At 38.9% G+C, this 144,179-nt stretch overlaps 1 protein-coding gene, 2 long non-coding RNA genes and 4 pseudogenes across 14 annotated transcripts in view; 3 read left to right on the top strand and 4 right to left on the bottom strand.

Moving 5' to 3' along the window:
• LOC114262822 (NADP-dependent malic enzyme-like) overlaps window positions 1-6,458 on the top strand; it is a 12,737-nt pseudogene extending 6,279 nt beyond the window's left edge. The window contains exons 11-17 of the transcript XR_014349582.1: window positions 2,687-2,808; window positions 2,890-2,990; window positions 3,072-3,130; window positions 3,415-3,471; window positions 3,722-3,767; window positions 3,909-3,988; window positions 6,189-6,458. The product of XR_014349582.1 is annotated as an NADP-dependent malic enzyme-like (transcript). The remainder of the gene's footprint in view (window positions 1-2,686; window positions 2,809-2,889; window positions 2,991-3,071; window positions 3,131-3,414; window positions 3,472-3,721; window positions 3,768-3,908; window positions 3,989-6,188) is intronic.
• A 2,540-nt stretch (window positions 6,459-8,998) lies between these two features.
• LOC114263184 (NADP-dependent malic enzyme-like) lies at window positions 8,999-13,265 on the bottom strand (annotated as a pseudogene).
• Window positions 13,266-34,060: 20,795 nt separating this feature from the next.
• On the top strand, window positions 34,061-35,845 carry LOC145806032 (uncharacterized). Its single transcript, XR_014348453.1, has 2 exons — window positions 34,061-34,156; window positions 35,609-35,845. It is a non-coding gene; the product is annotated as an uncharacterized LOC145806032 (long non-coding RNA).
• A 14,759-nt stretch (window positions 35,846-50,604) lies between these two features.
• Window positions 50,605-56,295, bottom strand: LOC145806440 (uncharacterized). The gene is made up of 2 exons (XR_014349580.1): window positions 56,034-56,295; window positions 50,605-50,887 (listed from the first exon to the last, which is right to left on the bottom strand). It is a non-coding gene; the product is annotated as an uncharacterized LOC145806440 (long non-coding RNA).
• Window positions 56,296-62,177: 5,882 nt separating this feature from the next.
• On the top strand, window positions 62,178-69,216 carry LOC114281128 (azadirone synthase LFS). 11 transcript variants are annotated; one of them, XM_082903437.1, is made up of 12 exons: window positions 62,253-62,417; window positions 63,054-63,118; window positions 63,799-63,994; window positions 64,958-65,056; window positions 65,314-65,365; window positions 66,311-66,432; window positions 66,514-66,614; window positions 66,697-66,755; window positions 67,044-67,100; window positions 67,373-67,418; window positions 67,608-67,687; window positions 68,883-69,216. In XM_082903437.1, the coding sequence occupies exons 3-12, from the start codon at window positions 63,856-63,858 to the stop codon at window positions 68,962-68,964; spliced, it is 837 nt and encodes a 278-aa protein (XP_082759563.1). In that variant the 5' UTR covers window positions 62,253-62,417; window positions 63,054-63,118; window positions 63,799-63,855; the 3' UTR covers window positions 68,965-69,216. The 11 variants fall into 11 exon arrangements, with proteins under 11 accessions (XP_082759555.1, XP_082759554.1, XP_082759553.1 ...); XM_082903429.1 differs by lacking the exon at window positions 63,054-63,118 and having other exon boundaries at window positions 62,178-62,417; window positions 67,626-67,687; XM_082903428.1 differs by lacking the exon at window positions 63,054-63,118 and having other exon boundaries at window positions 62,178-62,417.
• Window positions 69,217-71,333: 2,117 nt separating this feature from the next.
• LOC114270930 (NADP-dependent malic enzyme-like) lies at window positions 71,334-132,787 on the bottom strand (annotated as a pseudogene).
• On the bottom strand, window positions 74,667-81,355 carry LOC114290077 (NADP-dependent malic enzyme-like; annotated as a pseudogene).
• Window positions 132,788-144,179: the final 11,392 nt, after the last annotated feature.

Genomic DNA, 144,179 nt, shown 5'->3' with positions numbered 1-144,179 from the left:
GCAAACTGTTTCTTGAAGTGTTGATTGACCTCAAATTTAACCCTGTTAGGATCCTCATAAGATACCCCATTAACTTCAATAGAGTTAATCATGTTCCTGCTCTGTCTGGCATTGGCAAAAACATGGAAAAACCTAGTATTCTTATCCCCATTTAGTGTCCAGTTCAATCTGGATTTTTGGTGCCAAATCCACTCCACCATTCTGTGCAGCTACCACATCTCTCCTCTGACCACTCTTCTTCTTGCCATTTCAGCTTGAACCAGAGGTCTTTCTTCTACCAAGATATCAAATGCATGTAATTCCTCTTCTGAAATTTTGAGTTTGGATGAGACATTGCCAAATACCTCAACATTCCATTTCTTTAATTCTAGCTTTAGATGCTTTAGTTTTTGAACAAGTATGTAGCCAGCCCATCCAGTAACCGAAGTGCTGCTCCAGATATCGACAAAGAATTTGGAAAAGCTTAGATGAAGAGTCCAGCCATTTAGAAACCTGAAAGGTCTGGGTCCCCAATCTCTTTCATCTTCCATCATCAATAGAGGACAGTGGTCTGAAATTAATCTAGGCAGTCCCCATAGCTTCATTATGAAATTAATCAGCCACTCAAGGCCAAGCAGAACTCTATCTATACCGCTCCATTTCTCAGATTCCTAAGCATTACACCAAGTGTATTTCTTTCCATGAAGAGGTAAATCATTGAGCTCACATTTCCCAATAAACTCATTAAGATGATGCATCCCCCTATCCCTCCTGGAGCAGCCTACCATTTCTCCTATATGCCTAATTTCATTAAAGTCCCCACCCATACACCAAGGAGCAGGCAAATGGTCTTTAAGCTTGAGGATATCATCCCATAGAGTTGATCTAGCACTGATATCATTTGGTGCATATATGTTAATCAAAACACAATCAAAAGAGTTGTACAGGGAGCCAGAAAGCAAGATGTACCTCCTATTACAACAGCAACTAGAGAGTTGGAAGACAGCAGGGTCCCAAATACATAGAAGCCCACCAGCAGAGCCTTCAAGATCCACAGACATGTATTCCATATTTCTACATCCCCAGAGCCTTCTAACAGCATTATCAGAAACAACTGCTTTCTTAATCTCTTGAAGGAAAACAATATCAACATGCTTGTCTTTTATAAGACTTTTGATTCTGCCCTTCTTCTCAGGTTTACCCAAACCCCTAATATTCCAAGATAGTAGCTTCATAAGTAAACAGAATAATACACTCAAGTCACCCATCTGCAGTGTTTTATTTTTGAGCCTACACTCAACAACAGTTCCTATTTCCTCCCCTATGTGACTGCAACTAGACTCTTTCCTTCGTTCAATCTCGTTAGTGCAAACCAGGTCAGTACCTAACAAAGCTCTCATTTGTGCCACCTCATCACCATCGTTTTTGTCCCTTACAGCTGCCTCTGGAGTGTTTCTAACCTCCTCACTGTTACTGGCTTTTGTGAAGTTGGAGTCTTTCATTCCTGATATCTTCAACCCACCAGAATCGGCTAAATGATCTTCGCATACAAGAATGGAATAAGAGATACCCTTACACTCCAAAAAAATGATTTTGTTGATAAGTTCCATGCACGTAGTAGCTACTCTGATTCTAGTGTGAGAAAAAGATTTAGGATGACAGATATCACCATCTAGGCTGAGAATGGTGCCCCATAACTAACCAATGCTGTTAAGTGTATTCCTATTCTAGAGATGCAGGGGTATACCATAGCACCTCAACCAAACGCACCTCTCCTGCTGCAGATGGAGATTTGGCTTCCAAACCATCACAAATTGGCTCCAGCCCTTGAACCACTCTCTGATCTTGCCAATGCTTGACTGTAGCTCATTGGTAGATTTAAAGGATAGCATTATATCTCGACCTCCCCCTTTCCTGACTTCTACCTGCTCCAACCCTTTCTCTTTCAGAGCTTTCATAATGTTGTGTGTGGTAAACTCTGTGTTAAATCTAACTATTGCATTATCATAGAGCCAATCATTGCCCTCTTCATTAACTTTTATAGTTATATTTGAGTTCCCATCCAAAATAGAGGTATCTCTTTTTAGTACTTTAGCAAAAGATCTGTGGCCCACATATGCAACACTGCCCCTGATATTAGTTGTATCCATGCTCCTTTTGGTATCCTGAGACTTTCTCTTGCTCTGTTCAGATCTGTTATTCCTATTGTAGGTAGCCATTTTAACCACAAGCATCATGCCATCCACAAAAAGGCCATTCGCTTTTTGGATGGCAACAGATGCTGATATATGACAGTCATAACGGACAAACCCGAACCTTGAGTTTGTCACTTTCCTTCTTTTGAATAGGATGTAAGCATCATTCACGATCCCGAACTTGGTAAAAAGTTTGTACAGAGCTTTAGCGTCCATTACTGAAGGGATGTTATCAACAAATACAGTGAAGAAACCATTTTTTCCTTCCTTACTCTAAGCGCCACCGCTTCTCCACTGTCTCGTCACCGGAATCCAACCACCGTTTCTGAGTTACACCATTTCTTGACTATCAAAAATAGCAGTTACATATCATTCCATTTTAAGTCTTGTGACTTGTTTGACCATAATTTCTACTTTCAGTTTTTTTATTATATATATATATGACATTGTTTGTATGGTTATTTTAATGATTTTTCTTTCATTTTCCTCATGTATCTTTTTTATGAGTGCAGTGAGGTGGCAAAAGCAGTTTCAAGGATCATAGCTCTTGCACTTGACCTAGAGGTGGACTTTTTTGATAGACAAGAAATGCTTGGGAAGCCTATTGCAATCTTGCGCCTGCTACATTATGAAGGTGAAAATTAAAGTAAAGATCATGGAATTCTAATGTAAATGATGTCACTTGTATCATGACAAGTGTTTGGTTATTCTTCAGGTAGAGTTTCTGATCCCATGAAGGGAATATACGGAGCAGGTGCACATTCTGATTTTGGTTTGATAACACTGTTGGCAACAGATGACGTCTATGGTCTCCAAGTATTGATATAGTTAAAATTTGAAATATATTTCCACTATATTTTGCGAAAAAGGGATTGTAATCTTTTCAATTTATTATAGATATGCAGGGATAAGGATGCTAAACTTCAGAAATGGGAATTTGTAGCACCATTGAAAGGGTTAGTGAATAGAATCTTCACAGAATTGACTTGTTTCGAAGGGCCCTGCTAGGATTCGCTCTTAGTTATTAAAAAAAAAAAAGTTTACATAGTTCTAGACAATATTAGACACCTTTATTGGATGTAGTCTAAGTATTGTAACATGCTTTTTTGTGATTATGCCCTGAAGTTGCATGAAAGAGACCATATATTACATTTAGCTACTACAATTTGTTGTAGAATGAATATTTTACTATATGATTAGTATTTTCTTACTATCTTGATGATTGAAATCTAACTTTCAGAGCATTTATAGTGAATCTTGGTGACATGCTAGAGCGCTGGAGCAACTGTATTTTCAGGTAATGTGCATTTGTCAAAGTTCCCAAATGATGGCTTTGTAGCTTCATGACAATCATTCCATAGTTTTTTTTTTTAGTTGTTCATTGTGAGATAATATTGAGTATGATATGGGACATTGCCTTCTTTATAGCTTAAATTTCGGAACAATAATTTCTCATTGCCACCGACATGAATGTCAATTTTTCTAGTACATGGTCTGAGTGTTGGGATTATAATTTTATGATACTTGGGTTTCTGTGTGTTATTCAGGTCCACATTGCATCAAGTGTTGGGTAATGGTCAAGAGAGATATTCTGTAAGTCCCCTTTAGAAGCTTTTGAATGTTCTCTAATTGAATTTCCCACAAGGGATGTTGATTATTGCCTCATTATGCAATATTATCGTCTAATACACACAATGGCTCTTTTTTGTTTTTGTTTTTTGGTTTGTTGAGCAGATTGCATACTTTGTGGAGCCTAGTCATGATTGTGTCGTGGATTGCTTGCCCGCCTGCCAGTCACAAGAGAACCCTCCCAAGTATGAATTAAACACTGATAAACTGTTCATACCTGTATCTGATCTAAGTATGAACATGAATTAACCATTGATAACTGCAACTGATCTGAGTACGTATGATCACAAATTAACCATCACCCACACAATGACACGAGGAAACATGCAACGTATGTGGACAACTAGGAACCTCTAAATGTACTCCAAAACAATGGTTGGACCCCTTTCCTTTGGACACTCCAATTCTCAAATTTAAATTTTGTTGATTTTCTTTGAACACCCCAACCTCGGCTAACCACCCAGCCGCCGTTGCCACCTCCACCACCCCTCTCTTTCCCTCCCTTTGCTCCTTGACAACCCCTTCTTTTTTTTTTTGGTGCCCCCACACCTCTCCATGAAACCCCTTACCCCTCCCCTTCTCTCCCCCTCAAGGCCAAATCCTAACCATCTCACCTAGCACACACACACACACAAAGAGAGAGAGAGAGAGAGAGAGAGAGAGAGAGGTGGGGAAATGAAGTGGGGAGCCTTGGGAAGTAGCACAAGTGTGTGTGTATTGGGGTGGGGGAGGGGAGAGGCAGGGGATGGAGGAGACGAGGTGCCAGGGTGGCACTCAAGGTGGGTAGGGGGCTGGGAGCTATGTTTCATGGAGTCTTTGAAATAAATTAAATACCCGTGTTGGACACCCGACACTTGGACAAGGGTGTGTGTAAGATATGTATTCAATATTTTCCATTAGACATTTCTAGTATGTTTATATTTAACATTATCATTATATGTATATATGGTTGTATAATTACTATAAAATGAGTAAAATGCCTTTTTGACATTATATGTTACGTATAACATTATTTTATCTCATATAATAGATTAAAAATATAAAAATATGATCATTTTTTGTCGAGTCCGTGTACCGTTAAATTTGAGATTTGATGGGTTTAACCTCTAGGTACGCACCTACACCCGACACTCGTACCTGAGTCCATGTAACATACGTTGGGCGTGGCACCGGAGGGTGGGGGAAGGGCTGAGTTTGACAGGAGGGTCTTTCCGGAGTTGGGTTTTGTTCTTTTTTGTAATTTGACTTAGGGGCAAAATGGTATTAAGGAAAAGGGAAAAATTCACTTTACTCCCTTGTGGTTTGAGTCCGGGGCACTTTACTCGCCCATGATTCAAATATAGGCATATCGATCATTACTTTTCCTGTTCAAAATAACAGAATTTGTAATGCACGCGCTGATTTGGATTATGCCCCCTTATGGTTTTGGGCTAAATTGCCATTTGTTCAAAAAAAAAAAAAAATGACATAATTTGTGATGCACACGCCTTTGGAGAGTGAGCATTTGTTTAAACAAAAAATTGAAAAAAATAAGAATGAAAATGACATTTTGGCCCTCATCTTATCTAATTACTTCCAAATTTATTACACGAGCAACCAAATCCCTACAAACCCTAACCCTAACCAACCACACTTTCCCTCTCTCCCACCACCTCCAACCACCCCATCGCCCCTCTCCATGCACCCACCCCATCTTGCCTTCCTGAGCACCAGTGCTGCCGTTTCCTCTTACCTACACAGTCCTTGTCCCCGACCCATTTTCCCTTTTCAGCCCCTCGTTGGCACTCCCCTCTCCCCTCTCAGTCCATCACCATCGCTTCATCTCCCTCTATATATGTAAGTACATGTGTGTATAATTAGGAGTGGAGTTAGGTTAAATAATTAGGTATATAGATTTGTGTACAATTAACAGTTTCAGTAGTTTACATAATTAGGTGTATATGTGTGTGTGTGTGTGTATAAATAAATAGTAATTGAAAGTTAATAGATGGTTTAATTAATAAAATATGTGATTAAGTTAAAATTAAGTGTATAATAGCAGAGATAAAGCAAATTATTAGTATTAATTTTTTTTAATGCAATGGTAAAATAGTCTTTTGACGATTAGCTTTAACTGATGTTAGGTTGCTTTTTAGTCTAAAATCACAATGGGACAATATGCCTATATTTAAATCACAAATGGTAAAGTGCTTCGACCTCAAACTATATGGGGATAAAGTGAATTTTGCCTTACAAAAAATTATGAAAGTTAGGATATCCAACAATAGCTAAGCTGTTGTCTAATTATTCGAAAACCTTTGTGCATTAACAAAAATTCTTTAAAAATATGCTGAACTTCTTTGTTTTTATGAAGCTTTGCTATTTTTATTGCTGCTTTACAACCAGGTTTCCTCCAATCAAATGTGAAACTTACATGCTCCAGCAGTACAAGGATACTCAAGCTGTTCTCGAGTCATACAAAAAATGATACACCAAACTTAGTCGTCAATATTGCTGGGATTTTCGCTTCATAGTGTAGTACACGGAGGTTAGCTTCTTCCTGCCACGGTTTGTATAGAAACAGGGTTCTCTTGAATATTGGAGAAATATCATATGATCTTTTTTTTGGTAATATGTGAAATATGAACTAAAAAATTATTATTTTTTTTAACATTATTTGATTCTGAACGAATGTCCAGTGTAGGGCTACAAATGAACCGAGTTGTTCATGAACAAGCTTGGCTTGGCTTAGCTTGGCTTGGCTCGTTAAGGGCTCGGCTCGGCTCGTTTAGTAAACGATGAGCTCGGCTCGTCAAGCTTGGCTTGTTTATCTTTATTTAAATTATATAATAAATATATTATTTATCTATTAAATAATATAAATAATATTTTTTATTTAAATAATATAAATAATATTAAAAAAAAAATTATCAAGTCGAGCCGAGTCGAGCTCGAGTTTCATTAATGATAACGAGGTGAGTTGAGCTCGAGCCCAGTTTCTTCTCGAGTTGAGCTCGAGCTCAATAAACAAGCTCGATAAGTAAACGAGCCGAGCTTGAGCTCAGCAAAGCTCGGCTCGGCTCGGTTCGTTTGCAGCCCTGGTCCAGTGGACGTTCATTAGCAAGATTCTATATTGTATGCTACATTTACTTCATGTTTCTCCAATCTTGGAAAAAATAGAATTGACATGTCATGCCATTAGTTCATTAGCAAGATTCTATATTGTATGTTACCCTTCATGTTTCTCCAACCTTCAAAAAAATAGAACTGACGTGTCATGCCATTAGTAGAACTGTAAATGAACTGATTTGTTCACAAATTGAGCTGGGCTTGACTCAGAAAGAATTTGACTTTGCTGAGTTTGTTTAGATAAGCTCAAACTATATTTTTAGGCTAGTTCAATAAATTCAATAAGAGTTTGATTCTCCTCAATTTCTTTACATATATATAAACGAGCTCAAACCAGTCATTTAGGCATTTATTAAAGAAGGCACACTCGAGGTTTGAGTCAAAAAATTGATTCATTGTTGAATTTTGAGCCAAACTAACTTTTCTTTTTTAAGCTCAATATACAAACAAGTTTGACTCGACTCCGCTCATTTTCAACACTAGCCACTGGGAACTAAAAATTGAGAGAAACAGATCAATGGTGAAGATACCATTTATCTTTAGGGCCACTAGGAACTAACAACTAACAGAAACAGATCAATGGTAAAGATGTCATTCAGCTTTCGTGCCAAAGACCACAGGGATTGATTTATTACAAAACACGGGTATTCTATCACAATTACACATTGAAGTAAGGAAGTCATGCCAAAATTTTTGTCCCGCGCTCTCATATCCTTATGTTTCAAACTCTCTCTATCACACAATTAGAGTACAGCTCAACATGAAAAGTTCGTAATACATCTCAAGAATGACAAGCTCGGAATTCCAAATCCTCAAGTAAGGTAAGTGGTTGATTCTACAAGTACCACCACTTTGGATGCTTTACACATCAGTCTGAATTTCTCCATATTTCCACAGCTCTTAGTAACTTCACAGACTACTAAACTGGTAGTGAGTAGTGGATGAAGTAGATAGTGTTTTTAGCTAAAACTTACCTCTCAAGAATATATAACAGACACTGAAGAAACACACTACATTACTACTAGCCATAGTTTCCACTCACAATTCAACAATTCATCGAAAGCTTTTGTAATTGGTAGTATACATGCAGCTTTCAGCGTACTTCACTAGATTCTCAAGCTGAAGGAGATGCATTGCCACGCCTACAAAACATTGTGAAAGTTACAAAAATAAGCATGTTTCAAGGGGCAATCACAGCGGTGGTAAGACACATGAAGCAACCAAAGGTACATTCACTAACTCACCAAGTTCATATTCTTTAGCGGCTACATCAGTAGCAAATGTGGGCCGAGATCTTTATGATATTAGAGAATGGTGGATAGATCAAACCCTTGTCGAAGTTCCCTTTTGTTACTTGCCAGCCAAATCCTCTGCTGTTACAAAGGAAAGTAGATGAGTTAGATACAAAGGTGAACCATTCTATATATTTGTTGTGCCCGTTTGCATAGAAGGAACTTCAATTCAATAGGTTTTGCCAAAAGTTTTCCACTGTGCTTCGCACATGATTATGGGCAGCCTAGTGTACGAAGCTTCTACTAAAACAGGATCTAGAGAGGATAAGATATATATAGCCTTTCTTTCATTTTGAAGAGACTGTGTCTATGACTCAAACCTGTGCTACTAGGCAGAACCAGAAAATTAAATTAGGGGGCACTTATTAATTACAATATCGAAAAATTTTACAAAAATATTCCACGCAAGTTTTTACAACTGATTTCGAGAAATATCAAAAAAATAATGTTATTTATAACTAGTGTACCATGGATAATATAAAAAATATGGATATAAGTCTTAAAATAAATTATATAATGATAAATTATTTTTTTATACAAAATTTGATTAAAAATTCAATATAATAGTAATATCACGTCATCATTAATATGCGATATCACCAACTAATAGTAAAAAAATACATAGAGAGTGAACCTCACATGTCAAATGTAACTAACAATCCAATAAATTTCATATCTTTATAGTGAGATTACTTATATTTGCATGTCAATAATAATGACATCATTGTTACATTTAAAATTTTCATAGATAAGATGGTTTATAGTAGTCTCTTCATTTTCAATCAAAACAACCATTATTATTTTCATAATTTTTAAAATGTCATTGACATTTCACTCTAATAATATTTTTGTAATTCTTTTTATTTAAAATACTTTCTTTATATTTGCCACAAAAAAAAAAAATCACAAAATTCAGGGGGGGCACGTGACCTCCTTGGGCCTTACGTGGCTCCGCCACTACTAGGGACGCTAATGGGAAGCCTTACTTTGCATTATATGCCTGAATAGATCACAAAAAAAGAAAAAAGAAAAAAGAAAAAAAAGGCCATCAAAATCAGTTTTTAGTATCCATCTTAGATGTATTAAGGATATAACACCAAAAAACTAGAAGTATAAAGTAATAGAACTTGGCCAGGTACATAGACTTTGCCATTGTATTCCACAGGGTCAAATGGACTTCCATTGGCAAAAATTGCACGTCCCTTTTTTTAGAATAGAGAAATTTATCAGTTTTGTATTAAATCCAATCAGACATTACCTTGCATTAAAGCATCAAATTATAGGATAAGAAAAAATGCATAATTTATTTTTACAGTGTAAGCTTCTCCAGCTGTGCACTCAGATTGCGAGGTTGGGTTGGAGAGAGCCATAATGAGAGGTTTCTGCATGCCATTCATTTAGAGTCTTATTGTAATATTTTGGAGACAGAGAGAGAGTACCTCATTGAAGGAGGCCATGGCCTCAATCACCTCTTTTGTGAATGTTCTTCCCACTCCAGATGAACCAATTAGAACTGTCGGCTTGATAGCCTGATGACATTTGAAAATGAAATAGAGACCAACAATCTCTGAAAACTATCTTTTTATAGTAAAATATAAACATAATGGGAATGCATCAAACCTTGATAGCATCTAAAAGATCCTTGATGGGTTCATGTTCGTGAGGTCAAGGTTTCTTGAAGTGTTGAAGGGAATTCATATTAGAACTAACGATTAATCCCTGCAAGAGAAATCACATGCTTTTTGATTAATGCAAGACCCACAAGTGCCGAAAAGGGTAAAAATGGAAAAAAAAAATAAAGTATGAACAGTCGTGATCAACTAAATATACATCATTCAGCAAGGAACCTTCACTAAACTTTTCACTATCTTTGAGTCCACAAGCTAGATCTTATACGTCTCTTCCAAGGAGGTTTGGTCTATTGGTCTATTGGTCTATAATAGACGAACAAAAGAAGAGAATCACCAAGCAACCACATGAAGGGTTACTCTAGACATACTTTAAGAAACAACCTGAAGACAAAGTCCACATGGGAGTAAATGATTACCTATTTTGACATCTCAGAAGCTATAAGTTCTGCTATTCTAGTTCCCGGCTACAATTTAGGGGACTAGAGTGAGATACATGCATTCTTCTGTTGATGGCCGATGCTTGATGATCTAGAAGCAGGCTGCTGTAAAGGGATGACACAATAAGAACTTACAAATTAAAACTGCCCAACCAAAAAGATCCTCCCTCTCTATCTATCTCTCTCTCTATCCTTTTTTTTTTTGGGGGGGGGGGCGGGGTGCTGAAAAACAATTAGAATGAACTAGTCCTCAATATGAGTAAGAGAGGGAATTCTTCTGCAGGAGCGTGTACAGAGAAAATAGGTCTAGACTGTGAATACATAAATAGGTTTCCACTAAAGTCATTGGATGCCCAATATTTCGGTAATTATTTAGTAATCCCGGAGTATAGATATGTGATATTCTATAGCATTGTGAATGATGGATAAAATGAATATGCAGGGTATTGTGTTGGGTGATTGAAGAATGTGAGGGACATATTAAATAATGATTGGTTAAGGAGTACAGATACGTGGTACTCCGAAAATATTAAATAATTTCCCTATTATGTTGACCTACACTTTCCCATGCTCCATATATTTAGTTTTTGAGACTGCCAAAATATAGATGAGATGAAAGAAGTAAAGCAGCAATTAGATTCTTACTTCCCCAGCACTAAAAAATAAAAATGTGTGCTCAGCCAAGGTACCGCCAAGTAACTTCAGTGCTGCAATAAGACCTGCAAGAACACAGGATTCCAAACAGTCAGTAACTAGATCCACCACCATGTGTTGAAGACAAGATGAGTAGAATCATATTTCTCTAGCAGCTCAAAAGCATTGTGGTTTGCAAAATCTTCAGATTGTAAAGTGATGGTAAGAAATCAAACCAATATTAGAACTGCATTAGCATGATCAGGCTTCAAAAATATTCAAACTAAAGCTACAATCCAAACATGGTATAAATTTTTTTCTTAAGAATTTGTCTGGTTGAAATTAGTTTTTTTTTTTAAACTGTCGGATTCATATTTTTTTCTTAGCTTGTGTGTCCAAAGAGAGATATATACACTACGACATGTAAGAGTTTTAGAGACCAAATGCTTTGGTCACTAAAAGTGAAAATTTTGTTGCAAAAGATATTTAGGAACCAATTTCCATCGTCATGAGAATAGTCACTAAAAGGTCGTCCCAAAAAGTCAAAAATAAGGCTTTTAGCGACAATTTGAAAATGTCGTTAATAAATAGACTTTTAGGAACAAAATAATTTGGTCTCAAACTTGTTTATTTTTTGTGACAAAAAATTTGGTCCCAAAAGGATAACAATTCATTACTAATGTCTAATTTTGTTGCCAAAAATATAATGACACTTTTCGCAACAAAATTATTTGGTTCCTAAAAATTAATTTTGTCCCTAAATTTTGGTATCTAAAACCTTAATTTTTTGTAGTGATAGAAGCTCGCACAACCTAATAAAGAAATACAATACTTTTAAGGGCATTTTGGTCATTGAAATGAAGGGTAAAAATGTGAATTTAAGTCTTTATAAGGGGGAGGCTCTATTTACACATCGCTTTTCCTCTCAAGGCAAACCATTAATTAGTTTATTTTTTTTTACAATTTTAACCTTAGGTAAAATGACTACAAAGGACAAGCTATGATACACACCATTTGTATAATGCCATAAAGGACAATAATGAATATAATACTCATCAACAATCAAAGGTGTTACTTACGTATCTTGTCTTAAGGATCCCAAAATCCTAAAACAAAAACCAAAAACCCTTCAAGAAACAACCAATATACGTATTATTAAACATTTTGATTGGATTCAATGAAGGATTCATCTGGCAATACCGATTTGAAACAATGGAGCAAGGAAAACGTTATTTTTTCTTGTTTTTTTTTTTGTTTTCGTTTTCGTTTATTTGCTGAGTGGTAAACCGTTTGTATTAGTTCAGTTATCCAGAGTCAAATAATATATCAATGTCCAACTACCTAAAACCGAACAAATTGTATTTGTTCGGTTTCATAGTGTCGAACATAATCCAATTCTTCAGTTTGTAAGTATCGAACAAACACCATTTGTTCGATTAGAAATTGTCAAACAATTCCATTTAATTCGACTTTGTACTGCCGAACACTTACAACATTTTTTTTTCCACCCTAAAATCTAAGCCAAACGAGCACTCACCTACTGAATCTCTAATGTGAAGTTCTTTGCAACTATGTTGAGCACCACCGTCTTTGATGAGAAAATTAGTGTTTTCAGCAATAGCTGTTCACTGGTTTAAAAAGAGAATGGAGGGAGAAATGGAATATCGTTGGCAAGTAAGGTGTGTGAGTGAGTGAGGGTAAAGATGGAAGTTTGTGGGTATATTGTAGTGGGTGAGGTGTGTGACTAAGGTTAAATATGGAACATTGTGGTGTGTATTGAGCAAAATATGTATTTATCAAATTATTAAAGGTGTGCCTTGAATAATAGTTTGCCTTGAGAGGAAAAATGGTGTGTAAATAGAGCCTCCCTTTATAAGGGGAATTATATATCCGCACACCTATTTACCTCTGTACACACACTAAGGGAAATTCTATTTCCATACACCAAGTTTCCTTACTCCACACACTTAATGAATTTTTTTCAGAATCACAATTTTATCATTTAACAAAATTACTATCTCACCCACCACCATCTCACCCACACATCTCACAATTTCTCTATACACATCTCACTCACCACCATCTCACCAGCCACTTCATTGCCTGCTGCCGCTAGCCACCGCCTCCCATGCCCAAACCTCAACCATACACATCATTTCTTTTCACTTTCCCCACTCCTTTCAGTCCTTAACCTTTCCATTTCGTCTTTTTCCTTTCTCTGTAGATCACCGGAGAAATCGCGACGGTTCAAACAACTAGTGTCAAACAGATCGTCGTCGTTCGAATATCAATCTCCGAACCAATTGAGTATGTACAGATATCAACTATTAAATCTATAGGGTTTGTTCGAGCATCAACCATCGAATCTCTCTGTCTCTTTTTCTTTCTCTATTAATTGATCGATCGATCTATCGTGGTGAAGGAGGGAGGTTGCGTCACGATGGAGGGGGCGAAGAAGACTAGGGAAGGGGTGGGGAGGTGGATCGCAAAGGTGACGGTGACCAGTGATGATCGTGATGGAGGTGACAACGATCGACGATGATCGTGATAGAGGTGACGACATCGTGAGGGGTTGTGTGAGAATGGCTGAGAGGTGGGGAAGGGGCGGTGGTTGATGTCATCGTTGCTGCTGTCGCCGCTAGTTGGTGTAGTTAGGGTTAAGATTTTTGGAGTGAGAAATGATGGAATGAGAGGATGTACACAGAGAAGGTGAGAGTATATTTGGAATATGAAGTATGTGGACTGAGATAAAGAAGTAAAAATCAAATTATTGAATGTATAGATTGATAAAAGATGTACACAGAGATAATTTGGTATGTGGAAATAGAATTTCCCCACACTTAAGGAAACTTTATTTTAATGACAATCATACCCTGAAGTAAAATGACTATAATGGACATTAAAATACACCTTTAATATTATATTCCAATTTTCTCTATACACATTTCAAAACAAAAAATAAATAAAAAAATCACAGTGCACAAAAAAATCTCAAAACAAGGAAGGCAATCCTGTAATACTTGATGGGCCCAATACAATATTGTCTCGTAATTTCAAAATCCTATTAACATTGCCCAGAACTTTAGTACATATGCATAATAACAAGAACTAAGATTTCCAAACTTGTCCATTTGGGAGAATTTTCTCACCCATGATATCTGTTTTACAATGAGGATGATTCTCTGCCAAAAGAACCAGGTTTTCAAAAGGGAAAAATCACTACAACCCACATTCAATAGGTCAAGCCATTCAAAATACAAAATAATGTCTGGTGGGGACTTTTTAATGAACCTCTTCACAAAGCACAAAATCTTTCGATTTCTTTTGAAAGTATTTATAGAGGAAGGCAGAAGACTTAGTGTGTAAATGAACAATATTTTAATTATGTGGAGAAGTGGTTTGGAAATACTCTTCAGATCCTGGGAGACGCTAGTGATCCTCAGCTAGTCACCTGAAAAGATATAAACACTCCAGTCGGGGGTGCCGAAATTAGCACTCCGACGGACAAGTCAGTTCAGACAATCAGAATAGCTTGTTTACTAAGTTCAGTGAAGTGATTCTTACATAGCTTTCTAAATCTGTGGTTCCTGTATTTATACTTGCTTTTTGGTCCTTGGGGCCTCAGCCTACTTTTATCCCATTCCCCTTTTATTTATTCGGAGCTACTGATCTCCGGCTATTCGGCCTTACTAACGTATTCGGCATCCTAGTTACGCAATATGGAGCCGAATAATACCTGATTTCTGGGGTTCGCACCTTCCGACTCTTCTATTTATTCAGCTCCCATAATTGCCCCCCAAGCACTTTACCAACGACAGTTGACTGGAGTGCTTGGTTCCGAATTTCGAAAAGTCAGAGACAAAACTCGGTGGTTAGCCCTATCCTCATACGGATATCTAAGCGCAACCCTTTCGGTTGTCGTGTCGACTTCCCGTCCCCTCGTACGTGTCTATTTATTGTGATTTAAAATTTTGACGTCCTTTCGAGTATGTATTTTATGACGCTCGTCACTGGATTGCCTTTTGAATCGTCCCTACAACTCTCTTTTCCGATATCCTCTTCGTCCTTTGTAAGTTCTCTCCTTCCTTGCTTCGAAGACTCTTTCTGGTTTATTCCTTCCTTGGCAAACCTTGGCATATTCTTATAAACTGTAGGGTATGGCGAAACATTTAAAAGTCCTTCTCTCATCAGATCGAATTACTGGCTTTAAACGCCATTTCTCCATTCCTAATGATGTTCGTCTGTCGTTTGTGGCAGACGACACTCTTGATATGGAGAGGGAGGATGAAACCACGATTGTCTTTCCTCTTTTGTCAATCGCAGAGGGTGGAGTCCGTTTTCCCCTTCACCCGTTTCTTAGGGCTGTGCTTCGCTATTGGGGTTTAATCCCTTCCCAATTCAATGTGAATTTCTTTAGAATTATAATGGGGGTTATAGCACTTAACTGTCGCCTTAGAATTAACCTTGGCATTCCAGCCATCTGGCATTGCTATGCCTTGGCTAAGTCTTCTGGTCGGCACGGGCGTTTCTTCCTTAGGGCCAAGGCTATCGACCATCAGCTAATTACTATGCTTTCCAGTTCTAGGAAGCGAGTTGATGATGTTATGGTCGTTGTCCAGGGTAATTGGGAATTTGGCAAAGGGGAGGATCACGTCAATCCTATTCCTAGCCAGGTGGTCGATTGCCTTCTCGCTTTTATTATTTGTTCATTTTTATTGTGAAGCCTCTTCTTTGAAATGTTATGACTTGGCTTGTGCAGGGAACGATTTGAAGAAAGTCCTGTCTTCGACTGACGACGCCGTTCTTTCGGATATCAAAGTCGTGCTCAAGTATTTCGGCCGTCGAAGTCTTCAGAAACAAGGAAGGGCAGCCCACATTCTGCTTTGTTACGAGCCGACATATACGACCTTCTTGGCAACGAAAAATATCCCGGTCCCGGAGGGTGAAGATTCTCTAATCGCTCTTATTTCCTCCGACTTCAAAAACTTGAGGCAGGTTGGTTTTGAAGGGTCTGATTCGGAGCGGGATGTAGCTAATGTTACCGAATCAGATCAGTACGAAATCGAGTTTGACGAGGTATTGAATTCGGCAGATCCTCTATCCACTTTGGGCCGAGGGGATCTTTCACTTGACGGCATTTTTCACGGCTTAGAGGATCTTCCCGCCGCAGGCCCCGAAGACATGGCCGGGTTAAGCCTGACAAAACTTGCCAGGAAGGCAAATGCAGAAAGGTTGGCCTCGCGGCGGAGAGCGGAGGCCCTTCCGTCTGAAGTAACACCCGCCACCGAATCTCAACTCTCCTTGCCTGTTAGCGAATCAGAGTCCTTGCGCATTAGTGAGGTGGAGACGACAAAAAATTAGAATGCCGAATCTATTTTGATCTTGTAGGCCGGCTAAGAAATTAAGGAAGAGGCGGAGAAACGCCCTGCCGAGTTTGAGGATGGTTCAAAAGAACAAGGCGGCAAACGTCCTCGATTAGAGGGATCGAATGTGATCGTTCCTTTTGTCATTCAGCTGATGATAAAAAACATGTCAGTTTTTTTTGATGCTTCGACGCTCAAAGATCCAGAAGTCGCATTCAGCTTGGCTACGTCCGTGTCGTTGCCATCTGACAGGGAGGCCTTCCTGGTGGAACCAGATCTGAATGCGACAGCACTAGCCGCCCAATCGACACTTTTGGTACATATTCAGACTTTGCTTTGCTTAATCCAAATACTGTTGAAGTTATAGTTTTAAATTTTTGTTTTGCAGACCGTCAGAAGGATAGCCGATATGGGCCATCGCCATTGCGAAGCCGTCGAACAGATTGGTTGTTTACGACAGGAAGTTGAGGGCCAGAGGAGGAGGGTCGAGGTCAAAGTTTTGAGGGCGAACAAGGAAGCCTCCAGGGCCGAGGCCGAGGTGGAGAGGGCTCGTAGCGTGGATCAATTGAGATCGGATACTGAGAAGCGGTGGCCGCGAGCGAAGATGCACTCAAATTGGCCCAGAAGGCGGTCTCCAAATTAGAGGCTGAGTTGGCTGAAATGAAGGCAGCGAAAGAAACAGTCGACTCGGAGGCTTCCAAAGTATTCGAGACCGGGAAAAATGTTGGACTCGCCGAGTATTTGGACCAAGTCCCCAAGTTTGAAAATCGGGGATTCAAACATGGATGGCACAAAGCCCTTGCTGCTGCTAAAGTTTCATTGATTATGCCAATACCATATGAGCAAGTGGATGTTGAGCCATTGGAGTCTGATTTCGATGACTGATCTGGGCGAATGACATAGTTTTTAGGATGTTGAATGTATTTTTACAGTTTTTAATTTGGTATTTTTCATGTGTTGCTACAGTCATAGTTTTTTGCTAGGCATTTTCATGTGGGCTTGTAGCTTTTTGTTTAGTAATTTGCGTATTTAAAATTTCATGAGTTGTGCTTAACTTGCTAAGGAAAATGTTGTTGATGAATAGTATTGCTTTCGGTTATGGTCAGATTGGCTGCTTAGCCTAGGTATTTGGCCGATTAGATTAGTAAATCTGCCCTAGCCTTAGCCAGGGCACGAGCTTGCGAAGCTGAATGGGCCTAACTCGTGGGCTGACTGAGGCACAGCTTGATCGGCGCTTGCGCTTGAAAATATGGCAGACCAGATTAGTAAATCTGTCCTTGCCTTAGCCAGGGCGCGAGCTTGCGAAGCCGAATAGGCCTAACTCGTGGGCCGGCTGAGGCACAGCTTGATCGGCGCTTGGCTTGAAAATATGGCTGATCAGATTAGTAAATCTGCCCTTGCCTTAGCCAGGGTGCGAGCTTGCGAAGCTGAATGGGCCTAACTCGTGGGCTGGCTGAGGCACAGCTTGATCGGCGCTTGCGCTTGAAAATATGGCCGATCAGATTAGTAAATCTGCCCTTGCCTTTGCCAGGGCGCGAGCTTGCGATGCCGGATGGGCTTCACTCGTGGGCTGGCTGAGGCATAGCTTGATCGGCGCTTGCGCTTGAAAATATGGCCGATCAGATTAGTAAATCTGTCCTTGCCTTAGCCAGGGCGCGAGCTTGCGAAGCCAAATGGGCTTCGCTCGTGGGCTGGCTGAGGCACAGATTGATCGGCGCTTGCGCTTGAAAATATGGCCGATCAGATTAGTAAATCTACCCTTGCCTTAGCCAGGGCGCGAGCTTGCGAAGCCGAATGGGCTTCGCTCGTGGGCTGGCTGAGGCAAAGATTGATCGGCGCTTGCGCTTGAAAACATGGCCGACCAGATTAGTAAATCTGCCCTTGCCTTTGCCAGGGCGCGAGCTTGCGAAGCCGAATGGGCTTCGCTCGTGGGCTGAATAATTGTCATCCATCTTTTGACGTTTGGGATTACTGACGTTACCTCGGGAGAGCTGCTTTCATTGAAGGGTAAATGGGGCGAGTTCACGCCAGAGGCCCTACTTATTTCCATTCAGGCAACATGGCGGGGACGAAAATTGGTTGAATTAGACATCGCAATGAGTCGCAGTAGCGAGCCTATGCATACGGGAAGAAGAACGTCTAAGGATCGGGAAACACAGCAGCCCCTTAGTCATCGAAGCAGATTCCCCGCAAGGACAGGTAACAACGGGGAAATTCTCTGTGCCCGCGACTGAGAATCGAGCCCGATGTGACACCACGACCATTGAGTTTTGCGGTTTTTGTGAGGAATAGACCAATGATGGAGTCAGATTCTATCATTAAAGACCCAGGTGTGGCAGTCGAGTTCGCTCGACAGATCTTCCCGCCGGAAGTCCAACAATCGATGGTGGGACGTCGAGATTTCGAAGTATTTCGAGACGGCATACATGGGGCCGTGAAAGGACTATACACTGCTTACGAAGTCAGCATGCGTCTGCGGGAAGCGCGACGTGAGAGTGAGAAAAAGGATGAAAGGAATCGCGGTCTGGAGATTCGCGTGGAAAAGGCTGAGCGTGAGCTTCGGGAGCTGAAGAATGTTCAAACGAGCGCGTCAGTGGCGGCTGGTCAATCTGAATTGGTCATTGAGGAGAGGGTGACCCAACGGACCTCGGGGTATGAAAAGGGGTTTCAGGACGGCCTGAACGTTGGGATAGAGAAGACCAAATGAGACCTTGCCGAGGAGGTCTGCCGATGTGAAAATCATGGATTCAGGCACGGTTGGATAAAGGCCCTTCAAACCGTGAAAGCTCACGAAGCCGTCACTACTTACCCTATTCCAATTTCGAAATTGAGAAGAGCGACGATGAGGGTGCCGAATAAATAGACTTTGGAATGCGGGAACAGACTTCGCGATGAACAAATAGAATTTCTTTTATTTTCAACGTTCGTATTTGGTCTTGAAATGTTATGTGCTTAATTAAATGTATTATTTCAACTTACTGGCAAGTTTCGTGTTGCGTGGTGTAAATGTTTAAACATGCATTGACCGGCTCAAATTAAGAACAATTCTCAGTGAATATTTATTCGGCCAGTGAAGTGGTCCGAATGCATCAATCACAAAGGCTCCGAATCCGGAGACTATTTTGGCCAATCGTGATATCCACAAAGGGCGCTCCGAATCTGGAGACTTAATGGCCTTCAGAGGCTTAATCGGCCCTAAGGTGTCATTCACCAAAAGGGGCTTCGAATCTGGAGACTTTAATTTGGCCAATCGTGATATCCACGAAGGGCGCTCCAAATCTGGAAACTTAATCGGCCCTAACGTGTCATGCACCAAAAGGGCCTCTGAATCCGGAGACTTTAATTTGGCCAATCGTGATATCCACGAAGGGCGCTCCGAATCCGGAGACTTAATCGGCCTTAAGAGGCTTAATCGGCCCTAAGGTGTCATGCACCAAAAGGGGCTCCGAATCCGGAGACTTTAATTTGGCCAATCGTGACTCACGAAGGGCGCTCTGAATCCGGAGACTTAATCGGCCTTAAGAGGCTTAATCGGCCCTAACGTGTCATGCACCAAAAGGGGCTCCGAATCCGGAGACTTTAATTTGGCCAATCATGACTCACGAAGGGCGCTCTGAATCCGGAGACTTAATCGGCCTTAAGAGGCTTAATCGGCCCTAAGGTGTCATGCACCAAAAGGGGCTCCGAATCCGGAGACTTTAATTTGGCCAATCGTGATATCCACGAAGGGCGCTCCGAATTCGGAGACTTAATCGGCCCTAAGGTGTCATGCACCAAAAGGGGCTCCGAATCCGGAGACTTTAATTTGGCCTTAGAAGGCTTGGGAGCGAGCTTGAGAAAACGAGAAGCTTTGTATTGCAACGGTGGAATATGTACAAGTATTAAGCCCACAAGTCGGGTCAATGCTAGAATTTACGTAAATGTGTTGAATTCCAAGGCCGTGGTAGGCTTCTTCCTGACATGTCTGAGAGCCGGTATGCCCCTGTTCCTGCAATGGATTCTATCTGATAGGGGCCATCCCAGTTTGGACCTAATTTTCCATCGGTTGGTCTCCGGTCGGCTGGAAGTACCTTCTTTAGGACCAACTCTCTTGGCGTGTATCGGTGCAACTGAACTCGTTGATTATACGACTTGGCGAGCTGCTGCTGATATCGTGCCATGGATGCCAGGGCGCGGTCTCTTCGTTCTTCGATTAGAACCAGATCCAGGGCAAGCATCATGTCGTTTCGGCCCTTATCAAAAACTTGCGATTTCAGAGTTGGGAGGCTGATTTCTAGGGGTAAGATTGCTTGGGTTCTAAAGCATAGAGCAAACGGCGTTTCTCCAGTGGATCTCCTCGGCGTAGTACGATGAGCCCACAATGCACTCGGCAATTCTTCGACCCATTCGCCTTTATCTTTTTCCAGCCTCTTTTTGATGCCGTCCAAGATGGATTTGTTAGAGGCTTCGGCTTGACCATTGCTTTGGGGGTAGGCCGGTGTAGAGAAGTAAGGCCGAATGCCATATTTGCTGCATAACTCTCGATATACGCCACAATCGAACTGGGTGCCATTGTCTGAGATGAGAGCTCTCGGAATGCCGAATCGTGTTATGATGTTTCTCCATACAAAGCGTTTAATGTCGGCATCTCGTATATGTGTTAAAGCCTCCGCTTCGACCCATTTTGTGAAGTAATCTGTCGCGACGATTAAGAATCGCTTGTTCCCTGGCGCCCTCGGCAATGGTTCCACGATATCAAGTCCCCACTGAGCAAACGACCAGTGGCTGGTGATAGAGTTCAACCATTTGGCAGGCAGATGGGTTAATGGGGAGAACTTTTGGCATTGTTCACATTTTTTTACATAACTCTCCGCGTCAGCTCTCATTGTCGGCCAATAATACCCCAGTGTTATAGCTCGATGGGCCAGGGAGCGTTCGCCAGAATGGGCACCACAACTGCCCTCATGTATCTCTGTCAGAAGCTCCTCCACTTTGTCGGGGTGCACGCATTCCAAATATGGACCAGAGAGGGACTTTTTATAAAGCCCTCCTTGCGGATCCAGATAGTATCGCAGGGCTTTATTTCGCAGCTTGTGTGCTTCTTTTTTGTCCTCTGGGAGTTGTTCAGAAGAGAGGAACGTAGCAATGGGGTCCATCCAGCTTGGTGCAGATTCTATAATGTTGACAAGGATTTCTTCCGACGGGCCAATACTCGGCTCCGGGATGAAATTTACTTCGATGGTTCGTTTGATCTCAGAATTGATGGTGGAGGCTAGGCACACCAAGGCGTCCGCGTGTGTGTTCTGGTCACGTGTTATTTGGTTCAGTTCGTGATGGTCAAATTTTGCTAGCAAGGAATTGGCCGTTTTCATGTAGGCTGCCATACGGTCGTTTCTTGCCGCGTACTCCCCTTTTAGCTGACTGATTACCAGTTTTGAATCACAAAACACAAGCAGCCGCTGAGCGCCGAGAAGGTGCGCATTCCGCAGACCGGCTAGAAGGGCTTCGTATTCAGCTTCGTTATTTGATGCTTCAAAGCCAAGCTTGACGGCCTGCTCAATTACTGCGCCGTCTGGAGATATGATTACAACTCCGGCGCCGCTGCCCCTTTGGTTAGATGATCCATCACAGTATAATTGCCAAATATTCCCGACATAAATTCTCCAGTTCGGCTTTGGTCGAACTTCAGCCTTTGGTCGAACTTCGTTAGGTTTGAGGTTGGCAAGCTCGCCGGTGAATTCGGCAACAAAGTTGGCCAACACCTGCCCCTTGATTGCGGTTTTAGGTAAAAACTGAATGTCGTATTGGCCGAGTTCAAGAGCCCATTTTGAAACACGTCCTGATGGTTCTGCACTCCGTAGTACTGATCGGAGGGGATAATCTGTTAGCACTCCAATGCTATGTCCCTGGAAGTAATGCATCAGTTTTCTTGCCGCCATGACTAGGGCTAAGATGAGTTTTTCCAGCGGAAGGTAGCATGTTTCGGCGTCAACCATTGCCTTGCTCACATAATATACTGGCCGTTGCTCCCCCTCCTCCTCTTTTAGCAGTACGACGCTGACGGCCCTATCGGAAACTGCCAGATATTGAATGAGCGGGTCACCAGCGGCGAGTGTTGTCAAGAGAGGTACTGAGCGGAGGTAGGTCTTGAGTCCGTTGAAAGCTGTTTCGCATTCAGCAGACCATTCAAAAGCCTTACCCTGCTATAGTGTCTGGAAGAATTGTCGGCAGCGATCTGTAGACCGACTGATGAACCTGTTGAGTGCAACTGTCATCCCCATCAACTTTTGGACTTCTTTTACTGAACGGGGGGAGCTGAGTTCCAAGATTGCTGTGATTTGCCTCGGGTTGGCTTTGATTCCTCAGTGATTGACAATGTAACCCAGGAATTTGCCAGAGCCGATTCCGAACGCACACTTAGAAGCGTTCAGTTTCATTCTGTATTTGCGTAAGATGCTGAATGTCTTTTCTAAATCGGCCATATGATTCTGTTCTTCTTTGGACTTGACCACCATATCGTCGATGTATACTTCCATAGTGTGGCCGAGTTGCTCTTTGAACATGGCAGTGACCTGTCTTTGGTAGGTTGCCCCTGCATTCTTCAGCCCAAAAGGCATAACTTTGTAGCAGTAGGTTCCTCTTGGGGTGAGGAATGCGGTTTTGTCCTGGTCATCTGGATGCATGGCGATTTGATGGTAGCCTCTGTAAGCATCGAGGAAGCGCATGCGTTGATGGCGTGCCGTCGCATCGACAAGCTGGTCGATTCTAGGTAGAGGAAAACAGTCTTTGGGACAAGCTTTGTTCAGATCTGTGAAATCGACGCACACTCGCCAAGTCCCATTTTTCTTCTTCACCACCATTGTATTGGAGAGCCACATAGGGTAAGTGACTTCTCTAATTGCCCCGGCGTCAAGCAGTCTGTCTACCTCCTCAACAACGGTGGCAGTGTGCTCCGCGGCTGACCGCCGGCCTTTCTGAATGATCGGCTTAGATTTGGGATCGACATTCAGATGGTGTGGTGAAATTGACGGGTCTATTCCCGACATTTCGTACGAAGTCCACGCAAAGACGTCGAGGTTGTTGAGCAAGAAAGAGATCAGCTGCTGCCTGTCGGCCTGATTCAGAGAAGCGCCGATCATGAAGAACTTTTCTGGGCTTCCATCGATGTCAACTCGGTCTAAACCTTCGGTGGCCTTCTCATTTGGCTGCCGCCCAACGTCATCAAGGATCTCCCGATTCGGCATGTCAATGGAGTTTACTTGCAGTTCTATTGGCGTTTTGGCGGCAAGGAGATAACATACTTGTGCCGATTTTTGGGAGCCGCGGATTTGCTCAATGCCGTGTTCTGTTGGGAAACGTAGCAGTTGATGATAGGTGCTTGGGACGGCCTGCAAGGTATGCAACCACGATCGCCCCATGATGAGATTGTACGGCGATGGCAGCCTGATGACCAAGAATTCCACATCCATCGTTCTGGAAACTACTCGAACGGGTAAACTGATCTTTCCTAATGGGTACTCTGGATTGGCATTGAGGCCGAATAGTGGATAAGGAGCTGGAGTCAGGTCTGACTTGTTGAATCCGAGTTTGATGAAGGTTTTGTAATACATAACCTCCGAAGTACTGCCTTAGTCAATAAGAACGCATTCGACGGTGAAGCGGTTTACGCGTAGCTCAACAACCAATGGATCGATGTGAGGGAGTGTTAAGCCGATCAAATCAGAGTCGCCAAAGGTGATACTTGGCGTTTCTCTGAGTCGCTTTGCAGGCGTGAGCTGATGTTGGGGGCCTGGATGTGATTAGATCGCATGCACGGCCGGGGCTACTGGCAGGCTGTATATCATGTGGACGGTGTCAAGCGGAAATGCATCCTTCGGAAGGGCAGGTGTTTTGATCGCACTCGTCCGGACGCATTGTTGGAGAGGTTCGTCCATTGCCAACTCCTCAAGATGATCTGTTGAGGCATAGTGACCGTCAGTTTCGTGCTGTCGGGCGCGAGATCGTCGATCATCTGCCCTCGGGGGTCGCTCAGAAATCGGGTGCACTGGTTGTTTAGATTTTGCTATTTCTGAGGCCAGATCGCGACGAAGGTGTTCGTTCTCAGCGATGATGTTGTCCAACCTCTGTTTGGTTTGCCTAGCTCGTGCCATGGTCGCTTATATCGTCTTTTGCGTTGGGTTTGAAGATGAAGAGAGGTACAAGGCAAGTCTTGCTGCGATGGTCTTTAGTCCTAGCGAGTTTGCTGGAGGGAGGTCATCTCTCTGTGTGGTCTTGTCAGGCTATCGGAGGATCTTCAGTCACGCCTGCCATGGATGTATTTGAGTATTCCCACAGACGGTGCCAATTGTGGAGAAGTGGTTTGGAAATACTCTTCAGATCCTGGGAGACGCTAGTGATCCTCAGCTAGTCACCTGAAAAGATATAAACACTCCGGTCGGGGGTGCCGGAATTAGCACTCCGACGGACAAGTCAATTCAGACAATCAGAATAGCTTGTTTACTAAGTTCAGTGAAGTGATTCTTACATACCTTTCTAAATCTGTGGTTCCTGTATTTATACTTGCTTTTTGGTCCTTGGGACCTCAGCCTACTTTTATCCCATTCCCCTTTTTATTAATTCAGAGCTGCTGATCTCCAGCTATTCGGCCTTACTAACATATTCGGCATCCTAGTTACGCAATATGGAGCTGAATAATACCTGATTTCTGGGGTACGCACCTTCTGACTCTTCTATTTATTTGGCTCCCACAAATTCCATTAACCATTCCCATAATCTCTCAAAACCCTAGATCTAGAGCCTCTCTCTAAAACTCACTCACTCTACATAATCACCTAGATCCGTTGGTTTCTCTACCCTAGTGTCTTTGGGAAAGAGGCAAAGCGTCTCAAGAGCTTCATTTTGGTCCAAACAAAACTTGGTTTCGGTGTCTTTGAAGTTTCTTCCTTGCTTTGCTCGTCTTGTAAACTTGAGGTAAAGACTTTCTACACTCTTTTATGAGTTTTAACTTAGTTATTGGTTGGTGTGTAAAGAATATTGGAATTTGGAATGATTTTGAACAAACCTAGGGTTTTGGTTTAAAATCAAAAGAGGGGTTTTCAAATGTATGTATTAAAAATGGTTATGGGGGTATGTGTGAGGTTGTTTTGTGATAAATTTGTTGATTTTGATACTCGAGATGGATTTTGGAAGAAAATGGAGTTTTGCCCTAAAATGTCTCAAATAGCTATTTTGTATAAATAAATGAAATTGGTATTGGGAATATGAAATTGGATGGATTTTTATATAAATCGTAGAGTTGGATATGTATTACCACTCACTTATGGAAATTTGGATAATTTATCTGTCATGGAGATTGTATATCTGTTTAGAAATATCTGTTTTGGGCTATCAGTGGAGGATAGCTATGATTGTTGTAGAAATTACACGAGGATTAGGTAAATTGCAACTAATCTCTTAGTCGTTGTCATTGAATATGACTATGTCTTTGATACATTGTAAATGTACGATGTTTGGGAGGAGAAAGGGGATGTAATTCATATTTGGGAGAAAAAACGTGATGGACTCTATTGAATTAAGTTGGCTTGTGTCTCCAGAGTGAAAGTCTCGAAAACCGCGCATATACATGGGTGTCGATTCCTGCGGACAAAATATCCGTAAAATGGCAAAATAGAAGTATCTATATGATGGTTATGTTGGTTAGAAACCCATTGAGTTGTATCCTTAGTTTGGTTGTTTGAATAAAATAGTGAATGACTCATGAGTTGAGATAAAATGAATTGAAATATAAAGCTTGGCATGGCATGGTTTAATAAAAGAGTTATAAATGATTTTATCATGGGCATCGGATATCCATATCATACTTATATCTTTGTTAAGGTTCATACATTGTGTTAGATGATTTCTACTGGACTACTTGGGAAAATCATTTTCAGGTGCTGATAATATGTCTCCACCAAGGACTTAGCTTGAGAGGATTGTAGAGTTGAAGGCTCAGTTTTGTTTATCTTGTATTTAACTTTTGTACAAGCCTAGGGTTTTATTTGTATTGAGCTTATGACTCATTTTTTTATGTACCCAAGCCTTGGCTTGGAAAGATGTAAGCCATTAGGGCATATGAACATTTGTTTAACTTTCATTCCTTATCACTTTTTGTATATTAATTCTAATTAATGAAAGCTTATCGTTTCAATTATGTCATCTTGTATTAATTGTTTGGAGTTGGATTATTATTATTATTTTGGGGTGTTACAACTTGGTATTAGAGCATACTGGGTTTGAATACTTTGGGTACGTGGGAAGTGGTTATTGCCACAATGGGTTTGTTTTGCTTAATAGAGACTTTAGTATGTATGATGTGCTTACATGATAACATGCTTATATGGTTATATAGGTATGGGATTTAATTTCTAGGATGTTGATTGGGTCTACGGGATTCTAGAAGTCCTATTAGAAGAGCGCTTGATCACTGCTGTTTTTAATTGGAACTCTAGCAGCGCCGTGGGATGGCCATTATCTTGAAATGAAATTCGTATATGTTTATGTGACAACGTACTTATGTGGAGTGAATTATTGTTGTCCACCGCTTTAGGACACGAGTGAGTTAACTTCGACACATTTGTAAATGTGCTAATCTCTTGTGTTACCTTCATTAGGATGTCAAGACATGGACATAGTGGTGGTAGGTGTGGTACGCCTAGGAGGCATGTGGCGCCTTTATCGGATGATATTCCGGCGCAAGAAGAAGGGGTTGGCCAGGCCAATGTGACCAAACTAATAGGTCAGCAGGCCATGGGCGCCTTAGCCCGCGAAATGGCCAAAGCATTGCGGGAGTCTATGGGCATTCTCAGGGCTAAGAATCAAGTCCAGGCCCAAGTAGCTGAGGCAGGGCCATCTTTCTTGAAGCGAGAGTTTTTCCAGTCGAATCCTAATGAGTTTTTTGGTGATCCCAAGGAGCCACTGAAGGCAGATTAGTGGCTCGAGAAAATAGTGAAGACGTTTAAGATACTTGGCATCGAGGACGACCAGTTGAGAGTGACCTTGGCATCCTTCCAGCTGAAAGGGGATACGGGTCAGTGGTGGAAGTATCTGCATGGGTGCATTGAGGTGACCTGAGAGGCTTTTGTCAGCACATTTCAAGATAAGTTTTTGCCTCCCACTATTAGGGAGAAGTTAAGAGATCAGTTCTCCAAGCTTGTGCAATTGAACACTATGGTGGCCGAGTTTGAGGCCACATTTACTAGCTTGTAGAGATTTGCACCAAAACTCGTGGTGACTGAGGAGCGCCATTGTTTAGAGTTCGAGAAGAGATTGAGGATTGAGTTCATGTTCAAAGTGGTCGGGTCAATAATTAAGGACTATGGACGCCTTGTGGAGGTGACGACTCACCTAGAGACCGTAATGTAGATGAAGGAAGAAAGGATGTGGGGCTCTATGAGGAGTCGGGATGTTCAAGGGGACAGTAAGAGGCAGAGGAGTTGTAACCCACAACAATCCTAGGAAGCTTAGTCGAGGTCCACTTTTCTAGTACCGAGTTTGGGTTCTGAGAGAGGTGGTTAGGGAGATGTCACTTGTTATAAGTGTGGTCAGTTAGGCCACAAGTCTTCAGCTTGCCCACAGAAAGGAGAAGGGTAGCGATCTGCATCGTCTTCCGCTCATTCTCAGTGCCAGAGTCAGTGGAGAGGCTAGCCGCTCACTTGTTATCAATGTAGGCAAGCGGGGCACATGAAGAGGTTTTGCCCTCAGTTGGGAGGCACACTTGGTGCGTCCGGTTCAAGGCAGACACAGAGCCACCAGCCGGCGCAGTCAGCCCATGCCTCAACAGCCAATCAGGGAGACTTTTTGGCTCAAGCAGTGCAACATGCTTATGCTCCGAGGGTGAGCAGGTTGAGCAGAAACCTATAGGGCGTGTGTATGCTGTTACCGTGCCAGATCTTATACCAGCTCCTTCAATAGTGAGAGATACCTTCTTGTTTCTCAATTCAGTTGCTAATGTGTTGATTTTTACGGGTGCATCTCATTCATTTATCTCGTCTGCATTTGCATCAGTTTTGGGGTTAGAGTTGGCTTGATTAGCACATCCTATATGTGTAGAGTCACCTATTAGTGGTGAGATTGGCCACCGACTTCCTTTTACATTTGTGTTGATTGACATGTCTAGTTTTGATGTTATTTTGGTTATGGACTGGTTGTCATCATATCGGGCTGTCATAGATTGTTAGCATTAAAGGATTACTGTATGTACCTTGAGCGATGATTGCTTTTATTTCTTAGGGGGCCGAGTTGATAGAGTCATATGACCAGTGTATGATCCGCGTAGGCGGAGTGAACTTAGTTGCCTTCTTGCCAACTTCTTAAGTAGGGAGTGTGATGAAGTCCAAGTTGAGTTGTCAAGGGTGGTTTGTGAATTCCCGGACGTTTTTCCCGATGATCTTACTACCTTACCACCTCATCAAGAAATCGAGTTCTCTATTGATTTAGTGCCTGGCATGGCACTGATTTCTATGGCACCGTATAGATTTGCACCTGCTGAGTTGAGTGAGTTAAGGATTCAACTCCAAGAATTGTTAGATAAGAGTTTTATTCGCCCTAGTATGTCACCTTGGAGAGCACCGACTCTTTTTGCCAGAAAGAAAAATGGTGTGTTCCGACTTTGTATAGATTTTCGGAAGTTGAACTGGGTAACTGTTAAGAACAAGTACCCAATGCCTCAAATAGATGATTTGTTTGATCAGTTAAAGGGGTCTTATTGTTTCTCTAAGATAGACATGAGATCGGGTTATCACCAGTTGAGAGTAAGGGAGGAGGATATCCAAAAGATGGCATTCCGTATGCGGTATGGCCATTATAAGTTCCTAGTGATGCTCTTTGGGCTAACCAATGCACCAGCTGTGTTCATGGATTTGATGAACCAGATCTTCCGTGAGTTCCTAGACCATTTTGTGGTCGTCTTTGTGGACGACATCTTAATTTACTCACCCTCTGAGGAGGAGCATGAGGAACACTTGCAAGTGGTTCTTGAGTTGCTTAGAGCCCACAAACTGTATGCTAAGTTTGGGAAATGTGAATTCTGGCTCAGGGAAGTTAAGTTCTTAGATCATGTGGTATTCGGGGAAGGGGTGACTGCAGATTCATCCAAGATAGAAGCAGTGCAAGATTGGGGACAACCTAAGAATGCTTTTGAGATCCGTAGTTTCTTGGGGTTGGCCAGGTACTATCGTAGATTTGTGAAGGATTTCTCTAAGCTAGCCTCACCATTGACTAGGCTGACAAGGAAAGGGATAAGATTTGAGTGGAGTGAGACCTGTGAGAAGTCTTTTCAAGAGCTTAAGGTTAGACTTACCATTGTTCCAGTTTTGATTATTCCAGAGAGGGATTTGGGCTACTCTGTGTATTGTGATGCTTCGCGGGAACGTTTGGATTGTGTATTGATGCAAGAGGGGAAGGTAGTAACCTATGGCTCGCGGTAGTTGAAAATACATGAAAGGAACTACCCTACTGGTGACCTAGAGTTAGCGGTGGTGATTTTTGCCCTAAAGATTTGGAGGCATTATTTGTATGGTGAGAAGTTTGAGGTGTTTTTTGATCATAAGAGTCTGAAATATCTGTTTACACAGAAAGACTTGAATTTGAGGCAGAGGAAGTGGATGAAGTTCATAGCGGATTATCATTTTGAGTTACATTATTATCCGGAAAAGGCCAATGTTGTAGCCGATGCCTTGAATAGGAAATCTATTAACAGTGTAGCTTGTATCGCCATCTGGGAATGGGAGATGTTGGGTGCTATTGGGGAGTTTGACTTGCATCTTAGCGAGTCCGTAGAGTCTGTAACCTTGTTTTCGGCAGTTGTACAACCTGCACTTGTGAACAGAGTGATAGAAGCACAGAAGGGTGACCTTGAGGTAGAATCTCTTCGGGAGAAGATCTCTAGTGGTAAAGTAAAAAGAGGTTTGAACATGCATTCAAACTTGAATGTTAGATACCTAGACCGTCTTTTCGTACCGGAGCCTTGCTGAGAGGAAGTAATTCGAGAGTTTCATCATTCATGCCTTGCGGTGCATCCAGGGGGCACAAAGATGTATAACGACCTTAGCCGTTTGGTGGAGAGAAATGAAAAAGAATGTGGCTGTGTTTGTGTCAAGGTGCCTTACTTGTTAACAAGTGAAGGCCGAACATTAGAGGCCAACGAGTTTGTTGCAACCATTGCCTATAGCCGAGTGGAAGAGGGAACATGTCACGATGGATTTTGTTGTGGGCCTTCTGAGGACTCAACGAGGTAGTGATGCAATTTGGGTGGTAGTTGACCGGTTGACCAAGTTGGCGCACTTTATACCTATGCATGTGAGTGACTCGATAGATCATCTTACCGACCTCTATATTAGGAACATAGTGAGGTTACACAGGGTCCCTATGATGATTGTCTCGGATAGAAATCCGGATTTCACGGCTCGGTTATGGCAGAGCCTACAGGCTGCCTTAGGTACGAGATTGACTTCTAGTACTCGTATTATCCTTAAACTGACAGACAGTCTGAGCGTACTATTCAGATTCTTGAGGATATGCTTCGGGGTTGTATTCTTGACTTTAAGGGGTTATGGGAGAGACACTTGCCTTTAGTGGAGTTTGCCTATAACAATAGCTTCCAATCGAGTATTGGCATGGCACCATTTGAGGCCTTGTATGGTCGACCGTGTAGATCCCCTATGTGTTGGGCAGAGGTAGGTGATTCACCTATGTTGGGTCCAGAGTTAGTCCGGGAAATGACGGAGAAAGTTGCACTTATTCGTAAGAGATTGGTTACTGCTTAGAGTCGCCAGAAAAGTTATGCTGATCATAGGAGGAGACCCCTGTCTTTTGAGGTGGGAGACCATGTCTTCTTGAAGATATCACCTAGGAAGGGTTTGATAAGATTTGGAAAGAGTGGAAAGTTATCCCTTTGATTCATTTGGCCTTTTGAGATCCTTAAATGGATTGGAGAGGTAGCTTATTGTTTGGTTTTGCTACTGTAGACACCTCATTTTTGACCGCCCTTATGACTTGGGTGCCACAAATTAATCACTCAATGATGAATGTGTACGCATGTCAAATGCTTGACTTCTTCAACAGGAAACCTCAGTTTTGAACCTTCAAACTTTGTGCCTTGTTTTGGAGCAAAACAATGGTTTTTAAACCTGTGCCTCCAGGGACCTGCCGTCCACTAGTGTGACTTGCCGCACACTAATGTGGCCTGCCGGCCACTAGTGGCCGGCCATCTACTATTAGTGGCCTGCCGACCACTAGTGCAAAAAATTAAATATTTTTTGCTAGTTGTCCCCTCATGTGCATGCACCATTCCAACTGTATGTATACATATATTTTTGAGATAGACACATGGTTTTCTATATATGGATGACCTCCTATCTTGGATTCAAGGTTGGAAAAATTGAGGAGTGAGAAAATATTTTTGGAAGAGCAAAATTCTCTTTCTCTACAATTCTCTCTCTCTCTCTTGCAACTTACATAGCCTTTGCTCAAACACTCTAAACCAAACCTAGAGAGTTCCTTGTTGAGGTGATTTGGGCTTGAATTATAGCTTTTGAGGCACTTGAGAGAGTGAAATTGGTGGTTTGTAACTCAAGGGTTTATTCCTCTTCAAGAGGTATACCTTCTAGTGCTTTTTGTACCATCTTTACACTACTTGTTTTCTATTATTTCATGCTATTTTTGAGCTGTTTATTTCATGTGTCTTTTGGCTGAAACTTGTGGTTTAAGGCCATTAAAGGTAGGGGGGTTGATAACCTTTCTTTGAACCTTGCTTCTAAGGCGTTTGCCCTTGTGTTTCCTACATTTTCATCAAATTTTGTTGAGTTTTTTACTACTAATTTTCAGAGGTTTTTTAGAGGCAAAAATGATGTTTTGAAGTCCTAAAAGTGGAGGGGTTGCCTCCCCTCCTTGTGCTTGTGTGCTAGTTTTAATTCCTCAATATTTTAGCTAGTTGTCGCAGTTGTTTTTGTCTTAATTCCAGCACTTTTTTGGACTGATTTAGGACTGTTTTAGGATTGTTTTTATGTGTTAGCTTAATTCATGCTTTGTATAGTATGCTTGTAGTGTAATAGTCCTCATAGGATTGGTGTTTTAGGCATTAGACACCAACTTGTTTGAGTTGATAGCATTTACTTCAAGCTTTCCATACTTGTGATTACCATTAATCATCTCTGCAACCTCCCCCATTTCTTGGTTTTTCATTTTCTTTGAGGGTGGTTTCAAACCGATCGTTTGTTTAAACTTGAGATTGAGGTTGTTCTGCTTAATGGTTTAATTTCTTCGAATGTTCATTACCAACTGCATGACACTTCTCTCATGCCTAAAACAACACTTGGTTTGGTACTTCTCTCCATTAGTGGACTTTAAGCTCATTATTGGATTCAATTGGTTAACAAATGCAAGGTAATTAAAATGAAGTAATAAAATTGGGACTGAAAGTGATGCAAGATAATAAAAGGTTTTGTGTGCAATCGGACGTTAATTGAACACATGAAGACTTGAGTTTTTCATACTTGTTAAGTGATGAAATGGTTCAAGTTTCCAAGGTCAACCACTTTCCTTGATCAATCCATGATAGGGAGGGGGTTTTGTTGGTCTTTCCTTACCATATATGGAAATTGTGTCCTTTGATTCATAAGTCATCACGCAATGAAATTGCGTCGATTGATGGCTTGCGAATCAATACCCCTCCTTTGACCTGTTTGTTAATAAGGAGAGGTAGGGTGGATAAACAACTTCTGAAAATACTTTGGTTTGTGCTCTGTTTGTCCTATGTTTCTGCAGGAGAGAACCAACATCAGTGACCGGCAGGCAACTTTTACTGGACGACAACCCACTATTAGTGGCCTGTCGGCCACTTTTTCTAGGCAGGCAGTGTTCTTTTTCCAGCAGAGTAGAGCAGAAGCTGAGGTAAAAAGAAGTGCAATGTTTTAACTATGCAATAGAGGCATTCCATTAGCAAAACGAAGAGCATTATCGGGTGGAAATCTGTATCCATGCATGAGCCATCCCTCAATTCTCAGGATCCGTCAAGATGATGTTGCGATATTACCATATATGCTTAAAGTAGCGATCTTGTAACTAATTAGTTAGAATAACTAGTTAGTTTTGTGTTGTAATTATTTAATTAGTTAGAATAGTTTGTTAATTTGTCGTTGTAATAATTAGCTAGTGTTGTTAATTTATTCCATTTGGTTTGTAATAGTTAATTAATTAGGTAATTAGCTTAGCTAGTTCATTTATTAGCTGCCAAAGGTTTTGTCGCCGATAATATAATTGTTATTGTAGAGACCCTAATTTTTGGTAATTACACTTGATACCCTAAGCCTTAGGTTAATTACATTTTAATCCCAAATTTTATAAAATTTTACAAAATGGTCCAAGAAAGAATTATTTTTCTGTATTTATTTTGTATTATAATTAGATCATAGAATGCCATTTTTATATTTGGAAATACCCTAACACTTGGCTTTTATTTATGTACCTCCTAGTTTCTAAATTAATTCATCAAATTTATTTTTAGCCTAATTGAATATTTATTAGTTCTTTGAATTTTTATTATTTTCTTTGAACCTTTATTATTTAATTGAGCAAATAAATATCTTTAAATAAATATCTTTAAATAAATATCTACACATATCTTTAAATAAATAGTTTTATTATTTATTTTAATACTTATTTGCGCAATGGAAAAATATCTAGATTTTTATGCTTTTTCTTAGTCATTAAGCTAGCCCTATTTCATGGCTTATAAATTGAGAACTTTGTCTCAATTTTCACCACACATTTTCAACAGCCTAGGGAGAGGGTGAGAGGGTGAAAGTGTGATCAAAGGAATTAGAGAAGAAGAAGAAGAAGAAAAAAAAAATAATAAGGGTGACTTTCAAAAAGGTAAGAACATACCCCTCCTTTGTCTTCCCCAATTCTCTCACCATCTCCTTCTATTGTCTAATATGCCTCTTGTGTTGCAAATTAATGGTAAATAGGGTTTTTGGTGTATGTTGAAGTGTGGATATGATCAATTGCCATTGTCTTACAAATTTGTGAAATTAGGCACTGCTGCAACTTCCCTAATTTAAAATAAATATCAAATCTATTTAATTCTCAAATCTGAATTTATGGTGGGATATTTGGTGTGTTTAGAGTTTGTGAAAATTTTATTAGCTCCAAATTGTTTGTTTTTAGGGCTTGGATAAATTGTTGAAAAATCTGGTCCTGAATCTCTAAAAAACAGTCCACTTTTAGCAATTTTATAAAATTCTAGAAAAATCACCTCATGTTGGTTCTTCTATAAAAATTTAGAACTTTGAGTCCTCTTTCCAACAGATTTTATTTGAGTGAAAACCATCGGGTAGATTGAGAGAAACGTTAGTTTCCCCAAAGGGTGACAAATCTGGACAGGTTTTCGAATATAGTTTGTAGATGAATTTCTGGAGGTGCTATACACATTCTGTGAATTGGAATTGAAACTAGACAGGTTAATTATTATTTCTGTGCAATTTCAGCCCCTAACTTGACCTAGAAGTATTTTTCCCAAAGCACTCTTGTTAGCCATGCAGAACCGAACAGTGCTGGAAATGGTGTTTTGTTGTATTGTTTGTCTCTAAGTATTTTAAAGCATGCCTAATGTTATTTTCTTGCCTTACCATACCTATGTATGATTATCATGGGCTATATTTCATTTCTTATGTTTGTCTTATGCTCTTTTATATTACCGAATTACCGAATGTGACTAGCTTGCTTGGCAAAAGATCTAATAAATGGGAAATGGAAAGGGGTTGGTAGTAGGTGACGTTCACCCTTGTGCTTCAGAATGATTTATGTATTGAACATGTGAATGGAATTAAAACCAAATGAGTTAAGTCTTGTGCAAGCGGTCTAAACGAGCCCCTAGATTGACACGGATGTATTCAGACTTTATGCGGTGGTTTCAGGGTGTAAGCGAGTCCTTTGGTATGATATGTGCAGGGTGTAAGCGAGCCCTAGGCACGATTTGGTATGGTATGTGTAGGGTGTAAGCGAGCCCACTTGTTTGGCCGTCCCTTTTGAGGTCCATCAATGTCACTAATCGGTAAATAACCAGGAGGTGGGCATAGGTGGTAAGGTCTGCAAAGCAGCAAAAAGGGGAGTCTGAGTAATCCGGTGTTCAGCCTTGTGGTTGGGTAGAAGGATCTCTTTGGGGGATCCTAGATGTCTAGGCAAACTCCTAATTCATAGAACCTTGTTGTAATTTTGCATGTTATGTTACCCAATTTGTCCTATGTATGGTTGATTGGTTGATAGAAGATATGGGGATGTGTGTGTTTTTACTGGGCATTCCAAGCTCATGGTGTGTCATGCCAGGTGGTGAAACAGTTATAATGATGAACGTTATTGCAAAGGCAAATACAATGAAGTGTTGGAGCGGTGGTTCATTTGAAGACTTAGACTAGTTGTTTTTGTTTTCAATGTTTTGTAATCCTGCAATGGAAAATAAACGAATGATCCGTGATACTAACTCTGGTTATATATGTATATTAAGATGTTTTGGTTATCTATCCTATTTGTGTGGTAATATTGTACTTAATTAACGGCCTGTAAGTTGGGGTGTTACAGTTATGTTTTCGCAACTAAATATATAGTTGCCAAAAGTGTTTTTTTCTTTTTTTGGCTACTAAATTTTTAGTCGCCAAAACATTTAATTCTTTTTTTGCTACTAACTATTTAGTCACTAAAAATATTTAACTCCATTTTTGGCTACCAATTGTTTTGTCGCCAAAAACATCATTTTATTTTATTTTTCATTTTAATTAATTTTTCCATAACCTATATGTATCCACCGCAACATGTAATGGATATACAAACAAAACAATATGTATATATTATCACCCATTCCATAACGCATATTTCACTTTCAACCATCAAACAAAAAAGAATACCTTTCAATGTCAACTTATATACAAACCAACTATATATATTCCAATTAGAAATTCAAATGTTTTTTTTCCAAAAAGATAAGTATTGGGCTGAACAAGCCCAACCCAACCTCACACCACGCACCCGCGCCCAAGCCCAGGCCCAACCTCGGCCGCGCGTGTTTATTTTTGGGTCTAATGGGTTTAGCCCAATTTGCCCATAACCTCCCTCTCTACAAAACTTGGGTGCCCCTTGGGGCCTACCCCAAGTTACAAACCCATGCCTTATAAACCGACAAAATTCTTCCCACCAAATCAATGTGGGACAAGTCCTAAACCATACCTTTAAAAAATTTTCACCAAAACTCCATTTCCATGGAGCTCACTTTAGCTTTAATTTCCCATTCATCCGATAATGGTTTTGAGTAGCCAAATATACCATATGAATCACAATGCGGCATAGAACACGTTACCACTTAGACCCGCCAACTTTGGCGTATGGGTCCCACCTAAAAAATAGACCAAAGTTAAAGAAAAAAATCAGATTTTTCCAAAACTTCAAAAACCATTTCTAACAAATCACTCCCCCGAAAAAAAAGAAAAAAAAAATCTAACTCCTCAAAACCACACATGTGTGAGGAACTTTATAGTCTTTATTACACACGACATAGATATAAGAGAAAGATGAATGGAATGCTCTCACTTGGTGGCATGGGTCTTAGTTTGATAGAGGATGTAGAAGAATGGAATACTAGGCATTGTTGTTGGGATGGTTGGGATTGAAGGAATCATTGTGGGAATGTTGGGCAGTGAAGTAGCTGGCAGTGGTGGCAAAGTCAACTTAGGAACAGTGGGCATGGTTGGTAGTGTTGGATTGGGCAAAGTGGATAGAATTTGGGTTGTTGGAAGTGGTGGCAATATGGGCATTGGAAAGCTTGGGATTGTTGGCATTGTGGGCATAGGCGTACTTGGCAATGGTGGCAATGTGGCTTGGGGCACGGTCAGCATTGCAGGCAGTGGTGGGAGTGTGACCTTAGGCATAGATGGAATTATGGGTATTGTTTGCAGTAGGTTGCGAGCTACTAGGCATATGTGGATGCTTGATAATGACAGCATCACAGCCAGAGATAGAACAATACTACAATGATAAGAAGCCATTGTTTTTCAGGTCTGGAAGGCTTATGGGTTGGGTTTCTTTGAATATGAGTGATATTGTGCTTAAAGTAGTGCTTTTTTGGATTGAAGAGAACAACATGAATTAGTGGGTATTTATAGAGAAGAAATGCTAGAAGATCAGTCAAACATGTTTGGAAAGCACAATGTGAGTTTGATGAGATGTGGTTGGCCCAAGTGTTGTGAAACACCAGTTTGTTCACCTACAACAAATGCGAATGCCAAGTAACCCAAAAACATAACTAACACGCAAGAAAACTTAGGTAGTTATTATGACTTATAGCTCTCATTTGCACATATGCCCATTTGAAAGGGGTGCCATTGGTTGAGTCAGAATTTTATTCTCAAGGGGCCAATCAATTAGGTCATATTAAATTTTATTTAATGGGTTGTTCAACTAGTTGTTTTTAATTTTTAATTATACAAAATGGGTGAAAAATTAACTTCAAACCATTGGAATAACAAGTAGAATAAAATTAGATCAATTTTCAACACATTCATTAAATAATTTACCCGGAAAGCTCTTCACAAATCTATGAACTAAGTGTGATCAATTTTCAACGCGTTCATCGAATAACTCACCCAATTTTTCCCCCACAAATCTATGAATTTAGTGTGACGTCATACATAACAAATAAGCATACCAAAAATTATTATGTACTCCGCCAAAAATTATATGTACGATTCATTCAAATTCCATACAAAAGGCAGAGGTCGACAAAAAACTTCCCAACTGTTCAAAAGTGTAAATTATCCTCCATACAAAAAAAATGGAAGATCTGCATGTCAAGGCCAAAAGTCATCTACAAAACAAAAATTACACCCATTTGTTTCATATAGCATTTCAACATAAGATCACGCAAAAAAAAAAAAAAAAAAAAAAGTTAATAGATTTGTAAAGGAATTTTTTCGTTTTTCATTTTGAATTTTTGGCTAAGGTGGTTTCATCCCTCAATCATAATATTTTGAAAATGAAATTAAGATTATTGAAATGTTAGGAACCAAAACAACGCAAAGTGCACATGATTAAAAGTCCATTCGCATCCAAAAAATGACAATCAATGTAAGGTTGTGCAGCATATATATTCAACAGTTATGAGGAAAAATGTAGCCCTTAAAAATGACAATCAATTTAAGGTTGTGCAGCATATTCAGCAGTGATGAGAAAACATGTAGCCCCTAAAAAATTACAATCAATGTAAGGTTGTGCAACATAGTCAGTCTCGAAAAGCCTTTTTTGACTAAGTTTATGGCGTTTTTGATGCCAACTCCCAACCTACGCATGATAATTACATCCTATCTATCCCCATAGGTCCTATTTGACACGAGAAAGCTACCTGTGGTATCCATAGAGTGGTTCGGGGGCTGCTTTGAATTTTCGGCCCCGAAAGGCCTTTTTCGACTAAGTTTATGGCGTTTTTTATGCCAACTCCCAACCTACGCGTGCTAATTACATCCTGTCTATCCCCACAGGTCCTATTTGACACAAGGAAGCTACCCGTAGCATCCATAGAGTGGTTCAGGGGCTGCTTTGAATTTTCAGCCCTGAAAGGCCTTTTTCGACTAAGTTTATTGCGTTTTTGACACCAACTCCCAACCTACACATGCTAATTACATCCTGTCTGTCCCCACAAGTCCTATTTTACATGAGGAAGCTACCCATGGCATTCATAGAGTGGTTCGGGGGCTGTTGTGAATTTTCAGCCCCGAAAGGCCTTTTTTGGCTAAGTTTATGTCATTTTTCACGCCAACTCCTAACCTACGTATGCTAATTACATTCCGTCTGTCCTCATAGGTCCTATTTTACACAAGGAAGCTACCCGTGGCATCCATAGTGTGGTTTGGGGGTTGTTGTGAATTTTCAACCCCAAAAGGCCTTTTTCGACTAAATTTATGGCGTTTTTTACGCCAACTCCCAACCTACATATGCTAATTACATCCCGTCTGTCCCATAGCTCCTATCTTGTCTGTCCCTATAGGAAAATAAAGGAAGGAAGAGAGAGACAGAGACAAAGACAGAGAGCAAGCGACAGAGACAGAGAGCGAGAGCGAGAGCGAGAGAGAGAGAGACAGAGAGTGAGCGAGCGAGAGAGAGAGAGAGAGAGAGAGAGAGAGAAGAAAGAGAAAGAACCTGTTTGTATTGCGGCGGTGGCCGTGGTGATTTGTGGTGGCGACTATGTGCGACGGACTTGAGCAACGGTGGTGAGCGACTTCGGTGAAGTGAGGAGGTGAGGTTCTTTGTGTGAGAGAGAGAGACAGAGGAAAGGGACTCAAATCTAGGCGCCTAAATCTAGGCGCCTAAAATATGTTCCCTTTGCCCTAAAATGTCTCAAATAGTTATTTTGTATAAATAAATGAAATTGGTATTGGGAATATGAAATTGGATGGATGTTTATATAAATGGTAGAGTTAGATATGTATTACCACTCACCTATGGAAATTTGGATAATTTATATGTCTTGGAGATTGTATATCTGCTTAGAAATATCTGTTTTGGACTATCGGTGGAGAATAGCTATGATTGTTGTAGAAATTGCATGAGAATTAGGTGAATTGAAACTAATTTCTTAGCCGTTGTCATTGAATATGACTATGTCTTTAATACATTGTAAATGTATGGTGTTTGGGAGGAGAATGTGGATGTACTCCATATTTGGAAGAAGAAAGGGGATGGACTCCATTAAATGAAGTTGGCTTGCGTGTATAGGGTGAAAGTCCCGAAAATCGTGCATATACATGGGTGTAGATTCCGGCGGATGAAATATCCGTAAAATGACAAAATAAAAGTATCTGTATGATGGTTATGCTAGTTAGAGACCCATTGAGTTGTACCCTCCGTTTGGTTGTTTGAATAAAATAGTAAATGACTCATGAATTGAGATATAAAGCTTGGCATGGCATGGTTTTGTAAAAGAGTTATAAATGATTTTATCATGGGCATTGGATATGCATATCATACTTATATCTTTGTTAAGATTCATACATTGGCGGTGTTTGGGAAGCTGTGGGGTATGCTATTTTAGCCTCAAATTTGAAAAAAGCCAAGTAGCCTTTACTATAGTTGAACCAATGATTTATATTATAAAAAAATAAAAAATAAAAAATAGATAACAACTTGGTAGCCTACATTGCCACTTGACAGTGCACTGACACCCTACTACTGTCACTTGGCAGGCTGTCTCACTGATAATAAATAACACTTTTGCCCCTTTACACCAATTTTGGAAAAAGTGAGATTAGGGACCAATTTGTCATTTCAGCCTCAAACTTCATTTCGAACACATTTTTTAATACAACTCAAATAAAAATCCATCCTATCTTCCCAAACACATTAACTAAAATAGCTAAAAAGTCAAAAAGCCTAAAAAATAGCCACTTCCCAAACTCCCACATTGTGTTAGATTGTTTTTACTGGGTTTTGGCTCACCCTATTTGGGAAAATCATTTTCAGGTGCTGATGTTATGCCTCCACCAAGGACTTAGCTTGGGAGGATTGTGGAGCTGAAGGCTCAGTTTTGTTTATCTTGTATTTAACTTTTGTATAAGCCTAGGGCTTTATTTGTATTGCGTTTATGACTCATTTTTGATGTACCCAAGCCTTGGCTTGGAAAAATGTAAATTATTAGGGCATATGAACATTTGTTTAGCTTTCATTCCTTATCATTTTTTGTATATTAATTCTGATTTATGAAAGCTTATCATTTCAATTATGTCATCTTGTAGTAGTTGTTTAGAGATGGGTTATTATAATTATTTCGAGACGTTACAATAAATGCGAGTGTGCCAGCAAGGATTGAAAAATCCTTACAGATTAATTTCAAGCCAATTATCAAGTGATTGCGTTGACGGTTCTTTTGCCTCAACGAAGAGGATTTCAAAATTTCCAAGTGTAGGGAAAAGAAAAATTAAAAGAAGAATGGAGGAAATGAAGAAAAATGATTGAGTAAACAATCGGGGTAATTGAGTGAACAATCAAAGTAACCATTAATTACTTCTACTCCTATGCTTTGAAAATGAAGTTCATAAAATAAAGTGCATGAAATATAAATCTATGTAAAACTACTCCTAAGATAAGGAAAATGACAAGAAAAATAGGAATCAGTTGTCTTTGATTTGAGTTGGTCCCTTTACAATGTAGCTATGAATGGCTATTTATAGGCAAACATTTGTAGCAAAAAATTACCTAAAACTACCGACTTTTCCATCTCCTCCATTTCATACTCCATGATCTTCCATAACTTCCTTCAATCTCCACTTCATGCTCCATGTTCTTCACTTTGTTTTCCATCATCTTTTCACATTTCATAACTTCTTATAACCTCCAAATGAGTAGGAGGGTGTCACATGTCCTACAAATTATATAAATTATAAATAATAAAAATACAGATTTATGGTACCAACATTACCCCCTACGACCATTAAAAATGATGTTTACTTGAATTTTTGATGGGCCGAACGAAACACATGACTAATCTAAGCAACAAAATGCTTCAAATAGGATCAACAAAGTGCTTCGAATGATATAATAACACCAAATGTTCACTATTTGTCGGTTGAATGCAAGAGCCGTTGTTTGACTACAACCGAAGCACACATATTGTCATTATTTTGTGCCTTCTGTGCCTTAAAAAAAATAAAAAAATAAAAAAATTGGCCATCAATTTGAAAAGATAAGCCATTCTCAACCATTGATTTAAATGCATAGGTTTTTCCTAGTCAAGTTCAACACTTCAAATGGCTAAGTTGTTCTTTAGTACATCAAACTCATCAAAATAATGCTTAAAGATGATTGTTTTATTTGCCATTTCATCAAAATTAAATTTTGATGTGAACCACAAATTCAAAAAGGATTTTGAACACCTAGAACCATAATACAAGATGGCCTTAAAAATTCAAACAACTTGACATTTTGAATAATGTCACCACCCAACCCCAGGGCTTAATGCTGGAATCGCAACTTACTAATTCTAATTGCACAAATTAAAGGGCGCAAATGGAAACGAAATAAAAGTAAGAAAATAATTAAATAGATAATTCACTTCATTAATTACCTCCTCCTAGGGAAATAAAAAGGAAATACATCCATTGGACTTTTATTATTTTATTATGCGGTGACAAAAAAGTTAGGAAAAAGAAAGGAAAAAAAAAAAAACAAATGTAACAGGTCGGTATCCAATTTCAGTGGGGTCCCACTATACGAGGTTATAGTTCTTCCTTACATCTCATCACCTGAAAGAGGTAGCAGCTATAAGCACATAGCAGAGTAAGAAATATTAAGCCAAAAGTATAGGAAACACAAAATAACCATAGATAGTTATTTAAGCTAAAACCTTAACATAACTTAATTTGAATAAACAAATTATTTAAGTGGTAGAAGTGGAAATACATAAATTATGTAAATAAATAACCATAACCACGATACAGAACAGAACAGAACAGAATAGAACAAAGGTCACAAGAGTGACAATCAAGACAGAGGTCAATGGATCCATGACAAACAGAGGGCTACAAAGTGACCAAATAGAGGCCAATGGTTATTTTTAAGTCCCCCAAGGCATGAGACTCCCATGGTGGTACTTACAAAAGATAATTGTTTATAAAATCATTGTCAAATAATTTCTAAAATTTAAACAAATATATTCACGGGTTTCATTTTAAACAAATAAAGTTCAGACAATAATCAACATAATTGAAATATTAATATAATTTATAAAACACAAATTGCGTAAAATAAATTATAGTAACTCAAAATATACGTAAAATCTATTATGGTGACTTAAGGTATATTATAACTCACCTTGATGTTAATCCTTCATTGTTTCTTCCCCGTTCACCTAAATTTCCCCTTTTTACGAAAGGACTACACCTTATTTTGCTCCTTACATTTACCCAAAGCACCTCAGGCACCATTTGCTTTTCCTCTAAGGAACCACGTGGTATCACCACGTGGCCCTCTCTTTTGCTGCATGCTTATCCGTAAAGATAAGCATCTGATTCGTTTTTTTGTTTTGTTGTTTTGTTGTTTTTTTGTACAACAATTAGATTAACTCTACTTAATAAAATAATAACTCCAAATTAAAATACATTTTTGTTTTTTTTTCATATACCATCATAAAATTAATTATTTAATTTTACTATTACTACCATTATTATTATTATTATTATTATTATTATTATTATTATTGCTATTGTTATTGTTATTGTGATTGGTTGTGGTATTAATTAAATATTTAGGTTGTTACATTTTCCACTTCTAAATAGAAGTTTGTCCCTAAACTTGACGTACCTTGGTTTTCGAAGAGGTGTCAATATTTGGCTTGCATTTGACTCCCCGTTTCCCACGTAGCTTCTTTGACTCGATGATTTCTCCACAAAATTTTTACAAGAGGTATAGTCTTGTTTCGAAGAACCTGACCACGATGATCGAGAATCTGTACTGGTTGTTCTTCATAAGAGAAATCTTCTTAAACTTTCAAGTCCTCATAATCAACCACATGCTCTGGATCTCGAAGATACCGCCGAAGCATCGAAACATGAAACGCATTGTAGACATTGGACAGTTCAAGTGGTAGTGCAAGGCGATATGCCACAGGACCAATCCTTTCTAGTATCTCGAATGGCCCGATGTAGTGTGGGTTTAATTTTCCTCACTTTCCAAATCGGATAACCCCTCTTGATGGTGAGATCTTTAGGAACACATGATCTCCTATTTTGAAATTTCAAGTCCCGTCTTCGTGTATCTGCATAGCTTTTCTAGTGACTCTGAGCATTGTGGATTTGCTGTTGGATGAGTTTGATTTTATCACTTATGATTTGCATGATCTCGGGGGCTAACAGTTTCCTATCTCCGACTTCCATCCAACACAGAGGTGATCGACATTTCCTTCCATATAATGCTTCGTACGGTGCCATTCCAATGCTTTCTTGGTAACTGTTGTTATATGCGAATTCCATCAAAGGTAGATGCTCATCCTAATTACCTTTAAGGTCTAACACGCACACATGTAGCATATCTTCCAAAGTCTGGATGGTTCTGTCAGATTGCCTATCAGTTTGCGGGTGATAAACAGTGCTAAACTTCAATGTAGTCCCCAAAGCTTCTTGCAATTTGTTCCAGAAGTGAGACACGAAGCAGTGGTCTCGATCAGATACGATTGAAACTAGGGTGCCATGCACAAATAATTTCCTTGATGTATAAAGTGGCAAACTTATGAACGGAGTACGTGATTTTGATTGGTAGAAAATGCGTCAACTTCGTCAATCGATCTACTATAACCCATATTGCATCATTCTTCGAGACTGACTGTGGTAGCCTGACCAAGAAGTCCATAGTAATGTGCTCCCATTTCCATTCAGGAATAGAGAGTGGTTGTAGCATCCCTTTAGGTCTCTGATGTTCTGTTTTAACATGCTAACAATGCAGCATTTAGGGACGTGGCTTGCTATGTCTCTTTTCATTCTTGTCCACCAGTAGTGTTCCTTTAGATCATGATACATCTTCGTATTGCCAGGGTGAACTATAAACCTCGAGCTATGAGCTTCTACCCATATCTTCTTCTTAAGTTCTGGAAGGTTGGGTACGCAAATTCGATTCTGAAATTTTAGCATCCCATTGCTTATAGTGAAGTCAGGATTGAGCGTACTTCTTTGCTCCTTGTACTTCTTCTTTAAAAGTTTACCTTCATATTGGCATGCTTTAATTTCTTTAATCAAAGTGGGTTCTACAGTTATATTAGCGAGCAAACCATTGATCTAGCTGTAAACGAGAGTACATGCCAAACTTTTAGTCATCTTTCGGCTCAGTGCGTCTGCCACCACGTTAGCTTTGCCTAGATGGTTATGGATCTCTACATCGTAGTCTTTCATAAATTTTAGCCACCGCTTTTGCCTCATATTCAGTTCCTTCTGTGTAAATAGATATTTAAGACTCTTGTGATCAGTGTAAATTTCATAGGTTGCACCGTAGAGATAATTACGTTAGATCTTGAGGGCGAAGATCATTGTAGCCAATTCTAGATCATGGGTTGGGTAGTTCCTCTTGTCACTACAACAAAAAGCAGATTTCGCGACTAAAACTGCATTTTTCGTTGCTGAAAGTAGTAGAACTGGCGACTAAAATGGAATTAGTCGCCAAAATTGATCATTTTTGCCGACTAAAAGAGTTTAGTCACCAAATATAAGGGTTTTAGCGACTAAAAGGCAGTTTAGTCGCCCAATACAGGGGTTTTAGCGACTAAAGGTTGTTTAGTAGCCAAAATTCACGGTTTTTGGCGACTAAAGTAATTTAGTCGCCAAAAGTGATGGTTTTGGTGACTAAAAAACAGTTTGGTCACCGATTATAGGTGTTTTGCCGACTAAAAACAGTTTGGTCACTGAAAGTGAAGCTTTTTGGCTACAAAAAAAAAAATAGTAGCTAAAAACAGTCAATTGCCGACTAAAACTCAGTTTAGTAGCCAAAAGGGGCGACTAAAAACAGGTTTAGTCGCCAAAACTGCTTTATTTTTGGGCGGAACTTAATTTTTTAGCGACTAAAAAATACTTAGTAGCCGAAAATTATGGAATTGGCGACTAAAAATTTAATTTAGTCGCCAAAAGTGGCCTAAATGTTTTTTTTAGTAAATAATTTATTTTTTACATAAATTATATTGAATAAAAATAATTATATTTATATATATTGTTTTGTATTAATACCGGTCAATATACTATATAAATAATATATATTGCATATATATTCATGTGATGTTGTAGTGGCATAGTGGAGGGAGTGTGTTGCTAAAGGTATGGAATGTGAGACGGTTGGCGGTTCGAAACTCAGAAAAAGCAAAAAAGTGGGTATTTTTTTTCCAACGGAAACACCTTTGACAACTAATAATTTTAGTCGCCAAAAGTCTTTATTTTGGCGACTAAACAGTTTAGTCGACGATTCAGTGAGTTTTGGCGACTAAATTATTAGTCGGTAAATGTATGATTTTCAAAAGTGTAAAACACTATTGGCGACTAAAACTTTGGTCGCTAAAGACCTGTATTTTGGTGACTAAAAAAGTTTTAGTTGCCAATACCTCCGCCGACCACGTATAGCGACAAATGTGGCGACTAAAAAATTTTGTCGGGGAAAGTAAAATTTCGACTTTCGGCGACTAAAAATGGACTTTTGGCGACTAAAAATTTAGTCGCCAAAAGTGTTTTTTTTGTAGTGTGTGAGTCTTTAGTTGACGTGAGGCATAAGCAATGACTTTTCCATTTTGCATAAGAACGCAACCCAAACCATTATATAAGGCATCACTATAAATTACGAACCCATCTGTTCCCACGGGGAGTGCTAGCATAGGAGCTGACACAATTCTGCTTTTTAACTCTCAGAAGTAGAGCTCCAGTTTGTCAGGCCATTCAAAGGGTGTGTTCTTCTGAGTTAGCTGGGTCAAGGGTGATGTTATCTTTGAGAAATCTTGCACGAAGTGGCGGTAACAGCTAGCTAGACCTAAGAAACTTCGAATTTTTGACACATTAGTTGGTTGTGGCCAATCCACGATTGCTGCAACTTTTTGTGGGTCAACCGAGATGCCATCGTTGTTAATGACGTGACCGAGGAAGTGTACACTAGTGATCCAAAATTTGCATTTCTTCAACTTGGCATAAAGTTTGTGATCACGTAGTGTTTGTAGGACAATTCACAAGTGCTGCTCATGGTCTTCCGGTGACTTAGAGTATATGAGATTGTCGTCAATGAAGACGATGACGAACTTATCAAGATATGGCTTGAACATTTGATTCATAGATCCATGAAGGTTGCTGGAGCATTTGTGACACCAAATGGCATGATGAGAAACTCGTAGTGCCCGTAACGTGTTCTAAAGGCAGTTTTTCGATGCTTTCCATCTTAACTTTTAGTTGATGGTAGCCAGAATGCAAGTCAATTTTTGAGAATACTTGGGTGCCTTGAAATTGATTGAACAAGTCATCGATTCGTGTTAAAGGGTAGCGATTCTTGATGGTGAGTTTGTTCAACTCTCGGTAATCAATGCATAACCTCATCGTGCCATCCTTTTTGTTTATGAATAGTCTGGAGCTCCCCAGGGTAAGGTACTAGGTCGAATAAAGCCTTTGTCTAGTAGTTTCTAAAGTTGTGTTTTCAGTTCTTTTAATTTTGTCATGGACATGCAGTAAGGGGCTTTTAATATTAGTTGTGTACCAGGTTGAGTTTTAATAGTGAATTCGATTTCCCGGTCAACTAGGGTACCAGGTAAGTCTTCGGGAAAGACATTTGGGAATTCTCTAACCACGAGGATTGCATCAACACTGGGGACATCTTTTTGTATATTGATCACATAATAGATATAACTACAACAACCCTTTCTTAGAAGTCATTGGGCTGTCATGGAGGATATAAGACAGGGAGGGGTAGAAATTCTGATTCCATCAAAGACAAGCTCAAGTTGGTTTGCTAGTCAGAGGGAGACCTTTTTGGCTTTACAATCAATAGAGGCGTGGTTGGCAACCAGTCAATCCATTCTTAGGATTATATCAAAGTTACCAATGTGGAGGGGAATCAAGTCCATGTATAAGGATTTGCCTTTTAAGGATATAGTACATGATTTGTACGCATCAATACTAAGGACAGAATTACCAAAAGGAAAAGATACAGACAATAAATATCCTAAGGGTTCGGGTGTTGATGTCAACTTTGCAGTAAAGTGTGGCGCAACAAAAGAATGAGTTAAACCAGAGTCAATGACAACATGAGCTAAATGACCACAGACAGAAAGTGTACCTGATACAACATTTTCGGTAACTTCCGGTCTTCCAGGTACCAAGGCAAAAGCCTTTCCTTGGTGTTTTTGGTCCTTCCTCCCTTCTCCAGGTTTTGCAAGTTTTTTGACTAGTCTAGAGGGGCCAACTGTAGGATTGGTAAGCTTTGGACAGTCGCTCATCAAGTGGCCAACTTGACCGTATTTAAAGCATGCTCCCGTGACTCGATGGCATTGTCCACAATGACTCTTTCCACACGTATGACAAGTTGGAATAGGGCCACCTCAGGGGTTAGTAGGGCCTTGATTGCCTGTATTGGTTGTGCCCATATTTACCCTCTTGGGAGGCGCAACACTGGATCTTTTATTGCCTCTTTCCCCAAATCGCTTCTTTTGGCTTGGTTCTTCGGAGTGTAAGGCTTTAATCCCCTTTTTCCGCAATGTACGCTTGGTCTATCACTTTCACATAGGTTGGTAGTTTCAAAATCTTAAGCCTATCTTTGATTTTAGCATCCAATCCTATTTCAAATTTCCTTGCGTTTCAAGCTTCGGTAGGGATAACATATGTCGCAAGTCGCGCGAGTTATGAACTGGCTCTCATACTCAGCCACCGTCATGGTTTCTTACTTTAGATGTATGAATTTCGACGCATTTTGTTCCCGCAGAGAATTTAGGAAGTATTTTTCATAAAATACTTTAAAGAATCTTGCCCAAGTCATAATTTCTTCTTTCTCTAGGGTAAGAAGCCACCATTCCTTCGCATTATCTTTGAAAGTGAAAGTGGCAAAAGTTACCTTCTGTCTTTCGGTGTAGGGTAAGGTGTGAAAAATCTTTTCCATGTCTTTAACCCAAGCGTCTGCTACCATTGGGTCTGGATCGCCGGTAAATGTGGTGGGTTTCAGATCCTGGAACTATTTTATTATAACCAGCTCTTCTTGCCATTCTGGCATCCCATTGTTTTTGTTAGTCTACAAGGCTTGCAAAAAGCTGGTAACCACTCTTTCTATGATTCTTTCCATCGACTCAGTGCCACTAACTGATGACTCGCTTCTGTTACCGTTATTGGCCATTCTACAAAGTACAGTTTCGTGGAAATAATTTAATAGACGCGGCATCACATTTAGAAAGTACAATTTCGGGGAAATAATTTAATAAACGTGGCATCACATTTATTAAGTACAATTTCGGGGAAATAATTTAATAAGCGTGGCTTCACATTTATAAAGTACTATAAAGCATCATACATATAAAATTCTAGTAGTATAATATAGTATTGGCAGTACATCCTTATCCCAAAAGTCAGAAGTAATGTTAGTGTCTATTTCTTTTGGTACAAAAACAAAAGAGGGATCAAAACCGATCATGGTCAACTTACAAAAAAAAAAAAAAAAAAATTTTTTTCCTACAACATCTAGAATGGTGGGTCAAACAACCCCGAGAAGTAGTATTGCATAAAAAGCTCAAATTCCCATCCTAATTGTACCACACCAAAACAAACCCACGTTGCCTGGACTGTAAAATTGGGGATAGATTGTATATATCCCCAGAACGCTTGATCAACGATCCAGCTGGGTGTCTCGATGTATGATAAGTCATTGCTAAAATCAACATTATGAATGTTAATAATTTCCAAAGGGTTAGGGATGGTGGTGAATAGTTAGTCTTCAGAGTAAACATTCCCCATTCTCTTAGCAAAATCTGGGAGCAAAGGGCCCACTATGTGGTGAGGGCGGTCAAATCCTGGGGCAAGGCCGAGTATGCGGGTAAGTCTAAGATATCGTCCACGGGTGTAGGCACGACTCTGCCTCCACAATAAGTATGCTACATTAGTAGGATCCGCCTGCACATATATCGACCAACCCATCAATTAGGCAATGCCTAAGTGTAGTCGCCTAACTATATCTTTTGAGTCTCCCCATCATTCCGATGAGGTGGAGGCGTGGTGCTCTGCTAAGATTTCCTCCAAACTTATAGCCCCAAACTCCTCCCAAAATGCCTCATTAAGGATAACCTCGAACATTCTTATATCACCAGAATTAGTCAAAGTACAATATTTTACATAAAAGGACTAACGTCGCAGGTAAATATTTATTTATATATTTTATTATTACTATTATTATTTTTATTTTTTTTAAAACCAATGCTCTGATACCACCTTTGTCACGACCCAACCCCAGGGCTTAAGGTTGGAATTGCAACTTACTAATTCTAATTGCACAAATTAAGGGGCACAAGTGGAAACGAAATAAAAGTAAGAAAATAATTAAATAGATAATTCACTTCATTAATTACCCCCTCCTAGGGAAATAAAAATGAAATACATCCATTGGGCTTTTATTATTTTATTATGCAGTGACAAAAAGTTAGAAAAAAAAAAAGAAAAAAAATGAAGGAAAAAAAAATGTAACAAGTCGGCATCCAATTTCCATGCGGGTCGCACTATACGAGGTTACAGTTCTTCCTCACATCTTATCACCTAAAAAGGGTAACAACTATTGTAACACCCCGTATTTTATTACTTGGATAACCTTACCAATATTCATTAATTAAATCCATTTACAAATAACATTTCATCCTTGGATGAAATGATGAGTAATTAAATATACATATTCCCTCTCGTTATACAACAATGACATTTACATACAAATAAAAGAAATGCCCTGAGGCTTACAATAAAAGAGAGGACACTACTCTTTACAAAAAAAATAGCACTTAGCCAAACAACAAATAAAGTAGTACAATCCATCACTACATTATACTTATGAAATGATAAAACCCATTGTTTGATCTTCAAATCCGAAAAGCATTCCCTGTACACATGTAAAGGCAGGGGGTGAGCAAGCTCACCGAACAATCTCATATTAAAACATTAAAAGATATGCGGGTACAAAGATACTCCTATATATATGTGAAATTATATCATGTCAAAACCATATGATTCTATTACATAAACTCTTAAATCCAATTTATTTAATTAACCACAACTAGTTAACTTAAATAAATAAGCATGCCTCAAATGCAACATGACATCCTTTTCAATTCTTTCCATTACCCATTTGTTAATTGAATCAAATAATTAAACAATTCACAATGACATCAACAAAGCATTAAATACATTTTATATAGTCTTATGAGATGAATGCATATGCCATGTCATGCTAAAAATATTTTCTCATCTTTTGAAAATCTTATGCGCAATGCCAATTTGAAAGCACATTAATCCAACAATTTTAATAAAATTCCAAAGTGGTAAATACGACTCAGGTAATCCATAGACTGGTGTCTGCAAGTAGGCTATACAAGTACTACCAATTCATTTCCAGTTCATATATGCTACTCAATTCATGAGTTAAATTCATTATCTTTTAACAACCAAGATGAGACTACAACTCAATGATTTTCCAATTATGCAAAACTCACATGAACACTTCAAACCTGTCATTTTACAGATATTTCGTCCGAAGGAATCGGTACCCATGTATATTTTCTCAAATATGTCATTTTACGGATATTTCGTCAGCGGGAATCGGCACCCATATATATATATATATATATAATTTCGGGTCTTTCACCCTGGACACTCCGGCCAACTTGCTTTAAATGGAGTCTATCCCCTTTCTCCTCCCAAACAAATATACATATGCAATGTATTTATAAACATAATCACATATGGAGTACATCCCCTTTCTCCTCCCAATAAACATACATATACAATGTATTTATAACATGGTCATATTCAATGACACCAATTATGGATTAGCATTAAATTGACTAATCCTCATGTAATTTCTACAACAATCATAGCTATCCTCCACCGATATTTCTAAAGAGATGTTCAATATCAAAATAAATATGTTATTCAAAACTTCCATAGGTGAGATAATACATATCCAATATCACCATTTATAAGCACAACCTTCCAATTTCACGTTTTCAATGTTAATCCCGATTATTTATGCAAATAATGATTTAATCAAATTAGGGCAAAAATCTCCCTTTTACCAAATATCAACCCAAATACCAAACACAACTACTTTGGTACAACATGATCTTATATTCAAGCCTCACACTCATTTACCACATACTCATCAAAAATCCCTCTTTTCCATATAACACACAAATCTTAGATTTGTCCAAACCACAACCAAATCTCATCATCTATACACAATAGCAAATAACTGAGCTAAAAACCATATTAGAGTGTAGAAATCCCTACAAATTAAATATTACCATTACCATCCTACTATGCCAAAAGTTATGGTATAATCTTAATAATACACTTTTAACCATAATGGATATAACCTTTTAACCAAAACTAATTTAATCCACTAAATTAGTAAGTTTATTATATTCAAAAAATTTTAAATTAATAATACTAAACTTAACTTCACATGCCTTATCCCTCAAACATAACTATATTTCAACTTAACCATTTTTCATGCCAAGCTATTTAAAAGGTTTTTTTTTTTTTTTTTTTTAAACCAAATTCTCTACCAATAACAATTTCACAACGTTTTCTAAAATTACTAATTATAGCGATCCCGGTTATCCCTTTACTGTTCTGTTGTTTTCCGGATGCGGTTCCGTGGAGTTGGTAGTTGAACGTATCGTGTTGTTAACCTTTAAACTCTTTTGTTTGAGTTTTAGAATGTGTTGGGCTCGGTTGTTTCAGGTTGGTAGAGCTTTAGCTCCTATTGTTGTTGCCCAGTTTTTGAACGGTCCGCTCGAGCGGGTCTTCGTACGCTCGAGCGGGGTTTTCACAGTTTCAGCATTTCGTGCCTTTGCAAAACTTCTGCAGATGTGTTTTCTACGCTCGAGCTGGTTTCTTGTGCTCGAGTGGGTCGCGCTCGAGCGTACTTGTTAGCGCACGAGCGGGTGGTACTTTTTGGTGTAAGTTCTGGGAGGGAGAAATCTATGCTCGAGCGGATTGGTTTTCGCGCTCGAGCGGATGTGCTTTATTCTTGTGTCTTGGCGCTCGAGCGGGTACTTTTGCGCTCGAGCGGACCTAGTTTTTGTTCTTGACGCTCGAGCGTTGTGTTTTCCGCTCGAGCGGGAGAGTCGTATATCAGTTGACAACTAGGCTATTTTAAATCACTTTTTACATCCACACTCTCTCTCTTACTTTTCTATAACTCCATTGGAGAGCTTCTCTCACTAGAAACCTAACTTCTCTCTAGGGTTTGATCTAGCTAGGGTGTTCTCCTTACCTTGGGTCTTTTTATAAGTTGGGTTGATCGTCGAGGGCTATCTTTTGATCCGAAAATATTGAGTTTTGGAGCACGTTGAGTTTCTTCGTCTTCTCTGTTGAGTGCCAGCTTTTGAGGTAGGGATAACCTACTCCATCTTATGAACCTTGTCTTTGAATTTTAGCATTTTGATATATTGGGGGTTGTTAGGTAATTTTAAGAAAGTTTGGGCCTTTGTGTAATCTTACAAAAGTTGGGGTTTTAAATATATAAACCTATATGCATGTCAAGCATAGAGAAATGAGATTAATGTTGGGACATTGATGGAAATGGAACCTTAGGGTTGTTTGTGAATTATGGTAATTTGCCCTAATTGGTTTAATTAATTAATGCATATAATTAATTAAAGAAAACGAGGAATTGAATTGAGAATGTTGAAATGTTGATATATTATCCATTTGTGCATTTATTTCCTGCTTAGAAATAATTGCTTTGGGCTACCGGTGGAGGGTAGTGTTGATTGTTGTAGACAATGCATGATGATTAGGCAAACTAACACTAATCAATTGGATGTGTCATAGAGTATGACGGTTGATAGAATACATTAACTTTATGTGTTGGTTGATTGTGCATATGGCCAATGTGTTTATATGCATTATGTGTAGAAAGTTGATAGAATACATTAACTTTATGTATTGATTGATTGCGTATGTGATTCTGTGTTTATTTGCATTACTTGTGTATGAGAGAAGATGGGGGATGTACTCCACGGTTTAGGAAAAGATGGGGGATGTACCTCTAAACCGGTTAATGGCTAAGGGAAGATGGGGGATGGACCCAGGGATGCAGCTCATATGCTCTCCCATTGTAATGTTGAAGTGTTGATACAACTCATATGCTTATCTATTGAAGTGTTGATACAGCTCATATGCTTATCAGTTGAAATGTTGATATAGCTCATATGCTTATCTGTGGTAGTGTGACATGGCTTATGTACTTATCTATTGAAATGTTTGTTTGATTTGATATAGCACTAAAATGTATATCATCACGCATTACTTGTGTATGGGAGGAGATGGGGATGTACTCCACGGTTTAAGGGAAGATGGGGGATGTACCTCTAAACCGGTTAATGGCTAAGGGAAGATGGGGGATGGACCCAGGGATGCAGCTCATATGCTCTCCCATTATAATGTTGAAGTGTTGATACAACTCATATGCTTATCTATTGAAATGTTGATACATCTCATATGCTTATCTGTTGAAATGTTGATATAGCTCATACGCTTATCTGTTGTAGTATTAATATAGCTCATACGCTTATCTGTTGTCGTATTGATATAGCTCATATGCTTATCTATTGAAAAGTTCGTTTGATTTGATATAGCACTAAAATGTATATCATTATCGTTTGTGAAGTATGGAAGTAGTTTATGTGTTATTAATACAACCCAAAATGAGTATCCACCTTGAATTTTGAAAGTGTTCTAGTGATGGACTATTATCTCATCAAATGTTTTGGCCAGAGTACTGAGCCTTGTTTTCAAACTCAAAGTTGAATAAGAAATGGAAAGTGAATTGTAACATAGACTTGACTGTCTTGGAATTCTAATAAGATGTAAATGGAAGTGTAAGTATTGACCATCTATCAGTTGCTAATCTTTAGTACTGAGCCTTGTTTTCAAACTCAAAGTTGAATAAGAAATGGAAAGTGAATTGTAACATAGACTTGACTGTCTTGGAATTCTAATAAGATGTAAATGGAAGTGTAAGTATTGACCATCTATCAGTTGCTAATCTTTTAGGCATTGTTCATATTCGGTTTAGTATATTTCTACTGGGCTGTGGCTCACCCTATACGGGAACATCATTTTCAGGTACAAGTAGCATGCCACCACTGAGGACATAGCTTGGGAGGCTAGAGGCAGACATACTTTTGTTGCCTTATTTTCCTTGATTGTATTACATATAGATTTAAGCCAAGGGCTTAATGTGTAATTACGTTAGCACTCTCTTTTGTAACCAAGTGTTAACTTGGAAAGCTGTAAGCCCGTAGGGCATTTGCTTTTGTTGTAAACATGTAATACTTTTGTACTGAAATACTCTGATGAATAGATGAATGTGGACTTTTATGTATCAATGTATGTCTCTATATGGATGGGTTTAATGTCATTATTTTGAGGGCGTTACACTAATCAACAAGATATTTACATCAAAATTTATGAAATATACCTAATAGCAACATTTTCAAGATTTTGAGTTCGAAAGTCCACATTTCACATTTTTATTTTCATAAAACTAAACACAACTTAATCATCAACATATCATCTTTTATAAAATATCATGAATATAACACTTTTAGAGTTTTTAATCCCAAAACAACTCTATAATTCCTACTTAAGCATTTACTCCATATTCCTGAACATTAATTTATTTTTCTCAAAAATAAATTCTAAAACAAAGATAAAAAAAATTCAACTTTATATTTCTCAAAATAAATCATCTAATCATAATATGAAGTAGATACAATTCATACAACTATTAAATTCTATTTTCGGATTTCTTTTTACAAAATGAACAACACAAAATAATTTTTCCAAAATCAATCTCAAAATACCAACATTCTTAACATTTCAACATAATTTTTCTTCCAAAAATTACCAAACAAAAATCTGAAAATGTATCTATATGCAATACCTCTTATAATGATATATTTTCTCAAAATAACCCTAACATAGCTTTAATGTAAAAATATGAAGAAAGTTCCTGCCTCAAATAGTGAAGAAGAGCAGATCTAGAAGGCAAACATCGCCCGATCATGAATCCGAGATCACCATTGCGAAGATCACGACGAGCTCTCCGACTTTCATTTACAATACTTTTACAAAATCTCACTCTAACGACTCTCACTCTAAGCTCAAAGATTGAACATTAATGAAGGAGAAAAAAAAAGAAAGAGAGAGAGACAGAGAGGAAGAGAGACGTTGAGAGAGAGAGAGAGAGAGAGCACTAAGCTCTCTGCCAATTCCAACCAAAAGAAAAGAAAATAAAAGAAAAGAAAAGCTAAGGAAAAGAAATGATGGCAAGAGACAAAAGGGGGTCCCACCCACATGGGTTTGTTTCTCAAAAATTTGGTTTTCTCAAAAATATAATTTTTGTAATAATACTTCAAAATTTTATAATATAAATTATAAAATGATATTATTTTTCTCACCACAAAATATAATATTTTGCTCACTACGAAATATACACACTTTCATTCTTTATAAAATATATAATTTTTTGCAATATGGTATACATCATAAAATCAACTATCAAAATTTATTATAACCCCTATATAATAAATAATAACAACTCTCAAGGTGGTTACTACCAATTATAAAATTAAAAAGGACCAAACCCCAAAAACTCACTTTCAAATTCTGCGATACACTAGACTGAACACTGATCAGTCCGCGAATTTTCATAAAATAAATACTCATCAACAAATTCTGAAATTTTTACCCAACGTACTAGACTCGTATTTGAACAAAATATAAAAATTTCATAATTTTATGAGATCAGAAACTATTTTAAAAAAATACAAAACCAAACTATTTTTGCACAAAATTTACACAGTAGTCAAATCTGAAAATTTGCTCAATTAAATTATGCACTGTCTATTTTTTTTAAAAAAAATTCTAGGTCATTACAACTATAAGCACATAACAGAGTGAGAAATATTATGCCAAGAGTATAGGGAATATAAAATAACCATGGATAGTTATTTAAGATAAAACTTTAACATAACTTAATTTGAATAAACAAATTATTTAATTTGCAGAAGTTAAATTACAGAAATTATGTAAACAAATAATTATAACCACGATACAGAACAAAACAGAACAAAGGTCACATGAGTGACAATCATAATAGCAGTCAATGGATCCACAACAAATAGAGGGCCACAAAGTGACCAAATAGAAGCCAATGGTTAATTAAATCTCCCAAGTCATGGGACTTCCGTGGTGGTACTTACAAAACATAATTGTTTATAAAATCATTGTCAAATAATTTCTAAAATTTAAACAAACATATTCATGGGTTTCATTTTAGACAAATAGAATTCAGAAAATAATCAACGTAATTGAAATATTAATATATATTATAAAACACAAATTGCGTAAAATAAATTATGGCAACTCAAAACACACGTAAAATATAATATGGTGACTCATGGTATAATACAACTCACATTAATGTTAATCCCTCATCGTTTCTTCTCCGTTCACCGAAATTTCCCCTTTTTACGGACGGACTGCACCTCATTTTGCTCCTTACATTTATCAAAAATATCTTTTTAGGCACCATTTCCTTTCTCTCCAAGCAACCATGTGGTATCACCACGTGGCCCCCCCTTTTGCTGCATGCTTATCCGTAAGGATAAGCATCTGATTCGTTTTTTTTTTTTTTTTTTTTTTTTTTTTTTCTTTTCTTTTCTTTTTGTTTTGTTTGTTTTGTTTTTTGTTTGTTGTTTTTTTTTGTTGTTTTTTTTTTTTTTTGTGTGTACTTATCTACAACAATTAGATTAACTCTATTTAATAAAATAATAACTCCTAATTAAAATACATTTTTGTTTTTTTACATACCATCATAAAATTAATTATTTAATTTTACTATTACTTTAATTTTACTATTACTACTTCTATTATTATTATTATTATTATTATTATTATTATTATTATTATTATTATTATTATTATTACTATTCTTATTATTATCGTGATTGGTTGTGATATTAATTAAATATTTAGGGTGCCACAAATAATTTCAAAAAATTCAGATTCGTGAATATTAAATTGTTCATCATTCTTAGCTATGCTTGGCTTGAAAACATGTTCTTTGACCAAATAACTTTCATCATTCACTGACAAATGGGGCATATTACTTTGTGGGCCAAATGGGTATTGCATTTTGATTACTCTATTCATGATTTTGTCTCTAATCTGCATTAGATTAGGCTGTCTATTTGAGGTGATTGAGGTGTGTTTTGTGGAAGCTTCAGTTGCTCTGTCTAACTCTGGAGGCAACACAGCAATTGGAGCTCCTCTGGGTCTGTTTTTTCTGTATTGATTTGTTGGTTGGCTTGTTGTTTTTTTTTGCTTTGCTTTGTTGGTTTCTCACCAACTGGAGCTTGGAGCTTGTGCTAGCTCCAAGCTCCTCTTTATTGATGTAATCTTCTTTTCATCAATAGAGATTTCTTTTGTCTATCAAAAAAAACTTTCATCATTCATTGACAAATGGGGTTGTTTTTCTATTTTATCCATTAACGGGTTATGAAAATCCTCCATGTGAGTTTCATCATTTCTTAGTCTAATAGGTTGTTCCATTTTAGCCATTAATGGCTTAAGAAAATCCTTTATATGAGTTTCATCATTTTTTGGCTTAATGGACTGTTCCATTTTAGCCTTTAATGGCTTATGACAATCCTTCATAGACATCTTATGTCCATGGTTTGACTCTCTAAGAATGGGTTTTTAACCCCCCAAGTCTTATATGGAACATTATTTTTGACCATGCTTGGCTTAATAACATGCTTTTTGGCCATGTTATTTTCATAAATTGGCTCTGTAAAAATGAGTTTTTTTGACCCCCTGAGCCATTGATGAAATCGACTCTTTGCTTTTGCTATTTTCAACCATGGAAAAATTCTGAAAAAATTCACAAATTCCAGCCATTAAAGCCTTAGTTAAAGACTTGGTAGTGAGAGTTAACAACTCATCATTCCATTGGCGAATTTTCATATCAAGTTGATGAATTTCTCCAATTAAATGGTGTCTTTTTTCTTCCACCAAATAATATTGTGAGGGATGAAAGTTTATTTCATTAAGAAAATAGATCTCTTATTAAAGATCCAAAAATTTTGGGTTACGCCAAAAGATTTTATCTAGGCTATTTGGAATGGACAAATCTAATTCATTTTTCATTTCTTACACCTGATGTCCCACTGGGCGTGTAAAAAATTGTTGGCTTATTTTTCTTACGAATGAAAATATCATAAATGCAAGCGTACCAGCAAGGATTGAAAAATCCTTACAAATTAAATTCAAGCCAATTATCAAGCGATTGTGTTGACGGATCTTTTGCCTTAACGAAAAGGACTTCAAAATTACCAAGTGTAGAGAAAAGAAAAATTAAAAGAAGAATGAGGGAAACAAAAAAAAATGATTGAGTTAACAATCGAGGTGATTGAGTGAACAACCAAAGTAACTATTAATTACTTCTACTCCTATGCTTTGAAAAGGAAGTGCATAAAATAAAATGCATGAAATATAAAATCAATGTTAAACTACGTCTAAGATAAGGAAAATGACAAGAAAAATAGAAATCAATTGTCTTTGATTTGAGTTGGTCCCTTTACAATGTAGCCATGAATGACTATTTATAGGCAAACATTTGTAGGATAAAACTACCTAAAACTACCCACTCTTCCACCTTCTCCATTTCATACTCCATGATCTTCCATAATCTTTCATAACTTCTTTCAACCTTCACTTCATGCTCCATGATCTCCATCACCTTTCCAAATTTCATAACTTCTCATAACCTCCAAATGAATAGAGGGTGCCACATGTCCTGCAATTATATAACTAATAAATAATAAAATTGTAGATTTATGGTGCTAACAACTGCAAATTGGCTTGCAAAGTTGTTTGCTTCCGAAGCAAATCTGTCTCTGTCTTCTCATCGTTCTTTGCATACTCTTTCTCTCTCTCTCTCTCTCTCTCTCTCTCTCTCTCTCTCTCTCTTTCCCTCTCTCCGATTTTGGACCCATCCCACTTCTTCATTCATCCAATTCAAGCATTGATAACCCAAAAATCAAGGGATTTTCATTCCAATCTTTAATCTTATTATTTCTTATCTGCCATTTTTATCTTCAACACAAGCCATTCTATTCCTCATAATAACTTTTGTTGTTTTTGAGGCCAAATCCCCCTTTTCTCAACCCATCCTCTTTCTCCTTCCTCGTCTTTCTTTACTCAACTAGCCGCATAAAGATCTGCGTTTTGTGCTTTGTTTTTGTCTTTCTTTGTGTTTGTGTTTTCTTTTTTCACTTTTATTCTTTTGTGTTTTCCTTTTGTACTTTCTCTTTCTCTCTAATGTGTTGTTGTCTATAAATTTTCAACTTTTTCAATAACTCATTTGTGAAAAGCTTCACAATTTTGAATTGGTTGATCAAATTTGGAGAATTCACTGACCCATTCACAAATGTGGTTTTTTTTTTTTTTTTTTTTTTTTGTGTGATATTTTGTATTTTTTTACCCATATCAAATCATTGGATACCTATTTCTAAAAGAACTGAAATTTTATCTTTTGATCATCAAATTTCAGGTTCCTAACCTTCAAAATTGACCATTTCATGGTTTCAACACATTGGCCATGTTTGTTTGGGTGGACATGAGCTTGGGATTGGACTAATAGTCCAATAAAATTATTAATCCGATGTTTGGTTAAACAATTGAAGTACGGACTAATTATTTTAAACTTGACTTTTAGTTAAGATAGGATAGATAATCCAACGGATTCGTAATCCCAAGATTATTAGTCATGGGAATGCTAATCCAGTCTGCCCAAACAAACATGGCCATTGGGGATTCTTATTTGATCTATTATATTCTTGATCTATTATTGAAATATCAAATAATGTATGGAACACAGAGCATATTTTTTTTTTTTATTATTTGCTCTTACCGGTCGACCCCCCGGACGACCTGTGTTTTGATGACAATTACAAATTCACCGTTGGAGTGACTGATATCAGATAGAGGGATTCGTGCTTTTTTTTTTACTCAGATTTGATGAAATATTTGATGTACCGTTGGAGATGCCCTAACATGATACCTCCTTGAAGTTTTTGACTTCAAAATTTGACATTCAAAAAAGTAAAGTTGCAACCAAGTAAAGCATGAATCCATCTAGCATTCATGAACACACCAACGAAAAGGTGAGGGTGTGTTTGGTTCAATTTTCAAATCAAATTTTCGAAACTCAAAATCCAAAACTTGCTTGCTTGATTTAGGGTTTTTGAAAACTCATTCTAAAAATCAAAATTCAAAACCCTAAACTCTAAGAAATTTTAATAGAGATTTCTAATAATAAATAAGAACCCTAAACCCTAAGAAATTTCAATGGGGATTTCCAAAAAAAAAAAAAAAAGAAAAGAAAAGAAAAGAAAAGAAAGAAAACCTTAAATTATAAAAAATTTCAATTTGGATGATAATGAATCAGAGGGAAGAATAGCCGTGTGTGGTGTCTTTGAACTTGTATGCTGTGGTGTGTACTAAAGAAAAATGTTAGAGACCTTAAAAGTTTTATCAAATGTCTTATATAAGTATGAGACTCATATTATGTGGTTCCATAGCCATACGAGATATTTTGTAAAAGAAAAATAATTTGGATCTCTAATTGCTTGTGTCAGCATCCAATTTCCATGCGGGTCGCACAATACGATGTTACAGTTCTTCTTTACATCTCACCACTTAAAAGGGGTAACAGCTATAAGCACACAACAGAGTGGAAAATATTATGCTAAGATTACAGGGAATACAAAATAACCATAAATAGTTATTTAAGATAAAACTTTAACATAACTTAATTTGAATAAACAAATTATTTAATTAACAGAAGCTAAAATACAGAAATTATGTAAACAAATAACCATAACCATGATACAGAAATTGTTTTGTTTTGTTTTTGTTTTTTTTCTTTTATTTTCTTTTCTTTTTGTTTTGTTTTGTTACATTATTTTCAAATGTATGAGTGCATTGGTATCTCAATTATTAAAGGGGGTGGCAGTGATATTGCAAGAAAACAGAGGCTTATGAGTGTAATTTGCCCTTAATTAATTGATAATATCTTTATCGGTAAAGAAATATAGGAACCTCATATCTTTTTTGGGTGAAGCTGAATAGAACCTCATATCTTTCTGGGTGTATAAATATCGGAACCTCGTATCTTTGTTTGGGTGAAGGTGAATAGAACCTCATTATCAGAAATGGAGAATTTGACGAACGAAGCTCTTGAAGCTCCGCGAGATTTTGAAAACTTCTCTGCACTCAATTGTATCGATCTTTCAAGCCCAGACATTCTTAACTCTGTTTCTTTACTCAAACAGGTACACACACACACTCTCTCTCTCTCTCTGTCTCTCATATATCTGGTTTTTTTGATTGATTGATTATATACGGATCGGAAAATTATTAGTTGGTGTGTAGCGTCATGTGATCAATCACAATCCACACAATACAACCAACCAATAACATGTCCGATTGTTGATGTTTGGTGCTTTAAGCACGATCAGATTATAAGCGGTGCTCAACTTGGGATCTTATTGGCAAATTTACACTTTTGCATCCTATACTTTACCTACAAACTGAGATTTTAGTAGAAGTATATTATAGATGATAAGGCTAGCATAGAAGGACTAAAGTGAGATTGTGGTAAAAATATAAGGTTGCATCTTATAGTTTACCTTCAATCTCATTTGATCCGTTCAACTTTTAATTATCTCACTCAGCTACTCTATTTTGAGTCAAGTTGCAATTAGGCTCAATCTTATAATAGCATTTGAAAAATTAACACAAAAATTAACTTGGATGGGTTTGGATTATAGATTTGGATAGAGATCTAGAAATCGAAATAGTTGGTGAAAATATAACTATATTTCATTTATATTTCACTCTTTTTGTTTTTTTTTTTTTTTTTTTGAAATCTCTATCCAAATTGATGATCTAAAAGTGTGAGATTTTAGGACCGTACCTGGATCGTAAGAGCTAGAGCGGAAGGACTAAAGTGAGATTGCGGTAAAAATATAAGGTGCTAAGTGTAATGAATATTTTTGTGATTGTTCTCTGCTCGTTTTGAAATGCCGCTTGTATATGTGGGGCCAAATTATAACTTGATTCAAAGTCTAGGGATTGACCGGAACAATTAAAAGGTCAAGGGGAAAGTGAGATTGAATGTCAAGTGTAGGGGTATAAACTGTAATTGATTCTTATGCCACTATTTGTTTGGATTATGGGAAAGCAAAGTAAAATTTCTGAATTTTCATAGGTTTTGAACTATGGAAAAAATAGAAAACTTATTTTAACCAACCCAAATAGTACTGTGAACAACCTATTGAATCAAATATTGAAATCCCATTTATGAATTGAATTTAGGATAAAATGTCATTTTTTATGCTTCTCTTTTAAACTTAACATTTACAAAAATTAGTCAATTTTCTGTACAGTGAAATGTGGATGATCAAGAGCTTTTGACTGCAATGTCATTATTAGTTTTTTTTTTTTTTTTTTTTGAACCATAAAAATAGCCAATGCCATTAGGTTAGTTAGTATTTAGTTGCTCAATTGTGTTACCATTTCTTTGTATGAGTCAGTCATTGAACTAAAGTACCCTATTGTTTTATTTTAATCTCTCTCTTTTTCACACACACCGTTTTTTGTTAATTGGTTTTTATATCCTGGCTTATCCTTTGCTTCCTCTCTTTTCTACAGGCATGTTTGGATTCTGGGTTTTTCTATGTGATCAATCATGGAATCAGCCAGGAATTTATGGATGAGGTTTTTTACCAAAGCAAAAGTTTTTTTGATTTACCAGTAAGTGAGAAAATGAAGGTTCTTAGAAACAAGAAACATCGAGGTTACACTCCCCTTTTCAATCAAAGTTTGGATCCTGGCAATCAAATACATGGTTTGTTCTGCTATCATTTTTCTAGTGTCACACTACTTTTTAGCAATAAGCAGAAAAGTGAATATCAGATCAATATGATGTTTTTTTTAATACAAGTTGACATCAATTGTATAGCTTGGTATGTGCATGACATGTATGTGTATATATATGTATATATTGTGCTTGTACGATCATGCGTGTCAAGAAGTGGCTTGAGTGCTAGGAAAATTAGACTTTCGCCTAACATCCCCACATAGTAAGAGGCCCCACTTTTATATAGTTTAATATGATAAATATAAATTTGCAATCACACTAACTGTTGAAAAAGTAGGGTTAGTTGTCTTAAATTTGCATTTGGAATTTTTGTACAAGATGATATCAATGTTTAAATTTGTTTTGGGAATTGAAAGTTTTAAATTAAGTTTTGCAAGCTGAAGGGAGCACTTCAATTGATATATTGAATAATTAAAGAAAACTAAAATTTCTAATGCATCCATGATTATAAAATTTCCCCTTCCAAACACACATTAATCATAAGAAAAAAAAAATATAAGAAACAATAATTTGTAATTTTGCATTTGAAAAGAAAAGAAACAATAAGTGAACTACCCACAATATCAATTACAAATGATATGTTAGAACACTTGAATGTAATTTGTAATTTTGCATTTGAAAAGAAAAGAAAAATATATTTCAAATGAAGATCTTAAAAAGGCTTCATTTATGTTTTTTATGCCTTAGGCCTCGAACAAACTTGAGCCTATATGCATTCATATATGTTCTTGTTTACAAAATTATATTGTTGCCTTCCTACTTCGAGATGCCGCCCACATTGTTTTATTTTTTATATTGTTCCATTCTTTTCTTCTTCCAGTTGATCCATTTTTCTTGATTTATTGTTGTTTAAATTTAAACTAATTATAACAGAGAGATCCTTGTTGCATAAAAAAGAAAAATATTGATTATCCTATTTTACGGATATAGGAGATTATAAGGAGGGATTTGTGATTGGAATAGAAGTACCTGAAAACGATCCTGACATAGAAAAGCCATTATACGGACCAAATGTCTGGCCCCCTTCTGGTAAGCTACAAAATCCATTCAAGTCTTAAGAAAGTGCAAAGTATGAGTAGTTCATGCCGTGTCCCAATCATCTCTCTCTCTCTCTCTCTCTCTCTCTCTCTCTCTCTCTCACACACACACACACACACACACACACACACACACACACACACATCAGAGCTTAATTCAACTTGATGTGATTTAAGCATTTGAGCATTCTTCGTGGTATTGGTTTTGTAATCAGTATTAACCCCTTTGGTCTTTTGGCCGTTTGAAAGATATCTTGCCTGGATGGAGGGAAACTATGGAGAAATATCATAGAGAGGCACTGTAAGTTTTGTTCAAGTTTAATCTTTTTGTAATGAACTTCATATACTACTGGCAGATGTATTTGCTGCTTTGTATCAAACATTATAACTCTCCATGCAGCAAATAGAATTATCTTGTCTTGTTTTGGTGTCTAAGCAGAAATGCTGCATCATATTATTTTCTTATTGTTATCTAATATGAATACCCTATTGTCAATTTAAAAGTATTGCATTAGACTAATAAATCTTGGAAAATATCACATTATGGGAAGGATAACTTCATATCAAATATTGGAAGTTCTATATATACTAAAGAAAGGCTTAGGGATGTGAGCTAAGAGCATAGACCGAAGAACTGCAGGAGAGAACTCATACCTTTATCCCATCTGGTCTTGATGGCACAGCCTGGTGGGTCTTGCAAAGCTTGGTTGACGAGTTTGTCTGTTGTAATTATACGAGCTCATCCCTTGCCATGAAAATTTTATGGTGATGGATGATAATAATATTCTAAGACCATGAAGATTCATATTTATATATATTTTCATTATGAAAACGTGGCATGTATTGCTTTTTAATCTATATTGTCCAGACTTTTTAACTTCAATTCTTACATGTTTTCCCAATCACTCTTAAGATCTTTTATATTTTGATACATTTTTGGTGATGCAAATTAGCATAAAATATGCTGCATAACTTGAGGAATAATAACAAAGAATTAGGTTGAGTGAGTTGTTTTAGCCACTGAGGTATATTTCTAAACACCATTGTTAAATTGGGACATGTATAAAACCAATCCAGATAGTTGTTCTATTGGGAGTTGTTCTCCTTTCCCACTAGAAATTCATTTGTAGAAAAATAGCAATTACCTATCATTCCATTTAAGCCTTGTGACTTGTTCAGCCATGATTTCATGCTTTCAGTTTTATATATATGACATTGTTCATATGATTGTTTATATGCATGCTAGTGAGGTGACAAAAGCAATTTCAAGGATCATAGCTCTTGCACTTAACCTCGAGGTTGACTTTTTTGATAGACAAGAAATGCTTGGGAAGCCTATTGCAACCTTGCGTCTGCTACACTATGAAGGTGAAAATTAAATTGAAGATCATGGAATTCTAATGTAATTGATGTCACCTGTATCATGACAAGTGTTTGGTTATTCTTCAGGTAGTGTTTCTGATCCGATGAAGGGAATATATGGAGCAGGTGCACATTCTGATTTTGGTTTGATAACGCTCTTGGCAACAGATGACGTCTATGGTCTCCAAGTACTGATATAGTTAAGAATTTGAATTGTATTTCTAATATATTTTGTGAGAAAGGGATTGTGATCTTTTCAATTTATTACAGATATGCAAGGATAAGGATGCTAAACCTCAGAAGTGGGAATTTGTAGCACCATTAAAAGGGTTAGTAAATAGAATCTTCAAAGACTTGATTGGTTCCAAAGGCACTGCCTAGGATTGGTTTTCAGTTATCAAAAAATAAAGGAAGAAAACTTTACATAATTCTGGACAATATTAGACACCATTCTTGGAGCTAGTGTAAGTTTTCTACATGTTTTTGTGATCATGCGCTGAGGTTAAATGAAAGGGACCATATATTACATTTAGATGCTACAATTTGACGTAGAATGAATCTTTTACTATATTATTAGCATTTTCTTACTGTCTTGATGTTTGAAATCTAACTTTCAGAGCATTTATAGTGAATCTTGGTGACATGCTAGAGCGCTGGAGCAACTGTATTTTCAGGTAATGTGCATTTGCCAAAGTTCCTAAATGATGGTTTTGTAGCTTCATGACAATCAGTCGGATTATTATTATTATTTTTTTCTAGTTGTTTATTGTGAGATAATATTGAGTACGATATGGGACATTGCCTTCTTTAGAGCAAAAAATTGCAGAACAATAATTTCTCATTGCCACCACCATGAATGCCAATTTTTCTAGTATGTGGTCTGAGTGTTGGGATTATAATTTTATGGTACTTGGGTATCTGTGTTCACTTGCTTAATTTTGTCCAGGTCCACGTTGCATCGAGTGCTGGGTAATGGTCAAGAGAGATATTCGGTAAGGCCCCTTTAGAAGCTTTTGAATGTTGTCTAATTGCATAGTCTACAAGGGATGTTGATAATGAAAAGTTTGCCGCCTTATGCAATATTATCGTCTAACATACACAATGGCCCTTTTTGTTTTTTTGCTTTCATTTTATTCGATTTATATATATTTATTTATTGTTATTATTTTTTCATTGAGCAGATTGCATACTTTGTGCAGCCTAGTCACGATTGTCTTGTTGAATGCTTGCCCACCTGCCAGTCGCAAGAGAACCCTCCCAAGTAAGTATCAATTGAACACAGATAAACTGTTCATACCTGCATTGATCTAAGTATGAACACACATTAACCATTGATAACTGCAACTGATCTGAGGATGCATGATCACAAATTAATTATCACCCACACAATGACGTGAGGAGCATTGACGTCATAATTACGTGCAACATATGTGGACAAGTGGGAACCTCTAATTGTACTCCAAAACAATGGTTGGATCCCCCTTCCTTTGGACACCCCATTCTCGAATTTAAATTTTGTTGATTTTCTTTGAACACCCTAATTAATTCCCACCGTACCCGCACCCGTCCAACCTATCGGCCAGCCACCCAGCGCACCAGTGCCACCTCCACCACCCCTTCCTTTCCCTCCCCTTCTCTCCCCACTGCCTGTTGCCCCCTCCCCGTGCTCCCCAATACCCCCTCTCCTTTCTTCTTGATGCCCCCCACCTCTCTGCAACACCCCACAGCCCTCTCCTGACCTTTTTCTCAAACCCTAATCCAAACCACATCACCCACCATCGCCAAAGGAGAGATAGAGAAAATGGGTAGGAGGTGGGCAACAGAGGGGGGAGCCATGGGGGAGTTTCTTAAGTGGGGGAAAGAAAGAGGAGATGGTGTAGATGAGCTTTCAAGGTGGTACCGAGGGTGGGTAGGGGGCTGGGGGACGCGGGAGGGTCTAGCTGGAGCTGGTTTAGGGTTGTCTTTTTTTTGTAATTTGACATAGAGGTCAAATGGTATTAAGAAAGGGGAAAAATTCACTTTTACTCCTTGTGCTTTGAGTTTGGGGCACTTTACCTATTCGTGATTCAAATATAGATGGTTTAATTAATAAAATTTGTGATTAATTTAAGATTAGGTGTATAATACCAGAGATAAAGAGGATTAATGTTAACGGATGTTAGATTGCAATTTAGTCCAAACCATAATGGGGCAAATATGCCTATATTTAAATCACATGTGGGTAAAGTAATCCGGCCTCAAACGATAAGGGGATAAAGTGAAATTTGAAAAAAAATACCAAATTTGGGATGTCTTAACAATATCTTTGGGATGCATTTAAAGGCTCCCTGGATAACTGAGTTGGCTTCTAATTAAAATTTAAAACCTTTTTGCATTAATAAAAATGCATAAAGGATATGCACCACTTCTTTGTTTTCGTGAAGTTTCTCTATTTTTTACTGCTTCTTTTCCACCAGGTTTCCTCCTATCAAATGTGAAACTTACATCCTCCAGCGGTACAAGGATACTTATGCTGTTCTCGAGTCATACGAAAAATGATTCACCAAACTCTGTTGTCAATATTACTGGGATTTTCGCTTCAAGTGTAGAACACAGAGGTTAGCTCCTTCCTGCCACAGTTTGTATGGAAACAGGTTCTCTTAGTTGAATATTGGAGAAATATCATGTAATCTTTTTTTGGTTGCAAATGTAATGTTGATATATATGTAAAACATGTATGAGAATGTGCGAAATATTTATTAAAATTTTAACTTTTTTTTTGTATATTTTATTTTTACATTATTTGATCAATTGCAGGATTTTTATTTTGTATGCTACATTTACGTTTGAAAGAGTTCACAAAGCAAATAATTAGGTTATGTTGTGCATTGTGGAGAAAATAAGTTTTCACTATGGACCTATATTTGGTTAATATACATGTTCCATTCATTTGACATTTGATTAATGGTTGTAATTGCCACAAGTTGCACTACTGTTTGGTAATGTTTTTGTTTTTAATTTTTATTTTCATTTTCTGGAAAATGCAAAATAAATATTTTTGCAAATTATTTATTACTGGAAATGATTTTTGTAAAAATTTTCTGAAAACAATTCACTTTAAAAAAAATTAAAGTGACTATGTATCCCATCATGTGTTTTATAGGTTATTCATGTAATTTTCATTCAGCTATGACTTATCTTCATGTGAATTGGACCACATCGTTGTCTCATTTGGGCTCACCATATTCTTATTTTGAGTGTGTCTTGAATCTGTCCAACTGCTATTTCTCCTATTCTAATGGCTATATTTGCTCTCCAATGGTCAAATGAAGATGAGGGATTATAAATAGAAAATCTACATTCATCTACAAGTGAGAGAGAGGATAATCTCCAAAAGAGGAGAAAATACAATAATTTTATATTGTAACTTTCATTTCATCTCTATGAGCTTTAATTGTTTAAATCCAACTCTTTAGGAGTTTTATCGTACAAAATGCTTTACGCATTTTTTTTTAATCTACAAATCATCTATAAATGGTTGTTATACCCATGAGCTTCATTACGAGTGTTTGAGAGAGAAACACTTGAGAGATTTGATAACACCAAAAAGTGGGCTGTTTTGGTGAGTTTATTTTTTGGAATTTTTGGAGCAAAATTATTGTTGTAAAAGTCTTGCAAGTATCCGGTAAACTTGCTGGTGAAAATCTATTAGATGAATAGTGAAAATACTCGAGGGGGAGCCTTGAGGAGTGGATGTAAACTAGGATGGAAACCGAACCACTATAAATCTTGTGTTTGCCTTCTCTCTCTATCTCTCCTTTATATTTATAATTGCTGCTCTGTTGTGCTTTGACTTGATTTGCTCACACACATTATTGCTCATATTTTATATGTTCATTCTTTTATTTTACTTGAGCAAGTTAATTTTATTGAATTATTTTATTTTAAGTCATATTTACCAACTTAATTTCCCCCCCTCTTGTGTTGTCAACGTGGTGTGACACTATGAAAAAAAGTTCAACCTTGCTCTGTTTGTTACATATATAAGCAAGTTCAAATTAAATTTTTAGGCTTGTTTAATAAACCCAGTAAGAGCTCAACTCTACTTGTTACATATATAAGCGAGTTCAAATTAAATTTTTAGGTTTGTTTAACAAATTCAATAAGAGTTCAACTCTGCTCAGTTTATTACATACATAAACAATGTCAAACCAATCTTTTGAGCTCGTTTAATAAATGAATCACTCAAGGTTCAAGTCAATTTTTTTCTTCATTATTGAGTTTCAAACCAAACTCGAGCATAACTTCATTATTAAGTTTCAAACCAAAATCGATCATTATTGAGTTTCAAACCAAACTTTATCATTTTTCTTCATTATTAAGTTTCAAACCAAACTTGAATATAATTAATATTAAGGAACTGAGCTGAGCTCAAGCATTAATTAGTATAAATATTCAAGCTCAACTCAAACTTTTCTTTTTTGAGCTAGATAAACAAACCAGTTCAACTCGGCTCATTTGCCACACTGGCCACTAAGAACTCACAACTACGAACTCACAACTACGAACTGAGCTGAGCTCAAGCATTAATTACTATAAATATTCAAGCTCAACTCAAACTTTTCTTTTTTGAGCTTGATAGACAAACGAGCTCAGCTCAGCTCATTTGCCACACTGGCCACTAAGAACTAACAACTCAAAGAAATAGGTCAATGGGGGAAGATACAATTTAGCTTTGGGCCAAAGAACACGGGGATTGATTTATTAAAAAACATTGTATTCTATTACAATTACACATAGAAGGCAGTTAGGCTGAAAATCCTTTGTCCAGCTCTGACGCTCTCTCATATCCTTTTATTTTGAACTCTCTCTATCATACGATTCAAGTGAAGCTTAGCATCAAAAGTTAGTAATACATCTTGAGAATGACAAGCTTGGCATTCCAAATCCTCAATTGAGGCAAGTGGTTGATTCTACAAGTACCACCACATCGGATGCTTCACAGGTCAGTTTGAATTTCTCCATATTTCCACAGCTTTTGTGACTTCATAGAGACTACTAAACTGGTAGTGAGTAGCAAGTAGAGACTGAAGTTGACAATGTTTAAACTATAACTAACCTTTCATCCAACCCGACTCTTACTGTCATTGTTCTAATATAAACTCTAAAGGTTACAACACCACAAAAGTTCCGAAACACCATGATTGGAATGTAGAGGGAAAAGGAGAGACGCCAAACAAGAATATATAAGACTCTGAAGAAACACACTACATTAACTACTAGCCATAGTTTCTGCTCACAATTCAACAATTCATCGGAAGCTTCTGTAATTGGGAGTATACATGTAGCTTTCAGCGTACTTCACCAGAATATCAGGCCGAGGGAGACGTGTTGCCAACCCTAGGAAACATTGTGAAAGTCATAAAAATAAACATGCTTCAAGGGGCAATTACAGCGGAGGTAAGACACATGAAGCAACCAAAGGTACACTTACTAACTCACCAAGTTCATATGCTTTAGCAGCCACATTAGCAGCAATGTGGCCAGAGATCTTTCTAATATTAGAAAATGGTGGATAGATCAAACCCTTGCCCAAATTCTCTTTTGTTACTTGCTCAGCCAAAGCCTCTGTTGTTACAAAGGAAAGTAGATGATTCAGATACAAAGGTTAACCATTCTATCTATTTGTTGTGCGTATCGCCTGGAATTACAATTTAATAGGTTTCACCAAAAGTTTTCCATAGTGCTTCACACATGATTATGGGCAACCCAGTGTAAAAAACTTATGTTAAAAGGATATCTAGAGAGGGCAAGATGTACAGAGACTGTTTCAATGACTTGAACCTGCGCCACCAGGGATGCTAATGGCAAATCGCCCTTACAGAACCAGATCACACATCAAGGGAATAAAACAAACACAAGGTGTTTTTTGAGTTTACATTCTATTGGAATCTGAGTAAACATCTCAGAACTTTTTCTAAAGAGTGTCGATTCATTATTTATGACTTGCATAGTTATGTGACCAGGGAAAGGGAAAAAAATAATAAAGCATAGGTAAAATGAAATAAATTAAAGGAATGAATTCCTTGCTCTTCAATTAGCAAGTAAATTGTATTCAACTTATAATGTATCTAATTATGTAATATGTAGTGCACTTACAGGTTGCCAGAAGCATTTCATCGTGTGCACAAATTGCACTAGAGATGACCAAACCCAAACCAAATCTAGGGAAAATATATGCATTATTTACCTGAATTGATCACTAAAAAACAAAAAAACAAAAGGTGCCATCAAAATCAGTTTTTAGTATCCATCTCAGATGTATTAAGTATATAACACCAAAAAACTAGAAGTATAAAGTAATAGAACCTGGCCAGGTAGATAGAGTTTGCCATTGTATTCGACAGGGTCAATTGGACTTCCACTGGCAAAAATTGCATGTCCCTTTTTTAGAGTAGAGAAATTTATTAGTTTTGTATTTAAATCCAATCAGATATTACTTTGCATCAAAACATCAAATTATAGGATAAGAAAAAATGCATAATTTATTTTTACCTGACTCCAGCTGTAAGCTTCTTCAACTGTGCACTCAGATTGCGAGGTTGGGTTGGAGAGAGCCATAATGAGAGGTTTCTGCATGCCATTCATTTAGAATCTTATTATAAAATTTTGGAGAGAGAGAGAGAGAGAGAGAGAGAGAGAGAGTACCTCATTGAAGGAGGCCATGGCCTCAATCACCTCTTTTGTGAATGTTCTTCCCACTCTAGATGAACCAAATGGACTTCCAAAGGTACACTCACTAACTCACCAAGTTCATATTCTTTAGCAGCTACATCAGCAGCAAATGCGGGCCGAGATCTTTCTGATATTAGAGAATGGTGGATAGATCAAACCCTTGTCGAAGTTCTCTTTTGTTACTTGCCCAGCCAAAGCCTCTGCTGTTACAAAGGAGAGTAGATGGTTTAGATACAAAGGTGAACCATTCTAGCTATTTGTTGTGCCCGTTTGCATAGAAGTAACTTCAATTAAATAGGTTTTGCCAAATGTTTTCCATTGTGTTTCGCACATGATTATGGGCGGCCTAGTGTATGAAGCTTCTGCTAAAACAGGGATCTAGAGAGGATAAGATGTACATAGTCTTTCTTTCATTTTTGAAGAGATTATGTCTATGACTCAAACCTGTGCTACTAGGGATGCTAATGGCAAGCCTTACCATTGAGCCAAATCGCCCTAACAAAACCAGATCACACATCAAGGGAATAAAACAAACACAAGGTGTCATTTAGTTTACATTCTATTGGAATCTGAGTAAACATCTCAAAACTTTTTCTAAGAGTTTATTCATTATTGATGCCCTATATAGATATGTGACCAAAGGAAATGGAAAAAAAAAAATAAAGCAAAGTAAAATGAAATAAAATAAAGGAAAGAATTCCTTTCTCTTCAATTAGCAAGTAAATTGTATTCAACTTATAATATATCTAATTATGTTATATGTAGTGTACTTACAGGCTGCCAGAAGCATTTTATCATGTACACAAATTGCACCAGAGATGACCAAACCTAAACCAAATCCAGGGAAAATATATGCATTATTTGCCTGAATGGATCACAAAAGAAAAAAGAAAGAAGAAAAGGCCATCAAAATTAGTTTTTAGTATCCATCTCAGATGTATTAAGGATTTTACACCAAAAAACTAGAAGTACAAAGTAAAAGACCCTGGCCAGGTACAAGAATTTGCCGTTGTATTCCATAGGGTCAAATGGACTTCCACTGGCAAAAATTGCATGTCCCTTTTTTCAGAACAAAGAAATTTGTTAGTTTTGTATTTAAATCCAATCATACATTACTTTACATTAAAGCATCAAATTATGGGATAAGAAAAAATACATAATTTATATTTACCTGACTCCAGGTGTAAGCTTCTTCAGCCGTGCACAAAGATTGTGAGGTTGGGTTGGAGAGAGCCATAATGAGAGGTTTCTGCATGCCATTCATTTAAAGTCTTGCGAGAAAATTTTGTATAGAGAGAGAGAGAGAGAGAGTAGCTCATTGAAGGAGGCCATGGCCTTGATCACCTCTTTTGTGAATGTTCTTTCCACTCTAGATGAACCAATTAGAACTGTCGGCTTGATAGCCTGATGACATTTGAAAATGAAATGGCGTCCAATAATCACTGAGAACTATCTTCTTATAATAAAATATAGACACAAAGGGAATGCATCAAACCTTGACAGCATCTAAAAGATCCTTAACGGGTTTACGTTCGGGAGCCCAAGGTTATGATTAATCCCTGCAACAGAAATCACATGCTATGATTAATGCAAGACACAAGTGCCAAAAAAGGTAAAAATTGAAACAAAATAAAAATATGAACAGTCATGATCGACTAAATATCCATCATTTAGCAAGGAACGTTTACTAGACTTTTGACTACCTTTGAGTCCACAAGCCAAATCTTCTTTTGCATCTCTTCCAAAGGAGCTTTGGTCTATAACAGACGAATAAAATAAGAGAATCACCAAGCAATCGTGAGAATATATATTGTATATATGGTATGATTGTGTAAAAATACGAATCTTTGTATTTCCTTTTTCATTTAGGCTATATAAATCGATGACCTCTTTGTAAACAATACACAATTGAATATATGAATTCTTTTAGAATAGGTACATGGCATCAGAGCCGTGTTTGTAACCTTAGTGCTGTTATCTTCCGCAGTTGTCTCTAGTCAATCTCTGTGCTCATAAACCCTAGCACCGTCATTTACCTCAGCCATCAGTCTATGTGCTCGCGAGCCCTAGCCATCAATCTGTGTGTTCACGAGCCCTAGCATGGTCGTCTCCCTCAGCCCTTTCTGCTGAGTCTTGTCGTCATTTCGTCGTCGTCTCCCTCAGTCATTTGCTTCGCCTTGTCTCATCTCTGCTTCATCTCATCTCGGATTACATTGTCACGACCTCTGTATCTCTCTCTCTCTCTCTGCTCATGTAGCTTGGTTTGGTTTGGGGTTAATAAACTCAAAATTTATTTTAGATTTATTATTGTTTGACCCAACACCTTCTGAATATTATAATTCTATAACCCTTGTTTCATTATAATGTTGGACACTAAAACCCAAGCTATCAAGTGCAAACTCACTGGTAACAATTATGCCTAATGAGCCAGTGTTATGAAGAACTTCTTTCTTGGTAAAAAAAAAATGGGGATATGTTTTTGGTTCTGTTCCTCAGCCATTGGACTCGAAGGCGGAAGGATATCTGACTTCCTGTGATACCTGGGATTGTGATAATGCCCAAGTTCTGACCTGGTTTCATAATTCTGTGGATGACTGTATTGGAATGATGTTTTCTAAATATAGTACTGCCAAGGAGGTGTGAGATTATTTACTGGGTGTTTATCAGCAGTCCAACTTTGCCAAGCAGTATGAGTTGGAAATAACTATTCAGAGTGCTCATCAACGAGATCAGACTATTCAGGATTTCTATATTGAGATGACAAGTCATTGGGATCAATTGGCTCTCATGGAACCATCCAGCCTCAAGGTATTAGACACTTATGTTGAGTTTCGAGAACAGGGTTGTTTAGTGTAGTTCTTAACGGCTCTTTCCCCCCAATGTGAGGCTATCCGTGGTGGCATCCTTCATCGGTCTCCTCTTCCCTCTGTGGACGCTATTGTTCGTGAGCTCTTTTTCGAGGAAACCCATCTTAAGACGGCCAGCCAGCCTCTGTCTCCATCTATCTTCTTGGCTCCTACTCAGCCTCTTCCGCTGTCAATCCCCTATCATCCACTTCAGGTCACTGCAAAGCCCAAGAAAGGGCCACTAGCCTCTGATGAGTGTGATTTTTGTCATCAGAAGGGACATTGGAAGTACAATTGTCCCAAGAAGGGTCGTCAGTCTGCTCAGTCTTCTCAACCGTCTCAGCCACAGTTCTGAGGTCCTGCTTCGAGTACTGTTCGCCCCCTTACTGCTTATACTGCCTTTACTCTTGCTTCTGATCCTGACTTGGCTTCCTTGAGTGCTCAGATTGCTTAGCTTCAGCATCTCTGGTCCATCTCTCAGTCATCTTCATCTGCCTCTGCTCTTACCTCTCGTCATTCAGGTTTGCTTGGGTCCTCTTCAAGTATTCCTTCCTCTGTCTGGCTTTTTGATTCTAGTGCATCTCATCATATGACTCCTCACCTTCCTTACTCCAAAACTAATGGGTTTGGTATGTCTATCTTATCTATTAGGTTTGTCTTATCCTCTGCCATGTCTACTGTTACCATTTCTTTATGTTCCTCAATTGTCTGTTAGCTTACTTTCTATCAGTCAGCTTGATGCTTTTGGTTTTGATGTTATCTTTTCTTCTTCTGTCTGTTGTGTGCAGGATCGGGTGTCCAAGAAGCAGATTGGGACCGGCTGTAGAGTTGGAGATCTCTATGTGGTGGAAAGTCTGCATCTTTCTTTTTCTACCTCCCCCGTTGCACTTTTATCTTTTCAGTTAGATTCTTAGTTGAGTCAGTTTTATTTATGGCATTCTCACTTAGGTCATTTGTCTGTTGACCGCTTGCGGTCTTTAGCTCAGTCAAGATTGTTAGGTAAAGTTTCTCCTAGTCAAATTAATGAATATCGAGGATGTAAATTTGCTAAAATGACAACTTTACCTTTTAATAACAATACTTTTATTTCTGCTTCCCCCTTTTCTCTTGTACATACTGATGTCTGGGGCCCTTCTCCTGTTCTCACTAAAGGGGGTTCTGCGTACTATGTGTCCTTTGTTGATGATTGTAGCCATTATATCTGTGTTTATCTTATGGCTCATAAATCTAACTTCTACCAGATATATCGTACCTTTTTGTCTATGATCACTACATAGTTTGGGGCCACAATTAAAATACTTCGGTCTCACTTGGGTGGGGAATACTTCAAAACTGAATTATGTGAGTATTTGGCTCTATTGGGTACCATTCACCAAACCTCCTATACTGATACCCTTGCCCAAAATGGTCGTGCTGAGCGTAAACACCGTTACCTCCTTAAGACGGCTCGATCTCTCCTTCGTTCTGCCTTTGTTCCGGCACCATTTTGGGGTGAGACAGTTCTTACTGCGGCTTTCCTCCTTAATCGCATGCTGACTTCCCTACTCTCCAGTCAGTCCCCTTATAAAGCTTTATATTCCCAACCTCTCAATTATTCCCTCCTACATGTCTTTGGGTCTACTTGTTTTGTCTTCCTTCCTCGTAAAGATAAGACCAAACTCAGTGCCCAGTCTGTCTTATGCGTCTTTTTAGGTTACAGTCTTACTCAGAAAGGCTACCGTTGATATGACCCTATCTCTCGTTGCCTTTGTGCCTCCCATCATGTTGCCTTTCTCGAACGTCTATTTACTTTCAGCTTCCCCCTCTCACTGCTCCTGTTTCCAAAGAGGATTTAGTTCACATTGATCCATTTTCTTCTGAGGTCCCGTCTGATGAGTACATCTCCACTGTTCCTCCTGAGGCCATTCCTACTTCTCTATCTGCGTCACCCATAGCTCTTTCTCCTCCTTCAGCTACATTTTCCCCTCCGTTGTTGGTCTATTCTAGTCGCCAGGCTCCCCCACCACCAGTTGTCTCTACTCTCGTTGTTGCTCCTTCTGCTTTTGACGACTCTGATCCTGCTATGCACTGATATTCTACTTGTGAGCATCGTCCTCCAAACAGGGTAGGTTGGTCTAATACATGTTTTTTTTGCTTCCTATCGTAGTTTTTTGTCTGTTAGTCATTCTTTTTCAGAACCACAGTCTTACATGGAGGCCTGTCAGGATCCTAATTGGGTTCAAGCTATGGAGGATGAGTTATTTGCCTTACAGAAGACTAACACTTGGGAGTTGGTTCCTTAGTCTGTTGGCAAGAATCTAGTTGGTTACCAATGGGTCTATAAAGTCAAGACTCATTCTGATGGTTCTCTCAAGTGCTACAAAGCTCGCTTGGTTGCCAAGGGTTTCTCACAAGAGTATGGTATTGATTATGAGGAGACATTTGCCCCGGTTGCAGAGATGACTACTGTCCATACCTTGATTTCTATTGCTACTATTCGACATTGGCCTCTCTATCAAATGGACGTTAAGAATGCTTTTCTTGATGGTCATCTCACTGAGGAGGTCTACATGCATCCTCTTGGTCTTCTTCACTCCTTTGGGTAGGTTTGTCATCTTCGGCGTGCTCTGTATGGTTTGAAGTAGTCTCCTCGTGCTTGGTATGATCGCTTTCAGACTGCCGTTACCGAGTTTGGGTTTCATCCTTCTGCTTCCGACTCTGCTTTGTTTCTAAGATATACCTTGGCTAGTTTTGTTGCTCTCCTACTTTATGTGGATGATATGATCATCACCGGATCTGACTCTTCTGCTATCTCTGAGATCAAGCAACATCTCTTCCGCACCTTCAAACTGAAGGATCTAGGTCCATTGCGGTATTTTCTTGGTATTGAGGTTGCCTCTTTTCCAAAGGGCTATTTTCTGTCTCAGGCCAAGTATGCTAATGAGGTTATTCAACGTGCCGGTCTTACTGATACACAGGTTTTTGATACACTTATTGAGCTTAATGTAAAGCTCAACTCTACTGATGGTGTCCCTCTGGATGATCCCACCTTCTATTGTGAGCTGGTGGGTTGTTTAGTTTATTTAACTGTCACTTTCTTTAATCTTGTTTATGTTGTTCATGTGGTTAGTTAGTTCGTTTCTGCTCCTCGTTCTATCCATTGGGCTGCTTTGGTTTGCATTCTTCGCTATCTCCAGGGTACCATCTTTCAGGGCTTGCTGTTGTCCTCTACTTCCTTTTTAGACCTGGTCGCCTATGCTGATTCTGATTGGGCTGGTGATGTTAATGATCTCAAGTCAACCTCTGGTTTCTATATGTTTCTTGGCGATTCCTTGATCTCTTGGAAAAGAAAGAAAAAAGCTGTTGTTGGTCGCTCTACTGCCGAAGTTGTGTATCGTGCTATGGCTCATGCTACTGCTGAGCTTGTTTGGCTTCGTTGTCTTCTCTCTGATTTGGGTGTACCTCAGTCTTCTCTGACCTCCCTCTGTTGTGACAACTGCAGTGCAATTCAAATTGCCCACAATATTGTCTTCCATGAATGGATGGAACACATTGAGATTGATTGTCATTTTGTCTGACAGCATCTGCAGTCTAGCTCTATCTCGCTTTCTTTTGTCTCCTCGGCTTTGCAACTTGCGGACTTCTTCACCAAGGCTCACACTACCACTCGGTTTCAGTTTCTTCTTAGCAAACTCTCAGTGTTTTCTGCTAAAACACCTTGAGTTTGAGCAGGGGCGTGAGAATATTTATTGTATATATGGCATGATTGTGTAAAAATAGGAATCTCTGTATTTCCTTTTTCTTTGTATTTCCTTTTTCAGTCCTAGGATTAGGCTATATAAATTGATGACCTCTTTGTAAACAATACACAATTGAATATACAAATTCTTTTAGAATACTTACAGCAACCACACGGAGGGTTGCTCTAAACATACTTTAAGAAATAACCTAAAGATAAAGTCCACATGGAAGCAAATGATTACCTGTTTTGACATCTCAAGAGCTATAAGTTCTGCTATTCCAGTTCCAGCCTACAATTCAGAGGACTAGAGTGAGATAGATAAAAATAAATTTGATTATGCATTCTTCTGTTGATGACCGATGCTTGATGATCTAGAAGCAGATTGCTGGAAAGGGATGACAAAATAAGAACTTGAAAATTAAAACTGCCTAACCAAAAAGATCCTCCCTCTCTCTCTCTCTCTCTCTCTCTTTTGACTGCGGGCGGGGGGCGGAGGGGGGGGGGAGTGAAATGCAAGACTATCATTATGCTCAAAACTGGGACTACTGAAAAACAATTAGAATGAATGAGGCTTCAATATGAGTGAGAGAGGGAATTCTTCTGCATGATCCTGTAGAGAGAAAATAGGTCTATAGTGTGAATACATTAATAAGTTTCCACTGAAGTTATTAGCTGCCCAATATTTTGACCTGCGCTGTCCCATGCTCCATATATTTAGTTTTTGATTTTCCTTAGAATGCCAAAATATAGATGAGATGAAAGAAGTAAAGCAGCAATTAGATTCTTACTTCCCCAGCACCAAAAAATAAAAATGTATGCTTAGCCAAGGTACCGCCAACTACTTCAGTACTGCAATAAGACCTGCAAGAACCACAGATGCTGTCCCCTGCAAAATTTAGACAACAACACAGGATTCCAAACCTGGATATCACCATGTTGCCATATACCTGAATATCATCACTGAAGAGAAGATGAGTAGAACCATATTTCTCTAGCAGCTCAAAAGCATTGTGGTTTGCAAAATCTACAAACTGTAAAGTGATGGTAAGAAATCAAACCAATATTAGAACAACATTAACAAGATTAAGCTTTGAAAATATTCAAACTAAAGCTGCAATCCAAACATGGTATAAAAAATTTTCTTAAGAATTTGTCTAGTTGAAAAAATTAGGGTTTTTTTTTTTTTTTTGGATTTTTACACTTTCAGATTCATATTTTCTTCTTAGCTTGTGTGTCCGAAGAGAGATATATAGAAGCTCCCAGTGTAATAAAGAAATAAAATACTTTTGAGGGCATTTTGATCATTGAAATGAAGGGTAAAAATGTCAATTTAAACATCTATAAGGGAAATTCTATTTCCACACACGTAACACTTAATGAAACTTTATTTTAATGATGATTATACCCTAAAATAAAATGACTATAATGGACGTTAAAATACACCTTTAATATTCTATTTCAATTTTCTTTATGTACATCTTTTTAAAACAAAAAAATCTCAGAATTTTCAAAAGGAAAACCTTTGGCTAGGTCACAGTAAATGTGGATGTAGATGGAAATTGCTTCATACCCATTTCTACACACTTCTCACATCAACAACAATTGCAAATTCCATGAATTCCCCCAAAACCATTTCCATTTCCTCCATCTATTTTCGTCTACTTTCCTAAGAAAATTCAATTTTCCCGACATAAGTATGCAGTTCAAGCGATTCACGGCCTCGAGCTCTTCGTCTAGCTCTTTTGAATAGAACCCATCTCAAGACCTCGTTGTTCTTCTTGAAGTTGAAGGGTGATAATCTAATTTTTTGCTACTACTATTTGTATCCACACAATACAATTTTTATAAGATCATAGGCAAGTTTGATTGTTTAGTCAAGTTTAAAACAAAATGGTAAATGCAATCACAAAATGGAAAATAGGAGATGCCTCACCTCAACAATGCAATGGAGGGTCATAATGGTGTTGTCAATGGAATAGAGGTCTTCAATGGAAGACTGTGGTCTTCACTTTGACTGTGGTTTTCTTTGTCTGGAATGGAATTGTAGTAACGGGTCTTCAATTTTCAACAAGTTTGTAAAAGGAGGGTTGAGGTGGTGTGGGTACAATGGTACGAGTGAATGGTATAATTGAAACATTTAGTGTATGGATTGAGAAGAATAATTAATAATTAAATTAATAAGTGTGTGCATTGAGAAATGATATGCACTGAGGTAAGTAGGTGTGTGAAAATAGAATTTACCCTTTATAAGTATTATAAAGGTAAAAATGCCATTTTAAGTTAGTTATCATCATTTTCCATTGGAGCTTGTATTTACACACCAATAATAATCTCAAAACACATCATTAAAGTCTTTAAATATTTATTACAATAATAGCCTTAAGTAAAATTACTATTAAAGACAATCATGGTCATCAAAGCAAATACACACCTCAAAATGCAAAAATTCTCATTGCACACCAAAGTGTTGAAAACGCTATACCCTCTTTTCTCCCCTACTTCCGTAGATTAGTTATTCTAATAGTCATGATAGCTCCTTGAAGTTTTTGGCTTGAAGATTTGACATTGAAAAAAGTAAAGTTGCAACCAAGTAAAGGATGAATCCATCTGGCATTGATGAGCACACCAACAAAAAGGTGAGGGTGTGTTTGGTTCAATTTTTAAATCAATTTTTCAAAATCCAAAACCCAAAACCCTAAACTCTAACAAATTTCAATGGAGATTTCCAATAATAAATAAAAATCCTAAACCCTAAGAAATTTCAATGGGGATTTCCCCCCTAAAAAAAAAAAAACCTTAAACTATAAAAAATTTCAATGTGAAATCTAGATTCCTAACCTTTTTATGGCATCCAAAAGTGATTCCTTTGATGACTGCCCAACAATTGCAAATTTTTGGGGTGATAATGCACTAGAGGGAAGAATGGTCGTTTGTGGTGTGTTTGAACTTGTGTGCTGTGGTTTGTACTAAATTAAGAGCCCTCTTAGGTAAGCCTTGCATACCACATGCAAAGTACATATACATTTTTATGTTTTTGGTTATACAAGTTTGTGTTACTAGTTATACAAATTTGTGTTAACACTTATATCAGGTCACCTTACAGGTAAAAGTAATCAAATAATATATTATATTATATATGTGTAAGTATTTTCAGAAAAATCTGTAAATTTTCACAAAAACGTGTAAGCCTCTGTACAAAATATTTGGAACAACACACAATGCGTAAGTTTTCACAAAGAATGTAAGTGATTTCACAATAATGCGTAAGTCAACACAATAAATCGTAAGTTTTTTTTCAAGAACTGACAACAACACAAAATGCATAAGTTTTCAGAAAGAACGTAAGTAATTTCACAAAAAAGCGTAAGTCAACACAAAAAGGCGCAAGTGTTTTTCAAGAACTAACAACAACACAAAATGCATAAGTTTTCACAAATAGTGTAAGTGATTTCACAAAAAAGCATAAGTCAACATAAAAACGGGTAAGTTTTTTTTTCAAGAACTAACAGCAACACAAAATGCGTAAGTTTTCACAGAGAATGTAAGTGATTTCACAAAAAAGTGTAAGTCAACACAAAAAAGCGTAATTTTTTTTCAAGAACTGACAACAACACAAAAGGCGTAAGTTTTCATATGTGTCAATAAAGTTACGATAAACTTACTGGGTTGCTATCCACGAGTTGTATTGAATGGTCGCACTGGGCTTCTCATTCTTTCACGTTTATTGATTTCTAGCACACAATAATGTCAACTTGAAAGTACTTGTTTTTCTAAATTTTGATTCTTTGTAAAACTCCATCTACGTTTTTCCTCTGACTTTTTTCTACAACTGTTATTTCTATTTGCAATCATATTTAATTACCAACACTGTACACATATTGCGTTTGCCAGCACTTGTAGTTACAATTATTTTGGACTTATAGTTGTTAATTGTCTTGTATGTGTGTCACTTTTGTCTAACACTTACAGAGAAGAAAGGAGCTTAAGGAAAGGTGGAAGGCGCTCCCCTCTGAAGAGAAGAAGAGGTTTGAGGAAATGGCTAAGGTGAGTGCCGAGGAACACGCCAAAGTTGTTCCACGTGCATCGAAATCTGAAAAGGTAATTGCGTGCTTCATGTTTTCATAAATCATTTGGCTAGGTCCTGCTTTCCAGACATTGTTGGTTCTATTTTTTTTTATTAATTTAAACTTAAAAGATTTGCAGACTAGAAAGCAAGTCCGCATATCACTGAAGTCAATTATTGATCTAGTTAATCGGTTTAACGAAGCACAAAAGCAGACAACCATTGAAATTGGGTTTGGTGGCCTCCTAGGGATGAAATGTACACGTATAGATCACGACTTTTGCAAATGGTTGGTACAAAACTTCGATTCTGACACTAGTTCATTGAACGTTTATGGTCGTCAACTGAGGCTCACCTATAAGGCAGTTAATGTTTTATTGGGCATACGGTCAAAAGGCAATGATGTGCAGTTGACTGGTTCATTAGACGCATATCCCAATATCTATGAAGAGGTTGGAGTTGTTAAGGGAGTCATTCCTTTGAACCAGTTGAGGCTTTATCTAACCAAGACTGATGGTGTGGAGGACGAGTTTCAGAGGAAATATGAGCTGTACGTGTTGGGGGCTATGTTGTGTCCTACCACAATGGCTGCATTAAGTCCATCGTCCATTCATGTCATAAAGGACGTCAATGGTATGCGAGCTTGTAATTGGAGAAAGTTGGCACTGTAATTCCTTTTGAAAGGCGTTCGCAAGTATAAGACCAAAGGTCATCCTGATGCAACTGGATGTGTTTTCCTGCTAATGGAATGGTAATCAACCATTGTTTTTACCATTCCCCCCTTCATATGTTTCATGCATTGTTCTGTTATGGCTCAAGAAATTGGCCTTTGTTAGGAAATACAATGTTACTTGTTATGTCAGTACAACAAATAACACTCTTCTCGACCAAATGTCCTGGTCGCAGAAAGAGTTTATTTGATTGCAAGTGTCATGAATTTAACAATAAAGACTACAAAACAAAATTTTTTGACCAACCTCAATGGAGGGACCAATTTTCCTACTTTGTGAAGAAGGGAACAAAATTGATTGTTCTTCATCCATTTTGAATAATCAATCAGAGAGATAACTTGAATATGAAATTTTATACACATTTGTAGCCAGACTTGAAGAAGAATATATAGAAGAAACCTTGATAGGACCATTAAGAAAGCAAACGCATTCATTCTGGGAAAGGTCCTTGCGGTTTCAGCCATTCATATACACAAACATGTACATAGGTTTTTTATTTTTTATTTTATTTTATTTTTTTTCATCAATAAAGTTCTTGATTTGCTATAAAAAAATGCATCATATGTGTCAATAAAGTTCATAGCATAATAAAGAAAATCGGTATTCTATGTATGTTCACTTCAAAATTGACAAGAATCAATGCCATTGTTACTGAATATAGTTGATTTTCATGGGAAGAAAAAATTAATTATGATGTCCCCCTTACTGTCGACAGTTATTGTACTTCGATTGTGTTTGTCTGAGCTCCACAAGTACCTCGACTACAATGCGGTCCATCTTGCGGCTTCATGATTGGGGTGATGCCCAAATACGGGAGACGCTGAGATGTATCTTAAGGAAGCAAAATTTCCCAAAAAGATGAGGTAAACAACCCAACCATTATGCACATTTGACACCATTGACCCACTTGTCTCAACATACAATGTCAAACTTCATTTATGTGTTTGTATGATTAGATGGAGTTTGATTTCACTAAGGACGAAAGCGACACCGATGATGAAGAAATGGACGCACATCATGTCGATAACCAACAAAAACCACAGTATGATGAAGTTCATATGACCAAAGTACAGTCGGACATTTGTGAATTGAAGGAAATGATGAAGCTAGTTCTTCAAAACCAAATAGATTTAATGGACATGTTGCGACATTTTCGAGGCAAGCAAGTAGTTGGCAATGAGAAGGTAATCTATCCAATCATTACGTATATTTGACAGAGCTGACCCACATCATTTCAAGATGAATTATGAGACTAAGTTAATCTATGTGTTTGTATGATTAAGTGGAAGGCAATGATGTGTGTATCATTAACCTCTCCTCCAATGTTGCTGAACTTAAGGAAATGCTGAAGCAACTGCTTCAATATTTCAGTTTTGGCAATAACCAACCGTTGATTGAACAAACCAATTTTGCTGAACTGAAGCAAATGATACAGCATGTCGTGGAAGGTATATTTTGTAGACCACAATCGGCAGGCGTGGAGAAAAAGGATGTGGACCCTTCTGTTGGAGTGGAGGTGCATGATGATGGCGTGGTGAAAGCAACTGACAAAGTTAACCCAATGGAGTGTAATATTTCAGATGTAAAAGGGGTGGATCACCAAGAACAGAATGTCAAGGGAATCTTGGCAAGTGAGAAAAGTGATTTGCATGATGGACATAAGCTTAACATAGAAAATGTTGGGGGCAACCAGAAAAGAGGGGCCTTGACTTGGGGCAAAGATACGAAACTAAAGATAAATACACTCTTGAGCTTGAGTTAGTGGTCGTGAAGAAAGTGGCGTGCGATGTGCATACTTCTCCTACTAAGATTAGCCAACCATTGGGAGCAAGTGGAATCGTTAGAGGAAGAGGAAAGGGAAGAGGAAGAGAAAAATGAAAAGGAAGAGGAAGAGGAAGCAGAAGAGGAGTTCAATCCACTGATGTTAGGGATATGCATTTGTGCAACGATAGCAAAATAAGTACTCGACTTGCAAAAGAAAAACTTCCAAGTCACCACATCACTTCACCTTTTGTTTTGATGGTGCGAATAAGGCGAACAAGGTACAAATACTGCCTTCTGCCTCACAAGTTCTGAATAACCAATTCATGCCCACATCAATAATGGGTTCACTAATTTTACATTGATTTGTGTTGTATTGTAATAGTTGTCAAACAATTGCATGTTTGCACTTATGATTGCTGTAATATTTTTTACACATTTCTAACAAACTCCTCACCAAAGTTCACAAGTTGGAAAAACTATGAGGTTTAGAGGTTATACATCGCTTCACGTTATTTTTTATCAGTAACAACCTTGTTATGTAAGCTTCAAATCTTTTTTATCAAATGTGTTTTATTACTTGACTATTTATTTTAGTAGGAGTCGTTAAGGATGTTGGAGAGCGAAGGGTTCTTATCGCCAGAGGAAGAAAAACTTGTCGACTATGTATTTGACGATAGCAAAAATGAAATGTATAGTTGCATTTACTACTGGCAAATGTTTAATGACACTCCATTGTCAAATAACTTTCATTCTAAGGATAATTATTCCTTGTAGGGACGTTGTTTCAATGAATCTTCGTGGAAGGGCATGTGAAGTTGGTACCCGACGTGACATGCGTACGCTAAAACCAGGGGCTGGCTATCCGATACTATAAGTGTTGGCAGCTCACATATGAATCTGTGTTTTTCATTTTAAGAACTTGCAAACCTTATTTATCAACTTGCCTCATGTCTTACATACAATGTTCCAGCCAATCAACTTGGTGGTGGTGCAATTGACTAATCGACAAAGGGATTTACACAATGACGAGAGGCATACTAATTGGTTCTTTCCAGTATATCTATCAGCAAGTAAGTGTTTTAGCCAGGCTGTGTTTTCTATATGACATATTTCATCAAATGTTTGGCTTTATGACCTTTCTGCATTACACATGCAGACTTTCATTCTAAATAAAAATACGCAACCTCTGTACCATGAAAATATCGTCACATTGTATTTTGGACATGACAGACACACTAGTGCGATAGATGCACGTCAGAGGGTAATATCAATGTCGATTCCATTATATTCACTGTAAATATGAAAGCCAGTATATGTTCACATGCCCTCTAAACAATGTCTGCACTTGTGTTTATGTGTTGCAGAGTACATTGGTTGTGCCTTAAAATTGATATGGTCTACAGTGTAGCCTACCTATTTGACTCGTTCCCATCCACCAGACTGAACAAAAGGAAGCTAAATGTGGAAAAAATTTTGGTATGTCCTTTTGGTGGATTTCTCAACACTACAACAAACTTTAACATGCTTTACATAAACCAACTTTCACTTTCTGCAACAGGTTCAAACTATGCACAAGTTACTACAACTACAATTTCGAAATGAATATGTTACAGATGTGCGTAGCTTTGACGTCCACATGTTAGATGAAAGGCCATTACAACAACTGGATGAATAATCCAAAATCCCTCCATCACATTTATGTGTCTCCTGAATGAGTCATTTAACGAACCTACTTACATTGTTGACAAATTTAATGTTAAATTATTTTTGTAGCACTTTTGACTTTGAGATGTTCATCATCAAGTACATGCAGCGACTTGATTTACCCGCCGGTCCATACAAGGTACATTCTACCGCTTCATTTCCAATTGTGAATCAAATCCTTAATTGTATTTGCTACAATTGGAACTGATTTGTAATATGATCTTTCTGTACAAAGTTCCATTTCGTTGTGCGTCATAAGTTGTTAGTTGACTTCCTTATGGACGTTAATAATTCAAAGATCGTAGAGTATCTTCAATGCCTTCATATCAACAATACCACAAAATAAGGCAGTGATGGGAATGGGCTGGTAGTACGACACTAATTTGGGTGGCAATAAGACTTCACCAATTTTTTATTCATTGATTTCAAGACGGATGTCAAATATGGCTTCACAGTATTTTTTTATTAAAGGATGAAAAGATGGACAAATTGTTTTGTTGAACTCATATGTAAAGATTAATCAATCAGCTGTTGGCTATCATTTCAATGTAGCTGTTGTGTTATTACTATTTTGTTTACGCATGTTTTTTGTACAAAAAAATTCAGATGATTGCGACTGAAACAAATATAATTTACGACTGTTTTTTTTAACCTATATTTTGAGGAATGTACTTGTCAAGCAAATTCTGAGCATAACTTCGATGTGGCAACTGTAATGTTAGTATTAACATATCTATGTTTAGGTGGAATGATGTACAGTATCTTCGTGATGTAACCAAACCAAACTAAGCCTTAAGTCCCATCAAATGGGGTCGGCTACATGAATCCTTCTTCTCCACGTGGCCCTATCAAAGGCCATTTTGTTAGTCAAATTAAGTAGATCCATATCTCTAAACAATAACCAATGTTAATCTAGGCCTACCTCGTCCCCTAACACTTCCATCTACCGTTACAGCATCGCATCTCTTCACTACTACCTCTGTTGGTCTCCGTTGAATATGACCAAACCATCTCAATCGATTCTCTCTCAACTTATCTTCTATCGGTGCTACTCCTACCCATTCTCGAATACACTCATTCCTAATTTTGTCTTGCCTAGTCTTGCCACACATCCACCTTAGCATTCTCATCTCAACCACACTCATCTTATCTATATGTTGTTTCTTGGTTGCCCAACACTCCATCCTATACAACATCGTTGGTTTAATAGTCGTTCTATAAAACTTACCTTTAACTTTAGTGGGTATTCATTTATCGCACAGTACCCCAGACGAACTTCTCCACTTACACCATCCCGCCTTAATCCTATGGGCCATATCCACATTAATCTCCCCTGCTGTTGTGATAATTGACTCTAAATAACAAAAATATTCACTCTTAGGCAGTTCTTGGTTTTCAATCTTCACTTCTCCTCTAACTTCATTGTTACTGTTACTAAATTTACACTCTATGTACTCGGTCTTAGTTCTGCTTATCCGGAATCTTTTAGATTCAAGAGCTTTTCTCTAAATCTCCAACTTTGTATTAACTCCTTCTCTAGTCTTATTCACTAGCACTATATCGCCTGCAAAAAGCATACACCATGGCACGTCATCCTGGATATTTCTCGTCAACTCATCCATAACTAAAGCAAAAAGATAAGGACTTAAGGTATATCCTTGGTATAACCCAACAGTGATAGAAAATTCATTTGTCTCTCCAGCAGGCGATCTAATAGTGGTCACCACCCTTTCATACATGTCCCTAATCACATCAATGTAACCTTATGTCACCCTTTTCTTCGTTAACACTCACCATATTATGTCCCGGGGCACTCTATCATATGCTTTCTCAAGGTCAATAAACACCATATGAATGTCCCTTTTCTTCTCTCTATACTTTTCTATTACTCTTCTCAAAAGATAGATTGCTCCCATTGTTGACGTGTCTGGCATAAACCCAAATTGATTCTCTGACACCTCTGTTATATCTCGCAATCGGTGTTCTATCACCCTCTCCCACACTTTTATTATATGACACATTAGCTTGATTCCTCTATAGTTGTTGCAATTCTGGACATCTCCTTTATTCTTATAGATTGGCACTAAAATACTCTTCCTCCACTCATCTGGCATGCTCTTAGTCAAACACTTCCAAGCTTCAATAGGGATATCATATGGTCTTAAAGCTTTATTTGATTTCATCTTCTTAAGTGCAAACTCCACTTCAAAGTTTCCAATCCTGTGATAGAACCTATAGTCTTGGTTTATCATATTACTGGTTATTTCTTCCTCTATTGTCGTACCTCCATGTTCCTCATATAGTTTCTCAAAATAGTTCTTCCATCTTTCCTTAATCTCTTCATCCCTCACCAATACCTTAGAATCCTCACTCTTGATGCACTTAACTTGATTAAAATCTCTTGTTTTCCTCTTCCGTATCTTAGCATGTTTGTATACCCTCTTCTCTCCCTCCTCACTATGTAATCTAGTGTATAGGTCATCATAAGCTTTCAGCTTAGCCTCTCTCATTACTTTCTTGACCACCTTATTAGCCAATCTATAGGTCTTAAGGTTTTCCTCAGTTCTATCCTTTTGCCACTTTTTAAAGCACTCTTTTTTTGCCTTAACTACCACTTGAACCTCTTCCCTCCACCACTAAGTTTCCCTAGAGCTGGGTCTCGTTCCTTTTGACTCTCCAAGCACTTCTCTTGAGATTCTCCTCATACAATTAGCCATCGAGTTCCACATAGTGTTAGCATTATCTTCTAAGTCCCAAGTACCTTCCTTATCCATTCTATTCTTAAATATTTCTAATTTATCCCCTTTTAGGTCCCACCATCCTTCGTAGCTTGGTATTGCCCTCTAAAACATAAATCTAGTTGTAGACACCCCATTTTTGACCGTCCTCAAGACTTGGACGTCACCGTTTGAACACTCGGTGATTATCCATGTTTGTGTTCGTTTGGAGTTCCCGGAGGTCTCGGCTCGCGCGCTCTGCCTCAGGATCTCCGAACTTGACTGTTTAGTGTCTGGTTTTGCACCAAACACTTGTGTTTTGCCCCAAACACTTGTGTTTTGCCTTGGAAGGGCAGGGTAGGGCTTGTGGACCATCCCCACCCATCACCGGCAGTGGCTAGAGGCCACCGGCTGGTTTTTGCTGCCACCGACAATGTATGTTGCCGGCCAGCACTATTTGTTGCCAATCAGCACTATTTACTGCCGGCCGGCATTCTTTTTGGCCAAGATGGCATTTTTGGCCGGCCGATTACTGTGCATCTGCTTTTGCAGATATTTTAAGACAGCTGTCTTGCTTTTGCTCCCCTCCATACACGTGTATGGAGGGATCTCCCTCTTATGAGGCTTGTCTTGTAAGCTTTACAAGACAAGAAGTGCCATATATAGACAGAGAGAGAGCTCTTGGCATGAGAGGTTAGAGAGTTTAGATATTTTGGAGAGCTTAGACAGCCGTTGTTAGGGTTTGAGTTCTAGGGTTAGGGTTTGCTACACCTTATCTCTCTCTTTTTCCCTCTTGTGTGTGTTTTAGTCCATACTATTGCACACAAGCACCTAGTGTTTCACCTTCCTCTTGGAGCTGAGGTTCTAAGGGAATGATTTTAAAGTTTTGGTGTTGGATTCAAGCCAAAGGAGGCCATTGGAGCATCATTTGTGAAGAGGTCTACAAGGGTGAGAACCTAGTCTCATTTTTCCCCATTTTTGCATTGATTTTCTACCTATCTTAGAGCTGTTTTCGTGCTTATTGTATAACACAAAAAGGTTCTGTTTTTAGACCCTTTTTATTGTTCATTAAGAGTGTTTCTTGATTTGAGGGTAGTTGACCCCTCTTAGGCCTTGAAAGGCCTCATTTTGAGCCATTTTGTGCTAGCTCCGGGATTTTGGTGTTGGGGTCTCTTCACCACTGAAATCTTGAGGGATTTCAGTGGTGAAGATGATGCCTTGAAGTCCCAAGAAGGAGACGGCCACCCCCTCTCCTTGTTGTCCTGGAAAAGGGCATGTTTTGGCCTCTTGAGAGAGCATTATGTTTGAGGGTGTATTGACCATGACTTGGCTGTTTTTTATGCTTAATATGTCATGTTATGCCTCTGTTTTTACTTGGTTTTGGTACCCCATGCATGCTTAGCATAGTTGCCTTGTAATGCCATGTTTATGCCTTAATGTGCCTTAGGTTGTTAGCCTTTGTTGGAGCATGTTTTAGGCTTAGTCTCGTGAAGATTTTGTGCATGTTTTGCCATGTCCTAGGTCTGTCCTAGGTTGTTTGGGTTGATTTTGGCATGCTTGGTATAGCTCCTTTGTATTTGGGCTTGTTGGCCTTGAGCATATGAATGTATAGCATGACACCTTTGCATTGATTTGGTGATTTGGGGTCACTTTATATGTTATTTCAGTCCCATTTCCATGCTTGTTTGATTGCCTTGCATGCATCTTTAATGCCTCTTAAGCTTGTGTAGCAATGCTCCATGTTTTGGTGTTTATGCATGCCTTTGTTTTTGAATCATGTAGATGCCATCTAAGTGGTCTTTTGGGCCTTATGTTATGTTCTAAAACTCTGTTTTTAGTCATTTAGTCCATGCCATGTTTGGTCTTACTAAGTGTAGTTCAATGCCCCATTGGTTTGCTTTGACCACTTGGACTATTTGTTGCATGTTTGGCTTAATTTTGTTGCTTGGTTTGGCACCATCCTAACATGCATTTTTAGAGCTCATGTTGCATGTTAATTAGTCCATGTTCCCCTTTTTCAAATGTGTTTGAGAGTTGTTCAACTTGTGCCCAAGTGTTGGCCTTTCAACATGTGTATGTGTGCATGTGTATTTGGCCCCTCATTTTAGCATTATGGCTACTGTTTTAGGCCTATTTAGAGTTGCCTAATTCATGTTTAAGTCCATCTTTGCATCCATTTGCATTGCCATATGTATGCTTGTATGCTTGCATAAGTTAGTTGCCATGCCATGTTGCATCCTTAGCTTGTATGCTTAGGTTGCATTGCATTTTGCATGCATTCCTTCCCCCTTGATTTGGTGATAGGGATTAGGACTTTGGTTTGATTTGGTTTGCATTTCATTTGAAATCAAAGTTGCATACTTGGTTCTTTGGGCCATCATGCATGGAAATGCGTGATTGGTGGTCCGAGAATCGAGGCACATGCCCCTTTGAGTCATTATCATGATAAACGACATGATTGTTGCATACATGCCTTGAATTGTGCTGCCATGCTTTGCCTTGCCCTTTGTTGCTGTGAGTTGCAGGTTCTGCAGGCTTTCTTTGCCGACCGGTAGTGTAAGGTACCGACCGGCAGTAATTACTCTGCCGACAGCTTCATTTTGTGCCGATGGCCACACACCATTGCCGGTGATAATTCCACTCAGCCGGTGGCACTCCCCAGTGTCTAGGGATGCAGTCCTGAGGTTTTGACAGCCTCCAGAGGAGTGAAGGAAGGAAAACAGAGGCAACCTATGCATGACGACGCGTTTCCCGAGGTGGTTTATCTGTTTTCTTAGCTTAATTTAATTTGTTAATTAAATTAATTAATTTGTAATATTTAATTAGCTTGCGTAGTTAATTAATTTGTAATATTTATTCGGTCCCTCCGAGTGAGGGCAAACCTGTAATAAGTGTGCGTGAGTGTGTGTATGTCTTCTAACCTCACGTCTTTCTTCCCTTTTATTTACCTTCTTATGATGGTAGATTAGGGCACGTTCAATTTAGCAAACCTTATGCTATGCATGTGTGCATCCATGCATTTGTATTGCATGCATTAGGCTCGGTACATCACGCTAACTGCATTTGTACTTCAATTCACAAATTGAATATGTGGTAGTTGACCGCATTTCACATGCCATGCTTAGGTTAGTCGAGCCTATCTAATTGCATCCTGTATGTGTTGCATTAGGCAATTTAACATGAACTAGGACACGCATGTTTGCTAACTAGTTTACTGTTTTGGCACGGAGTACAATGTAAGTATTTTCTCTTTAGCATCTCGCATGCGTGTGAATGTTAACATGACAGTATGCTTGCCATGCGGCTAAATGCTTATGTGTTAAACTGTTTGAATGCCTGTGGGTGAAGGTTGGATTGTTTGAGTTGGAAAAACTCATTGAAATCCGTGTTTTTAGCCTACTTGCGAGTAGCAAATTCCAAAGCATTTTCAAAACGAACGGATATGCAATGTTTCTTTCCAATTAGGCAATCTAGTCTATATTTGTTTGCTGCGCGCATAACATAGTAATTCTAGGCTAATAAATGGAATAAGAACACATAACGTTTTCAAAATCGGATATCATGGTTAGTAGAGGCCGGTCTTTGGACCGGGCGAAAGGGGGTGCTCATAGCTGACCTTCCCCGATCGTACCCAAGCTCCCGAGCCGAGACAACTCCGGTGATGACGGACATGTGGCCTTCGGCACCGAGTCAGGGTTTCCTAAATTTCCCCATTTTAAAAAATATTTAGGTGGCGACTCTGTATCTGGCAAAGCAGTCCATGTTTGGCACTACTTTTCAAAAATCTGTTTCTCAAAACGATTTGCCAGATTTGGACTCTTTGGTTCAGATTAAGAACCGTGACAATTTGAGAGTCCGAGCTGTAGTGACCCCACAAATGAACAGAACGGGACTCACCCTCCCGGGGCGTTCGGGGGCGTGCTACACTAGTACCAAAATCCTATGTTGAGAGGTCAGGCTCTCTTCAAGAATCACCTTACAATCATTGCATTTTAGGCAGTCCACTTTTCTCACTAAGAAGTAATCTATTTAGCTCTTAACTAACCCACTCTTAAAGGTTATCAAATGCTCCTCCCTCTTATTATACATAGTATTGGCCACCACCTGGTCAGAAGCCAACACAAAATCTAAAATACTCTCTCCAGCCTCATTTCTTTCACGAAAAGCGTATTCACCATGCACCCTTTCATAGCCTAGCTTATCTATGCCTACATAGCCATTAAAATCTCCACCTATAACCCGATTCTCTCCTACGGGTATCTCCTATAAGATCTCATCCATTTGCTTCAAAAAATTCCTCCTAGTCGGATCATCTAATCCTACTTGAGGGGCGTATCCACTAATAACGTTCACTATATTCCCTCTAATAACTAGTTTAACTAACATAATCTTATCCCCTTTCCTAATGACCGCTATTACATTCTCCACAAGACCCTTGGCAATTAAGATTCCTACCCCATTCCTGCTCCTTACCACTATAATACAGTTTAAAATCAATATCCTCAATTTCTCCAGCTTTCTCACCCGTCCACTTAGTTTCTTGTACGCAAGCTATACTAACTCTCCTCTTAATCATAACAAAGGCATGTTTTCCCTTGTTGATAAGAAAATATCTGCCAATTGTGGTGGGCCATTCTGGCTTTTCCAAGCATGGTTGTATGCCTATTTTCCTGAAATACGACCTCCCAAACTAAACACTATGATCCCCAAACATTACTCTTGTGTAGAATGTTTCTTAACCTTTGTTGACGCCCAAACTTAGCTTCTTTGAATGCCTTACTACACTCTTGAACCTTTCATCTGACAAAGACCCCCTACTGTTCATGCTATTTCAATCGTGTCGATTCTCATCTTCTAGACTACAACATCCCTTCATGGATCCCTCGAACCTAACAGATAAAGAAAAGATTTGTTAAGTTGAAACATGAAAACATATTCTGAATTGTAGACATATCCTAGTGGGGTGTTCTATCTGCTCGACCAAAATGTCTAGCTATAGTATTGAAAACTATTCTCCCAGTCAATGGGTCAGACAATTTGAACTTACTCAAGGCACACCTTGCCCTTACTTTCACTCCACCATTGAAGAAGAAATATGGACAAGGATCAATATCAAAGAATTTTCTGATACAAAACTAATTGGAGTGGAGAATGAAAAACTTCTACAAGGCTTTAGCACCTATTACTTCAAGCATGTTCCTGACCTCACCTAGGGTTTTCAACATTGGTGGACCCTTATAGCAGCAGTAATTTTCTCCAAACCTCTTCAGACCTGTTTGAGAGATGTGTCTATTGACAATGAAGGCTCCGAACCACCCACTTCAAGCCTGAAGACTTCAAGTAAGTTTATCGTAGCTATCAACCCACTTCTACATTACAGCGGTGGTAAGACACATGAAGTAACCAAAGGTACACTCACTAACTCACCAAGTTCATATGCTTTAGCAGCTAAATTAGCAGCAATGTGAGCAGAGATCTTTCTGATATTAGAGAATGGTGGATAGATCAAACCCTTGTCAATGTTCACTTTTGTTACTTGCTCAGCCAAAGCCACCGTTGTTATAAAGGAAAGTTGATGATTTAGATACAAGGGTGAACCATTCTATCTATTTGTCATGCTTGTCGTCTAGAATTGCAATTTAACAGGTTTTGCCAAAAGTTTTCCATAGTGCTTTACACATGATTATGGGCAACCAGTGTAAAAAACTTCTGTTAAAAGGATATCTAGAGAGGGCAAGATGTACAGAGACTGTTTCAATGACTTGAACCTGCGCCGCCAAGGACAGTAATATGGCAAATCGCCTTTATAGAACCAGATCACACATCAAGGGAATAAAACAAACACAAGGTGTTTTATGAGTTTATGTTCTATTGGAATTTAAGTAAACATCTCAGAACTTTTTCTAAAGACAGTCTATTCATTATGTACGACTTGCATAGCCTAGTTGGCCACCATGCCTTCCTTAGGGCTTACTCTGAAAGAGGTCATGAGTTCAATTCTCATTAAAGGAGTTGAATTAAGGGAGTGCAAGCACTTAGATGCTTTGCCAAGGGTGGGGAGATTTTCTTCCATATGTGCTAATCTAATAACTAACAACAAACATTTGTCGATAAAAAAAAAATGTACGACTTGCATAGATATGTGACCAGAGTAAAGGAAAAAAAATAATAAAGCGAAGTAAAATGAAATAAATAAAGGAATGAATTCCTTTCTCTTCAATTATCAAGTAAATTGTATTCAACTTATAATGTGTGTAGTTATGTAATATGTAGTGCACTTATAGGCTTCCAGAAATGTTTTATCGTGTACATGAATTGCACCAGAGATGACCAAACCCAAACCAAATCTAGGGAAAATATATGCATTATTTGCTTGAATTGATCACCAAAAAAAGAAAAGAAGAGAAAAGAAAAGGTGCCATCAAAATCAATTTTTAGTATCCATCTCAGATGCATTAAGGATATAACACCAAAAAACTAGAAGTATAAAGTAATAGAACCTGGCTAGGTACATAGAGTTTACCATTGTATTCTACAGGGTCAAATGGACTTCCACTGGCAAAAATTGCATGTCCCTTTTTTTAGAATAGAGAAATTTATTAGTTTTGTATTTAAATCCAATAAGACATTACTTTGCATTAAAGCATCAAATTATAAGATAATAAAAAATGCATAATTTATTTTTAACTGACTCCAGGTATAAGCTTCTTCAGTTATGCACACAGATTGTGAGGTTGGGTTGGAGAGAGCAATAATGAGAGGTTTTTGCATGCCATTCATTTAGAGTCATATTGTAAAATTTTGTAGAGAAAGAGAGAGAGAGACCATTCATTTAGAGTCTTATTGTAAAATTTTGTATAGAGAGAGAGAGAGAGAGAGAGATTACCTTATTGAAGGAGGCCATGGGCTCAATCACCTCTTTTGTGAATGTTCTTCCTACTCCAGATGAACCAATTAGAACCGTCAGCTTGATAGCTTGATGACATCTGAAAATGAAATAGAGACCAACAATCTCTGAAAACTACCTTCTTATAATAAAATGTGGACATAATGGGAATGCATCAAACCTTGACAGCATCTAAAAGATCCTTGACGGGTTCATGTTAGTGAGCCCAAGGTTTCTTGAAGTGTTGAAGGGAATTCTTACGAGAACTAATGATTAGTCCCTACAAGAGAAATCAGATGCTTTTTGATTAATGCAAGACACAAGTGCCGAAAAGGGTAAAAATGGAAACAAAATAAAAATATGATCAGTCATGATTGACTAAATATCCATCATTTAGGAAGAAACTATTAAGTATTAGTGTGTAAGGATAGTTATGTCATTTACTTCTTTAGTCTTTTATTATAAGAATGTGTAACCCTAATATGTTTAGGAGTGAGAAATAAAACTCAGCAGCAGTGATCTCTCTTTTCTTCCTCTCATTCTGTTCTTTCTTTTATGCAAATCTAACATGGTATCAGAGCTTCATCTTCCTCCTTGAAGATTCTTCTCTTGTTCCTTGTTTCATTCATTTTTCTCTGTACACAAAAAATAAAAATAAAATAAAATAATTCCAAAAATAAAAAATAAAAAATTCCTTCATGGTCGAAATTTGATCGGTTTTCACTTTAGATTTTTATTTTAATTTTTTGATGAGTGTTTGAGTGTTTTTCTAATTTTTGTTGATTTTTGGAAAAACTGATTGATTTTTCGAAAGTCCTAGCTGAGCTTGTTTTTGGCTGACTTTTTCCTTCCTTCCTCTACCTTGGGAGCCAATTGGGATTGTACTAGGGTTGGGAGACTTGGTTTTGATGATTTTGTAAGGTTCCACTCTATTTCGGTTTTCCTCAGTTTCAACACAGTTTCTCTCAGTTTCTTATTGTTTTTGGCCTCACCAGCCTATGTTTCGGCTCTATTTTTGTCTCTAGAGGTAACTTTTGTCCCTAAGTTGACTTTGTGAATTTGCCTCTGTTTGTTTTTGCCGGTTTTGGGCTGGTGTTTATTTTTCTATTGTGGGGATTTAATCTACAATGGCTGAGGGTGAGACTAAGGATACAATTAGTGGTGAGGGTGGCCTACGTTGTGTTATTACTCTTGCCGACAGTCCCTCTCTTCAAATTAGTCCCATTAAATTGGATGGTTCCAACTATTTGATTTGGTCACGCTCCTGTTGTCTTGCTATTGTTACTTGCCGTTTGACTGGCTACATTACTGTTCTCTTCCCCTATCGGATGGTGATGACTCGCTCTATACTCAATGGATTTCTGAAAATGCTCCTGTTATGACTTGGCTAATCAACTCTATGCAACCTACCATTAGTCGGAGTTTCCTCTTATTAGATACTGCTCATAAGATTTAGATAGCTGTAGCTCAAATGTACTCCCACCAGGGTAATGATGCATAGGCATATGAGTTGAGGAAGAAGCTTCAGAGCTTAGATTAGAAAGATAGATCACTCGCAGTATACTATACTGAATTGAGTAGTTTGTGGCAGGAACTAGACTATTACCAAAGCTTCTAGGTTGTTTGTTCTCAGGATGCCACTTTATTTCAACAAACCGTGAAGAAGGAGTGCGTGTATGACTTTTTTGCTGGCTTGAACTTGGAGTATGATCAAATTTGCATCCAAGTGTTGGGTCGTTCACCTTTTCCCACCCTACGCGAGGCTTATGCCCTAGTCCAGCAAGAGGAGAGTCGACGTAGTGCTATGGTTCATTCCTCTATTCAGGATCATTCTGCTTTGGTTGTTGCTACTGCTACTCGAGCTCCTCAGCCTAGTCTAGTTCAGTTTGGGAGTCAGGGTACACTGGTTGATTGAAATCGCTTGAAGTGTGATTATTGTGGAAAAGACAGGCATGATTGAGAGCATTGTTGGAAACTGAATGGTCGCCCTACTCGGGGTCGAGGTTGTGGTAGTACAACTTGTCCCCAAGCACATGTGTTTGAGATTGCTGTGAGTTCTTCCGAGCCTAGCACTCTTTCCCAGGATGAGTTACGCACTCTCAGGCGTTTTGATGGCTCGACTTGACTCTCTTTCTACCATAGCTTCTTCCACTTCCACTTCTTCCAATTTTGCCAACACAGGTATTCCTACTAGTGCTCTTAGTACCTTCTCATCGCCTTCTTGGATTATTGATTCAGATGCCACCGACCACACAACAGGTGCCTCTAGTCTTTTCTATTCTTATTCTCCTTGTTATGACCGAGACAAGGTTCAAGTGGCTGATGGCACTTTATCCTTTGTCTCTGGCAAGGGTTCGGTTCATTGTTCATCTTTGCTTTCTCTTTCATTTGTGCTTCATGTTCCTACTTTTTCCACTAACTTGCTTTCTGTTAGTAGTCTTAGGCCTCGTTTGGGAACAAACTATTTTAGAAACTTTTTGGCTTTTTGGCTAAAATATGAGGTAAAAAAAATTGTATGTTTGGAATGACTTTTTGATTTTTTACGAAAAAGATGTGCAAAAAGTAGAGAGAAAAGGGAATCTTTGACTTTTTGACATAGGTTAAAAAGAATGAAAAGAATTATTTGGCTTACTTATGAACGAGGTAGAGCCTTGTATTTATAATGAAACAATATTACAAACTAGGAAACAAACAAAATAGGAAACGAAGATAAAAAATGTATTAAATTTGTGATTCACACAATCACAGATTTTATACACACTACCATAATTACAATGTCACTCTTTCTTAATTCCAACACTACCATAATTATAATATCACTATTTCTTAATTCCAGCACTCCCTCTCAAGCTAGTGTGAAGATATTCAATAAACGCAGCTTGTCGATAGACGACTGGAGTAATGTTAGGCCAATAGACTTGGTGAACATATCTGCTAACTGCTGAGAAGAAGAGACAAAGGATGGTCTCACAATACCAATCTGAACCTTCTCTCGAATGAAATGTATATCAACCTTTATATGCTTAGTATGCTCATGTAGGACAGAATCAGAAGACAACATAATAGCAGACTTGTTGTCACAAAATAAAGAAACAAGGGCAGTCTCCGCAAATCCTAACTCTACCAAAATAGAACGCAACCATAGAATCTCACAAGTGCCTTGTGCCATAGCCCTATACTCAGCTTCTGCAGAAGACCTAGAAATAACTGCTTGCTTCTTACTTTTCCATGATATAAGATGATCACCATAGAAAGTACAGAAGCCAGAAGTAGAACGCCTATCCGTTCTAGATACTACATAGTCAGCATCAGTAAAACAAAAGAGTCCAGATTAAGAATCAGCTGTGAAGAACAATCCCAAGCCAGGAGAGGTCTTCAAATATCTCAAGATATGATGAATCGCATTAAGATCTTCTGTACGAGGTGCATGCATGAATTGGCTAACCACACTAACCGCAAATGTCAAGTCAGGTCTAGTATTGGTCAGATAGATGAGACGCCCAACAAGACGCTAATACATACCTGGATCCTCTAGTAATTTGCCGGACTATGATATGAGCTTGACATTGGGATCCATAGGAGTAGAAGCAGGTTTACACCTCAACATACCGGTATCCTTAAATAAGTCAAGAGTGTACTTCCTTTGAGATAAGGAAATCCCCTATTGTGAGCAAGCCACCTCAATCCCTAGAAACTACTTGAGATACCCCAAATCCTTATATCAAAGATGTGTCCCAAATCTCGTTTAACTTGACCAATACCTATAGAGTCATCACCAGTGAGAATGATATCATCCACATAAACCAACAAGACTATACACTGACCTGCAGAATTACGACGGATGAAGCAAGTATGGTCTGAATGGCACTTAACAAAGCCCATGGAGATGATGACTGAGCTGAAACAACCAAACCAAGCTCGTGGAGACTGTTTTGGGCCATACAAAGACTTGCGCAATTGACATACTTTTCCTGAATACTCTCCCGCAACATAAAAACTAGGAGGAGGGGCCATATAAATCGTCTCAAGAAGATCCCTATGCAGAAAGGCATTCTTGACATCAAGCTGATGAAGGGGCCAAGAATGGGATGCTGCAAGAGAGATAAGTAGATGAACAGAGGTAAGCTTGGCAACTGGGGCAAAGGTAGCGCCAAAATCCTTGCCAAGAACTTGAGTGAAGCCCTTGGTCACTAAGCCGGCCTTATAACGATCAACAGAGCCATCAGGTAGGTACTTAATAGCAAAGACCCATTTGTAACCCACGGTACTCTAGCCAGAAGGTAAAGAAACCAAATCCCAAGTATAATTATGTTCTAAAGCTGCCACCGCCACCCATTTTGGATTCTAAAGGGCCTTTGACACAAACCGTGGAATAGACTTGGACTCAAGCTTGCCAAGGAAAGAATGATAGGAGTTGAAAACCCTGTCATATGAGAGATACTGGGAAATGGGATGACTAGTACTACATAGATAACCCCAACGATTGGGGGGATGGCAATCTTGAGGAGGATTACGGCGAGAAAGGGAATGAGAGGCATGTAAAGGGGAAGAAGTACCTAACCCAAGATCCGGAGAGAAAGTAGGAGGGGGCTGAGCATGAGGGCGGCGAGAGTATACTTACAAGGGAGGGGGGAAGGAGGCGAAGGTGAAGGGTGGGAGGGGGGTAACCTCATCCGCAACCGCATCCAAAATGGGGACAGGGCGAACACTTTAAGTAGCTGAAGGGAAAACCTGTAACAAGGGGTTAGGACTAAAAAAAGGAAGATCCTCACAAAAAGTAACATCCAGAGTATGGTGAAAATGACAAGACACAGGATCAAAATATTTATACCCCTTAGACATAGAAGAATACCCCAAAAAAGACATAACGAATAGACTTGTCATCTAACTTAGTGTGAGTGGGACGCCGGTCTTGAACAAAACATGTACACCCAAAAACACGAGGAAAAAGAGGAAAAAGGGTAGTATTAGGCATAAGAATATGGAATGGAGTAAGGCCATAAAACACACGACTAGGAGTCCTATTAATGAGATAGACAGCAGTAAGAACAGCCATGTGCCAATAAGACTTGGGCACACTTATACCACGAAGAAGACAACGCACGACAAACATAATATGACGGTTTTTACATTTAGCCACATCATTCTGTTCAGGGGTCTGAGGACATGTAAGTTGTTGAAGAATACCCATTCAATTAAGGTGAGAATGAAACTCATTGGAGATGTATTCCCCATTATTATCAGAGCGAATGTTCCTAACAATGGTGCGAAATTGTGTTTTAACCATTTGCAAAAACTAAACAAAGATGGGAAACACTAAACAAAGATGGGAAACACATTAGACTTGTGGCAAAGTTAATAGACCCATGTGCACCTAGTGTGATCATCAATAAAAGTCACATTATAACGATGACCTGAAAAAGCAAAAATAGGAGAGGGACCCTAAACATCAGAATGAATAAGGTCAAAAGCTCTAGGGGCATGTGTCATATGTGGTATATAACTAGTATGGATATGTTTAGACAACTCACAAGTAACATAATGGAATTTAGAATCCTTGCAAGCTTCATTTAATAGCGAAAAAGTTAACATAAATATTGAAAGTTAACATGACCCATACGGGCGTGCCATAACTCCAAAGTTTGAATAAAAAAAACCCAAGATATAGAAGTTGGCAAAACAGACGTCTGAAAACTAGCTAAAGGCAAAGAAGGTTGGTCCGGTGGATCCTCAAAGTAGTATAGCCCATCGCGCTCATATCCGCTACCAAAAATCCTCTTCGAACTCAGGTCCTATAGAAGACAGGAAGAAGGTAAGAAGATGACAGTGCAATTAAAGGTTTGGGCAAGACGACTAACATATAAGAGATTATAAGCAAACTTGGGAACATGCAACACAGAAAATAAAGTGATATCAGGGGATAAAGACACAACACCCTTATGTTGGACAGAAAAGCAAGAACCATCAACAAGACACACAGATTGGGCAACAATGGTGGGGGCATGAGAGGAAAGAAAAGAAAAGTGACCAGTCATATGATCATTAGCCCCAGAATCCAGAATCTAGGAAGGATTAGCAAACTGAACATGGGAAGCAGTAGAAATACCTGTAGCAAAGGTGACGGTAGGGGATGATGGACCAAGAGAACCTATGGTGAGAGACCCAAGTTGGGCCTGAAGCTGACCAAGACTGCTGTAGATTAGGGACATTAGGAGGTTCAGAAGTAGGAATAACTTCCACCAAAGTAGCCGTGCGAGCAGAGCCAAAACTACGTGTATTAGTACCACGAGGTCAGGAAGGGCGTTGCCTTAACTCAGGATGAAGTTTGAAACAATGAGCTTTGACATGTCCAGGATCACCACAATGATGACAAGTAACAGAATCGGTAGAACTTCGAGAACCAGAACTTGCAGTAAGAGCCATCTGATCTGCTAAAATTGGAGGTATTGAAGGAACACTAGGTTGAACCAATCATCGGCGACGCTCATCACTGTCAATAGTGGCAAAAGCCTCATAAAGAGATGGCATGGGTGATGTGTTGTGATTCTGAATTTGAAGAGATTCAAATTCAAAGTTTAAACCCATGAGAAACTGATAAGTGTGCTGTCGGGCAAGCCTCTTGGACATAAGGGAGGCGGCTTCTGGTGGAAGGTTAGTCAAAAGCTCATATTGAGCAAGTTCCTCCCAACGAGCCTGAACATAGCCAAAGAATTCAGCTACAGAAAGGCCAAGAGAGGACTGAGAGGCTCGGGCTATATCTTGGTAAAGCTTGAAGATACGGGCATCATTGTGTGCATGAGCGTACATCTGTGACAATGTTTGCCACAAACTCGGAACTGTATCGCAATAAAGGAACATATGATAAATTTGATCTTCCATGAAATTGAACATCCATCCTAATATAGTGCAGTTATCGATATCCCACTGAGCACGTATAGGGTTTGTCGCAGCTGGCGGGGTAATAGTCGATAAAAGCTAATGGGCCTTTCCCTTTCCCATAAGGTAGAGTTTAAGGGAACAGCTCCAAGCAGCAAAATTTTTCCCATTCAACACCACACTCGTAATACGATGAATAGGAGTAATGGAAAAGAGAAAAATCAATACTTGGGACAGGCACAGATTTGGTGGAGACCGCAGTAGATACCTCAGTAGGAATGGTAGAAGATAAGTTATCCATGGGGAGATAATGAGGGCTGAAATAGACAGCAATATAGCAACACATCAACACAGTCCGAGTAAACAACTAGAAAAGCCAGAAAAAACTTAACGGCTAAAGTGCTTAAAGCATCAGCACTACACTCTATAAAAGGGAGAAAAAGGATTCAAATCACCCTAAAGAGGGTATCGAGCCGATCTAGGCTAGGGGAAGACCTAGTCGAAGTGCTTGAGGCCAGGATGAGACCTAGTTGGCAGCAGCAAGGCCCTCGGCAGGTGTAATACAGTCCTACCGAGGGGTATAGCAAGGTGGTAAAGTGGTTTCGGGTGGTCTAGGAGTGGTGGCTTAGGCTGTCGGGTGGTCTAGAGGGGAGAAGAGGTCTGTTGGCTGTTGGAGGAAGAAGAAATAAGATGAAGAAACTGCTGGGCAGTGAAGAAAATGGGCCAATAGGGAGGAGGGGATGGTCTAGGGTTTTTGTGTTTTGGCTCTGATACCAAAAAGAATGAAAAGAATTATTTGGCTTACCTATGAATGAGGTAGAGCCTTGTATTTATAATGAAAGAATATTACAAAATAGGAAACAAACAAAATAGGAAATGAAGATAAAAAATGTATTAAATCTGTTATTGACACAATCACAGATTTTATACACACTACCATAATTACAATATCACTCTTTCCTAATTCCAACACTACCATAATTATAATATCACTATTTCCTATTTCCAACAGGTTATAGGCTTTTTGGTTTTTTTTGTAACTTTTTGACTTTTAGGCTAAAACAATTATTTCCCATACGAGGCCTTAGTACTTCTCTAAATTGCTCAATGTCATTTTTTTCTACTCATTGTGTCTTTCAGGACATAGTTACGGGGAAAACAATTGGCAATGGTAGAGCACAAGATGGGCTGTATTTTCTGGATGTCGTTCCTCCTGTCGTCCCATCTCAGGCTCTCAAGTGCACTACTGCTCTCCTCTTTATCTCCTTCATCAGTGGCATCGCCGTTTGGGTCATCCTTCCTTTTGTGTTTTGGAGAAACTTTTTCCTTCTTTAGTTCATGATTGTCCTAGGAGTATTTTTGGTTGTGATGCTTGTGAACTTGCAAAGCGTAAACGTACTTGTTACCCTTCAATTAATAAAAGTACTTTCCTTTTTATGCTTATTCATATCGATGTGTGGAGCCCTTTCCCAGTGGTTTCTACTTCTGGTATCAATGGTTTGTTATATTTATTGATTGTTATTTCCATGTGACTTAGATTTACTTGCTTCGAACTAAGAGTGAAGTTTTTTTTTCTTGTTTCCAAACTTTTCATAAAATGGTGAGCAATCTTTTTAATGCTCAAATCAAAATTCTTCGTAGTGATAATGGGACTGAGTATGTTGATGGAGTTTTTCGAGCATACCTAGAGGAGCATGGCATCCTTTATCAGACTAGTTGTGTTGGTACTACTCAGCAGAATGGGGTTACCGAATGCAAGGATGGCCATCTTGAAGTTGCTCGCTCTCTCTTGTTTACCATGAATGTCCCTAAGTCATTTTGGGGTGATGCTATTCTTACCACTGCTTACCTTATCAACCTTATGCCTTCTAGTGTCCTCCAATTCCAGATTCCTTTTCAACTGCTTCCTATAGCATATCCCACATCTTTTCTTCCTCCTCAGTTGTTTGGGTGTGTCTGTTTTGTTCATTTGCAACCTCGTACTCATGGGAACTCGATCCTAAGGCTGTGCGCTGTGTCTTTATTGGTTATTCTGCTACTCAGAAGGGTTACAAATGCTATGATCCTCATACTTGCAAAGTGTGTATTAGTATGGATGTCACTTTTCGGGAATCTGCGCCCTTCTTTCCTTCTCCCCTGCCATCTCCTCAGAGGGAGAGTAGTAATGGTATGGATAAGATTGCGAATGAGGAGATGGCCTGTCAGCACGAGTTGCCTTTTTTCCTTCCTAGTCAGGAGACTGTTATTTGTGGTGAGGGGAAGCCTAATAGTTCTCTTGATGTGGAGCCTGACATTGGTGGTCATTTGGACAAGGTTGATCTTAAGACTTATTCTCGGCATCCGAAAGAGCAAGCTTCCCTTGTGCCACCAGACCCATCATCATCCATCATGCCAGTTCTAGATAATGCATCTCAGTCTATTCCTTTACCTATAGTTGAGAGTCCTGTTGTCAATAATTCAAGTCTTCCTTTTGCTCTTAGAAAAGGGGTTAGGGCTTGTACTCAACACCTCATTTCTAAATTTGTGTCGTATGAATCATTGTCTTCTACATATCATGCTTTGGTTTCATCTTTGTCTTCATGTATTTCCCAAGATTGGAACAAAGCTATCAATGATCCTAAGTGGAAAGTAGCTATGGTAGAAGAGATGCAAGCTCCAAGCAAGAATAACACTTGGGAGTTAGTTCCTTTTCCTAGTGGAAAATAGCCTGTAGGGTGTAAGTGGGCGTTCACCATCAAGCAGAAAGCAGATGGAACAATTGAACGATACAAAGCACGATTAGTGGCCAAAGGGTTTACTCAAACATATGGAATTGATTTCCAAGAAACCTTTGCTCTTGTGGCAAAGATGAATTCCATTCGAGCTATTCTCTCATATGCAGCTAATTTGGGATAGCCTTTATAGCAGCTAGACGTGAAAAATGGATTTCTCCATGGTGATCTGGAAGAGGAGGTATATATGGATGTACCACCAGGATTCTCATCTCAGTCTACAGTTAGGAAAGTTTATAGGTTGAAAAAGGCGTTATATGGTTTGAAACAGTCTCCATGAGCTTGGTTTGATAGATTCCTAAAGGCAATGTTGAGATTCGGGTATAAGCAAAACAATGCAAATCACACAATGCTTGTCAAACGTTATGCAAAAAAGGTAACTGTGCTTATGGTATATGTGGATCACATAGTGTAGACGTCCCCGAACGTCCCGGGAGGATGAATCCCCTATTCTGTTCATATGGGCTCACTACAGTTCAGGACTCAAAGTCACGGTCCTGTATCTAATCTCGCAGAGTGCAATGCAAGACCGATGAATCGTCAAAGAGTCCAAATCTGGCAAATTGTTTTGAAAAACAGATTTTTGTAAAGAAGTGCCAAACATGGACTGCTTTGCCAGATATAGAGTCGCCACCTAAATATTTTATTTTAGGGGAATTTAGGAAACCCTGACTCGTTTGCCTAAGGCCACGTGTCCGTCATCACCAAAGTTGCTTCGGCTCAGGAACTTGGGTACGATTGGGGAAGGTCAGCTATGAGCACCCCCTCTCGCCTGATCCGAAGATCGGCCTCTACTAACAATGATATCCAGTTTTGAAAACATTATGCGTTCTTATTCCGGTTATTAGCCTAGATTTAATATGTGATGTGCACAGCATACAAGTATAGACTGGATCGCCTGAATTGGAACAAAATATATCATGTTTGTTTTGAAAATGGTTTGACACTTGCAAGTAGGCTAAAATGCGGGTTTTGCCACCCTCGGGTGGGCTTGGAAAAGATGGTTTTGCCACTATCTAGTGGGCTTAAAACTCATAATTAATGCATTGTTCCAATTTAGATAATCCAACCTTCACCGACAGGCACTCAGGCAGATATATCACATAAGCACATAGCCTCATGGTAAGCATGCTATCATGGCAACATTCACACTCGTGCGAAATGCTAAAGCACAAAATACTTATAGTGTACTCCAAGCCAAAACAAAGAACTCGTTAGCAATCAATGTATGATCCAAGTCCATGTTAAGTGCCTAATGTAACGCATACAGGATGCAATTAGGATAGGCTCGACTAATCATAGGATGGCATGTGAGATGTAGCCATTTGATGCACATATTCAAGTTAGATTTGAAATACTTATGCAGTTAGCATGATGCGCCGAGCCCGGTGCATGCAAGATAAATGTATGGATGCACGCATGCATAGCATAAGGTATGTTAATTTAAATATGCCCTAATACTAACCATTGAAAGCAGATAAGTAAAAGGGAGAAAGAAGTGGGGGTTGGACGACATGCACACACGCACCCACACTTATTACAAATTCGCCCTTGCTCAGAGGGACCAAAAGAATAATACAATTTAACTAACCATCAAGCTAATTAAATATTACCGACGATTAACTAGTTAAGCCAATTAACTAAGCTAATAAAACAGTAAAAGCAGCCTCGGGAAGAGGGCCCAATGTATGCGCACTCGGCTCCGCTCGGAAGCCACTGCCATGCACAAGTTGCCTCTGTTTCCCCTGCTCTGCTCCTCTAAAAATTCCACAAATCCCAAGGAATGCTCCATGGACACTGTGTATCACCACCGACCAAGTGGAAACCCCACTGACCATGTCCGGATGGTCATCGACCATTTGTTGAGCTCTCGGCCATCAATAATTGGTCGGTCGGCAGTATAGATGGCCGGCCGGCCAAAGCTTCCTGTAGCAACCTATTTTGACAGCAGTAGAGGACAAACAAGGCATGGCAATGCATTTCAAAGCAAATGTTTGCACAACCACACTCCATATCATGTTTAAGACTCAAGGGAGCATGGTGCTCGACCCTCGGACCACCAATCGCGCATTTCAATGCGTGATGGCCCAAGAAGCCAAAGCATGCAATTCAATATTAGAATGAAATGCATATAAACAAACAAGGGGCCCAACCTTAATCATGGTTAATCAAAAGGCAAGGTATGCATGCCAAATGCAACCTAGGCATGTTAACTTAGTATGCAACATGGGCATGCCATGCACAATGCATACTAGGCATACAACCTATGCAAGCAAGCGTGCAAGGCATGAGGCAATGCAAACCAACAAGTGTGCAAGATGCAATGTGGATGTTCAAACATGCAACAACACATGGAGCAAACATGTTAAGCAACCTAAACATGTAACAACACACAAGTATGCAATCAACACATAAGGTGAGCATGCAACAACATGTCCTGAACCAAGTATCAAAACATACAATCATGCATGCAAACATGGTTGATCACTAGGCATAAAGAAACAACTTCTAAGTACACTTAAAAGAGGCTAAACACGGGCATATGGCAAGCAATATAAGCTCTGAAAATCATGAAAAAGAGGTGCCAAACCGGCTAATCAAAACAAGCAAAGCATGCATAAAAGCTTGGAATTTGCCCAATGACTTAAACCATGATCATGTGACACATGAAACAAATGATCAAAGTGAATCAAAACAGTCTCAAATCATGCAAAAGTAGGCCCCAAAAACCGCTTAGATGGCATCTAAATGATCTAATCCTAGAGGCATACACAATAGCACAAACATGGAGCATGAAACACCAAACCTCTAACACATTAAAAGGGCATCAAATGCAAGCATACAAGCACACCACATGGACTGAAATGGCATGGCAAGTGGTTCCAAACCACTGAAATGATGCAAGGATGGCATGCTAGAGGGGTTAATGCTTAAGGAATACAAGAGAGGTTACATGGTAGCTATACAAAGGAAGGCATGGACAACCCAAATGACCAAAAGCAGACCTTTAGCATGCTAAAATAAGCATAAAAGCTTCACGAAGCTAAGCTAAAAACATGCTAGAAACAAGGCTCAAGGCACAAGGCATGTTAAGGCAATTCATGGCATTACAAGACATTTATGCTAAGTAAGCATGGTGTGTCTAAACCAAGTAAAATTAGAGGTAAAGCATGGAAAAATACTACCATATACCTACTGAAACATGGCCAACATGAGTTCAAAAATGGTGCTCACACATGAGGCTTAAATGGCACATTTTGAAGACAACAAGGAGAGGGGGTGACCCTCTCCTTCTTAGGACCTTAACCCACCATCCTCACCACTGAAATCCCTCAAGATTTCAGTGGTGAGGAGGCGCAAACAAGGTGGTCCTGGAGCTCTCCAAAATAGCACAAAAATGGGGCCAAACAAGTCCTAAGAGGGGTCAAACAACCCCAAAGCTTAAAACACTCTTAGACAACTATTTAGAGCAGGCAAAAACAAGACTTTTATATGTTATACACAAAGTCTAAAAACAGTTACAAGATAGGTTAAAAAGCTATGCAAAAATGGGGAATAAAGGGTGAAGTTCTTACCCTTGTAGACCTTCTTCACAAACAATGCTCCAGCTGGTTCTTTGAGCTCAAAACCAGTCAAGAACTTGAAGAACAGCTCCCTAGCACCTCAGTAGCCAAGGTAAGGTGTAATGGTGGGTGTTAGTGTGCGATAATAAGACCAAACACACACTTATACACAACAGAGAGAGAGATATAGAGATGGGGGATATGCAAACCCTAACCCTAATATCAGAGCCCTCTGGAAAAATGTTGTAACCCTAATGGAGGGAGAAGAGGCTCCCTCTTATAGAGCTCACTCTTGCAAAGCTTCTCAAGTAAGCTAGTCAAGAGGGCGATCCCTCCATACACGTGTATGGAGGGGAGCAAAGTGGGTGCCAGCTATCACAGCTGGCACAAAATATCTGCCAAAAGCAGATGCACAGTGGTCGGCCGGCCAAAAATGCAATTCGACCAAATTAGATGGCCGGTCGACTACAAAGAGTGCCGATCGGCCAAACATTTGGCCGGTGGCGACAAACTAGTGGCCGGTGGCGTTAAGCCATGGCCAGTGGAGTGTGGGGATGACCAACAAGCCATTCCCTGCCCTCAAGAGCAAAAACACAAGTGTTTGGTGCAAAACGAAACACAAAACAGTCGAGTCGAGAGATCCTGAGGCAAGGCACGTAGCCGAGACCTCCGGGAACTCGGGACGAACACAAACAAGGATGATCACCGAGTGTTCAAACAGTGACGTCCAAGTCTTGAGGGCGGCCAAAAATGGGGTGTCTACAGTTGCCCCTCTTTGACAGAACTCGAAAGTCATAAGAATGACGGGAGTGAGTGTCAAAGGCCAGAGACGGCCCATTTTTGACAAGGCCGAAGACTTGGACAATGCATGCAAGCTAATAAAGATATGTGCCCGAAGGCAGGGGCAAAATGCAACTGATAATGCAAGAAGCCGAGCATAACTTATGATCATGCAAAGAAAGCTGTAACGAAGCATAACATGCAACTGTTTTAAGCTAGCATACATCAATCCAACTACACTACAATGCAGAAAGGATGCAAGAGAATTATGCAATTCTCGATACGTCTCACTCGGAGAATACAATACCTGTGCGGTTCGTCTGGTTGCACCAGCTTCAAATGAACCGTACATACAATATCATGCCTGAAAGAGAACGAAAACTCAACAGGTACAACATTGTTAGTAACATGCATAACATGCAAAATGAATGCAAAATGATATGAGATATATACAAAACTATGTATAATAATGCAAATGAGAATGCAATGCAAATGAATCATGATCAAATCATGAGCGGTTCAAAACTACACAAATGTCAAAAGAATGATAGAGATACAAAGTCCGTCTACCATAGAAAAGGTGCCGCAACCCTTAAACCAACATACCAGCGTGGAATAGGCGCGCACACATGCAGAACTATGAGTGATGTAGACGGACACAGGAACAAGTAATTGGGTGGAATGACATTAGTGGGGAAATGACCTGCTGAGGAAAGATCATGGCCTTAATGCGGGATGTAAAAAATTACACTACAATGTAATATATACAATGGATATGGCGCGCGGGCCAAACCAAATCTTGCATAGGAAAGGCATGTACACATACAAGCCATGTCTAACACAGAAAAGGTGCCGCAAGCCTCAAACCAACATACAAGCGTGGAATAGGCGCGTACACATGCAGAACTGTGCTTCAACGCGAAAAGTATGGACACCTACCAGACCAAGCCTAACATGGAAAGGCGCAAGCCATAGATGGATGTGATGTAGTGGATGCATGTAAGCTACAATGCAATATATACAATAAGCACTGGATGGAATGGATGTACAATGCATTATATACAATGAATGCTATGTAAAATGCGATCTGCCGGGCAGAATGCAACAGACGCAAATATAGTATTCACAGCGGATAACGCACGCGACCAAACCTTGTTTTGCCTAGGAAAGGCATGCACACATACAAACCAACGTTTAACACAGAAACGGTACTGCAACCCTCAAACCAACATACCAGCGTGGAATAGGCGCGTACACAAAAGTCTCAGACCTGTGTTTAAACGCGAAAAGTACGGGCACATACCAGACCAAGCTCAACTTGGAAGGCGCAAGCCGTAGGTGGGGGTGATGCAGTGAATGCATGCAAGCTACAATGCAATATTTACAATATGCAATGGATGGAATATATACAGTGGATGCATGACATATGCAGTCTATACAATGGAATGCATGACATATGCATGACATATGCATTATATACAATGATGCATGACATATGCACTATTTATAATTGAATGCATGACACATGCAATATATACAATGATGCATGACATATGCAATATATACAATAAAATGCATGACATATGCAATATTTATGATGAAATGCATGACAAATGCATGAAAATGCATAACAGTGCATGCTATTTATAGTGCATGACATATGCATATATTTTTTGTTGTTTGTTTTCGTTTTGGTTTTTTTGAAATGCAAATGATGCATGTTGTCTGGAATGCGTGACAACGCAAGTTGCTTGAAATGCATGGCAATGCATGTGAGGAAGATACATAACAACGCATGTAAGGTGCGTATAGCAACGCGTGACGAGGATCATGCATGACAATGCAGACGCCAAAGGTTTCACACCTTCGAAGGATTTAAGGTCTCTTAGACCGAGCGTATTTAAGGTCTCGTGCGTGTTGTATGACGATGCAAGCATAATGATGCATGACTCAGCGCGCGTTCATATCAAAGCGTTGTAAAGCAACACGTGTGGGGCAACTTTTCAAATCTTGAAAGGGAAAAAAGGATACAAAGAGGATACACCCTGCACATATTCAAGTGCTGCGCGCAGAAGACACAGTCTGAGGTCAAAACGGAGGTCGGTTAAGCTTTAGAAATGCACTGTCTTGCACTGTCTTGAGCAATGAAGGCCCCAAACCACATATCTGACCCAAACAAGGTTGTAGGAGGCTCACCGGCCATCAGAGGAGGTCACCGGCTGCCCACCGGCCACAAAAATAGTCCACCGGCCAAATATTTGGCCAACCGGCCAACAATGTGGCCGACCGGCCAAAAGTGCCTGAATCGAGGCAGTTTGGTCTTTTGGCCTCGGGTCTTTTAAAATAGGGCCTCTGGCCCTATTCTTTTCACTTCCTTTTGGTCAAAAATTGCTCCTCCACCGCTCTGGGTTATTTTCCTCTCTTCCATTCACTGTTTTCTTCGGTTTTCGTGCCCGTTTCGTCGTTTGATTTGCGAATACCTTCGCGTTTTGGATGTTTTGAACCGAACAAAACTTCGTTTCGGTGTCTCTTTCTTGATTTCCATCTCTTGGGATTTGTTTCTTCCGAGTTCCTCTTGATCTTCGTGCCTCTTTCGCATTCTGACTTTTTTGGTCATTTTTCGCCCTCTCGAGGTTGACTTTCCGTTGACTTTTCATATTCTAGCCTAGTTTCTACATTTCTGGCCATTTTCACACTCTCTCTAAGATGGCAGACAATCTTCCACAGGGCGGGACTCCCCCGGAGCATGAGATGGATCCCGAAGCCGAGCTCTTGCCTCTGAGCGTCTGCCCGTTCGACCCGGCGACCTACAGGCCGACGATTCACGTGTTACCTCCCGATGGTCTCCGCCAGTTCCGGAGTTTCGACAGGAGGGTGCCACCAGAGCTGCTTTTGCGTGAGCCAGAGTCTCATCTGTCTTTCGGCGCTTCTGAGGTACAGTCTTCCCTCTTTATTTTTCGCAATGTAGAACATTACTGCCATAGTTGACTCTGTTCTCTAACTGCTTAGCCCGGATACATCGATACATTACACCCTGTAGTTGACTGTGAACACACTTGCACACCTGAGGTTTGTTTGAATCTGAACACGTGCATACACACTGTATTGTCACTGAACCGCCCAAACACACTGGTACATCGCATGTTGTAGTTCACTGTAAGCACATCGGCACCCGATGTTTATTTGAACTTGAAAACGTGCACACACGTTGTATCTGCACTGAACCACTCGGAAACACTGACACATCATATGCCGTAGTTCACTTCGAGCACACCGATACCCGATATTTGTTTGAACTTAAAATGTGCACACACACTGTATTGTCACCAATTCTGAATGCTCTTCAAAACTGTACATTTTATATTGCTTCGCAATTGTTTTCCTTGAACACAGAGAGATTCCCATGCCTTCCGGGGGTATGGGAACGTTGCCGCTCGAGACAGGTACATGGAGCTGCTAGGTGCGCCTCGTCACATAGTAGACCAGGCCAGCTTCGGCGCCTTCTGCAGAGGACTCTCCCGACTTACTACGAGCAGGCCTCTTCTCGCCGCTCTGGTAGAGAGGTGGTGGGACACCTCCGACTCATTCCACTTCTCGGTCGCGGGAGACATGACGATGACTCTCTATGACTTCTCGATGCTTACCGACATCGGGGTAGGGGGTGATCCGATCCCCTTCGACACCGACATGGAAGGGTGGGGGGCCGCTCAGATTTACTTGCTGGGCGAGATGCCGCCTCTCACACGCCCCGGCTTCGTCAGATATTCATGGTTCGAGGTCCAGTTCAGGGTTCAGCCAGCCTTGGCTGAGGAGGCACTGATGACCCAGAAGGAGGTAGAGCAGTACGCCCGCGGCTTCCTGATGTTTCTGCTGGGGACGACCATTTTCGCCGATTGGGAGAACACCGTGCCTCTCTGTTTGTTGAGTGCACTGGTAGACGTCACGCGGATCCTGCGCTACGAATGGGGTGGCACTGCCTTGGCCACTTTGTATGGATACATGAGCTCAGCCTCCTGTTGCAGCGGGCAGTTGCTCGGAGGCTACTGGCGGGCTTGGGAGGTACATCTTCTTTTCTGTTTTACATTTCTGCTTTACATTTTCTGTACTCTGTACACTGCACACACTGCGGTCTGCTTCACGCTGACTGTATACTGCACACATGGCACACATATACTCTGTTTTACACTGACTGTACATTGCACACATTGTACACTCTGCACAATACACTGCACCATACACGGTTCTACTATTTCTGCTTTATTCTGTATTCTGTTTTATCTGATAAGCATACTAACACTTACTCTGCAGTTGTGGGTCTATGCCTACTTTCCGAGACTCGCGCCAGTGCCTGATGTGGAGACCCCTCTCGGTGTTCCATTCTCCCGATGCTTCGATGTGAGATGCGTGCGGAGACTGCGGAAGACATTCATCTTCTTCTGTCGCTACTTTGACACCATCACCCCCGCAGAGGTATGTTTAGAACTTGCAGTTCGTTTAAACTTCGCTTTACACTATATTTTGAATAATAGTAGATAACAACTTCATGCCATTTACAGATCACCTGGCGGCCTTGGGCTCCATTGCCAGCTGCGATGCGGGAGCAATTTGCCGGTGCCGAGGAGACTGCACGCTTTAGGATCTTGCTGGAGGAGCCGGTCTGTTTGGCTTGGTACCTGGGTGAGCATTTCCTACGCCAGACCCTGGGTTTGCTAGAGCAGATAGTCCCGGTTCACCCTCCTGAGCATATGAGGGATACTGAGAGGTTCACCCCTGAGCAAATGGATGACTATACAATCGGCTGGGATGCGACACGTTTCAGAGGCATAGGTGACTACTCAGAGTACGTTCAGACGTATATCATACGGTCTTTGAGCAGCGGCCATCAAGCCGAGAGAGAGAGGTCAGCGGCGTCAGCGGCTGGAGTAGGGGCAGGAGCGGGAGCGGGAGCGCCGAGGGTGGCTCGGGCCCGTGGTAGGAGCGGAGCTTAGAGAGGGTGGGGGGCTAGTTGGCCAGCACTGCCCGTGACGATGACATGCCAAGGGCGTGGTAGGGCGACTTACCAGATCCCCATTGCTCTCCCTCCGGCTGATCACGAGCTAGTCGGGTTCTATGGCTTGCCTCTGGTATGTACTACTACATTTTGCATTCTGCACAGTTAGTTCATTTTAATTCATTTGATATTCCGCAGAATACTGATGCTTCTAACACTTTTGCTGGCTTCCTCCGAGTACACTCGCCAGTCCCTGGAGTTGACCGCCTCGGTGATGGGGATGCTTCAGCAGAGCCTCGACCTTCTGGCCATTTACAATATTCTGGTATGTTCTTTTGACCACGGTCTCAAACCATACATAAACTGTTTCACACAATCTGATGCACAACACAAGACTTGGTACACAGCCCTTACGGTATCTGACACACTGTAGCCCACAGACTGTTCACAGCACTACTCACGGCATTCATACATTGTACTCATACACTGCATTCTGTATTGATACATTACTCACGGTATTCACAAACTGTATTCATACACCGCATCTTGCACTGATACACTGCTCACAGTATTCACACTGTATTCATACACTGCATTCTGTAGCATACTGATGCGTTTGCCATTTGTACTTTTCAGCATCCCTTCCAGATTCCTACTGTAGGAGGCGCTCCAGCTGGACCATTCGTTCCTGTTCGAGGGAGAGATGGAGAGGGCAGAGTGTACCCCCGCACCAAGGCGGGGCGCACTCATGTTTGGAGTAGCTCACGGGCACCAGTCCCCGATGACGATGAGTCCGAGACGGAGACGGAGACGGAGGCGGAAGCAGAGGCGGAGTCATCTGAGGAGGAGACCGGAGATGGCACTGACTCAGGCTCAGATGACGGCGCTGATGAGGATGCTCCTGGACCTTCGTCCAGGAAGAGGACGAGGACAGACCCTTACGCCTGAGGTCGTTTGACATTGATCCAGATTTTTGCTGCTTTTCTTCTTCTTTTCTTTTGTACTTTTCTTTTTTTTGCTGGTAGCTAGAGTACCTCGTACTGCCACGGGTAGGTTTTTGTTTTTTTTTTTAAAACTTTGTACTTGAAAAAGATGATGAAATGGAACAAAGTTTTTTGTTTGAAAAATTGTTACATTTGTACATTTTATATATTGCATCGCATTGCACCATGTTACACCTCAATGTAAATGAGATTGATCTCCTGTCTGAAAATCAAACATTTGTATTGTAATAATCAGGTAATGAACCAGCTAACAGCAAAACAACTTAAATAACCCACTGCTCAGTCCGAACCCTCGGCTCATGCTCTGCTGGGGATTAATCTGCATACAGCGAATCCTGAACAAACAGTCCAATCTGAAAAGACGGAATACAAAGGTGGGATCGGCTGAAGTTGAAGCACACTCAGATGCAATCTAAAACCCAAAAGCTTCAGAGAGGCCCAGGTTTTTCTGTTCACATTTATCGGGGATGGACCCTGCAGTTGTATGAAAGAACCAAATCATGTTTTTGCACAAATGTGGAGAATGGCACAGCACTCTGAGCACAAAACGATTAATTTTTGAAATTGAAGAAGGGTTTTTCAAACCGGGGTAGTGAGCCTACAACTGGACATAGTGAGAACGACTCAACAGCAGAAACAAAAGGGTAAACAACCTAAACACAATGAGACACACTCGGAAAAGACTCAAAACAAAGGTTGAGGTAAATGAAATAAAAGACACGACATACAGACGTGTTAACGAAGACGGGCGACCTCAGATCACGAGGAGCCAGTTTGTCTGGGTATTGTTTCCCATCCTTCCTCATTTGTGTGATTCTCACATCACTCAGCTCTCAGGCTCGATTTTTCTCTGAAAACCCTTTGGTTCACTTTTTCTCTCAACTTACACCTCTCTATTCTTTATTCTTTCATTTTTTTATCCCTCCCCGGGGTGTTTGATGGATGAATAAGAAGTTGTGGGTTCACACCCGATACGGTTAGCTTGCGGCTATTTCTTCTGGTGGCGTATGGTCGATGCCCTAGACAAGGGAAAGGAGTATCTTGACCCACCCCAATTCGTGCTTCGCACTTGGTTTGATACCTCGTTGCTTGGAGGAGGTTGAGGGCTTTCAGCCCTTTTACTGACAGCTTCAGTTGTGCCTTCTTCGGGCGAATAGAGTGCCCTTCTGGCAAGTATGTTGACTACGGGGGAAAGACAGAACACCTAACTCAACTGTGCCCCTAGTTCATCATTTTGATCATTTTTTGGTTTCCTACTAAAACAGTCTTGACCAAGATGAGAGTTAGATCAACATACTTGTTCGATTTTTGATTTGAAAATCAAGCAAGTCAGGCTATGAGCACTGAAAATTTTCATTTTTGGGTCCAAGAAAAAGGTCCAGTTTTGGAAAATGAAATAGTTTTCGAGAAAATAGTCAACCTCAGTAAAAAAATTTCAAAAACTATTTTTGCAAACGGTCAATGCTCAACGAGCATGGAACTTACTCTCGAGATGTACAACCTCAGATCGGAAGGAAAACTGCCCCTTTTCTGAAGGACACTGCATGGCAACGGAAAGTTACCCCTTGTTTGAATGGCGCCGCAGCGTTTTGAATGGCAATGGAAAGTTGCCCCTTGTCTGAATGGCACCGCAGCGCTTTGAATGGCAACGGAAAGTTGCCCCTGGTTTGAGTGGCGACTCATGGCAACGGAAAGTTGCCCCTTGTCTGGATGACGCCGCAGCATTTTGTAAACAGTCCTCCTTAGTGATGATGATAACCGAACTCTCGGATACAGAGAAGACGAAGATGGTCAAAACCAATATATGGACACAGTCGCTTTGAAAGCGTAGGTGGCTGGACTTCAGGATGAAGTTGTCTACGTATCCCAAACATGGGAATCAAGCTTTACGTAGTTCTGTTTAAGGTACACTCGGGTATTAACCTTCACTTTTTAGGCTCTAACTTTTGCCAAGGCGCCCGTTGTGGGTTTTCGACCTTGCAAGCTTTGTTCTTCTTTCCTTTTTCAATTCTTTTCTTTTCTTTTTTCTTCTTCTTTTTTTATTTTTATTTTTCTCTTTTCATTTCTTTTGCATTTTTTGTTTCTTCTTTTGCTCTAACTTTTGCTTGGGTCGCCCTTCCGGGATTTCGGCCCAGCGAGCCTTTCAAAGGGTAAAAGTGTAACAAGTCCATGCCAAATGGTTTTGAGATCCTGAAGTCATCTGAATCTAGGAAAATGACTGCTGTATTGATTTGCTGAAGGACCCATCTTCGGCTCTTCGAGCACATCAGACATTTTTGTCCCTAGTTGGAGGGGTGCTTCTGTTCTAGCTTCACAAGCTTCTTCTGATGAGATATGATCTTCTTGATCTGACTTTGGTGCCTCTTGTTCGAGGGCTGCTTCCAATCTGGCCACACAGACCTCTCTTGATGGTCGATCGTTGAACACTCCGAATTGTGGTTCAAGGTTTTAAAGCAAGGGCTCAAGTCTTTAGGCTGAGAGCAATCCTAAGCTGCACAATCTCAAGAGCGATTCAACACAGGTCTTCGCAGGGCCCGCGCAAAACACTTTGTTTTTGAAAGTTTTTAAAGAAGCGACAAATCGCTCGCGCTGAAGATAGTGTGGAACCAGTCTGGATCAAGCCAGGGTCCTTCTCAGTACTCACGCTGACAAGCATGATTTCAATCATTAAGGGCTTAGCACGCCTCTCTTTCTCTCAATTTGATCAAAGTTTTGCAAATCCCGAGGAATTCCTTCCCCTTTGTTTTCACCGCAGTGTTCAAAAAGGTTTTGAAAAACTTAGGTCAATGCAATGATTTTCAGGGCACAAGAGAGCAGGTGGAATGTACTGCTATTCCATTCAAATCCTCTGGCACAACTAGCTCAAAATAGCAGTAAGCACGGTAACATGATAGCCGCAGCTATTTCATTCAGATTCCTTGGTTGCAACTGGCTCCACGGCAAAGACAGACTTAAAAGAAAGCAAAAGGGTAATTACAAAACAAAAGGGTGTTCAAGACGACAACCCCGAAATCACCCGACATTCTATACAATGGGACTGACTCGACGTGACAAGACAGACCCTTAAGCAAAAAGACTGACTCAAGACAATGAAACAGACCCAAAACAAAACAAAGAACTGACTCGACACCCAAGTCAGAAATTACAAAACTGCATTCGCAAATGCGCCGACAGTACGTGCTAAACGCCACATCTGAAGTACACCGAGCGCCGCCCGCAGGTTGTCCAACCCTTGATCACATACTTGCAGTATCCTCGAAGTCCAATAGCTCAGTAGTGACAAGCTTTGCTGAGGTAGGTGGGAGGATGACCTCATTGTCAATCAAATCTTGCACTTCATGACGAAGGCGGAAACAACTATCGGTGCTGTGATCGGACTGTTGGTGGTACGCGCAGTACAAGGTAGCATCATGTGAGAGAGGGAGATTCTTCGGGAGAGGCCGAGGCTCGAGGGGTTTAAGGTGCCCCTTTTTAGCCAGAATTTGAAATGCCCTAGACAAAGGCATGTGGAGGGCATGAAAGACTCTGCATCCTCGAGGTAGATACTTTGAAGTCTGAGGGTTCTTGTTAGACGCACTAGCGAAAGGGTCGGCAGGCACTGCCTTGGCTTTCTGATCTTTTCCTGGTGCAGGATTGGGAGCGGAAGGAACTGTCCTGGCCTGACGGGGCCTATCTTGATTTTTTTCCTGGCTTGAACTGCCTTTGGTTGGAGTGGGGAAAGCATCATCCACAATCTTTGTCATGACTGCAAATACTTGCTGCTTATTCATCCCCCCGGCTTTCAAAGCCTTGACTGCCCACAGCATTTGTTCAACGGGATCAGCATCTGTTCCCACTTTATTCTTACCTCTAGCCTCAACCTGATCAAGGGTTTGGGTTACTACATTAGAGTGAAACCCGGTTGTTGTTGACACGTCGTTGCTGTAGCTAGAGGCAACCTCTGGTTGGCTGAGCTCGATCACAATCCGCCCTAGTAGCGGGGGCTCCTGTTGTACAAAATTCCCGGCATATGATGTGGTTAGTGGCGAAGCTGACATTCCATAGGCCAGATCGGCCACGGATCTCTGGAGGTCGCCGATCATTCCCATTAACTCAAACGTGGTGGGCTCACGAGCCTGATACAACTGGGGCGTCCAAATCGGGTGTGCAACAGGCGACTTGGGCAGATGCGATACATCAACATTGGTCTCATCCTGCAAGATGATCCCTTGGTCTAACGCGGCTGCCATAACCACAATTTCCTCTGAACTTTAGGTCATCATAAGTCTGCTGAACTGAACGGTGACTGGCGGATCAGATATCTGTCTTGCCTCAGCGACGGAGAACACCAAGTTTCTGAACCCAAATCTCTAAACTGAAAGGGAAAACAAGCAGTAGTTCAACCCAGACGGAACAGACACAGACATGACTGAATAACTGTACCCTACTACTGATCACTGTTCCCCAAAATCGTTGTCCCAAAACTGAGTCTGATACCCGTAGATATAACTGATTCCCCAAAACACTGATACTGATGCCCTCAGGCTTGGTGCCCCAGACTTGCAAACTGGTATGTACGTTCATGTAGAGATACATTCTGAAAGCACATCGCAAGTAAGAGAGAGCCAAAACACCCCTATGTTGGGGTAGGGTTTCCCTGTCCTATTTTGTCATGAGCCAGGGTTTCACTACGCACACAACGGTTTCAAACAACCTAACATCGGGTAAGCAACCTGTCCTAGCTTGGAATGGTCACTATAGATTCCGAATATGCACTAGGTCGAATGGTCAAAAGGGGTGCCCCAGTAAAACTGGGGTTTGTGTTCCCATACTGTTAGAGCCCATAACCGGTCAGCCTTATGGTCATGCCTTGACAAGACAAGCCTCCGGCAAACCGTTCAGGAATGGCAGATGGCAAACATGGTGTCCCAAGCGCACCAATGCACATGCAATGCAAAGAAACACATAAGTGTAGTCAAAACAAGATATCATGAGTTCGAGTCAAGCTCTCTAACTCCCCAGCAGAGTCGCCAGAAACTGTAGACGTCTCCGAACGTCCCGGGAGGATGAATCCCCCGTTCTGTTCATATGGGCTCACTACAGTTCAGGACTCAAAGTCACGGTCCTGTATCTAATCTCGCAGAGTGCAATGCAAGATCGATGAATTGTCAAAGAGTCCAAATCCGGCAAATCGTTTTGAAAAATAGATTTTTGTAAAGAAGTGCCAAACATGAACTGCTTTTCCAAATACAGAGTCGCCACCTAAATATTTTATTTTGGGGGAATTTAGGAAACCCTGACTCGTTTGCCTAAGGCCATGTGTCCGTCATCACCAAAGTTGCCTCGGCTCGGGAACTTGGGTACGATTGGAGAAGGTCAGCTATGAGCACCCCCTCTCGCCCGATCCGAAGATCGGCCTCTACTAACCATGATATCCAGTTTTGAAAACATTATGCATTCTTATTCCGGTTATTAGCCTAGATTTAATACGTGATGCGCACAGCATACAAGTATAGACTGGATCGCCTGAATTGGAACAAAACATTTCATGTTTGTTTTGAAAATGGTTTGCCACTCGCAAGTAGGCTAAAATGCGGGTTTTGCCACCCTCGGGTGGGCTTAGAAAAGATGGTTTTGCCACTATCTAATGGGCTTAAAACTCATAGTTAATGCATTGTTCCAATTTAGATAATCCAACCTTCACCGACAGGCACTCAGGCAGATATATCACATAAGAACATAGCTTCATGGTAAGCATGCTATCATGGCAACATTCACACTCGTGCGAAATGCTAAAGCACAAAATACTTATAGTGTACTCCAAGCCAAAACAAAGAACTCGTTAGCAATCAATGTATGATCCAAGTCCATGTTAAGTGCCTAATGTAACGCATACAGGATGCAATTAGGATAGGCTCGGCTAATCCTAGGATGGCATGTGAGATGTAGCCATTTGATGCACATATTCAAGTTAGATTTGAAATACTTATGCAGTTAGCATGATGCGCCGAGCCCGGTGCATGCAAGATAAATGTATGGATGCACGCATGCATAGCATAAGGTATGTTAATTTAAATATGCCCTAATACTAACCATTGAAAGCAGATAAGTAAAAGGGAGAAAGAAGTGGGGGTTGGACGACATGCACACATGCACCCACACTTATTACAAATTCGCCCTTGCTCAGAGGGACCAAAAGAATAATACAATTTAACTAACTATCAAGCTAATTAAATATTACCGACGATTAACTAGTTAAACCAATTAACTAAGCTAATAAAATAGTAAAAGTAGCCTCGGGAAGAGGGCCCAATGTATGCGCACTCGGCTCCGCTCGGAAGTCCACTGCTATGCACAAGTTGCCTCTGTTTCCCCTGCTCTGCTCCTCTGAAAATTGCATAAATCCCAAGGTATGCTCCACGGACACTGTGTATCACCACCGACTAAGTGGAAATCCCACCGACCATGTCCGGATGGTCATCGACCATTTGTTGAGCTCTCGGCCATCAATAATTGGTCGGTCGGCAGTATAGATGGCCGGCCGGCCAAAGCTTCCTACAGCAACCTGTTTTGACAACAGCAGAGGACAGACAAGGCATGACAATGCATTTCAAAGCAAATGTTTGCACAATCACACTCCATATCATGTTTAAAACTCAAGGGAGCATGGCGTTCGACCCTCGGACCACCAATCGTGCATTTCAATGCGTGATGGCCCAAGAAGCCAAAGCATGCAATTCAATATTAGAATGAAATGCATACAAACAAACAAGGGGCCCAACCTCAATCATGGTTAATCAAAAGGCAAGGTATGCATGCCAAATGCAACCTAGGCATGTTAACTAAGTATGCAACATGAGCATGCAATGCACAATGCATACTAGGCATACAACCTATGCAAGCAAGCATGCAAGGCATGAGGCAATGCAAACCAACAAGTGTCCAAGATGCAATGTGGATGTTCAAACATGCAACAACACATGGAGCAAACATGTTAAGCAACCTAAACATGTAACAACACACAAGTATGCAATCAACACACAAGGTGAGCGTGCAACAACATGTCCTGAACCAAGTATCTAAACACACAATCATGCATGCAAACATGGTTGATCACTTTGGCATAAAGAAGCAACTTCTAAGCACACTTAAAAGAGGCTAAACATGGGCATATGGCAAGCAATATAAGCTCTGAAAATCATGAAAAAGAGGTGCCAAACCGACTGATCAAAACAAGCAAAGCATGCATAAAAGCTTGGAATTAGCCCAATGACTTAAACCATGATCATGTAACACATGAAACAAATGATCAAAGTGAATCAAAACAGTCTCAAATCATGCAAAAGTAGGCCCCAAAAACCACTTAGATGGCATCTAAATCATCTAATCCTAGAGGCATACACAATAGCACAAACATGGAGCATGAAACACCAAACCTCTAACACATTAAAAGGGCATCAAATGCAAGCATACAAGCACACCACATGGACTGAAATGGCATGGCAAGTGGTTCCAAACCACTGAAATGATGCAAGGATGGCACGCTAGAGGGGTTAATGCTTAAGGCATACAAGAGAGATTACATGGTAGCTATACAAAGCAAGGCATGGACAACCCAAATGACCAAAAATAGACCTTTAGCATGCTAAAACAAGCATAAAAGCTTCACAAAGCTAAGCCAAAAACATGCTAGAAACAAGGCTCAAAGCACATGGCATGTTAAGGCAATTCATGGCATTACAAGACATGTATGCTAAGCAAGCATGGTGTGTCTAAACCAAGTAAAAATAGAGGTAAAGCATGGAAAAATACTACCAAATACCTACTGAAACATGGCCAACATGAGTTCAAAAATGGTGCTCACAAATGAGGCTTAAATGACACATTTTGAAGACAACAAGGAGAGGGGGTGGCCCTCTCCTTCTTAGGATCTTAAACCACCGTCCTCACCACTGAAATCCCTCAAAATTTCAGTGGTGAGGAGGCCCAAACAAGGTGGTCCCAGAGCTCACCAAAATAGCACAAAAATGGGGCCAAACAAGCCCTAAGAGGGGTCAAACAACCCCAAATCTTAAAACACTCTTAGACAACTATTTAGAGCAGGAAAAAACAAGACTTTTATATGTTATACACAAAGTCTAAAAATAGTTACAAGATAGGTTAAAAAGCTATGCAAAAATGGGGAATAAAGGGTGAAGTTCTTACCCTTGTAGACCTTCTTCACAAACAATGCTCCAGCTGGTTCTTTGAGCTCAAAACCAGTCAATAACTTCAAGAATAGCTCCCTAGCACCTCACTAGCCAAGGTAAGGTGTAATGGTGGGTGTTTGTGTGCAATAATAAGACCAAACACACACTTATACACAAAAGAGAGAGATATATAGAGATGGGGGATATGCAAACCCTAACCCTAATATCAGAGCCCTCTGGAAAAATGTTGTAACCCTAATGGGAGCAAAGTGGGTGCCAACTATCACAGCTGGCACAAAATATCTGCCAAAAGCAGATGCACAGTGGTCGGCCGGCCAAAAATACAATTCGACCAAAATAGGTGGCCAGTCGACTACAAAGAGTGCCAGTCGGCCAAACATTTGGCCAGTGGTGACAAACCAGTGGCCGGTGTCCTCAAGCCATGGCCGGTGGAGTGTGGGGATGGCCAACAAGCCATTCCTTGCCCTCAAGAGCAAAAACACAACTGTTTGGTGCAAAACCAAACACAAAACAGTCGAGTCGAGAGATCCTGAGGCAAGGCACGTAGCCGAGACCTCTGGGAACTCAAGATGAACACAAACAAGGATGATCACCGAGTGTTCAAACGGTGACATCCAAGTCTTGAGGGCAGTCAAAAAATGGGGTGTCTACACATAGTTGTGATAGGTAATGATGAGGAAGAAGTGACACATTTTAAGATGTTATTGGCCAAAGAATTTGAGATCAAAGACCTTGGTTTGTTGAGGTTCTTTCTTGGGATTGAAGTTTCTAGATCTGACAAAGGTATCTTTTTTTCTTAGCGGAAGTATATCCTAGATATTCTTGAGGAAACTGGTATGTTAGGCTGCCAACCTGCTGATTTGCCAATTGAAGCTAATTGCCATCTTTGTAGTGGTGTTGGTGATCTTGTGGTACTAGTGACTTATGGGAAGACTTATATATTTATCGCACACTCGTCCAGATATTGCTTATGCAGTTGGGATAGTGAGTCAATTTATGCATGAGCCTCGTGTCCCTTATTTGGATGTAGTGTATCACATTTTGAGGTATCTTAAATCTACTCCTAGAAAAGGGATTTTATTTTCCAATCATGGTCATTTAAGGTTGGAGCCATTCACAGATACTGATTGGGCTGATTCTATAGATGACAGGTGATCTACCTCCGATTATTGTGCATTTGTAGGGGGGAATTTAGTCACATGGCATAGTAAGAAACAAACAATGGTGTCCAGATCTAGTGCAGAGGCAGAATACAAGGCTATGGAGTATGGTACATGTGAATTGATGTGGCTCCAGTCCTTATTGAATGATATTGGATTTGTTTGCAGTGAACCATTAACACGGTATTGTGACAACAAAGCTGCTATTAGTATTGCTCATAATCGTGTTTAGCATGACAGAACAAAGCATATTGAGATTGACAGACATTTCATCAAGGAGAAATTGAATAAGGGTTTCATATGTATGTCTTTTGTGAATTCTGAAGATCAATTATCTGATGTCTTTACTAAGGGTCTTAGTAGTAAGGTTTTCCATCCCATTTGCTGCAAGTTGAGCATGAGAGATATCTTTGCACCAACTTGAGGGGGAGTGTTAAGTATTAGTGTGTAAGGGTAGCTATGTCATTTGTTCCTTTAGTCTTTTATTATAAGTATGTGTAACCCTAATATGTTTAGGTGTGAGAAATAAAACACAGCAGCAGTGTTCCCTCTTTTCTTCCTCTCATTCTTTTCTTTTTTTTATGCAAATCTAATAGAAACTTTCACTAACTTTGAGTCCACAAGCCAGATCTTCTTACGCATCTCTTCCAAAGGCGCTTTGGTCTATAATAGATGAACATAAGAAGACAATCACCAAGCAACCACATGGAGGGTTGCTCTAGATGTACTTTAAGAAATAACCCGAAGACAACGTCCACATGGAAGTAAATGATTACCTGTTTTGAAATCTCAAGAGCTATAAGTTCTTCTATTCCAGTTCTAGCCTACAATTCAGAGAACTAAAGTGAGATACATAAAAAGAAATTTGACTATGCATTCTTCTGTTGATGGTCGGTGCTTGATGATCTAGAAGCAGGCTCCTGGAAAGGGATGACACAATAGGAATTTAAAAATTAAAATGCCCAACCAAAAACATCATCCCTCCCTCTAAGAAAAAAAAAACGCCCAATTAGTACACATTAATGTGTGTTTGGAAGGGAAAAGATAAGGTACACACCTAACTTTTGACATAGTGCACAAAATGGTTGCCTCGAGACTTGAACCCACAACCTCACAGTTGTTAGGCCAAGGTTTTATCACTGAACCAATGGTCACCCCTTCCTCTCAAAAAATTTTTTTTTTTTGGGGGGGTGGGAGATGAAATGCAAAACTATCACTATGCTCAAAAGTGGGATTGCTGTAAAACAATCAGAATGAATTAGGCCCCAATATGAGTAAGAGAGAGAATTCTTCTGCAGGAGTGTGTAGAGAGAAAATAGGTCTAGAGTGTGAACACATAAATAGGTTTCCACTGAAGTCATTGGGTGCCCAATATTTCGACCTACGCTTTCCCATGGTCCATATATTTAGTTTTTGATTTTCCTCAGACTGCCAAAATATAGATGAGATGAAAGAAGTAAAGCAACAATTAGACTCTTACTTCCCCCAGCACCAAAAAATCAAAATGTGTGCTCAGCCAAGGTACTGCCAAGTAACTTCAGTGCTGCAATTAGATACTATCTATCTATCACTCTCTTTTTTATTTTTCTTTTTATTTTTTTTTGGGGCAGGGGGGATTTAGACAACAACACAAAATTCCAAAACAGTCAGTAACCAGATCCACCACCATGTTTCCATATACCTGGATATCATCATTGAAGACAAGATGAGTAGAACCATATTTCTCTAGCAGCTCAAAAGCATTGTGGCATGCAAAATCTTCAAACTGTAAAGTGATGGTAAGAAATTAAACAAATATTAGAACTGCATTAACAAGATTAGGCTTCAAAAATATTCAAACTAAAGCTACAACCGAGTTAGTGTGCGCCTGTACGAGCATTTTTCACCATAATTCTGCTTGACAACAGCCACGAATTCATGAAGAAGGTCAGCATATTCCTTAAGATCAGTTTTCTAAAACTAGCTCAGTACCAAATAGAATGCTTTTCATGACTGTAAGCAAGCAATAAAATACCAAAACCAATGGACCTTTCCAATTGCCCTCCTTTGTCAGAGCCCAATGTAGAACTCATCCTTCAACAACTGCTCGTTGTTTGTCCTCACATCAATCGTTATGGGTAAACACTGCACAATCAAGCAAAAAGACATTGATCAAGATTATATGGTCAAGCTGAGAATTAAACCATGTTATGTAATTTTTCTTGAAACATAATGGTAATGAAATAAATACACACATTATAATCAAAGAGGTTCATGAGTAATTAAGTAAAGGTTTCAAAGAAGGTGAGAATCTACATAGAGAATACTGTATATTATTTGCTAGTGAGGCTTACAGCAGAAGGGCTAACTCCTCCAAGTGCTGTATACAGAGCCAGTTTTCCAACAGGTATCCCCATCCCCTGATAATGATTTAACATGTTATTAGCTACAAATGCTTTTATAAAAGAATGTTCAACGATCGAACTAATACTTGAAAATAGAAATATGTATCGAATTAGCACTAGTAACAAATGTCAATATGGAAGTTCTAAAAAAAAACTGTCCTGTAAATATTCTCATATGCTGATTGTAAGTAAGAATTGTAACGTAAGGTAAAATATTTATATAATTAAGAAAGAAAACAAGAACCTGACAACCAAGATCCCCAAGTCCCAAAATTTGCTCACCATCAGTGATGATAATAACTTGAATGCTCCTCTCAGGCCAATTTTTCAGTACCTCTAGAATCTTTCCTCTGTGAAAGCAAGAAACTTTTTTTTAAGTTGAAACTGAAATTATCAAAACTTGTAAGCCTCATAAATACATGTGAAACAAAATCATACTTCTCTTTCAAGCTAATGTAAAGACCCTGAGGGCACTTGAAAATGCTCCCATACTTCGGGCAAACCTTACCAACAGTTGGTGTGTAGACAATCGGGAGAAGTTCCTCAACATTGTTAATGAGAAGCTTGTAGAACAGCCTCTCATTCCTCTCCTGTACACCAAAATAATTAAAAATGCATAAATTAAAGAATTATACATTTACCATTTTGTTTTCATCCATTTTGAACTCTTTTAAAGGCTACAATAAATGAAGTAATCTGTCATGCTTTTCTTGCCTCTAGTATCTCAAGTACACTGGCATTGGAATGAAGAATGATGGGGTAAATGCTAATAATCCCAGATTCCATATTGTTATGTGAGTTGAAAATGAATTATTTATAACCAAGCAGCATCTAAGCACGCTCAAATCAACAAGTTGCAGTTGTTGTTGTGAGTTAAAGAGGCACCCAAAGGTCCATCATGGCCATGTAATTCTGAAGTGGAACTTGATATTGGCGAATATTGTGCATCATTTTCTTCACCTGATATAGAGCCCCAAAAGGAAAAGTTCAACAGGAATCATCTTAACTAGTGATAAGATAGAAAACACAGATGGTACTTGAAGTTGTTGAGTACTTAAAGATATACAATGACATAACCTTTATCTGTGGTTTTAATATAAACATATTTGTCATACTCATTAATTTTAAATCCATTTGACATCATTGCCTCGTGAAATTTTTCATGCCATTGTTTTGGCTCTTGTTTTAAACCATATAATGATTTAACCAATTTACACACTTTCTTTTCTTTTCCTAGAACAGAAAATCCTTCTGGTTGTTCTATGTAAATTTCTTCATCTAACTCACCATTTAAGAAAGCGATTTTCACATCTATTTGATAAATTTCTAGATTGTATAGAGATGCAATGGCAATTAGCATTCTAATGGATGTTATTCTAGTAACCGGTGAGTATGTGTCAAAGTAATCAAGACCTTGTTTTTGTCTAAAACCTTTGACCACAAGTCTTGCCTTGTATTTTTCAATTGATCCATCCGCTTTCATTTTTCTTTTGAAAATCCACTTGTACCCAAGTGGTTTACAACCTGGTGGTAAGTCCACTAATTCCCAAGTGTGATTTTGCAAGATGGATTCAACTTCACTATTTGCAGTTTCTTTTCATAAAGGAGCTTCAGGACTGGACATAGCCTCTTTAAAAGTTAAAGGCTCATTTTCTAACAAAAATGTTAGAAAATCTGGACCAAAGAATTTTGAGGTTCTAGCACGTTTACTTCACCTAGGTTCCTCTTCCTCATTTTGATCTATCTCTTGCTCTTGTTCTTGATCTTGTTCTTGATCATGACTAATAATAGCATCATAAGATCTTTTCTTATTACTAGTCTCTTGTCCAATTTTATTCGGAAACACATGTTCAAAGAATGATGCATTCCCAGATTCAATAATAGTATTTACATGCATTTCGAAATGTTCTGATTCATGAATCAAAAACCGATATGCACTACTATTCTTGACATAATCAATGAAAATGTAATCAGTGGTTTTAGGACCCATCTTAGCCTTTTTAGGACTAGGAATAGCCACTTTAGCCAAACACCCGCACACTTTGAAGTATTTGTAGGATGGTACTCTTCCATGCCATATTTCATAAGGTGTTTGATTCACTTTCTTTTGGGGTACTTTATTAGGTATATAATTAGTAGAAAGTATTGTTTCCCCCCACAAGTTCTGAGGTAATCCAGAACTGATTAACATGGCATTCATCATTTCTTTTAAAGTCCTATTTTTCCTTTCAGCAATTCCATTTTGCTGAGGTGAGGAAGGAGCGGTGGTTTGATGAATTATTCCATGTTCTTTACAAAACTCACCAAAAGGTGATTCATATTCACCACCTCTATCACTTTTAAGTTTCTTAATTTTCTTACTAAGTTGATTTTCAACTTCAATCTTATATTGAATGAAAGTTTCCAAAGCTTCATCATTGGTTCGAATTAAATAAACATAACTATATCTAGTATAGTCATCTATAAAAGTGATAAAATACTTTTTCCCACCTCTAGTTTGAATTGATTTAAAATCACAAATGTCACTATGAATTAATTCAAGTGGTTTCGTAGTTCTTTCAATAGAATGAAAAGGTGTTTTGGATAATTTTGCCTCAACGCAAATTTCACATTTATGATTTGAATCAATGTCAAATTTAGGTAAACATTCCATATTAATTAATCTACGCAAAGATCTATAATTAACATGTCCAATTCTATCATGCCATAAATTTGAAGACTCAAGTAAGTAAGAAGAAGATGTATTTTTATTAATAACAGAGGGTACAACAGTCATTACATTCATTTTGAAAAGGCCATCAGACATCAAACCTTTTCCTACATACATCCCGTTTTTGGTAAGTACAAACTTGTCACTTTAAAAAACTAACTTAAACCCATTTTTACTCAACAAAGAGTCGAAAACAAGATTTTTGCGAATGTCTGGTACATGTAACACATTGTTGAGAGTGAGTTCCTTTCCAGATCTCATCTTCAGAATAATCTTCCCTTGTCCTTCAACTTTAGAAGTTGAAGAGTTTCCCATAAAAAGTTGTTCACCGTTGTCCACTGTAGAATAAGATGTGAACATCTTTTTGTCGGCACAAATGTGGCGAGTAGCACCAGTGTCTACCCACCATTCTTTAGGATTTCCGACAAGGTTTGTCTCGGAAACAACTACAGAAAGATTTATGTCATCAACACCATTGGAAATTTTGTCCACTTCGGTCATGTGGGCTTGAGCAGGTTTCTTGCTTGTTCTGCTTTTGCTTTTGCCGTTGCTACGGCAATCTTTGGCCTGATGTCGCTCTTTGTCACAGATGTAACATTTGCCATTAAACTTATACTTCTTATTTTCCCTCCCTTTAGAGCCTTGTGAGGAACTTTCTCCAACTTTGTTTTTGGAGCATGTTCCACCACATTTACCTTAGACTCTATTGGATGCTTACCAGCCCGCTTTTCAGAATTGCGGTTGTCCTCTTCAATCCTCAAACGCACAATCAATTCTTCTAAAGACATTTCTTTGCGCTTGTGTTTGAGGTAATTCTTGAATTCCTTCTAGCCTTGTGGTAATTTTGCAATTAAGGCTGTAACTTGGAAGGATTCACTGAGAGATATGCCTTCTGCGTGAATGTCATGTAGAATGAGTTAGAGATCTTGAACTTGACTAATCACAGTCTTAGAATCAACCATCACAAAGTCCAAGAATTTGCCAACCACAAATTTCTTTGAGCTAGCATCCTCTGTTTTGTACTTTTTCTTCGAAGACTCCCAAAGTTCCTTTGCCGTTTGATAGGACTGTAAGCGTTGTATAATGTGTTGTCAAGTCCGTTCAAGATGTAGTTCCGGCAAAGGAAATCAGCATGTTTCTAGGCATCGACCACAGCAACCACTTGCCGGTTAGTTTCATCCTCGTTCAGAGTAGGAGCATTCTCACGGAGAAAATGAGCCAGGTTTAGAGTTGTAAGATAGAACAGCATTTTCTGCTGCCATCTTTTAAAATCATTTCCATAGAACTTCTCTAGCTTCTCACCATGATTTACTGGTACTGTCACAATAGGAGAGGGGGTTGGCGCAATTGCAGCCACCATACCAGTACTCGTTTGAGCATTTGTTTCAGTAGCCATGAATTCTAAATTATAAAACAAAATTATAATTAGAATTTTATACTACACAAAAAATTAATCCAAATTCACATGATTAAATTCTGTAAAAATAAAAGAAACAAGATTGTAACTTTTATTTTCAATTAATTTGAAAATAAAATAAATTTATTTAACCAAATTAATTATACACAGAAAATTAAATTTCTATAATACTTCAATAATTAAAATACTGAAACAGAATTTTAATTAATGAACACTCAGAAATTATTTATGAAAACCAAAATTAATTTCTGATAAACTTCACAAATAAATATTCTGAATTGTTAATGACACCAGTATATTACTACTAGTTGTTAAAGAAAATAGATAGTATATTACTACAATTTGTTTTCCAACCAGAATATTATTTTGTAAAAGCACAGAAAATAATTTCTGTAAGAAGAAGAAAGAAAAAAGGAAATAAACGAAAAATTCTGTATAAATAGAATAATTCGAATCTGTCTTAAGATTGTTGGAACAATCTTCTGTGTACAATAATTAAATTGAAACAAAATCAAACAAGTAAAATAAATAATGTACCGAATTTATTTTATTGAACCGAATGAATATTTAAAAGATCAAGTCGAGTGTGTGACACTCTGTCCTTAAGATAGATTTGCCCCGCTACGGTGCTTATGGACTAATGGCATTTATCTCCCAAGATACAATGATCTTCACAAATTTGTAGTAACACTCCAAACAAATTTGTCCGACGAATTAGAACCTGTATTCTATACTCTCTAAATTTTTTCCTAAAAAAATATATATGAAGAATATATGCAACAAAGCAAAGATTGGACATTAAGAAAATGGATTTTTAGACTATTTTTGAATTGAATGACTATTGGAAAATGGCCTGCTATTTATAGACCTAAACAGGTCTGAAAATCAAACTAAACAGGTGGATTTTTTGGAATGAACAGGTACAACAGATAACTGCTGGGCAGTTTCTATCTATTAGGAAACTGCAACAGATTTGAATCTGTCTACGCAAAAACTGAATCTGTCCGGGTTTCAACAGATTGGCAACTTGTTTGGACTGTTTAAACCTGTTGTGGAATTTGGATTGAAAGAGGAACTATTTTTGGACACAAAATTTGAATTCAATTTGAAATTCAAATAATTTCCTATGAGAATTTGGAAAAATTCAAATAAAGTTTGTCCAAAAAATTAATGTTAGAACAGACCCGATCCGACCCATACCTGCACCCGCTTGTGTGGTGGTTTGAGCCAAGGTTCCATTTGTCCATAGCTCCTCCCTTCTATAATCTTGGGGTGCCCCTTGGGGCCCAACCTATAGCGATCCCGGTTTCCTTTCCTTTGATTGTTGTATTCTGGACTTAGGTTCTGTGGAGTTGGTGGTTGTATGTCTTGTTGTTATCCTTTAATTCCGTGTGTTTGAGTTCTAGGATGTATTGGGCGTGTTTCGAACAGGTTGGTTGAGCTTTTGTCCCATTCCTTGTTGCCTAGAATTTTGGTGGTACGCTCGAGCGGGTCCTTTTGCGCTCGAACGGAGTTTCTTTTTTTTGGTCGTCCGCTCGAGCGAGTCTTATTGCGCTCGAGCGGGGTTTACACACTCTCAGCATTTCGTGCCTCTACAAAACTTCTGCAGGTGTGTTTTTCACGCTCGAGCGGATTTTCTTACGCTCGAGCGGGTTGCAGTGCTCGAGCGGGTAGTTCATTGTCTGTAAAAGTACTGGAAGGGGGAAATCTACGGTCGAGCGGCTTTCCCTTGCGCTTGAGCGGGTGTGTTTTGCAGTTGTGTCTTCGCGCTCGAGCGGGCATTTTTGTGCTCAAGCAGGTCCAGTTTTTGTGTCTGATGCTCAAGCATCCTATTCTCCGCTCGAGCGGGTCATACGTATATCAGTAGACAGCAGCGGGATTACACTTCACTTTTTCATCTCTTTCTTTTTCAAAAACCCTAGATCTGAGCTCTCTCTCTCTCTAAACAACTTCTCTCTAGGGATTGATCTAATTCTAGTGAGTTTCTAGCCTAGGCTCTTTGTAAGAAAGATAGAGGGTGTTGAGGGCTTCCTTTTAATCTGAAAAATCTTGGATTTGGAGCACTTTGGATTTTGGTCATCTCCTCCATTTGAGCTCTTCATCTCATGGTAGGGATATCCTACTCCATCTTATGAGCTTTGTCTTTAATTTTGGTCATTTTGATTAGTTGGTGATGTTGGGAGATTTTGGAAAAAGTTAGGGTTTGGTTGTAATTTATAAAAGAGGGGTTTTGTGTTTTAAAGCTCCATGTATATTTAGAGCCTTGGAAATGTGGGCTTGAGAGTTAAATTGGTGGAATTTGGTCTTAGGATCATTATTTGAGAATAAGGGAATAATGCCTTAAATGTGTTGTAATAAATTAATTGGTATAATTAATTTGGGAAAAGTGTGGAATTTAGTTGAAATCCATGAAATTAGGGAATTATGGGATTGAATGGTGTAGTTGGATTAATTAATCACTCACCCATTAAAATGTTGATATTGAATCGGTTTAGTGCATTTATTTTCTCTTTAGAAATAACTGCTTTGGGCTATCGGTAGAGGATAGTCTTGATTGTTGTAGACACTGCATGTTGATTAGGGAAAACTGAAACTAATCACATTGAATATGTCATCGGATATGACGGTTGGAATAATACATCAAATTTATGTATTAATTGATTATGTATATGATATGTGTTTATATACATTGTATTGTGTGGGAGGAGATAGGCGATGTACTCCAGGGCTTAGGGGAAGATAGGGGATGGACTCCTAAACCGGATATTGTTTGGGAGGAGATAGGGGATGGACTCCATCGATACAGCAAAAATGTGCATCTATTGAAGTATTGATACAGCAAATCTGTGTATCATGTATGAAGTACGAAAGTGTTTTATTTGAGATTGATACAACAATTATGTGTATCTAATGTAAAGTATGAAGTGTTTAATTTGAGTTGTTATCTCAATTGAAATGGAAGTGCTGTTGATATGAGATGTAATCTCATTTAAATTGTTTGGCCAGGTTCTGAGCCATTATTATGAATTGGGAAATTGGATAAGAAATGGAAAGTGGAACGCAACATAACATAATTGTCATGGAACTGTGTTGTGATGTAATTGGATTATAAGCGCTAACCATCTATCAAATGCTATTGTTTTAGTCATTGCTTATATTTGGTTTAGTATATCTCTACTGGGCTGTGGCTCACCCTATATGGGAAATCATTTTCAGGTACAGGTAGCATGCCACCTCTAAGGACGTAGCTTGGGAGGCTTGAGGCTGTTTGACTTTATTTTGTCATTCTTTTTGTTGTATTACATGTATATCAAGCTAGGGGCTTATTTTGTGTACAGTTAGTACTCTCCTCTTTGTAACCAAGTGTTGACTTGGAAAGTTGTAAGCCTATAGGGCATTTACTTTTGTTGTCAACATGTAATACATTTTGTAATGAATACTCTGATGAAATGTAATTATGCTTCATTCTCTTATGTTTAAGCATGTCAAGAATGTATGATCTATGGGTTTATTTTGAGGGCGTTACACAACCCAAGTTAGTACACCAAGAGCTTATATACACACATAAGTTCTCTTCAAGTTTTAATGTGGGACAAGCCTTACAAGGAAATCCACATTTAATTTCTTAAATGTCTATTTCACGAACCCGAAAACAACGTGAAGTTCCCATTCACTCATAAATGGTTTTGACGAACCGTCTTCACTGTTTGACTTGCCATGCAGCAAGGAACACGTCACCTCTTCGGACTTACCCCAAAAGACGTTTGGGGCCCACTCAATTTTGAGTTCAAAGTTGGCCCAAAATAAGCCTTATAAAGCCAAATTTTCCAACAACTTTATTAGACAATCATTTTCAATTGAATTAAAGACTTTGTGAATTAAATAGATAAAATTGATAATTTAATGATACAATATACAACAAGGAGGATAATTTATAAGATAAAGATATTAATTCAAAATAATTTAAAGCATAAAGATAAAATTAAGCTTAATTATTGAGATGCACACAAACTCACTTAATCACTAATTAAAAAAATAAAAATTTAAAAACAAGAGAGAACCTCCTAGAGGACAGATCAAACATGGCCAAATGATCTACGTATGTATGGGCGAGATCTTCCACAAGTCTGGGGGTTAGGAATTGGGTTTATGAAATGACTTAATTGGCCTCTTGTGTAAGAATTATTTGAAAGACCGGGCACCTTGTTTGTCAAATGGCAAATGTCACTTATAAGTAGTGTTTGGTGACGGAATTAGTGTTGTCTTTAATAATATATATAGAAGGTAGAAATCTTTTCTATTGGAAAAGTGAGGTGAAATTCTCTTTTTTTTACTCTACAAAGAGAAACCAATTCGTCAGTGATTACTCCGAACCAGGGATGGTCGAGAGGATCCTCCGATGATCAAGTTAGAATGATGACCAGCCATATAGTACTCTTTTGGATATCATTCACATAATTGATGTTACTTTATTTTTTCTCATAAAAAATAGTGCAGTTCTAATCATACATTGCATTTTTTTGGTGTCATTTTTTACCAGTTGAAAGTCGGTAATTATAAAATTTAAAAAAAACACACACACACACACACACACACACACACACACACACATCTTCCTTAATAATAATTTTTTTGTCAACTTATTTAAGTTATTTAAATTACCCCTACAACTTTAGCATATGATAAAAATAAAAAATAAATTATAAGCAACTCCATAACATGCGTTACACATTCTTATATGCCAGATATCATACATTATATGAAAATACTTGTCAAACTCCACTTGAACAATGATGTGTAGAAGGAGAAAATCTCCTTTTGATTAGCATATCATCTATAAGGGTAATTTTGTCATTTTAACTGACAAGTTTGTTGGCTGTTTAATTTATCAGTTCCGTTTTGTAGCTCGAATTTATTTTTGCCCGAGTGGCTCGACTACCCAAAACGTCGTTTTGGGCAATATATATATATATATATATATTTTTTTTTGTGTGTGTGTTTTTCTTTTTCTCTTTGCAGATGAAGAAGAAGAAGAAGAAGAAGAAGAAGAAAAATGAGGACGAGGAGAGAAGAGGGAGCTGTGTAAGAGAGAGAGCATATCATCATCATCAACAACAACAACAAACAGAACACACAGAGAGAGATAGATCTATACACATCATCATCAATAGAGAGAGAGAGAGATAGATCTATACACGCACACAGAAAACAGAGAGAGAGAGAGAGATCTATACACACACACACACACACACACACACAGATCTATACACACACAGAGAAAGACATACACAGATCTGTGTATCTGTGTATTCATAGATCTGTTGATGATGGCGTCGGTGATGGCGCTGGTGATGGTTCCTCTCTCTCGCCTCTTCTCTCTTCCTCTTGTTTTCTTCTCCACCTCCTCTTCCTCTTTTCTTCTTCTTCTTCTCTCTCTCTCTCTCTCTCTCTCTTTTCTATCTCTCTGTATTCGAAAAGCAAGAAAAAGGAGAAAAAAAAAATCCAAAATGATGTCATTTTGGGTTTAGAGCCAATTCGAGCCAGTGAATTTCGAGGTACCAAGGATTATTCTTAATTTATTTCTGTAGTTCCAAGTTTCTACACTTTACTGGATGCTACTTTATTGGATGTTAAGATATGAAAATCACAACATGATTCGGTTGATTAGGTTAATCATAAGAGCAAGCATGATTATTAGTGCCTAATTATGGTAGAATATTAGGTGAAGTATGCACTTACATGCTTTGCTAAGCTGTAAAGTCATTATTTTAGTACCTTGTTATAATAGTACTTAGGTATTGCCATGTGTTGCACTATTATGTAAGAAATAATTCTAATGTGGATAAATATTTAATTAATAATAATTTAAGGCAATTTAATTTTGACTAGAACACTATCAAAAACGTGTCGTGTTGACAACGAAGTAAAGGCTCTGTTTGGTGGGGTTTTTGAAATTTAATTCTACCTCTTAGTTTGAGTGTATTGTTTGGTCACAACTTTAGAAAATTAATTCTACACCCATTTTTCAAAATACAAACTTTTCAATATCATATGTCACATCACTCAATTCAAACTCTTTTTAAAATTCATAACCAAACAAATTTTCTACACTCAAATCATAATTCCAAAACTCACAAATTCAAAATACATCTCTATTCTCAAATCATAATTCTAAAACTCTACCAAACGCAACAGCCTTATATATTGGAATTATCAAAACACGTATATGATGGATAAATTAATTATACAATTATCTTTGTATATATTATAATGCAAAGTAATACATAATATATACATGTATATTTCAATGACGATATCTTCAACAGTTGCTTAGAGGAGTAGGAATTTTATTGATAGTTAATAGATTGCGACATTTGCTTCATAATAGTAGTTGTATTACTACTAGGCTTGAAACATCTTACAAGAATTATGATAAGATTATAACTACTGCTTGAAGATGATATTAGAATTACTTAAAATACTTGTGTTTTGGCAATTATGTTTCTCAAAAAGAAAAAATATAAATATAAATTTAAGCATTACTCAAATCGAAACTATAACAATCTCTTAAATGCAATGAAGTATGTAGAAGGAGCATGGAAGGCACAAAGCTCTTAGAGCGCAAACCACAAAAGATCATGTGCATCTATAGATCAGTCCAAAAAGGCCTAAAAGTTTCAACTTAGCCCAGAGGCAGAATATATAGAAATGACTTTCCCTCACTTTTGAAAAAAATGCAATGAATCTTATAGTTTCAATATAATTACATTTCGCTCCCTTAAGTTTTAATTCAAATAAGTAACCTTTTTGTTAATAATTCATTAGTTATATGAATAAAAAATAATTCTTAATTATGACCTATTGTAGTTATTGTTTTGGTTATGAAAAGTTTTTAATTATGCCTCAAATGATGTTTGGTTATAACCTATTATGGTGTTAGCTATGACTTATAACTCATTATGGTGTTAGTTATGTTCTATTGTGGTTATGACCAGATTTTTGGTTAGGTTTGACCTTAGCTCAAATTTACATCTCAATTCGAGAGGCCTGTGAGACCATTATGGGTCTTGTTTTGATAATTCAAACTGTTCATTTTATAAGGCTCTGAATGTATACCATTCATGAAAAATAAATTAGCTCGATCTGATAATCGTAACTTTTTCATTTTATCGCATTTGTCTCAAAAAAATAAATAACAAATATATTTTTGAAAATAGACCATTTAAATTCTTAGAAACAAACACAACAAAATGAAAATGTTACGATTATCTGATCGACTTAATTTTTGTATAGATAATATACATTAAGTACCTTACAAAATGAATGGTCTGTAGTGGCCTTCATAGGCCCCTCAAGTTTCCCTATTTAAGATGTGAATTTAAGAGAAACCCAACCCTTTTTGATATGTCTTAAGTGTGTTTCATTGTGACTTTTTGTGTATATAGCGATCTCGGGTTTGTCCCCTTTATGTACAGTGTTCCGGACTTAGGTTCCGTGGAGTAGGTAGTTATATATATCTTGTTGACATCCTTTAATTCTCTATGTTTGAGTTTTAGGATGTGTTGGACGTGTTTCGAACTGGTAGGATGAGTTTTGGTCTCTAGTGTTGTTGCCCAGGTTTTTGGTGTTACGCTCAAGCGGATGATTCTGCGCTCGAGCGGAGTTCGTTTCTTTGGTGGTACGCTCGAGCGGGTATTATTGCGCTCGAGCGGGGTTTACACACTCCCAGTATTTCGTGCCTCTGCAAAACTTCTGCAGGTATGTTTTTCACGCTTGAGCTGTTTTTCTTATGCCTGAGTGGGTCGCGCTCGAGCGGGTATGTTGGAGCTCGAGTGGGTAGTTCATTGTCTATAAAAGTACTGGGAAAGGAGAATCTACGCTCGAGCGGACTGGTGTTTGCGCTCGAGCGGATGTGTTTTATTTCTGTTTCCTGGGGCTCGAGCGGGCATTCTTACACCCGAGTGGGTCCAGTTTTTGTGCTAGACGCTCGAGCGTTCTATTCTCCGCTCGAGCGGATCATGCGTATATCAATTGGCAGCTGAGCATTCTTGAATCACTTTTCAACTTCCACTCTCTCTTTCACTTTTCTAAAAAGTCATTTTTGAGAGCTTCTCTTACTACTTTCTTCCTTCTCTCCTAGGATTGATCTAGTTGGAGTGTTCTCCTACCCTTTGGACTTTATAAAAAGTGTGTTGATCGTCGAGGGCTACGTTTTGATCCGAAATGTTTGGAGTTTAGAGCACTTTGAGTTTGGTGTCCTCCTTCGTTTGAGCTCTAACTTCGAGGTAGGGATATCCTACTCCTCCTTATGAGCTTTGTCTATGAATTTTAGCATTTTGATATGTTGGGGGTTGTTGGGTATTTTTGAGAAAGTTTGGGTTTTTTTTGTAATTTTACAAAAGATGGGGGTTTGTCATATGTAAACCTATATGCATGTTTGATATAGAGAAATGAGGCTAATGTTGAACTATTGAAGAAAATGGAACCTTAGTGTTGTTATGTAGATTATGGGTAAAGCCCTAATTACATTGATAAATTAATTTGTATAAGTAATTTAGGGAATTGAGAAATTGAATAGGAAATATTCAAATTAGAAAGATATGGGGTTAAAGGGTGTAGTTGGACTCACTTGTCGCTCACCTAGTTAAACTGTTGATAATATATCAAATTGGTGCATTTATTTCCTGTTTAGAAATAACTGTATTGGACTATCGGTGGAGGATAGTCTTGATTGTTGTAGGCAATGTATGATGATTAGGCAATCTAAAGCTAATCTATTGAGTATGCTAATGAACATGGCAATTGGTTTAATACATCAAAATTTTGTATTGATAGGTTGAATTTGTATATGATAATTGCTTATATACATTGTATTGTGTGGGAGGAGAATGTGGCTGTACTCCACGGTTTATTGGAAGAACGGGGCTGAACCTCTAAACCGAATCTTTTGACAGTGATACAGTACTACAATGTGTATCAGGCTGCGAATTAGAAGTGTTTTTTTTTTTGTTTCATTTAATACAGCACTACAATGTGTATTATTTGAGACTTATGGAAGTGTTTGCTTAATTTGATATAGCACTAAAATGTATATCATTATCATTCGTGAAGTATGGAATTGTTTGTTTTGATTTGATATAGCACTAAAATGTATATCATTATCATTCGTGAAGCATGGAATTGTTTGTTTGATTTGATGTAGCACTAAAATGCATATCATTTGAGAAATATGGAAATATTTTTTGTTGACTTTGATACAGCATCAAAATGTGTATCCACCATAAATTTTGAAAATGTTCTAGTGATGAACTATAATTTCATCAAATGTTTGGCCAGGGTACTGAGCCTTGTTTTCAAACTCAAAGTTGAATAAGAAGTGGAAAGTGAAGTTGTAATATGGACATGATTATCATGGAACAGTAATGTGATACAAGTGGATGTATAAGAGTTGACCATCTAGCAACTGCTAATCTTTAGTCATTGTTGATAGTTGGTTTAGTGTATTTCTATTGGGCTGTGGCTCACCCTATATGGGACATCATTTTCAGGTACAGGTAACGTGCCACCCCCAAGGACATAGCTTGGGAGGCTAGAGGCAGACAGACTATTTTGTTGTTGTGTTTTCTTTGGATGTATTTCATGTAAATTCAAGCCAAGGGCTTAATATGTATTCGAGTTAGTGCTCTCTTTTGTAACCAAGTGTTGACTTGGAAAGTTGTAAGCCTATAGGGCAGTTACTTTTGTTGTCAACGTGTAATACATTTTGTAAGGATACTCCGATGATTGTAATATAATATCTCTTTCCTGCAACTTGACTGTATGATATTATGGGTTTATTTTGACGGCGTTACAACTTGGTATCAGAGCGTACCGGGTTCGAATACTTTGGGTACGTGGGGAGTGATTAGTATCACAATGGGTTTGTCTCGCTTGTTAGAGACTTAGATGTAATGTTATGTGCTTATGTGATAACATGTTTATATGACTACTTGGGTATGGGATTTAGTTTCCGGGATGGTGATTGGATCCTTGGGTTTCTGTGAGTCTTGTTGGAAAAGCACTTGATCAATGCTGTTTCTAACCAGAACTTTAGTAACGCCTCGGAACTATCATTATCCGGAAATGAAATTCGTAAGTGCTTATGTGGTTATGTGCTTACGTGGAATGAATTACAGTTGCCCATCGTGTTAGGACGCTAGTGAGATAGTTTCGGCACCCTTGTCGTTGTACTAATACCTTTGTTATTTTTACTAGGATGCCTAGACGAGGGAGTTGTGATTTTCCCCCTTCCGCACAGGAAGAGTTTAGGAGACAGTTTGTGGAGTTACGCCAAGGTACTACACCCTTGGTGCAGTTTGAAAGATGGTTTGATAACATGTCGAGGTTTGCTCCAGAATTGGTGGAGACGGAGGAATTGCGTTGTTCGGAATTTGAGAGTAGGCTGTGTGACGACATCCGTGAAAGGATTGTGGGGTCTTGGCATAGGAGTTATAGTGTGCTTGTCCGGGCTGCAACTCATGTGGAGGCAGCGGTGCTAGCTATGGGGCAAAATAGGGGAGAGGCCACGGTTTTGAGTGATGGTTGGGTTAGGGAGGAGGCCACTTCGGCGACTCCTGTGATTCAAAGTGTTGGTAGGCCTTTTAAGAGGCAGAAGGGTTTTAATCCACAACAATTTCAGAGAGCTCAGTCTGGCTCTATTTTTCCAATGCCGAGTCTAGGTTTGGGAAAGGGTGAACGTAAGGTTGTCACTTGTTTCGAATGTG

The sequence above is a fragment of the Camellia sinensis genome, chromosome 13 (assembly GCF_055761805.1).
Source record: "Camellia sinensis isolate YWXY chromosome 13, ASM5576180v1, whole genome shotgun sequence".
Taxonomy (NCBI): Eukaryota; Viridiplantae; Streptophyta; class Magnoliopsida; order Ericales; family Theaceae; genus Camellia; species Camellia sinensis.
Note: the sequence above shows the minus strand (reverse complement) of the source record. Positions and strands in the feature narration are given on the sequence as shown.

Bases quoted from the DNA above. Each gene is read 5' to 3' on its own strand.
- LOC114281128 (XM_082903427.1), top strand. From the start codon at position 62,298: ATGGAGAATTTGACGAACGAAGCTCTTGAAGCTCCGCGAGATTTTGAA. The intron at 65,057-65,313 runs GTAAGCTACAAA...GCCGTTTGAAAG, and splicing joins AAATGTCTGGCCCCCTTCTG to ATATCTTGCCTGGATGGAGG. The intron at 66,615-66,696 runs GTACTGATATAG...AATTTATTACAG, and splicing joins ATGACGTCTATGGTCTCCAA to ATATGCAAGGATAAGGATGC.